At 34.8% G+C, this 144179-nt stretch overlaps 5 protein-coding genes and 4 long non-coding RNA genes across 9 annotated transcripts; 3 read left to right on the forward strand and 6 right to left on the reverse strand.

The window, feature by feature from the left end:
• Nucleotides 1-3017: 3017 nt before the first annotated feature.
• LOC125062948 (potassium channel subfamily T member 2-like) lies at nucleotides 3018-13018 on the reverse strand. The gene is made up of 11 exons (XM_047669139.1): nucleotides 12906-13018; nucleotides 9302-9436; nucleotides 8771-8932; nucleotides 7836-7913; nucleotides 7432-7559; nucleotides 7218-7352; nucleotides 7022-7133; nucleotides 6638-6823; nucleotides 6355-6489; nucleotides 4411-4626; nucleotides 3018-4326 (listed from the first exon to the last, which is right to left on the reverse strand). Exons 5-10 carry the CDS (start codon nucleotides 7449-7451, stop codon nucleotides 4417-4419), a joined length of 798 nt encoding a protein of 265 aa, XP_047525095.1. The 5' UTR covers nucleotides 7452-7559; nucleotides 7836-7913; nucleotides 8771-8932; nucleotides 9302-9436; nucleotides 12906-13018; the 3' UTR covers nucleotides 3018-4326; nucleotides 4411-4416.
• Nucleotides 13019-13021: 3 nt separating this feature from the next.
• Nucleotides 13022-25351, reverse strand: LOC125062951. Its single transcript, XR_007119434.1, has 5 exons — nucleotides 25249-25351; nucleotides 24076-24274; nucleotides 22053-22282; nucleotides 21638-21732; nucleotides 13022-13156 (listed from the first exon to the last, which is right to left on the reverse strand). It is a non-coding gene; the product is annotated as an uncharacterized LOC125062951 (long non-coding RNA).
• A 1160-nt stretch (nucleotides 25352-26511) lies between these two features.
• On the forward strand, nucleotides 26512-105734 carry LOC125062950 (cytochrome b-c1 complex subunit 7-like; the record flags this gene model as incomplete). Its single annotated transcript, XM_047669140.1, has 2 exons — nucleotides 26512-26808; nucleotides 105634-105734. A coding segment is annotated over one exon (249 nt), but the record flags the coding sequence as incomplete, so codon positions are not given.
• LOC125062947 lies at nucleotides 27464-28908 on the reverse strand. The gene has a single exon (XM_047669138.1). It carries the CDS (start codon nucleotides 28881-28883, stop codon nucleotides 27747-27749), a length of 1137 nt encoding a protein of 378 aa, XP_047525094.1. The 5' UTR covers nucleotides 28884-28908; the 3' UTR covers nucleotides 27464-27746.
• On the reverse strand, nucleotides 89345-91908 carry LOC125062946. The gene is made up of 2 exons (XM_047669137.1): nucleotides 90165-91908; nucleotides 89345-90093 (listed from the first exon to the last, which is right to left on the reverse strand). The coding sequence occupies exon 1, from the start codon at nucleotides 91665-91667 to the stop codon at nucleotides 90213-90215; it is 1455 nt and encodes a 484-aa protein (XP_047525093.1). The 5' UTR covers nucleotides 91668-91908; the 3' UTR covers nucleotides 89345-90093; nucleotides 90165-90212.
• Nucleotides 105735-106353: 619 nt separating the features above from the next.
• On the reverse strand, nucleotides 106354-107774 carry LOC125062955. Its single transcript, XM_047669142.1, has one exon. The coding sequence runs from the start codon at nucleotides 107771-107773 to the stop codon at nucleotides 106637-106639; it is 1137 nt and encodes a 378-aa protein (XP_047525098.1). The 5' UTR covers nucleotide 107774; the 3' UTR covers nucleotides 106354-106636.
• A 26459-nt stretch (nucleotides 107775-134233) lies between these two features.
• On the forward strand, nucleotides 134234-134495 carry LOC125062954. Its single transcript, XR_007119437.1, has 2 exons — nucleotides 134234-134351; nucleotides 134455-134495. It is a non-coding gene; the product is annotated as an uncharacterized LOC125062954 (long non-coding RNA).
• A 1242-nt stretch (nucleotides 134496-135737) lies between these two features.
• LOC125062952 lies at nucleotides 135738-137189 on the reverse strand. Its single transcript, XR_007119435.1, has 2 exons — nucleotides 136868-137189; nucleotides 135738-135767 (listed from the first exon to the last, which is right to left on the reverse strand). It is a non-coding gene; the product is annotated as an uncharacterized LOC125062952 (long non-coding RNA).
• Nucleotides 137190-137336: 147 nt separating this feature from the next.
• Nucleotides 137337-138828, forward strand: LOC125062953. The gene is made up of 2 exons (XR_007119436.1): nucleotides 137337-137690; nucleotides 138799-138828. It is a non-coding gene; the product is annotated as an uncharacterized LOC125062953 (long non-coding RNA).
• The last annotated feature ends 5351 nt before the right edge of the window (nucleotides 138829-144179 follow it).

Below are 144179 nucleotides of genomic sequence, written 5' to 3' on the forward strand. Positions count from 1 at the left end.
GAATCAAAGTAGTCCACCGATGATGAAGGGGAATAGAAGACTCCCAGGAGAAGTTTAGAGTTGGATAGAAGAACTTCGATAAGGAGATGCTCGGCTGCATTGCTAGGTGGAGGCTGTGGCGATGAGTTAATGATGGAGAAGGGGATGTGAGAACGTAAGTAAATTGCCACACCACCTCCACGCATGCCGAGTCGGTCATTTCTAATTAAATTGTAACCAGGAAGAGAGTAAGTTCCAGAGGAAAGGGAAGGATTGAACCAAGTTTCAGAAATAAGTATGGCATGGATGTCTTTAGAGGCCAACGTAAGCAGATCTGTGTGATGAGCTGGAACGCTCTGAGCGTTAATGTGTACAACATTGAAGTGCTTAGGCAAGTTTTGAAAAATAGAGGATAAGGTATCGTTTAGGGTAGGCGTGGAGGAGTCAATGCTATGGAAGGAGTCACAATCGGACGATTCCAGAGATAAAAAATCAGAGTTATCACCACTGCAATCCATGATTAACAAAAGTATGATAATAAAAAAAAAAAATAAAAAAATAAAACAAATCTAAAAGTTAAATAAAATCTACACGAAATATATAAACGCTTAAACTTTAAAAATAAAAAATAAAAAGAAATAAAAAAGATGTTCTTACGATCGCACTCAACCGCTGATATGTAAGGATTAGTACAACAATAGGTATTAGCAATGATATAGAATTAGTGAACGGATAATATAGATAAACACTGTAAGAATATCTTCTGTAAATCTTAAGGAGCTAAAGAGATTAATTATTATAACTATTTCTAAAAACTGTTTAACAAGGAAATATGTATATCTAGAGGGTTAAATCTACAATATTAAGAATAATAATATTCAACTCCAGTACAACCACTCAACTAAGAGATATCAGCTGAGGCCACACTCTGTGGCATTTTATAGGAAGGCTTCACAGACTACATTCATGAGTAAATATGTATATACAATAATTTTCTAGTTAGTGGAAGTGACAGTTGACATACAGTGTGACAGACGACAGTGTCAATGAATCAAACAGCGTCTAAATTAAATAAACATTAAACACAATTATTAAACATAGAAATATAAGATAAATCACTTACAAATATTACCCACACAAGTTATTAAAACTAAATTAAACATCAAAAGTTGGTAATTGCATAATATTACAGAAAATTCAAAGTTATGCTAAGTGTGCAGTTCAGCAAGTAACAAAACATAATATGAAGTTGAAGTAACCCACTCGAAATCAGTTCTTTACAATCTTCCTGGTTCGAGATTTTAACTTGGGTGATGTTACCTTAGAATCGTTAGTAGATGGGGGAATGCTTGCAGGAGCCGTACCAACATCATTCATTGAATTGACACGGCGACGCTCACCGTTAGCCCCAATAGCATATATGTGGCCATTCCTCGTCCAACACTTGCTGATTCCGAAATGCCTTCTTGCAGCCATAAACAAATTATGCCTGGTTTTGGTCAGGAACTCAGATATGGTGATGCCGGTCCCCTTTAAGCCAGACTTAGCCAACCAAATTTTGTCCTTGTCACAGTGTTCCCTTAGCTTAATTAGTACAGGGCGAGGCTTATCATCACGTTTTATGCCCACTCTGTGACACCGACTAAAACTAGCTTCACTTACATTAGGGCATTTGAGCAGAACGGATAACATGTTAGCAATTGTCCCTGGGTTCTCATCCTTAGACTCATTTATGCCATGCAACAACAAACACTTACGCCTGCTGCGCATTTCCTGCTCCTCTTGCACTTTAAAAAGAATTTCCATTTGAGCCTGGAGATTCTTGAGACAGAACAGTTCTGAGCTTTTGAATGCCTCAAACTCCCTAGTTAGTGGTGTTTGCTCGAGAGATGGAGACCTTTCCTGAGCTGCCGAGAGCCGCTGCTGGAACTCATCCATTTTGGAGGACACCATTACAGACACATCCATCAATGACTTTTTTAGTTCTTCCATAATAATTGAATAGGTTGTTGAGAAATAAAAGTTGAAGGTAGTTTACAACAAGAAAATTCTACTTTGGGATAATTATTGTTATCAGAAGGATATAATTAAGGAAAAATTAGCGATTCATATGCAATATAACACTAGTACATCACTAACAGTGTAAGAAATATAATTTGAGTTAAAAAACTATTTTTAATTAGCACAAAACACAGAGATACACCAATACGTGTTTACACTACCCACACAATTTTTCGTATCTCTACCTCTACCCACATAATATTCATGATAATCAATATGAAAAAAAATATTTTTTTCTAAATCATCATATAATCGTTTTTTTATTAATACAAGATATTTATTGATTTGCAAAAAAAAAATTCCCGCCATTTGTTGATAATTTTTTTTTAACATTACATGGATTTTTAAGTTTTTGTCTAAGTAAAAAAATTGTTATAAACAAAGTATAAATATTTTTTTTAACTTTTATGGCACGATCTTGTTAAGTATGTATGTAAGAAAGGCTCTACGAAGCGAAATATTTTTACGACCATTATTTAAACATTTTTTTTCACTTACAATTAAGACGGTTGTTCGAGAAAATTTCGTTAGTTAACAATTATTTAACTTGTTGAAAAATTAACTTTAAGTAAAATTTTCAACGGGAATAAATTAATTATAGTGTTCAGAACACACCATAATTTTTTCAAATTTAAAAAAAAATATTCAATACCTTAAATAAATTAATTAATGTGCCGTAGTCGCTTTTGACGCCACGCGCGAATCCTAAAAATGTCACCCGCAGACCTATTTTCAGCGTTAAATTAAAATTATAAATAATGGAAAAAGAGTTCCGGGGCTATGAGTTTTTTATTGAAAATTTCCTCTTCTTTCAGAATCTTTATTTGAAATTTCTTAAATATTAATAGTTTATTAAATATTGGCAAAAAACTAAATGCCATTTTTTTTTCATCTTTAATTGTCTATAACTTTTGCAATTTTTTATGTGCTAATACACGCTTTTAGCACATTTTTCTAGGCGTCATTCCGTTCCAATGAGCTATCGCACATAATTTTAAGAGCAGTATCTCTATTTTGTTCCATTTTCAACTTGTCGACTAGACTACAAGCATACTTATCGTAAGTAAAACATCAAATCATTTTTTGAAGCGGCCAAGACTCAATGGCAATTTTAAAGTAAGTGCAGACACTACACACACGAATATATTGTTAAAACATTAACGATTTCGCGTTAACCATCGCAGTAAACTGACGACATAATTGCTCTAAACTTGAATAACTTAGTGAATGTTAATACTCGTACTTTTTATTTCGTCGAAACAAATATTGTGTTAGACATAGAAGAAAATAACCTTCCTAACATTGCAGCTGCGTAATACATTAGATATTTACAGACAAGGCCATAAGGTTATGGAGGGAGTAGTGAAGGGTTAACTGGTTTGTGAGGGGGAGTGGGGATGAAGCGAATATGTACAGCCTTACGCCGACGTGTTCCCCTTATCACTAACTACCTAGTTGATCCCGCTAACATACACTGCCGCTCGCGCTACTTCAGGCTACTAACGCGACGCTAAGCCGTTTACTCTAACCAGTTACACAATACATCAGCCCCAACTCTAAAACATGTCATTTACTTTGCAATCATTACTTAACCAATTGGGACTTTGAAGAATTTCAAAAGACAGCCAGATTGAAGACTTCGTGCAAACCTCACAAAATAACTTTTAGGTGAATTAAGTTTATAAAGGGGACAGACACTAAACTCTTTGGAGCTGTAGTACTGTATAAATATTCATTAACAATTGTTTAGAGGACCCAAAGTGGGACCGAATTAGACGATGGTTCCCTGCAGGTGTTGGGGCTCAGGCGAAGACGGACGCAACTCTGTCTTCCAGTGGTGTCACCTCTAGTCTAGCACTTCCTTGCAAAGCCATTTTAATCGCTTCAGTGTCCTGCTCTTGTTGTTGCTGCTGATGTTGTAACAGAGAATTGAAATGCGTAATTCCAATTTCCTCGAGACTGCTTTTTCTCCTCCGTGGGCTTGTGCCAAGCCCCTGACGGAGCGATGCTGATCGGCACAACATTGCATCATCCACAACTCGCAGAGAGTTTGAGCGACCACGAAAATCTGTGAGGACAGTTGGACTATCTGGTAATGATAGTGAATTAGCTTTTGTGGTACAGAGTGGCGGTGCCCGCACAGCTGAAAGTGTAGAGCCATGTCGTCCGCTCCCAGCACTTGCTGCTGCGCATATACTTGAACAAAAACTAATGTTCGATTTTCGTCTGCTATTGTGTCTTTCGAATGTTTTTTGAGCTGCGAATGGAGATGGCCGAACCAAATATCTGAAATGCACCAAAGAATCCGTGATCAAATTTTATTTTACTCTTAAAGTCATAAGGTTACAGGTACATATATTGTATACTTACATGACGTTACATTACGTCTCCCTCACACAGGTTAAGGTCGCAGCTTGGGTTAATAATAACGTAGGAGAGACTGTTCCTCTTCTCACTCACGTCGTCATAGTCAATGACGTTCAGGTTGAGCGACTCCATGCGGGAGCGAACCAGATTTGCAATCTCAGCCCGTTCTATCTGTTGCGCGTGGTTGTCTCTTGCCTCGTCGGCTAGACTCGCTGAATACTGGGAAATAATACTCTTCTATTTTATATTAATGTTCAATTCATGTTAGTTATAAGCAAATCTACGACAGTGTGTTCACTCGTCTCTGAGTACACACATTGTTGTAGAACGCTTCAAGCACATACGTGCCATGATATTATGTGAATATTTTTTCAATCTATAGCCTATCTTCTATAGGGGAATTCTAAATTCTTACAATAAAAAGGTTCAACCTGGAGTCACTGCAAGTATGCCATCTTTCTAAATGAAGATTTATTATCACGCAAAAATATTGCCGATTAAGCATGCTTGCAGTTACACCAGTCACCGAGGGGCCTCGGCATAAGTGTGTGGGTTAAACACACACAGTCTAACACTAAACTATGCGGATCTAAAGCCTGCAAAGTGATCGTTTTGGAACCAGTGAGTTTTATACATAACATGATCTAGTACCTGCAATACGACTCCGAGTGACTATGGAAGTTATAATTGAAGAGATATATTTAGGGTATGCGTGGAGCCGACCAAGGGGCTGCTATGAGGCAGGGTGTAAAGGTGAGCGTGCGCGGAGTCCCTAAGCCGGCTCGAGCGTCCAGTTGCGGGGAACTTACCACCGGCGTGCGGTCGCCGTAGCAGCCCGTGAGGCAGCCCGTGGGGGAGCTGGAACTCGTGTCTCGCGCCCCCCTCGAATCCCCAGACCGCGCCTTGCTCTGCCCACCCTGCTGCAACTAGCTGTTCACACTTCTGCCATATACACACACCTACACCTGCTCTCAGCAGGAACTCATACACACACACTCACACTGTGATATAACATGGTGATTCATGGAAGCATAATAAGATTTAAATTACAAAATTATTTTTGTTGGAAATGAGAGTGACGGTTACGCTCATGCTGTATCTATCCCATCTAGGCCCATCTACAAAATGTTATTTTTTCCAATTCAATATCTATTTAAGCAACTATTTATGTTTTAATGCTCCATCTAAGTTCGCTTTGAGTCCGTGAAACATGCAAACACTGTTCTCGGTATCTTATGAGTTTAAACGTTTTGTTTAATATATTCATAATGACCAATCAATGTACAGTTGAAGTATAATCATACAGAGAAGAAAGATGTAAATGTATTATTCGCTACACGATTACACATGTTATCGTAAGTAGAGAACGTTATGAAAGCTAGGTTTAGAGAACATCTACGCTAGGTGCATGCGAAGGAGCGGGACTGCGACAATCGGTCTGATAACGCAAACAAGACGCGCGCGACGCTGACCACACGATCATGACGTGACGCTTCCCAGAGTATATCCCAATAAGTTATTATAGTGATAAACGCAAAAGCAATAGTAGTCACTCAGCTTGCTTGCTAGCAATGATATATGTAAATACAGGTATCAAGATTAAGCACGTGGATTACACAAAATAAGTTAGATATTGTGAAAAAAGGTAAATTTGAATCAATGCTAAACTAATTATAAGAACGCCACAAGTGTAGGCTTGGTTGTACAAAAGTTGACGTGTGTGCCTATGTTTCGAGGAAAAGATAAAAAAGATTTATAAAGCCTGAAATACAGTCCAAGGAGAGGAAGATAAAAAGAGATCAGAAATGAAGGGAAGATAGCGGATAGGAAACGGACTGTATTTGAGGAGATTCCAGTAAATAACCGACTCACCGATGGCCGCGATGGTCGCATTCCCGTCAGTCGTGACCACAACCAACTTGGCGAGCCGCGTGGCGACATACTCACGTGGTGTGAGGGGTCGGCCAGGCTTGTATCCTGCGTTCTATAGATCCCAATAGGGATTTCGCAAGAAGTCGAGCACAACTTTTGGTATAGTCGGCCATACGTGCGAATCCACATGTCTCCCTTTCCTATTCTCATCTGACAATTTAAAAGATTACAATATATTAAGGATCGTTTATTAAAATATGTCAGAGCATTCGCAAAAATATCGCGTAGCCTGATGGGGATGAATGAAATGGTGGTGTAAATGAAAATGCAGTCGCGTATCGCTAGCGTGAAAGCTTACAGATGTTAGGAAGCCTGAGCCGGGAGCCTGGTCGACCCCCAGCAGCAGCCGCACGAAGGTGATGACGTAATCTTTGACGAAGGCCTGGTAGAGTAGTGTGTCCAACATGGATGCTGAAAATACGGAACCCGCCGCAAAGGGGAGACGGAACATATACGAGATATGAGAACCTCGCTCTTTCTCTCTCAGAAAGGAATTAAATACCTATATATTTTGTGATACAATCTACTTATTTATAATACTCAGTAAAAACTCATTATTCAATTAAATAGTATATAATATTCTCTGTGGCGTTGGTAACGGCGTCTTGTAAGATTGACTAGTTTATAAGTACCTTACTGTTACATAAAAATATTATATGTTAAAAGAGGTCATTGATATTACCTTTTCCATCTTGGAAAGATGCAATGCATATTTATCATGAGCTCGGAATTGCATAAAACGCATATTTGATGACTGCGACAGTTCTGTTATTGATCTTATCGATGGGAAAAATCTGCAAGAATATTATATTAGATTTAACCGTGGCAAAGGAAAATTCTTGACAATATTATTTAATATTTCCAGATCATGATTTTACTTGAACATGGTCTGCACGGCGACGATGGTATTGCAGTCAGACAAACTGTCTTCCTCAGCCGAGTTGGATAATTCTTTGTTTACAACCACTACGTTTTCCGCAAGTGTTATTCCAGCTCTCAGTAGGTCATCCAGCCTGCAGAAGACGAACTTATCTTAATCATGTAATGTAATGGTTAGTCCGTGAAAACTCTACTATCATATAAAAAACTTACGAGTCAATAGATCCCATCATCCAGTAGACAAGTGGAAAGTAAGATATCGCATCGAGGAACGCGATATCAGGTCTTCGTTCCAGGAGAAGTATGATAGGATTCAACGATGTTTTGGTTCTGAAGTGAGCCTATAGCATTATGTTTTGATTACTCCAAAGGTTAGGTTTCAAGCCAGCAAAGTAAATGAATCAAAAGCAAAGCTAGTTTTAAAAATACTCAAAAGGGTGAAATACTTAATTTAAAAAGTGATATTTAACTAAAGTGCATCTTTACATTTGTTAAAGCATGCTCAGCATCACAGTAAAATCTAATGATGGAGTTACGTATCAGCGATCCCAGCGGACATTTTTAGGTGGACGTAGAAGGTGGGATGGTAGGATGGGGCGTAGGGCAGGCATTCTTACCTGGTAAAGTCATTGCGCCAGGCGGGTGCCGCGTCGCCGAGTGCCAGCGATGAGAGACTGGATGACGTGGCGTCGTCACTGCAGCCGCCGGGACATTGGGACAGACGTGGGGCTTAGGGCTTACAGTACACAGTATACACACAATGCACGCATTACTATTGGGGCTGCTACACACTTGCGGACTGACACGCGTTGCGTACTATATCCTATTGTATATCTAATATGTACATTCACTGCGCAGGCAGTGGCATTTTGTAGGTTTAAAAACAATATCGTCATATTAAATCATTGTAACTTAATGCATGCTTATTGACGAAGGTTTGATCTTTATGAAAAACGTTTGTTAATAAAATCATTCGTTAATATTGATATATAATTTTATGGAAAGCTTAATTTAAGAACATAATTTAATTCAATAAATAAATAATAAATGCGTCCATCCAAATGCAAACTGTATTATTATAGTGAATGTGCTTGCTATAACGACAGAGAGTTACCAAAAAGTAGTATTTATTAAAACCCAATTTCCGATAATCTCAAATAAATGTTGAGTATGAACTCTATATGAGGTAAAGTATGTTAGATATTTTTATAAATATCAGAAATTGGGTACCTCTACTGGTTAGCATTGCCAGTTTTAGGCATTTTTAACATCTTGCTGTATTATTCGATTAGTTTAAGATTAACGCGTAGAGAATAGTCAATTAAATAATCCAACAAATGTGCTATTAGACAAATATAACACAGTCAATGCCAACTCAATAGTTATTTTTAGTCTTTAAGTAGAAAAATAACTTTTTTTAAACGGTTTTATTTCTATAGTAAAACGACGTTACACGAAAATAGAGAAGAAAAATAGAATAAAGAGGATGTTACATGCTTGCGGGTGGCATATGTGGTGGAAGGCGGATGAACAATTGCCTGGTTGCACTTACGCAATCTTCTCTGAAGGGGTACGCCAGGGCACATTATCCTCTAACTCTTCCTCGCTCATGTCTAGTTCCCTCTCCCTTTCCCGTTCTTCTTCTGCGATGTTAAAGCTACTGGTCACCATGTCCGGTACTGGTAGAATCGATGGTCGCCTACTCGACGACTACCTAAAATATCGACTAAACTTGTAAAGATCACTGACAGATATGTTTTTTTAATCTTTTTTATGTAATAGGAGGCAAACGGGCAGGAGGCTCATCTGATGTTAAGTGATACCGCCGCCCATGGACAAAACTGCCTTCAGAAACGCTCAGTTGTGGTACGACCATGGCCACTATCAAGACATAAACACGATAAAAACTATTCATGCATATTCCAATGTCAATTTGGTTTATTAAAATAGGATCTTAAGTCGTTATAGAACTACGAAAAGAAGGAGTGGGTATGAATGCTATGAAAGGCACGCAATACAAATAAAATAAAGTATCATGATAACTGGCGTCATTAAAAATATTTGCCAATAGCCACGAACGTACCTCGCCGATGATGAAGAGTGTCCGGACTTAAATAATGATTATCTGTTCTTGGTAGAAGCAAATGACTGTCCGTGGCGCTATCTGCGGCTGGTGAATCTTTGAGACCCCCCCTGTGGTCCGACCCGTCACCTTTATCTGATACAAACACGGTAATGATAAATAGCCATATCATTTAACTAGTAAAGACAAATTTACAGATACTTAACACAAAATCTATATTGTATTGTTTGCTATGCGGCTGTACGGTACCGAAGTTCAAACCCGTTTATAATAAGCAACTATCATGAGGGGCTAGGTCATAAAGTTTCATCTTGAATAATGGGACAGTCCTGGCAATGGTTACGTGATATAAAAATATTTTCTGATCGCGACAGCAAATTAAACGTGAGAAGCCGCACGAACGCAGCCGATTAATGAAAACTGTAGCACGTTCCAAAAAAATATATAGCAGAACATGCCAATGAGAAAAATTCATTACAATTAACGTTGAAACGTATTAAATTGAATCATTAACCAAGGGGTTATAAATTAGTGCTGCGAGCATATTTTACTTCAGAATGAAAGCGAATATAGGTCATAACTTTATTAAAATACGATACATACTGGTTTAAAATTTACGTTTTAATTTTGTCAAACTTTCTACGCATACCTAGGGAAGCCATTAAAACCTCTAAATGGCATGCATCTCAATTAATACGACAAATGGACGAACTCCAAAACTTCACGATGAGAATGAAACATGTACATTCCTCGGATATCTTACCAGCCAGCTTTAGTAATTTTAAAAATTATTAAATTATAAATTTTAGTGCAAACATCCATAGCATTGCGGACGAAACGAACTACCACAGACTGCTTAGGTACTGTAGCAGATCCAGTGATGCCAACTCAGGGATTTTTTCCCAAATTTTGTGGGAATCAAAATGTCTTGAGGGGTTTTCAGGAGGTACATTTATTTAGGGGGCACTTTATACAATTTTTTTTCTTAAAATACGATCTATACAATTTATATTAAGCCTAGAACCAAACCAAGATACTAAACTAAAAATAACCTCCCACCATAAAAATATCAAAAAGCTATAAAACTTCAAAATCGAAATTTTATATGCTTGAATGGTTTTTTTTTGCATATTTGACATTATCTCTCAAACCGAGTGTACAATTAAAATTTTGAAGGGTTTTAATCAACATTTAGGGTTATTTGAAGTTGGTTCTAGGAACATTCTGTTGAAGTTAGCATCACTGAGCCGGTCTGGTAACTTGGTATTAATTCCTTGCATCCGCAATTTGCAACATATACGGTGAGTGAGCTGCTCTTTGTCTGCTGTGCCAATTATGTTTTTATTAGTTTCTAGTGCGCAGTAGCCGCAATTTTGATGACATCGAGCAACCTGAGTAAAATAAAGTCTAGTAAGTAGGTCGAATGCCAGCCGTATTGCATTCCGGCATCCGTATCCGGCCTACTTGCACAGTATCCGACCGTGGCACTCACAGCTAGCAACAGTTAAATTAGCGGATGATACAGTATTGATGCGTGATGGCGATGCATTTGGTGGGGAGGTCGCGGGAGCTTGTAGAACCACTTGTGGAAGGGCTGATTGAGCCATGTTACTACCGTCTGCTGTTCTGGGCTGGGCCGCGGCCTCCTCGCCGTCTCCGCCCTTTCTTCTTCCTTCGCTAGAGAGGAGGCTACATGCAGTTTGATCTTTTGTTATCAACGGTTTGCTTTCGGTTTGTTGATCGGAAACTACGAAAGCGGAATTCTCTTCTTTTGTTATGCTCATGTAATAGCACGTGTCGCTCGCTTTCATTATGTGTCTCGGTCCCGGGTTCAAAAGTATTGTTTCTTCATAGAATTCTGGTAATTCGGCTGGACGAACTCCTACCAAAGCCACCCCGTACCTTAAAGAAACAAGGCTTGTAATATCTGATCTAATGCTACTTAAGAAGTAATAATCACAAAATGTAAGTACTTGCGGTGTGAGTGGAAACTAGCGTAAGTTAAACTTTTTCCTTCATATTCACCGAAGAAACGTTATCCTTACTGCACTTTGAACAATTTCATACTCCTTTTGAGGTTTATAACATATGCTTTGCTCGATATATACATCGCCATTATAATTCGGCATGGATGCTTTCATTTTTACTTCCGAGAGTCCGTTGATGGTGACTAGTTCAGAATTACAAAGAAAAATGTGGTCTTTAGCCAAAGTAGTAGTTATTTTTAAGTTATCGTTAGTCTTATAAACCAAAATATGGTTTTGTTCGGTGAAACTTTGTCCTAACAATAATGGGACCTTTAATAAATAATCAGGAACGATAAGGACATCTACATTAGCCTTAGCTGAATCTACCTCAATTTGAACGTTACATTTTCCCAAACTGTTAACCAAAGAATCACCAAAACCCCTCAACACAGGCAGGTCCTGTGTTGACCAACTAATAGCTAGTTCTTTCGCCACAGACTCCGTTAATATAGTGCATTGACTACCAAAGTCAACAAAACAATCTAGTTCACGGCCATTAACATTGGCCTTTTTAAAATATTTTAGATCTGTATCTCGTTCCTGGGATATCCGTAAAACAGTCTTAGCATCGCTAGATTCCTTCTTAAGAGGACAATTTGCTTCAAGATGTCCAATTTTATGGCATTGACTGCATCGCTTAATGGGTTGCTTACACTTGTAATATGGATGACCAATTTCACTACAGATATAACATTTTGAATTGTTTGTAGATTCTGATCTCATTTGAATGAACTTATTTGTTCTCTGTCGCTTATTGTCAGTAGCACCTGATTTCAAGGCGTTATTATTCTTCTCAGTTCTTTTTAAAATTTTAACATTTCTTAGATAAACTAATAATTTATCTGGTTCAGAAAATTGTGCCGCTTCAGCACTGGTTCTAATGGATCGATCCTCTATCCCAAACAAAATACAATCAATTGCATTTTTGTTAGTTATTTTGCATCTATTTAAAAGAACAGTTTTTTCAAAAAAATATTCCTCTAAAGGTTCGCCAAAACGCGCTCTGCAAGCGAGCATTTCCGTCAGTAGTTGTGCATAATTGTCTTCACTAGGAAAAGCTAATCTTAACTTATCTTGCCATTCAGGCCATGAAAACATGAGACTTGGCAACCCCTGATACCACTTTTGAGCCAATCCAGATAATTTGGGCAACGCATAATGTATAACTTGTCGCTCAGACCAGTTATAAATCGTCGCACATTCATTGACTTTTAAAAGCCACATTTCAATGGTTTGATTGCGTTTGACCGGATCGAATTCTGGTACAACGTTCATACTTGGAAATTGTTCACTCACTCGCGCTGTGTGCTTCATGGTTTGCATAAACTCTTTAAATATAGTAGCTAATTCAGTAGGTTTTGACAGGGCCTGATGGTCAGTTTGTGATGTATATGACTCATGGACATGTTGCTGTGGTTCACCATTACGTGTTCGTTGTTCTTGTTGCATCTCGTCACGTCGCGAGTGTAGACTGGGGCTGCGTTGAGGCGTAGTCCTGCTGCGTCTGCGCCGTGACACATCGCCTTGGCCACGGCAGTTTGATCTGCCGCGAGAATAATATCTTGAGCTTGACTTACGGCTGTAACACGAGTCTCGACTGCTACATCGCCTTGGAGACCGGCTGTAATATCGCCTTGGAGACCGGCTGTAATATCGCCTTGGAGACCGGCTGCAATATCGCCTTGCAGTCCGGCTACGGCTTCGCCACACCGCTTTACTCCTACTACTCCGTGGAGTTCTCGTACGATCTCGCTGTGGGGTGTGGTCACGAAAACGCTGTGGGATTCGGCTACGGCCTCGTCGAATCTCGTTGTTTTGTCGATTCATACTGAAAAGAGAAACGTAATAGACAAAATATGCTATATACCTTACTTGATTCACGGTTAACTACTAATCGAAATATGGGGCACTGCAGTGCCTACAAATCGTTAAAAAAAAAATGCAAATTATGCACAGACATTATTCTATTACAATTCATTGACTCTAACTATACAGAGGCACCAAATTTATGAGTATAAACCAGACATACGTTTACCATACCTCAGTTTTTATGTACAAAATTATTAACAAATTAATCTATCCTTTACACAAAAATTAGATACAAAATAGTCATTAAGAAATATTGATAAATTATGTTTAATACAACCAAGGACTAATTACGGTAAACTTAATATTATGTATTTACACGACATTAAAAGGCATAGCATTTTTAATTATGTCTGTGAACGAGCGTCTAAGAAATTATTAGTCACATAATGCCTGTTGCAACATCGATGCGACCCACTTGCACTTTGTAATAATAAAAATAAAAAATAAAAAATATGTTGTTAGAAAGTTAAAAAGAAAAGATAGTTTATTTTCAAATTATTTCATAACATGATGTACATAACTAACTTACTCTAAATTTTCTCGCCAAGTGAACGTAATTCTTTGAGAAACAAAGGCATCTTTGAACCGAACCCTTTGTATTATTATACTAGCCACCCATCCAAATTTTACATGAATTCGCATGGATACACATAGTAACAGATGTGTATGTATGAGCATTGAGCATAAGAAAAGACTATACAGGAAATATTATAGCAGTGAACATTTAACGGTTTTAATAAAGATAGAAAACAAATTTGTAGGTACATAAAAATAAAAAATAATACCTTCAAAAATATTTAGATACGAGAAAGGAAAACAAAACTGCTTAGATTAAAATCAACCAATATTGATTGTCACTAATAAAAAGAAAATACTTTAAACAACACAACAAACAGTGTATCGAATTACTGCATTGACGTTAAATTATAACGAGAGAAAAAAAAAAATACTTATTCAGCCTTCTTACAATAGCAAAATTTAAATTAAATCTCATACCTTGTGAGCGCTTAATCCTTTACACCAGGGATATGATATAATACCTTATCAGTTTCCCCTGGAGCTATCCCACTTCTGATCTGAAAGCTTGATCTTTGATAGTAACTATTTGATTCCGTTCCGAAGGGAAACAAATCTTTTTTGAGAGGAGACCAATTGGTGACTAAAAAGCTGCAGGATAACCAGCGCGAAAAAAGGAAGAGAGATAAAACTGTATCTCCCAACTTGTCTACACAGAAAAAACAGAACACATCTAACAAGTTTGAAAACACATCGACTAAAACAAATAATGTAGGACAAAAAGAAAAATTACAACCAAACATACCACAATATATAGGAAGAGATAGATCGTTTTCGACCTCCGACATTTCAAAAAACTAACAAACATACGCGAGCAACCTATCAAAACAAATACAACAACAAGTAAAACCGGAAAAGCAAAACAAATATGGAAGAAACACATTCTAAAACAACCTAATCAAGAAGCCTTCCCACCACGGTTGGTCGCCGCGGGAAGATCAGACCACCACCCTCTAACAAAAAAACATAATATATATATAGCAACGCTTAATACTAGGACTTTAAGAACTCCCGAATCACTATCTGAGCTTGAAGTTGCGCTGAAAGACCTTAAATGGGACGTATTGGGACTAAGTGAAGTGCGCAGACCAGGAAATTCAATCGAAGAACATGAAGATTATATAATGTTCCATAAAGGCGAAATCGGAGGCGAAAGAGGAGTTGGTTTTTTAGTTAAAACCCACTTAAAAAACTCCATAGAAGATTTCATCGGTATGACGGAAAGAATAGCCATACTGCATTTAAAAATACCCAGCTTCAAAAAAATATGGTCAATCATCCAAGTCTACGCACCAACTGAACAAGCTGATGAACTAGAACATACATCCTTTTATAATTCACTATCTCAAATCATATATGACTACTCTAACAATATTATCATCCTGATGGGGGATTTCAATGCGCAAATAGGCGCTAGACAAAACGATGACGAATACATATTGGGAGAATTCGGCTACGGAAAAAGAAGCATCAATGGCCAAAGATTAATAGATCTCCTTCTAGAACATAATCTTACAATTATGAACAGCATCTTTAAGAAGAATAAAAACAACAAGTGGACATGGGTCTCCCCTGATGGAAAGTACAGAAATGAAATAGATTATATTATAAGTAGCCACCCAAAGCTATTTACAGACACCACAGTCATTTCTAGGTTAAATTTCAATACTAACCATCGCATGGTTAGAGCATCGCTCAAAATGACGCCTCCTAAGATCCGTAGAAAGCACATTAACTTGCATAGCAGAACCGATATCGCGGAAACTAACGAAACAACATCATACCCACTAGCAACTCAGACCAGAGAAATCGAAGAAACAGAAGGACTTGACATAAGAAACAAATACACCAGATTTCAAAATCAACTTCGCTATGCTAATACTAGAAAAGAGAAGAAACAAAAATATATTTTGAGTGATTCTACCATGCAGCTTATAAATAAAAGAAAAAGTCTAATTGCGAACAAAAACGGCAAACGGAATCTGAGAGAAATAGCCGAAATAAGCAAGGGAATAAGGAAGGGCATACGCAAGGACAGGAAAACAAGGAGAATACAAACACTCGAAAAACACATAATTGAATCAGGCGGAACCAAAAAAGCTCTTAAAGAACTTCGTGAAGCGACTCCTTGGGTACCTAATCTCAAAAGAAATCAAATTAACATCACGAACCGCAAAAGTATAGTAAAGACAGCATCAGATTTTTACAGAAATCTATACTCCAACCCAGCTATCGCAGGAAACGAACAATGCAACAACTACAAAACGACCATACACCCTCCAAACTTAGAACCAGATATATTACAAAGTGAAGTCAGGAAAGCTATATTAAGCCAAAAGTCAGATAAGGCATCAGGTCCAGACAAGATCACGAACGGATTACTGAAAGGAACCCTAAAAGAACTGGTGCCCATTATGACAAAAATCTTTAACGACATCCTAACATCAGAACAGATTCCTGAACAATGGCAAACCTCGCACATAATTCTTATATACAAAAAAGGCTCAAAGGAAGACTTATCCAACTATAGACCAATAAGCCTGATGTCAAACATATATAAGGTTTTCTCCAAGATATTACTAGATCGATTAAGCGCCACATTAGACGAGAGCCAACCAATGGAACAGGCTGGATTTAGGAAAAACTTCGCAACGATAGATCATATACACACAGTCAAACAAATCATAGAAAAATACAGTGAATATAACAAAACAGTGTATATGGCTTTTATAGATTACACCAAAGCTTTTGACAGCATCAAACATGAAGTGATATGGGAAAGCTTAGAAAACCAAGGAGTATCCGGGGCCTATATAAACATCATAAAACAAATATATGCTAACTGCAATGCAAGAATACAAATGGAAACACTCGGAAAGACATTTAAAATCGAAAGAGGTGTCAGACAAGGGGACCCATTATCTCCAAAGCTATTTTCTGCTGTGCTCGAAAACATATTCCGAAAACTAGAATGGAATGAATTTGGACTAAATATAGATGGGAGAAAACTACATCATCTTCGATTTGCAGACGACATTGTATTGTTCGAAGAGAACCCTCATAAACTTGAAGAAATGATACAAGACTTAAACAAAGAAAGTGAGAAAGTAGGCCTGGAAATGAACACAAGCAAAACAAAGCTACTATCAAATTCAATCCCATACGAAATAAAACTTAATAATCAACCTCTAGAATATGTTGAAGAGTACATTTATCTGGGGCAAATTATCTCTATAACTGATATAACCACCAAAGAGATCAAAAGAAGAATAGCAAATGGATGGAAAAGATATTGGTCACTGAGGGAGATCATGAAAACAACAGATTTCAGCAAGAAAATAAAGAGAAAAGTCTTTAACACATGTATCCTACCCTGCCTTACCTATGGCTGCGAAACTTGGGCACTATCTAACCAGCACAGGGATATGCTATCACACTGCCAAAGAGCCATGGAAAGAAGCATGCTGAGCATAAGAAAATTAGATAAACAAATAAACGCAGACATAAGAGCTAGAACAGGTGTGACAGACATTCTCACTAAGATTGACCAAATGAAATGGAGATGGACGGGTCATATGCTACGGAGCTCTCATGAAAAATGGAGCAAAATAGTGACGGAATGGTACCCTAGAGACGGAAAACGAAAAAGAGGTCGACCACGCAAGAGATGGGAGGACGAACTGAAACTAACAGCAGGCTACAACTGGAGAAGAGTCGCAAAAGATAGAGAACAGTGGAAAGGGTTAGAGGAGGCCTTTGCCAAGAGGCAAACCGAACTCCGAGATATACTGGAGTGAAAATATATTAAAGTTTAGATATATAAAGTGACAGAGTTTCGGAATTTAAAGGCTATATTATTATTATTATTATTTGATTCCGTTGAACTTCTTTTTCACTTTTTCACTTTTAAAACTTTTGGCTGTCGATTCCTTGTGCGCAGCTTGTTTTATATTCTTTTCCCCACTTCGACACGATCCCTCTCCTGTTTGGTTTTGACGTCAGTTCCGTAAAACCACAGAGTAAGTAAACTAAGCAACTGTGCCATAGCATGATTATATTTCTTTAACTAAAATTGAACAGGATATAAATAAAAAGCTAACAATTGTTTATTGATACGTTTAAGCATTTATTATGTCACAACTAGTTCAGGATAATTATAGAGTTCTATAAATCACAAATAATTGCTTACGGACTTCCTCGGAGTGGAGTTCAAATAATGTCCCGTAATTGTCTTTAAAAATTCAAAGCCCATTACGTAGTTCAGTGAATACATAAACTTACTGAAATGGCTTTTGCAGTAGACGAAAAAATGGGCCTATACCGAAAATTATTAGCGTAAGAGTGAGAGACTCAAACTTTGGCATTTTGGAATTTACAACACGTAAATTAAGGTTGTCTGTGCAATTCAAAAATCAGTTAATCACACTTATGATCGTCAAAAAAAGGGTAAATATTCCGTATCGCGGCACCAGCGATTTCGAGGCTGATTTTGTTTTGAAGTCGCGTTATGATCTGTAAACATCATAACTAGTATTGTTATGTTGGCGCATAAAAAAAAATGTGTGCGTAAGAAGTGAAACCTCTTTATGACCTTAGTTCCTGATAGTTTTTAGAATGACGTCTGCACTCTGCACATTTAAATCCAGAAAGTTAGATTTTACAAAGCGTTAAACGCTCTGACAGTATCCTGATGTCAGCACGGTGTTTCTTCTAAATTTCGAAAAATATGCGCTCAATTAAACAACACACACAAATGAAATAGTTCTGTTTAATTAAAAAATATATTTATATTTTTAGCAATAAGGAAAGGTGTGATAAAACAAAATAATGAGCATTTTTCTAACATTTTACAAAATTTATAAAAGTACATTTGCAAATCCAGAAGAAATGCTTCGACTTAAATATTCAGAACAGAACTATACCACTATTGTGTACCAGTACTTCAATTTTTTTATGCTTTGTTGGTAAGTGCTCTGCTAACTTCACAGACTACACCAACCCTCATATTGTGCCTTCAAACGCAACCCCACCAATGGAATATGTTATGTGAGAACCGTTCCTGGAAACCGGCATGACTAACATTCAAGCTGTGTGTGGCAATACAAGAAAAATTGTCTAAGAGACAGATCCAATTCGAGCCTAAAACCCATAAAGCATTGTGGCGTTATTACTATTACTCTTAATGTACTTTTGGACTACTTAATTACTTAATAAAAAATCTACATTCATATTTTTACACAATAGCCTTGTAATAAGAACAAATATTTCTTTTATTGTGACAATCAAATTGGAGTTTCACTCCTGCATCTGGTAGACAATACTCGTAGAAACAGTGACTTAGTAATGTAAAGTATTTTGAGTTTATCCAGTTGAATGAACTGTATATTTAACGAAATTAACACGTTTCTTGAATAATGGAATACCTTAATAAATGACTAATTGTTAAAGGGAAGGTGCGAAAGTTTTCCGGAAGTCTCTTTTGTTATTTCAATTCGTATTTTAAATTTTACCACTTTGAAAAAATTCCGTCTTATCGCATTTTTATCATATAAAAGGGGGCAAACGGGCAAGAGGCTCATCTGATGTTAAGTGAGACCGCCGCCCACACACATTGCCAGAAAGCTCGCAAATATGTTGCCGGCCTTTTAAGAACTGGTACACCCTAAGTCGAATTGGATCGGAAATACTTCAGTGGGCAGCTGGTTCCATAATGGTGCTCCCACATTGCCGTTAGAAAATGTTAAGTAACTTTAGTAAACATTTGTTAGCAAAAATTGAATCACAAATGTTAAAAAATGTTTTTCATCTGTTCGTCGGGTGTACAATTAATATTTGCTTGTGTAGTGGCATCGTAAGGAAAACGATCAAAGCCCCAAATCAACGGTGTATGTCACGAACAGAAGGCTGATCAGTGATCATATTGAACTGAAAAAACAAATGACCATGAAACATTTGCAGCGACGCCAGGTTTTTTTCAGCTTCAATCCCGTTTTCTTGCCTATGCCTATCTAAAGGCAACACTGCCAATATTACGTAGCGCCTACTAGTAGCTTCCGCTTCCGGTCTTTAATTTATACTCCCAAAGGTGAAATCGCCCTAAACTTACAATAATGTATGTCCTGAACTGAAATCATTTCACAAGTTTGAATATTCCAAAGTTAAAAGCTCCTTTAAAAGCACTATTGCTCCCCAATTAGATTAAACTATCCGTCTGTTTCACAAGCGCTTAGTTCTCACAATATGATTCCCCTTTCATACATATTTTATGGGGCAGTCAGTGTTAAATCCCTGAAATCTGTTAGCGAAAAAAAAGCCTTTAATTCGTTGCATTAATTGGATTAACGTCAATTCACTATCGGTTTATTTATTCTACACTTAATTTGAGTTTGATAAAATGAAAGCATGAATGACACAGGCTTCAGACATCGTATAATCCAATGTATAAATTATTCTAGTTAAACGTATAAGGCCGTTTCTCCACTGCTTCGGTCCGGCAAACATTAATTACCGATCCGATTTAGAAACTCACAACAGTACCTACTTACGTGCTTCTCCACAACTCCGGCATCCGGTTTTTAACGATCCGATAACTTGCTAGATCGGAACGCGGTGTTTTATCGGTCCAAGTATATCCAAGAGGTTATAAATTATTATTCACAGGTTTATTTTTAGTTTTATACCATAGTATTAGTGAACTATTTATTAAGAATATTATAATATTTTAAGATAGACAATATAAAAAAAGTAATAAACTTGCCAGGGCAATAAAATATTCAGAATTTAGAACGTTGTATTAATAAAATTAAGTATATGAGTTTTAGTTAATATAAGTGTTGCATGATAAATATACAAGTATCGATTATTGTCGGATCGGATATAGTGGAGAAGCGCAATCCGGCCTTCCGATATTTTTCTCATGACTCATTCCGGTATCCGACGCCGGACCGGAGCAGTGGAGAAAGGGCCTTAGGGTATGAATCCGGATATTTCGAAGCAAAAAGTTACAAGTTCATAAAAGCTATTTTTGAACTATACATTAATTAGCTTCATACATTAACAAAAGTGCTGGCAGTTGTGGGATGCGTGCCCAAAATACTTATGTAAATTATCGTCTCACTAGTTGGCTGAAAAACGCGGTGTATTGCGATCCCAGATGCCCGTCAACCAAGTGCAGTATTCACGACACGTAATAAAGTATTTGAAAGTTTGGTGACCTAGAATCTACATGAGAATCCTATATTTTACGATCCCACCTTACGTTAGATTAATATGCCTTAAATGATAACGTTACATGACGATGTGGATTGTGGTTCGTGAGACCAGATTTGGGATAATTTCGAAAAATATTAGGTCAAATGTCGACAAGGTAATGGAGAACCTTAGTTTCTTTATTTTAGTAGGAATATTGTATTAGTCAGGTAGAAACTGATTAAAAATTAATAACCAACATATTTTTTTACGGAATAAAAAAAAAAATATATGAGTTTAAGTCCATAAGTAACAGCTAATTTGTTAGTACAACAATATCTTATTTTATGTCACTATGAGACAAGATGAAGGCCTCCCCCAATAAGGACCAATTTTCTCTTGATTTATTGAGAACCCCCTTTCGAGGTATACACCTCACCCAATAATGCCCGCCTTCCACTGCGAGCGGAACGGACCCATTACGGACTCCGCTATACTCATAACGATGATTTTCATCGTTCAGTGGAAGGCGGGCATTAGGACCAGTTTTCCATTGATTGGGCCTCCCGAAATTAGTTGTTGCCCGATATCTTTTTGATTTTTTAGACCTACGTAGCAAAAAGCCTTCCTACTATTACATTCGCTTCAGTCCATATATTACCATATTTGAACTAACCTGGTAAAGACGAGACATAGAAGAGTAACGCATAGAATCATCAGTTGCTGCGACAGGGCTGATTGTGACTTCTGCATAGCTCGGTGCAGGTCATTCTGAAAGTAAAATTTGATTTAAATTTTATTGGAATTTTATACAACTGTTTGATTTATATACAACAAAAAACAGCAGCCCTTAGTAAAAGCTCCAGATTTAGAGGTACTGGTGTTCTCTTATGTCTGACGCGATATTAAATAATCAATTTTACGCTATCCTCATCATATTCTCTGACTTCTAAATAAATAAGTTTCAAAATATGTAAGTTATGAGGTCAAACACATTTGAATCTATTTAATTGGTTTGAAATAGTAAAAGTAGGTTAAAACAGACACAGCTGGCGTATTAGGATATTTTTAATTAAATATCAAATACTTACAAATATATTCTCAAGGGATCGTTTCGCTAGCCAGCAGTTCAGAAAAACTGGTATGAACAGGTTTCTCAAAGGAGGATAGAGGATCTGTAAGTATAAAAAATACGTATTAATTTGTGAATTTTTATAATAGAAAAACAAACAATTTAATTGCGTAGCGTCAGGGCAAATGGGACCGTGTTCACCATCTCCAGTATGAAATGGAAGGATAGAATCTGTTGCCAAATGTTGCCCTGGAAAAAAAGTATTAATTAGTTTGCAAGAGACGATGGCAAGCGGCCGGATGGCATGTTATTGATCCCTTGGAAGATGGGACGGGCTTTGGTATGGGAGGCTACTTGTGTGGACGAGCAGAAAATATAAGAGTCTTTCCTCCAACTTCGATTTTGTTCCCTTCGGAGTAGAGACTTTTGGGCCGTGGGGTTCAAGGGCGTAGGCCCTAATGAAAGATTTAAGTTGGTGCCTGGTAGATAGTACCGGTGCCCCAGAGCTGGTGGTTTCCTCGCTCAACGAATAAGTATCACACTACAGCGAGGTAATGCTGCCAGCGTAATAGGTACACTGCCACAGGGACCAAACTTTTTAAATTTGTTTTAATTTTAAATTACTATGTAGGTTAAGAAAATTGTAAATACTGTATATTTGGTTGTTATGATTACTAATAAAATGTATTTAAATATTATACTACTGTTAATTTAATTGTTTGTATGTTATATAATGTTTGTATGTGTTATGTCTTCCAATAGCGGTACTGATTCCAATATGTTTTTGAATGCGATGTAATGTTTTCAATATCCGTAGCGCTGATTCGATCGCGCGGTACAAAAATTTAATATTGAAGATGCAATCGCTATTGGGAGTTACAGATATCTGAGCTCTTGAGATGTGGCTGTCTCTCGTTGGCCACGTTTTCAGAAAAGCACTGAAAACTTTGAGTTGTGACTTGTGAAAATCAAGTAATAAAGTCGTCCGTTGAGCAAGTTTTATTCAATTTCGAGTATATACTTTTCCAAACATATGTTTGGAAAACTATTTAACTTTATTTGCAAAATTTTGTCAACGCGGCACACTGATACAGACAGAAAAAAGTACAAGTTATAATGTGATATGCACTTCTAGGGATAAAAAAATACGAAGAAAAAAACATCGATTCAAAAATTGGTTTCGAAGTGTGGTTGTTTCTTGGAAGATTATAAAGAAATGAACGATAAGGGAACAACCCATCTTTGTTTGTCTTAGATATCTGTTTCTTGGTCTTTCGCAAAGCAAGGAGTATATTTTCCTTTGCGAAAATTAAATAAAAATTAGTGGAGATGCGCTCATTCATAAATGTATTAGTCACAGCTGGGATCTGAACTTTGCTTTTACATATTAATTAAGTTAATTAATTATCGCTTTATTGATTTGACTTAACTGTATTTACATATGTAAATTCTATTAATAGCCGATTGGATACAATATCAGTAGAGCTTTGAGACTAATAAAGTTACTCTGCAATTCAGCCTTAGGTATGATATCTACGACATTGCATCTTATGCATTCAAATGAAGCAACGTCCAAGGAATGATGAACTGAATCGCTTATCATTGTATTTATTTTTAAATATATGGAATGCGTGGACTAGGCGTTTAATAAATGTTCAGATGACTGTGAACCAATAGATTTTTATCCAGTTAACACTCATTTAGTAAATAAATTAGTAGTGAGATACCAATTTCAACTACAATAAACCTTGCCGGACACTCGGCCAACCTGGTGGGGTTTCCCAAAACTATTACTATTAATTGAAGGCCAATACCCTTTCCCTAGAGACCGACACCATTCATTGGTGAACTACACCCTGGTAGTAGGAATTCCAGAAGTTATGATTATAATTTTAAACGTAAAATTATTTATTTAGTTAACAATTATTAGCTATTATAGAAAAAATCCCACATATAAAAAAATAAGATTATGATTTTTATCAAACAATACTTGGAACCTCTCTAGTTTCAATAGTTTACAAAGTTATGTTGCGTAAGCTCACCTTGTACCCGAGGTAGGCTAACAGAATAGCCTCGGAGAGCGATATCATCGCGAGGATGACCTGCAGCACCCACAAGAACAGTGGGCGGTTAACCCACACGATACCATCCCAGTTGATGATAGGACGTTCCTGGAACTCCTCTTCTGTCAGCTTAGCGGAGTACTCGAACACACTCTTGTTACCCGGCATACAGCCGTAGCTATAACGTTTTCCGATTTGATTAGATTCACATTAAAATTACATTTTTGAAAAATAAAATCGTATTCATACCTCCCTAACCTGCTCTTTTCAAGAGGAACTTGACAAGTGGAGATAGATCGACGCCAATACGTTTGGCTTATAAATTAAAAAATATATCTTTTCAATTTATATTGACCTTTTCAAAACAAAGTGCGTTCTGATAAACAATAAACTACAAGCTCCCACTTTATCAGAATGCCAAATCATAAAATGACTGCTTCACGACTGATTTGAGAGCGACCGCCGAGGCGAAAACCGCTGTGTGAATTCGAAAAGTGAGTTACGGAATCGCAATGCTGATATAAGAAATTAGTGCAGCAAGAAGGTTTTTAAAGGGAATGACCACTCAGTTACTTATATTATCATCACTACAATAGGCTTAAGAGTGCTGATAATTTTTATAATTTCTCGCTCGTCACAATGAAGGAATATAAATCATTCGATTTAGCTGTAATTGATACTTTATAGCAAAGTACTTGTTCCGTCTGATTTGTCTTGGCCAATAAAACGGAAGCCAATTTACCCACTGAACTGAAATAACCGTTTAGAATATCGAGATACTTTTGAAGGATTTCCTGGATATCAAGAGTTGGATTTAGCTGGGTTTATGTTGCATATATTTTTAACATATGTCCACAATTGTTTACTATTATCTTCATTTTATATTATTATAATTTAAATTTTTGTGGTTTTGAAGGAAGTTATTACAGAAATTTATATATTGCGTGTATTGTTTGTGGGTCGTTTTTAGGTTCTTTTCTCGCTAAGATATGCAGATAAACTCTTCGTCTAGCACAGCGTACCTAGGAGTAGTCCATGTTGTATCCAACTCTTGCTCCTATGTTAATGTAATTATTATCATCCTTTTATGTTTATCCTTATTACTTCCTGTCAAACACAATGAAGTACAGTTTTATTGTGTAATCTACTCACCAAGTAGCATTAATGGGATCTCCATCAGCGCACACGCGAAATATGTACAGGAGACATGCCAATATCTTGAAAAATAAGTTGACTATTCTAATGCGTAAACCTGAAACAAAACGTTCCATTAGTTGATCACTAATCGTAATCATAAACAATGAAGTTAAAGTACCTTTACTTATTAACAAAGTGACACAACAGTGTAAAAGATCAAAATAGGCCTCAGCTTTCATTACATGAATAATTAGTCCGGTCAATTTAGACATCCAAGGTTACAATAATTCGCACTTGGCTGAATATTGGTAGGATTGCTCAATACACTATTATAAAGGAAATGTGAAAAGTCCTCATCAATCCGGCACGTGCAAAAAAATTTACTCTGGGTCAAAGATCACAAAAATGGGGTTTTCGCGATTTTTAGCAAAATGGTAAGTTTTATCATAAAATTAGTTCAGACAAAAATTGTAGATCAGATAATTATCGATAAAAAATGTCCAAATACTTTTTCCTAAGAGCTACCGTTTTTGAGATATAACGATTTAAAAAATTGAAAGGGTTGTAATCGTCATAATATGTATAAGTACACCACGTATATACATCACTGAAGCCGTAATACAAGCAAAAATATCGTTCTATCGGTCAGTGTGACTTACACACATAAAATATGAAAATTTCGGGTAAAAAAAAACCCAGTCCTTTATTTTTTCCGTTGTTGAAACATTCTGGTTTCCTCACAATTCCATTACCGTGAAAGAAAGTGTTAATTGTGCCCATAGTAAGAAAATTTGTGACCTTGAATTGGACGCCCGATATCACGGTTGACAGTCGCAATATTGCAATGTAACACTCAAGTTCTTATAAAAATTATTGTATATTTCCAAGAATAAAAGTTTTTAAGTCAACTATGTTGACTATTCATTAGTCGCAATTTTCACAAAACAAGATTCAATATGACTCACAATTATGAAGTCAAATAGCTTGGTCTAACAGATTTACGGTCTCTTTCATTTACCACCCTATGTAGCATAGGACAGTCGTTGTTTGGCTAGACTTGGTTTTCTCGTCACATTTTTCGGTTACGCGTCACATGTTTCGGTTACGCGTCACATTTGACCGTTACGCGCGTCTTTTTTTTAAAAAGGATTTTCTGGTGTGTTCTTTATACGTATATGAAGCCTGCAATCCCTAATTATTTACATAATATATAATTTGCCCATTTTTTGCTGTAAAAGTATATATTTATATAGAGATTATTAAAATTTTTAATCATAAACAGGTTTACTAAGGGACGATTGCCTTCACGAAACTGAAGAAGTTACTGAGGCACTTCGCCGTTTACCTCAACATGTAGTTGATGAACGCAATTATCGTTTAGTTAGAGCTGTCCAATTATCCGTTACTAAAACAATTTTACCAAAGGAGGAGTGGACAAAATTTGAAGAGGACAAACTCTATCTAACACCAATTGTTGACCAAGTTAAAAAGGAAAAGCAAGAACGTGAAAACTGGGAAAAAAAATAATTAAAATCAAAGTGTTAGTGCATGATTTTTTGTAGGTTTTAAGTGAAAATGTTTTAAATCAATGAATAAAACTCTTATTTATTATTTTGTTGTTTAATTAGTTTGCCAATAAGCTAATATACATCACATAACTTAATTAAACTTAAGAATGTAATAAGGAAAATTGATTTATTGACCATTATTTATTCTTTTTAAATTTATGATGGATACTATTGCTTCTTAATCATTACATAGGAATGTATAAATCTTAAGAATCTACTAGTATAGTCACTATTTAAACAAATATTTGAGAATCATGTCAGTTTAAAAATGAAATTCAATGGTATTTATTCTTATATATTTTAAATGTATGAATAAGAAATACTACTTTAATTATAAAATTATGTTGTAGACAAATATAAGATTTGAAAAGATAATAATAATATATTTGTTATCAAAAAGTCTGTACAAATATTAATATATTTTTTTTTTAAATTTATTTATTCACAAAAAAGTTACACCTTAAATCAAACCATGCCCCGCAAAACTGCTTACGCAGTTTGACTGCAGGTGACTCGCCTTAAATAAACATAACTTCTAAATCACTAAATTACTAACACTGCTACTACAACTAATACACTTAATTTACTTATAGGTTACAGCATATTTAACAAATGGTTTTTTAATAAACCTCTAAATTTATCCAATGAAGTCTCAACACGTCTTATGTCCTCGGGTAAACTATTGAGCAAGTATGGAATCCGCTTCTTCAACGTTCTATCTCCATAATAATTTTGCACCATGGGTATTTCAAATTTACCTTTGGACATTGACCTTGTGTCAGTTATATGATGCACCAAACTAGTAAAACGATCCTGCTTACCATGGTTATTTACAAGTACAAGGAATCTATGTTTCAGGCTAGCCGGTAAAATTTTACATATTTTGAATAGTTTATAATAATCTCCTTTACATTGATTCCTTGTCTTTTTATTTACTAGTAATTTTTAAAATCTTATTTGTAATGATTCTACTTTATCAATGTATGTTTTAAATGTTAACCCATAGCAGTCAAGAGCGTAACCTATTATGGAATCCACAAGTGCAAAATATAAACATTTTAGTATGGGCAATGAGACTTTAGTACGTAAATGGTAAAACTTTTCTAATAAAATTGTTAGTTTTCTACACAAAAATTCTATATGGGAATCCCAAGAAAAAGACGTATCTATTTTTACTCCTAGATAATTTACACAATTAACTTTTTCGATAGGTTTACACGTACAGTTAATTTTGTTGTTATGAAAGCAATCAAAGCCGTGCGCAAAAAGAGGCGGTGGATTATCAATAGAACTTAAATACGGGGAGTGAATAATTATCATCTTTGTTTTGTCAGCGTTTAATATGATGCCGTTATCATGTGACCATTTAACTACCGCATCCACATCCTCTTGAACCCGGCGACACACCTCCGAGAGGTCGGTACTAGCGCTGAGAGTACAAAGGTCATCAGCAAACATGTGGGCCGAGCAGTGACGTAATACTTCACAGAGGCTATTTACATACATCAGGTAGCACACTGGCCCACACCCAGAACCCTGGGGGACGCCGCAGTTTACTTGTTTCTCCTCACTGAATGCATCGCCGACTTTCACACGGTAAGAGCGCGCCGTGAGACAGTCGCTGAACCAAGGGTTCAACGGCTGCCCCAGGCCGCACTCCTCCATTCCATTTAAGAGGGTCTCAGTATTTAAGGTATCAAAAGCCTTCTTAAAATCATAAAAAATAGCTACAATATTTTTTTTATTTTCCAAATGTGCATTAATTTCGTCTGTAAAATTTGATAATAAGGTGTTGGTGCTTTTATTTTTCTTTAAGCCATGTTGACATTCCGTTAAGATATTATTTTTTTGTAAAAAAGTTCCAATTTCATTGACAACACATTTTTCCATAATTTTGTCAATACTTGATAGTATAGCTATTGGTCTATAATTCGAAAAAACTTTACGATCGCCTCTCTTATAGACCGGACGAACGATTGCTTCCTTTAATTTTTGTGGAAATTTGTGATATTTTACAGATAGATTTATCAGATTAGATAATACAGGGCTAATCTTGTCAACAATTATTTTTAAGTCAGACATGCGTATAGGATCACTGCCCGGTGATTTATTTTTGTTCATTTTATCAATTATTAGTTTTATATCCTTGCCATCGACCGGTTGCCATCTCATACATACATTCGATAATTTAACATAATTTAACATGCCTGCCACCTTGTTTAGTTATGTTATTTAAGATTAGATTATCCAAAGACTGCTTATTTTTACCCAATAATTCATTAATCGTTTTTTTAATTTTTAACAATTAAAAAAGTTTGGGATAAACCCAAACTTTTTTTATATTATTATTACAATTTGAAATTGTTTTTTTATCATGTTCTACGTTACATTTAAAAATTGCCTTTTGACATTTGTTCCTGTACCTAGTATAAGTTAGTCTTTTTACCATATTCTTTGGATCACTACACCATATTTTGAATAATCTATCTTTTTCAATAACCATATTTATTAAGCTATTGTTTAACCAATACTTTTCAATTCTAGAATCCCTGTTACCAGTCATATTTTTGAAGTGAAACTTCTTTATCGGGGTTGGAAAAAAAATTTGTGTAACATTTTTTCGTTACGCGTCACATTTTTCGGTTACGCGTCACATGTTTCGGTTACGCGTCACATTTGACCGTTACGCGCGTCTTTTTCTTGTCCCTACCAGGGTTGATTCAAAGACATAGACATAGACATAACATTTATCACAAACGAAAACACACACACATAAACACACAAAATAACAATACTTAAAGAAAACATAAAATAAAATAAGACATCACAAACAATAAAAATTAAAATTTAATATTATTATCATTAATAACAAAAATGTATAATAACGATTACAATGATACTAAAAATTATATTACAATTTATGAAATTCTGTAATAATCTTAGTGGTAATAAGGTAAAATGAAATAATTGTATTATTTGTATTCAAGTCTGTGATATTAAAAGCCTTTTATTAAACTTTATCTAATTTAACTTTATTTAACCAATTTCTGTAAAGTTGCATTTAGATAATTTTTCGAAAAATAAGGTCATAAAGAAGTTTCACATCTAACGTGTGTACACTAGTACACGCACATTTTTTTTTTTGTACCAATGTATCAGAGTGCCGAGCGTAGGCAAGATTTTATAAATAGTAAACTATACTTTCCCATAGACACAAAAAATAAACAATTTGTGGAACGCTAATGACAGTTTGACATTACTACTCTGTTGTATTACGTCAGGGTGGTTTTAACCGCCAATATTAAAAGTACTACAGATAATAATCCTTACCTCCGTAAGACTCCTCCTAACAGCGACGCGTTGAGGCACTCTGGGGGAGATAGCCTTCGTTGGACCTCAGCAACTGTCACTTTGTACTTGCTGGTTGAGGAGAGAAGTGACAAGCGTCCTGGCACTGAGCAGAACACGTCGTTTGGTGCACATGACCCTGCGCTTAGGCCATCTCGGCCTTTCATCGCTGCGAAAACAAATTCTTTATAAATAAAAACAGCAAATTTGTAGGTGTGTTCCATGTTTTACCTTGAGGTGTGATGAATGTACATAGCTTTGAAGAAGCTTCATCTAATTTAAGCATATAAAAACCTTTGTTTGCGTACCAGAGAGGCTGGATTTAATTTCATCAATAGTTGGAAATTGATAATGAGGACGCACAATGGCTTTATTAAGTTTTCTTGGATCAATGCACAGGCGTAGTTTACCATTCTTTTTTGAGGCAATTACAATTGAGCTAACCCATTTAGTAGGTTCCTCGACTTTGGTTATAATTTGATCTTTTTCTAACATGGCTTATTCTTCTTTTAATTGTTCTAAGAGACTGAATGGACATCTATAGATGGTACAGCATCAGGCTTCATTGACAAATGACATTCGTAATCTTTAAGACAACCTATTCCTGAGAAGAGATCTTTATATTCAACAAGCTGTGATACATTGACAGACTCATGAAATTGGACATTATGGACTCTTTTGACTAATTTTAAATTCTCACAACTGTTGCGACCAATAATATTTCTACAAGGTATATCTATAATGTGGAAATTGACATTGTATACTTTGTTGTTATGTGTGACAGACAGAATGCATTGACCTACTGTAGGTAATACTTCACCGCTAAAGGTTGAAAGTTTGTGATTACTTTTCTTTAAACTACTCAATGACAAATTAAGTTTTTTGTAAGAGTTAAATGATAAAATGTTAGTGTCAGCACCTGTGTCAAGTAAAAAGTCTACATTCTTACTATTTATGGACAAAGTTATATGATAAGGGTTTCTTTGGCTGACAGAAATCTCATTAGTGAAAAGACTATTTAGAAAATAAGTATCAATGGGATTACCCATACTTTTTTCTTCTATGAATCTCACATGTGTGCTGCGGCAACACTTGGCAAAGTGATTCGGCTTGTGGCAGTTGTTACAGATGACTCCCATGGCTGGACATTTTGTACGGTGAACTTGACCACATCTGGAGCAGTTCCTTATACAAAAACATACATATAAAAAAGTAGGTTACATAAGTTATTAGGCAACGGGCGGCGTTATCGCTAACAAGCGATTTCTTCCAGGCAACCCTAGTATGGTAAAATATAGAAAAAAACACATACAGAGGATAAAGTACAAGAAGTGCATAAATAATAACTATATAACTAAATAACTAAAGTAAACTAAAATCTAAGTTAATCTAAAATCTAAGTTAATAATCTATTTAATATATAAAATTCTCGTGTCACAATAATTGTTTTCCCATACTCCTCCGAAACGGCTTAACCAATTCTTATAAAAATTTTTATGCATAATTAGTAAGTTTGAGAATCGGACAACATCTATTTTTCATCCCCCTAAATGTTAAGGGTGGTCCCACACCTAAATTTTTATTTTTTACACAAAACTTTTTGTTTTATTTTTTTTATGATACAGCATACAAAAATACATACAACCCTTAATTGTCATCCCTCTACGATCAACCCCTATTTTTTATAATAGTAGATAATTATTTTTATTGAACTAAAAAAATGTTTCCTAGAAATTATATACCTACAGTCCAAAACGACGTTTTCCGGGTCAGCTAGTAATAATATTTAAACAAATATGTAAAAGTTAATCCTAGGATTATCGAGTCACAACAGCTATTATATATATGTAGCTAATTACGAGGCAGGAGATAAATGCTCAAAAAGAAGATTTAAAAAAAAAATTAAAGACAGCTCGTCTGATACCAAGAGGTAAGGAGTTCCAAAGCAGAAGACTGCACAGTAAAGGAAGAGTGATAGAATAAATGTAATATTAAGTAGATTAATAAAATAAAACTGTTATTATTTTTTATTGTATTATTATTTAACATAAAAGATATAAAGCAGTTTTGGTGTAGTGGTATCAGCATGTTATTCTCATCCTTAGGGTCGTAGGTTCGAACCCCGGCTGTTTACCAATGTAATTTCTGTATATTTTTTTAAAAATCGCTCGTACGGTGGTGTATAAAATTGTAAAGAAACCGAGTTGCCATATACACAAAAGTCGGCGGGGTATGTCAGGCACAGAAGGCTCATCTACGTGCCTATTTGATGAACAAAACCAAGGATCACGAAACATACAAAAACCTGAAAAGGTTGTAGCGCCACTTATTTTTTTATAAAGAATAAATCAGAAAAAGAACTTATCAGCCTGTTAATAAAGTGAAACAGTTTCGATTGTAGTTGTACAATATTGATTGATGCATGTAGTAATTTAAACTCGCTAATTGGTTAAAAAGAAACATTGTACCAAAGAAATAATAAACATACAGTTTATTCATAAAAACTAAATCAATTTAATTTAATCACCCTTGTTACTAAAGTACTAATTTGTCTCTTTCTGTCAAATTGTGGTAAAGCTGTGATGAAAAGAGAGATGTGTACTTTAGTCAAAACGATGCAATTAGATATTTTTTGAATTGTCTCTTAGGACGAGTTTTAAATAATTTTACCAGACTGAGATCGCGGACGAACCCTGGTCGAGCCTATAGTGTAGATCCAGTTAAAATTATCTTTTATCTAGAAATTCTTACTACGACTTTCGAAAATACTTCTCACGTAAGTACTTGTCTAAAATACTGAATTGAAATTATGTAATTTTTACTTCACTAAAAATTACTTCATTTTTCTACGGTCCATTTAAAACTCATAATTATTCAACAATAATTTCTTTTTTTGTTTACAATTGTTTATATAATTTGTTTTTATCTGTCTTATATTATTTCTGTTTTCTTAGAAAAAGAGGGGTTTCTTACGTTCGCGTAAAGAAGACGACAGAGGCGTTCAGTAACTCAGTAACTTCCTAGGCGTAGGTGCGACCAGGTCTTCAGCGTATGTGCCGAAGTCTGCCCGAGAGAGGGAACTTGATAGAAGATCAGATGATAGCGATCAGCTTAAATCGTGGGGATCGGCAGATAATATACAGGTACTGTCTGCGTGTTATTGTGTTTAAAAATTAAATTTTGTGTACATGTCTAATCAAATGATACAGTTATAATAATTTTAGTAAAAACAAATATTATGTCTAGGACATTGTCAATACATAATATTTTCTGAAACAACGCCATCTATGAATGTAGTATATGATTAGTTCACGTGTCTTAAATTTCAAAATTAATGGTCCAAACTGGCATCGACAACTTAGTTTATTCGTTTTCCGCTAGATGTCTCTATATCAAATTTCTAAACTTACGTAATATCCAATAGATGTCACGACTGTTTCTTTTAACTTCGTTTTAACACAGTAAAACTACTTAATATACAAAACAGTGTTTGTTCGAACACTTATAACTCGAGAACGGTAGGATCGATTTGAATGATTTATAGAATAGCAGAATAACTATTAAAACATTGGTTGGTTGAAGAATAACATACGATTCCATCATTTAAGGTTCATTCCGTCGATCCGGTAAACTCTTCCCTCATCTGAACATATTTAATTAAAGATAGTGATGAGATAATGACGTATTTTAGATGTAAAAAATGTAGAATAATGTGAGTAATGAAAGATGATCGATATACCTATTTGGCTGACAAATTTTGTAATGTTGAGAAGCGCAATTTGGTGATAGGGATTCGGCTTTCAACTATTACGTCACGCAATTTTTGGAGATAATTGAGCAACGCGCCGTAACGTTTTACTATACCCAAGTGTATAATAATTGTGTAAATATTATTATTCAGGCAGAATGCAGATGTTAATGATAATTGTCATCAGACACTATCAGCATGTGGCAAACACAAACATGTCATGTATTGAAACGTGTATCGTGTTATGGTGGGTGGCCAGGTAAGCGGTTATTAAAATAAGACGACATTACTGTTATTCATAAACATATATTCAGCCATGACAGGCGGTCCGAGACATACTACAGGAAACGGAAACCCATAGATACGTAACATCTCCCTTATTAAGAAAAGAAAACATGGCATGAAGTGGAACATAGTACGTACGTAAGTATACACTTTTGTTTTTTTTTACATTGACAAAATTCTTACATACTATTAGACTGAAATAATGGTACGGAACATTGACTTGACTGACATTTTCAATTTTGACAGTTCTCACATTGACGTCTACTAAATTGACATAACTGTGTTTTGACAGCTACACAAAACAAAATTAGGTTAAAGACATTAAACAATACATTTACAAACTAAGTACAAATTATGAACTTAATCTAGATTCTAGACTAATTACCAAAATCTTCGGGGCTTTATGATAGCTCTGCCGAATGAAGAATAAGTTGTGTGGTGAGTACGTGTATTTGGTGTATGTGATGTGTTTGTTTTAGATTCTTGGACAGGATTATTTCTACCAGGGGATTGATAATTCGATGGAGAAGACGGCGATACATTGGAAGGGGACGTTGGATCAGTATCTTGTGGAACTGACGGGGATGGAAGTGAACTACTACTAGGAGGGGACAGAGAGGGTGAAAGTTTTGGTTGTAGGATGTGTTGGCGATTACGACGAAAAGTACCTTCCGGGGAGACATCATATACTATATATGATCTAGGCTGTGGACCTATGTCAGAAACAGTACCAGGTGTCCAAATACTGTCTGGCTGTTTCTTGAAGTATATTTTATCACCAATGTTTAGGGAAGACAACGGTTACGGTTACGGCTACTGGTATAATGACACTGTTGTTTTTGAAGACAATGCCATTAATAATGTGTATATCAGTTTTTAAAGGAAAATAAGACCTAAGGATGTCTGGAAGTAATTTTTTATGTTCAGGCCAACCTTCTATGCAACATTTACTTAAGAGTGACAATTCCTTGTCTTGGGAAGTTAGTTCTTGAATAGATTTAAGTTTATTTGGACTAACTGACAGTGATCTAATGACTAAATTGACATGTAAATCTAGGTCAGAATCAAGATCATGTAATGACTGTTCTGGTAAAGCTGCTCTGGACAGAGTATCAGCTACATAAAGATATTTACCTGGTTTGTAAGTTACATTGAGGTCATATGGTTGTAATCTCAGCATTATTCTTTGAAGACGGGGTGGAATGTTGTAAATTGGTTTTTTATAGATACTATTGGTTTGAGGTCTGTTTCAACCAAAGTGTGGCGACCATAGACATATTGGTGAAACTTTGTACAACCAAATAGGATTGCTAATAGCTCTTTCTCAATCTGAGAGTATGACTGTTGACATGAGCTTAATGAAGCTGAAGCATATGCAATGGGGTGTTTATCATGGCAAATCACTGCACCCATGGCATCTTTAGACGAATCAACTGACAGTGTAAAAGGTTTATTTTGATCATAATATGTCAAGACAGGGGCTTTAGTTATAGTCTCTTTTAATACATTAAATTCTATGTTATGTCTCTCTTGCCAAGACCATTCATTTTCTTTAGACAAAAGCATTCTTAAATTAGAAGTTTTTTCTGACAGATTCTCTATGTATGAGCCTAAGTATGTTACCATACCTAAAAATCTTTGTAATTCTGTGACATTTGTAGGGGGTGGCATACTGCAAATGGCTTTGACTTTGTTTTCATCAACTTTCACACCATCTTTAGAAAAGATGTGTCTTAAGTACTTGCCTTTACTTTTAGATATATTAGACTTTTCTTTATTAAATTTTATTCCTAACTCCCTAGCTCTATCTAAGACTTGTTTTAATCTAAAATCATGTTCTTCTTTTGTTTGACCATAAATTAGGAAATCGTCCATCATAATTTGGACTCCTGAAATGTCACTGAATCTGTTTGTCATGATGGAATGAAACAGTTCTGGAGCTGCATTTATCCCGAAGGGTAGTCTTAGGAATCTATATCTACCTTGAGGTGTGATGAATGTACATAGCTTTGAAGAAGCTTCATCTAATTTAAGCATATAAAAACCTTTGTTTGCGTACCAGAGAGGCTGGATTTAATTTCATCAACAGTTGGAAATTGATAATGAGGACGCACAATGGCTTTATTAAGTTTTCTTGGATCAATGCACAGGCGTAGTTTACCATTCTTTTTTGAGGCAATTACAATTGAGCTAACCCATTTAGTAGGTTCCTCGACTTTGGTTATAATTTGATCTTTTTCTAACATGGCTTATTCTTCTTTTAATTGTTCTAAGAGACTGAATGGACATCTATAGATGGTACAGCATCAGGCTTCATTGACAAATGACATTCGTAATCTTTAAGACAACCTATTCCTGAGAAGAGATCTTTATATTCAACAAGCTGTGATACATTGACAGACTCATGAAATTGGACATTATGGACTCTTTTGACTAATTTTAAATTCTCACAACTGTTGCGACCAATAATATTTCTACAAGGTATATCTATAATGTGGAAATTGACATTGTATACTTTGTTGTTATGTGTGACAGACAGAATGCATTGACCTACTGTAGGTAATACTTCACCGCTAAAGGTTGAAAGTTTGTGATTACTTTTCTTTAAACTACTCAATGACAAATTAAGTTTTTTGTAAGAGTTAAATGATAAAATGTTAGTGTCAGCACCTGTGTCAAGTAAAAAGTCTACATTCTTACTATTTATGGACAAAGTTATATGATAAGGGTTTCTTTGGCTGACAGAAATCTCATTAGTGAAAAGACTATTTAGAAAATAAGTATCAATGGGATTACCCATACTTTTTTCTTCTATGAATCTCACATGTGTGCTGCGGCAACACTTGGCAAAGTGATTCGGCTTGTGGCAGTTGTTACAGATGACTCCCATGGCTGGACATTTTGTACGGTGAACTTGACCACATCTGGAGCAGTTCCTTATACAAAAACATACATATAAAAAAGTAGGTTACATAAGTTATTAGGCAACGGGCGGCGTTATCGCTAACAAGCGATTTCTTCCAGGCAACCCTAGTATGGTAAAATATAGAAAGAAACACATACAGAGGATAAAGTACAAGAAGTGCATAAATAATAACTATATAACTAAATAACTAAAGTAAACTAAAATCTAAGTTAATCTAAAATCTAAGTTAATAATCTATTTAATATATAAAATTCTCGTGTCACAATAATTGTTTTCCCATACTCCTCCGAAACGGCTTAACCAATTCTTATAAAAAATTTTATGCATAATTAGTAAGTTTGAGAATCGGACAACATCTATTTTTCATCCCCCTAAATGTTAAGGGTGGTCCCACACCTAAATTTTTATTTTTTACACAAAACTTTTTGTTTTATTTTTTTTATGATACAGCATACAAAAATACATACAACCCTTAATTGTCATCCCTCTACGATCAACCCCTATTTTTTATAATAGTAGATAATTATTTTTATTGAACTAAAAAAATGTTTCCTAGAAATTATATACCTACAGTCCAAAACGACGTTTTCCGGGTCAGCTAGTAATAATATTTAAACAAATATGTAAAAGTTAATCCTAGGATTATCGAGTCACAACAGCTATTATATATATGTAGCTAATTACGAGGCAGGAGATAAATGCTCAAAAAGAAGATTTAAAAAAAAAAAATTAAAGACAGCTCGTCTGATACCAAGAGGTAAGGAGTTCCAAAGCAGAAGACTGCACAGTAAAGGAAGAGTGATAGAATAAATGTAATATTAAGTAGATTAATAAAATAAAACTGTTATTATTTTTTATTGTATTATTATTTAACATAAAAGATATAAAGCAGTTTTGGTGTAGTGGTATCAGCATGTTATTCTCATCCTTAGGGTCGTAGGTTCGAACCCCGGCTGTTTACCAATGTAATTTCTGTATATTTTTTTAAAAATCGCTCGTACGGTGGTGTATAAAATTGTAAAGAAACCGAGTTGCCATATACACAAAAGTCGGCGGGGTATGTCAGGCACAGAAGGCTCATCTACGTGCCTATTTGATGAACAAAACCAAGGATCACGAAACATACAAAAACCTGAAAAGGTTGTAGCGCCACTTATTTTTTTATAAAGAATAAATCAGAAAAAGAAGTTATCAGCCTGTTAATAAAGTGAAACAGTTTCGATTGTAGTTGTACAATATTGATTGATGCATGTAGTAATTTAAACTCGCTAATTGGTTAAAAAGAAACATTGTACCAAAGAAATAATAAACATACAGTTTATTCATAAAAACTAAATCAATTTAATTTAATCACCCTTGTTACTAAAGTACTAATTTGTCTCTTTCTGTCAAATTGTGGTAAAGCTGTGATGAAAAGAGAGATGTGTACTTTAGTCAAAACGATGCAATTAGATATTTTTTGAATTGTCTCTTAGGACGAGTTTTAAATAATTTTACCAGACTGAGATCGCGGACGAACCCTGGTCGAGCCTATAGTGTAGATCCAGTTAAAATTATCTTTTATCTAGAAATTCTTACTACGACTTTCGAAAATACTTCTCACGTAAGTACTTGTCTAAAATACTGAATTGAAATTATGTAATTTTTACTTCACTAAAAATTACTTCATTTTTCTACGGTCCATTTAAAACTCATAATTATTCAACAATAATTTCTTTTTTTGTTTACAATTGTTTATATAATTTGTTTTTATCTGTCTTATATTATTTCTGTTTTCTTAGAAAAAGAGGGGTTTCTTACGTTCGCGTAAAGAAGACGACAGAGGCGTTCAGTAACTCAGTAACTTCCTAGGCGTAGGTGCGACCAGGTCTTCAGCGTATGTGCCGAAGTCTGCCCGAGAGAGGGAACTTGATAGAAGATCAGATGATAGCGATCAGCTTAAATCGTGGGGATCGGCAGATAATATACAGGTACTGTCTGCGTGTTATTGTGTTTAAAAATTAAATTTTGTGTACATGTCTAATCAAATGATACAGTTATAATAATTTTAGTAAAAACAAATATTATGTCTAGGACATTGTCAATACATAATATTTTCTGAAACAACGCCATCTATGAATGTAGTATATGATTAGTTCACGTGTCTTAAATTTCAAAATTAATGGTCCAAACTGGCATCGACAACTTAGTTTATTCGTTTTCCGCTAGATGTCTCTATATCAAATTTCTAAACTTACGTAATATCCAATAGATGTCACGACTGTTTCTTTTAACTTCGTTTTAACACAGTAAAACTACTTAATATACAAAACAGTGTTTGTTCGAACACTTATAACTCGAGAACGGTAGGATCGATTTGAATGATTTATAGAATAGCAGAATAACTATTAAAACATTGGTTGGTTGAAGAATAACATACGATTCCATCATTTAAGGTTCATTCCGTCGATCCGGTAAACTCTTCCCTCATCTGAACATATTTAATTAAAGATAGTGATGAGATAATGACGTATTTTAGATGTAAAAAATGTAGAATAATGTGAGTAATGAAAGATGATCGATATACCTATTTGGCTGACAAATTTTGTAATGTTGAGAAGCGCAATTTGGTGATAGGGATTCGGCTTTCAACTATTACGTCACGCAATTTTTGGAGATAATTGAGCAACGCGCCGTAACGTTTTACTATACCCAAGTGTATAATAATTGTGTAAATATTATTATTCAGGCAGAATGCAGATGTTAATGATAATTGTCATCAGACACTATCAGCATGTGGCAAACACAAACATGTCATGTATTGAAACGTGTATCGTGTTATGGTGGGTGGCCAGGTAAGCGGTTATTAAAATAAGACGACATTACTGTTATTCATAAACATATATTCAGCCATGACAGGCGGTCCGAGACATACTACAGGAAACGGAAACCCATAGATACGTAACATCTCCCTTATTAAGAAAAGAAAACATGGCATGAAGTGGAACATAGTACGTACGTAAGTATACACTTTTGTTTTTTTTTACATTGACAAAATTCTTACATACTATTAGACTGAAATAATGGTACGGAACATTGACTTGACTGACATTTTCAATTTTGACAGTTCTCACATTGACGTCTACTAAATTGACATAACTGTGTTTTGACAGCTACACAAAACAAAATTAGGTTAAAGACATTAAACAATACATTTACAAACTAAGTACAAATTATGAACTTAATCTAGATTCTAGACTAATTACCAAAATCTTCGGGGCTTTATGATAGCTCTGCCGAATGAAGAATAAGTTGTGTGGTGAGTACGTGTATTTGGTGTATGTGATGTGTTTGTTTTAGATTCTTGGACAGGATTATTTCTACCAGGGGATTGATAATTCGATGGAGAAGACGGCGATACATTGGAAGGGGACGTTGGATCAGTATCTTGTGGAACTGACGGGGATGGAAGTGAACTACTACTAGGAGGGGACTCAGAGGGTGAAAGTTTTGGTTGTAGGATGTGTTGGCGATTACGACGAAAAGTACCTTCCGGGGAGACATCATATACTATATATGATCTAGGCTGTGGACCTATGTCAGAAACAGTACCAGGTGTCCAAATACTGTCTGGCTGTTTCTTGAAGTATATTTTATCACCAATGTTTAGGGAAGACAACGGTTACGGTTACGGCTACTGGTATAATGACACTGTTGTTTTTGAAGACAATGCCATTAATAATGTGTATATCAGTTTTTAAAGGAAAATAAGACCTAAGGATGTCTGGAAGTAATTTTTTATGTTCAGGCCAACCTTCTATGCAACATTTACTTAAGAGTGACAATTCCTTGTCTTGGGAAGTTAGTTCTTGAATAGATTTAAGTTTATTTGGACTAACTGACAGTGATCTAATGACTAAATTGACATGTAAATCTAGGTCAGAATCAAGATCATGTAATGACTGTTCTGGTAAAGCTGCTCTGGACAGAGTATCAGCTACATAAAGATATTTACCTGGTTTGTAAGTTACATTGAGGTCATATGGTTGTAATCTCAGCATTATTCTTTGAAGACGGGGTGGAATGTTGTAAATTGGTTTTTTATAGATACTATTGGTTTGAGGTCTGTTTCAACCAAAGTGTGGCGACCATAGACATATTGGTGAAACTTTGTACAACCAAATAGGATTGCTAATAGCTCTTTCTCAATCTGAGAGTATGACTGTTGACATGAGCTTAATGAAGCTGAAGCATGTGCAATGGGGTGTTTATCATGGCAAATCACTGCACCCATGGCATCTTTAGACGAATCAACTGACAGTGTAAAAGGTTTATTTTGATCATAATATGTCAAGACAGGGGCTTTAGTTATAGTCTCTTTTAATACATTAAATTCTATGTTATGTCTCTCTTGCCAAGACCATTCATTTTCTTTAGACAAAAGCATTCTTAAATTAGAAGTTTTTTCTGACAGATTCTCTATGTATGAGCCTAAGTATGTTACCATACCTAAAAATCTTTGTAATTCTGTGACATTTGTAGGGGGTGGCATACTGCAAATGGCTTTGACTTTGTTTTCATCAACTTTCACACCATCTTTAGAAAAGATGTGTCTTAAGTACTTGCCTTTACTTTTAGATATATTAGACTTTTCTTTATTAAATTTTATTCCTAACTCCCTAGCTCTATCTAAGACTTGTTTTAATCTAAAATCATGTTCTTCTTTTGTTTGACCATAAATTAGGAAATCGTCCATCATAATTTGGACTCCTGAAATGTCACTGAATCTGTTTGTCATGATGGAATGAAACAGTTCTGGAGCTGCATTTATCCCGAAGGGTAGTCTTAGGAATCTATATCTACCTTGAGGTGTGATGAATGTACATAGCTTTGAAGAAGCTTCATCTAATTTAAGCATATAAAAACCTTTGTTTGCGTACCAGAGAGGCTGGATTTAATTTCATCAACAGTTGGAAATTGATAATGAGGACGCACAATGGCTTTATTAAGTTTTCTTGGATCAATGCACAGGCGTAGTTTACCATTCTTTTTTGAGGCAATTACAATTGAGCTAACCCATTTAGTAGGTTCCTCGACTTTGGTTATAATTTGATCTTTTTCTAACATGGCTTATTCTTCTTTTAATTGTTCTAAGAGACTGAATGGACATCTATAGATGGTACAGCATCAGGCTTCATTGACAAATGACATTCGTAATCTTTAAGACAACCTATTCCTGAGAAGAGATCTTTATATTCAACAAGCTGTGATACATTGACAGACTCATGAAATTGGACATTATGGACTCTTTTGACTAATTTTAAATTCTCACAACTGTTGCGACCAATAATATTTCTACAAGGTATATCTATAATGTGGAAATTGACATTGTATACTTTGTTGTTATGTGTGACAGACAGAATGCATTGACCTACTGTAGGTAATACTTCACCGCTAAAGGTTGAAAGTTTGTGATTACTTTTCTTTAAACTACTCAATGACAAATTAAGTTTTTTGTAAGAGTTAAATGATAAAATGTTAGTGTCAGCACCTGTGTCAAGTAAAAAGTCTACATTCTTACTATTTATGGACAAAGTTATATGATAAGGGTTTCTTTGGCTGACAGAAATCTCATTAGTGAAAAGACTATTTAGAAAATAAGTATCAATGGGATTACCCATACTTTTTTCTTCTATGAATCTCACATGTGTGCTGCGGCAACACTTGGCAAAGTGATTCGGCTTGTGGCAGTTGTTACAGATGACTCCCATGGCTGGACATTTTGTACGGTGAACTTGACCACATCTGGAGCAGTTCCTTATACAAAAACATACATATAAAAAAGTAGGTTACATAAGTTATTAGGCAACGGGCGGCGTTATCGCTAACAAGCGATTTCTTCCAGGCAACCCTAGTATGGTAAAATATAGAAAGAAACACATACAGAGGATAAAGTACAAGAAGTGCATAAATAATAACTATATAACTAAATAACTAAAGTAAACTAAAATCTAAGTTAATCTAAAATCTAAGTTAATAATCTATTTAATATATAAAATTCTCGTGTCACAATAATTGTTTTCCCATACTCCTCCGAAACGGCTTAACCAATTCTTATAAAAAATTTTATGCATAATTAGTAAGTTTGAGAATCGGACAACATCTATTTTTCATCCCCCTAAATGTTAAGGGTGGTCCCACACCTAAATTTTTATTTTTTACACAAAACTTTTTGTTTTATTTTTTTTATGATACAGCATACAAAAATACATACAACCCTTAATTGTCATCCCTCTACGATCAACCCCTATTTTTTATAATAGTAGATAATTATTTTTATTGAACTAAAAAAATGTTTCCTAGAAATTATATACCTACAGTCCAAAACGACGTTTTCCGGGTCAGCTAGTAATAATATTTAAACAAATATGTAAAAGTTAATCCTAGGATTATCGAGTCACAACAGCTATTATATATATGTAGCTAATTACGAGGCAGGAGATAAATGCTCAAAAAGAAGATTTAAAAAAAAAAAATTAAAGACAGCTCGTCTGATACCAAGAGGTAAGGAGTTCCAAAGCAGAAGACTGCACAGTAAAGGAAGAGTGATAGAATAAATGTAATATTAAGTAGATTAATAAAATAAAACTGTTATTATTTTTTATTGTATTATTATTTAACATAAAAGATATAAAGCAGTTTTGGTGTAGTGGTATCAGCATGTTATTCTCATCCTTAGGGTCGTAGGTTCGAACCCCGGCTGTTTACCAATGTAATTTCTGTATATTTTTTTAAAAATCGCTCGTACGGTGGTGTATAAAATTGTAAAGAAACCGAGTTGCCATATACACAAAAGTCGGCGGGGTATGTCAGGCACAGAAGGCTCATCTACGTGCCTATTTGATGAACAAAACCAAGGATCACGAAACATACAAAAACCTGAAAAGGTTGTAGCGCCACTTATTTTTTTATAAAGAATAAATCAGAAAAAGAACTTATCAGCCTGTTAATAAAGTGAAACAGTTTCGATTGTAGTTGTACAATATTGATTGATGCATGTAGTAATTTAAACTCGCTAATTGGTTAAAAAGAAACATTGTACCAAAGAAATAATAAACATACAGTTTATTCATAAAAACTAAATCAATTTAATTTAATCACCCTTGTTACTAAAGTACTAATTTGTCTCTTTCTGTCAAATTGTGGTAAAGCTGTGATGAAAAGAGAGATGTGTACTTTAGTCAAAACGATGCAATTAGATATTTTTTGAATTGTCTCTTAGGACGAGTTTTAAATAATTTTACCAGACTGAGATCGCGGACGAACCCTGGTCGAGCCTATAGTGTAGATCCAGTTAAAATTATCTTTTATCTAGAAATTCTTACTACGACTTTCGAAAATACTTCTCACGTAAGTACTTGTCTAAAATACTGAATTGAAATTATGTAATTTTTACTTCACTAAAAATTACTTCATTTTTCTACGGTCCATTTAAAACTCATAATTATTCAACAATAATTTCTTTTTTTGTTTACAATTGTTTATATAATTTGTTTTTATCTGTCTTATATTATTTCTGTTTTCTTAGAAAAAGAGGGGTTTCTTACGTTCGCGTAAAGAAGACGACAGAGGCGTTCAGTAACTCAGTAACTTCCTAGGCGTAGGTGCGACCAGGTCTTCAGCGTATGTGCCGAAGTCTGCCCGAGAGAGGGAACTTGATAGAAGATCAGATGATAGCGATCAGCTTAAATCGTGGGGATCGGCAGATAATATACAGGTACTGTCTGCGTGTTATTGTGTTTAAAAATTAAATTTTGTGTACATGTCTAATCAAATGATACAGTTATAATAATTTTAGTAAAAACAAATATTATGTCTAGGACATTGTCAATACATAATATTTTCTGAAACAACGCCATCTATGAATGTAGTATATGATTAGTTCACGTGTCTTAAATTTCAAAATTAATGGTCCAAACTGGCATCGACAACTTAGTTTATTCGTTTTCCGCTAGATGTCTCTATATCAAATTTCTAAACTTACGTAATATCCAATAGATGTCACGACTGTTTCTTTTAACTTCGTTTTAACACAGTAAAACTACTTAATATACAAAACAGTGTTTGTTCGAACACTTATAACTCGAGAACGGTAGGATCGATTTGAATGATTTATAGAATAGCAGAATAACTATTAAAACATTGGTTGGTTGAAGAATAACATACGATTCCATCATTTAAGGTTCATTCCGTCGATCCGGTAAACTCTTCCCTCATCTGAACATATTTAATTAAAGATAGTGATGAGATAATGACGTATTTTAGATGTAAAAAATGTAGAATAATGTGAGTAATGAAAGATGATCGATATACCTATTTGGCTGACAAATTTTGTAATGTTGAGAAGCGCAATTTGGTGATAGGGATTCGGCTTTCAACTATTACGTCACGCAATTTTTGGAGATAATTGAGCAACGCGCCGTAACGTTTTACTATACCCAAGTGTATAATAATTGTGTAAATATTATTATTCAGGCAGAATGCAGATGTTAATGATAATTGTCATCAGACACTATCAGCATGTGGCAAACACAAACATGTCATGTATTGAAACGTGTATCGTGTTATGGTGGGTGGCCAGGTAAGCGGTTATTAAAATAAGACGACATTACTGTTATTCATAAACATATATTCAGCCATGACAGGCGGTCCGAGACATACTACAGGGCAGCAGCCAACTAGTTTTAGCTGGAGAGCTAGTGAACCCTGGGAGTAACGGTCTCCCTGTAAGGTTAGAAATTTGTATACTTACGATTTATGACCTGCTAAGAGCAATAGCCATGACCTGGCAGGCGTCAGCCCTGCACGTCATCAGCCCCTTTATTTTTTGGACTGTTAAGTAAATTGAGTTTCAAAACTTGTTTCTGTAAATTTGAAAATTTAATAGGATATAGTTTATTTATTGTACATCTTAAAAAAAAATTGACAGGCGATTACAATAAGCAGAAGTATATGACAGATCAATTAGAAAACGTAAAGTTGATGAGGTAAAATAAACTTTATCCTGTATACTTAAAATTTTTATATGTTTTCAAGTAAACGTCTCAGAGTAAATATGTACAATGCCAGGCGGTTTTGAACAGCATAAGACCTTGACAGGCGTCAGGCGTTAAGGGCGTGCGAGTGAGAGGTGTTGCGTGAATGCCTATAGTGCGAGTGAGACCGTTTATCTAATACGAAGGGACGTATACCTGCTCTCGAGCAACAATGTACAGAGAAGAATTTCGTCAGTTGTGCCAATGATTTTTACTTGTGAAGATGCTTTGAGCTATAACATTCTTATGTTGAGTGATTTCGAATTTTTAAAAAATCAAACTAAAGTTTTTTTTTTTTTAAATTAAATATTATTATCAATTGTACAGTGATATTGTGTATTGTTGTACTTAATATTAACATTTCAGTAAATAGTGAACAAGATGGAATTGGAACACGTGGTTTGTGTGATTTGTAACGAAGACACTGACGAAAAAACTGTACGATTTACAGAGACTACGTTGAATAAAAGTAAATCAAAGTAGTGAGCTATGATTCATCGAATTTACCACCCTGCAAACGTGAACTACATCAACAATTATTGAGAACTGCCTACATTACAAATATATGGCGAAATTGTAATTTAAAAGAACCAACAATTCTTACACCTGAAAATAACGGTTGGAACTTAATTGATAGTCGTTACGAATTTAATTGGTTTGAGGGGAATACGGTTCCATCTTCTATATACGACATACTTTTACAAGGACCTGCTGATACTGCCACAGCACAATCGACTGAAACTGAGGAATGCATTTCAGGTAACATACAACTGTAATTGAGCTTGATATTTAATTCTTAACAACCTTATTGATTCATTAAAATATTTTTTTTACTATTTTCAGATGAGGAGAACATTGTTAAAGAATCAGATGATGATGAAAACAGTGATAGCGAAATTTCGGATGATGCTGAAGAAAATGAATGTTAAAAATAATGTAGATTGCATAAAACCCAATAAAATACATTGCATTTACTGTATGCGTTCATGTAACATTTCTTATTTGCACGCCCTTAGCAGCTGTCCCCTCGCCTGTCAAGGTCTTATGCTGTTCAAAACCGCCTGGCATTGTACATATTTACTCTGAGACGTTTACATGAAAACATATAAAAATTTTAAGTATCCAGGATAAAGTTTATTTTACCTCATCAACTTTACGTTTTCTAATTGATCTGTCATATACTTCTGCTTATTGTAATCGCCTGTCAATTTTTTTTAAAGATGTACAATAAATAAACTTTATCCTATTAAATTTTCAAATTTACAGAAACAAGTTTTGAAACTCAATTTACTTAACAGTCCAAAAAATAAAGGGGCTGATGACGTGCAGGGCTGACGCCTGCCAGGTCATGGCTATTGCTCTTAGCATGTCATAAATCGTAAGTATACAAATTTCTAACCTTACAGGGAGACCGTTACTCCCAGGGTTCACTACCTCTTGGACCATTTAATTAATCGTTCAATCTGTTGATTTAGTTAAGAAGCCTATAGTTAAACGGCGCTGTTTAGTTAAGAGGCTATGCTGTTAATAGATCGGCTTATTAAGCTACTTGGCTGCGACATATACGTAAGATTTAAGTATATTTTTTTGAAGTCTTTTTCATTCTTTGCGTTCCTTTGAATAGCAAACAATGAGGAAAAATGGGTTTTCAGGAATGAAACTCAATGCCCTGAGGTTATATTTACGTATTAAATTTCAGGTTTTCCGCGTTCGTCAGACCTACAGTGCCATAGGCGATCGCATACGGGAGAAAAACCTTGTATTTGCGGCGTTTGTGGGAAAGGTGATTTCAACATTTTAAAAACAATTTCATCAGGTTAGATCTCTAGATGACATCCTCAGACTAGAAAAAACACCTGTCTTTTCTACACCTATATAAAAAAAATATACTAATTTTATGTGTTTGTCATAACTTGTAATAAGAGATACACTCTTATACATAGGTACATTTTGCAAATTAATTATGGCAACTAGTACAGGTAATGAAATTTTTAATTGTAGTTCTATTAATGATTTTTTAACATCACTTCCTACAAAATGTCATGTAAATATTTCATGCATACATATTAATATTAGATCTATTATAAAGAACTTTCCTAAATTGCTTCAAATGATCAATAACAGCCATCTCCCTATAGATATTATTGTATTAACTGAAGTAGGCATAAAAAGTGATATCTCTCATTTATTCAATATTCCCACATATAATATGCACACTCAACTAAGAACTAATCAAAAAGGGGGTGGGATTATAATGTATGTAAAAAATCATTTAAAATTAACTTTTCACAGTTTTAACGCTACCACATTTGAAAATATAATAGGTTCATGTAAAATTGGGTCAAACCAACATATAGTTGTATGTGCTATTTACAGGCCACCAAGGCCAAGTACACAAAACCTGTTTGTAAGGGAGCTCGACAATTGCATATCGAATTTTAACACAATAACAAATTTGCTTTTGGTTGGTGATATTAATATTGACCAAAAAAAGAATTCCACCTACAAAGATACATACTTAGAGACGCTCAGCGAGCATGGACTGTCGTGTGGAATATCTGACTTTACTAGAATAGAAACAAAAAGTAATTTAATTACTCAATCTTGCATAGATCATATTTTCTTCCGCGTTCCCTCATTAGGTCCGTACTCGGCGGCGTTAAATACCGTACTGGCCGACCACCGTGCTATTATTTTTGCCTGCTTAAGCTACATGCCCGTGCCTATTACGCCCACACAGGGACGTACTTGCAAACAAATTAATTACAAAACATTACATGACGAATTAAAAAAGGTTAATTGGTTCGAAACAAACACAATGAATTCTCCCAGAGAAATATATAATTTTATTCGGCTTTCCTTCGAAAACGCTAACAAAAAAGCGACATGTGAAATCTCAAAAAAATACCAAAGCTATCCCAAAAAGATTAAGATACCTTGGATAGATGACAAACGTAATAAATTATTTCAACAATGGAAGTCCTCACAGGATCCCGAAATTAGGCTTCAATATAATAGTATCAGAAATAAAATACACAAAATTATAGAAGTAAAACGAAACAATTACTACAACAATCAAATTTCAGAACACTTTAGGAACTCAAGAAAAGTTTATCAAATATTGAACCAAATGCTAGGACGAAGGACGCTGTCTATCGATGAGGCTATCGCGAAAGCTTTCGACTCGCAAGGTATCTCGGTTAAACAACTAGCTGATAACTTTGCCCTACATTTCAGCACTGCTGTTGGAAAAAGTGTCGTTGACTGTGATACAAAATTAGCAATCACGGACATTATGTGTGACCATACGAAACAAAGCATACGATTCAAATACGCGACCGAAGAACAAATTAATAAATTTATACAAACTCTAAATGCTCGGAAAACTCCGGGCCTTGATAGCATAAAAGTATCTGACCTAAAGTTAATAAAAAACGAAGTTTCTCCTGCAATAAAAAATTTAATTAACCAAAGTATTAAATACGGGCTTTATCCTAACGACTTAAAACAAGGGTGTGTAAGACCTGTCTTTAAAAAAGGAAAGAAAGATGATTATGCCAACTACCGTCCTATAACGATACTATCTTCTATAAACAAGATAGTAGAGAAATATATTGGGGAACAAATTAAATCTTTTTTTAACCGACATGACATAATATATAAGAACCAATTCGGGTTTCAAGCAGGCAAAAATACCTCGGGGCTGCTATCGCGTTTCACGGACGAAGTAAATAATAACCTCGATCTTCAAAAATATACTCTTGCTTTGTTCATCGATTTTTCCCGCGCTTTTGACACTTTGGATCATAAACAACTTGAGGATAGACTTAATCATGTAGGAATCCAGGGGCCACTAGGCACTTGGTGTTCAAATTATTTAAAAAATCGTACTTATGTAGTGAAAATAAACAATACCCACAGCGAAGTGGTTTCAGTATCAGAAGGCACCGCCCAAGGCTCGGTCCTCGGGCCTCTCCATTTTTTGACTTACGTAAATCAAATGCATAACCAAGTAGAACACTCCACTTGTTACCAGTTTGCAGATGATACGTGTTTGTTAGTTGGAGATAGGGACCCTCATAAAGCTATTGAAAGGTTACAATCAGATTTTAACAACATACTAAAGTGGTGCCATGATGCTAAACTAGTACTTAATATTTAAAAGACAAAACTACTTATCATACAATCCAATTCCTTAAAAGAAGCCACTGGTGTAGCATTGGTGGCTCACGATCATGCTTGTCTTCACAAATCAACAGTGTGCAAGTGCCCTTCTATACAAATAGTTGATAAACAAAAATATCTTGGATTAATTATAGACAAAAACATGCATTGGAAACAACACATAGAATACGTCTGCGATAAGCTACGACAGTTTTTGGCACAAATAACAATACTCAAAAAGCGTATCCCATTTAAAACCAAACTTTCTCTTTACAACGCGCTTTGCGAGTCAGTCATCAACTACGGTTTAAGTAGCTACGGTAGAACTTACCCAAAGTATCTCAACCAAATATATAACCTCCAAATGCGAATCCTCAAACACGTTGTCTCGAGAAATGTGCTCGACTCATATAAAAGTGAAGAAAGAGGAATTTTCAAACATTGCAAAATATTGCCTATATCAGAAAAAGTTAATAAATGTCTTCTAGTCGAGCACTTTTTTCGAGATGACATAAAAAAACGAGTGGAGCATGACGTTCAGACCCGAGCGGTAACGCAAGTTCGGCTCTGTACATCGAGAGCAAACAACGTATATGGCGAGAGAACGTTGAGGTATTTGTTACCGCGGCTAATAAATGGTCTACCAAATAACATATTAGATTGCCTAACGCCAACCAACATAAACAGCAAATTAAAAAACTACTTTTATATGCATTTGTCGCGCTCCTAAACAAGACTGCTATGGTTACATTAATACAAACCACAGCGGTTTTCAAATGTAACTTATTATTATTGTATTATATCGACGTTTAAGAACCAAAAGTGTCTATCTCAGTTTTTTACGTTTTTCACTTTTTAATGCAGGTAGATTTAAAGTTTAATTTGGCTTGGCCTACTGAGGCATCTATCTCAAAATTCACAAAATTGTCGTAGTTATTCGCTGTAGAAATACCATCTAAGTTAAGAGCGCGTTTATTTTTCTGCCAATACTGTTTATCTCTTGTCTATTGCGGCTGCATTTATGTACTTCAGACTTTTGGAGAAGAAGCAAATTTAGAGGTTGTAATAATTTTGAAGATAAGACACGCAAATCCATTCATAGCTACTTCTGGAAAACCCTTAATTGGGGCGAAAGAAAGATGTATGTCAGAGGACACGTGAACCGTACTAGGACTACTCAGAAAACGAAAGGTGAGGAGTCTTATACCGAGAGGGCTTTTTTGGCTAAACCAGGGAATGAAGGTACAATTAAGTTTATAAGCAGATGTTTTTGAATACTCTGTCACTGAAGCCTACCACTGTTCAGGTGTGGGTTAAAGACGCTAGTTTCAATTTGGACGCTGAAAATCAGGAGAATTTCCATGTAAATAGACAAAATTCAAAGATTATATAACTTATATAACTATTTTAAAAGTGTCCCAAAAATGCCATCACATTATGCTCGTAAGGATACAAGAAAATTTTACTTGGAGCCTGTATATCGTACTATATCTGATGTATTTAACGCCTATAAACAACATTGCAATGACATTAATATACCTGCTGTAAATGTGTGTATTTAATAAAAGTTTTAAACAGAATAATTTATCAATATATACTTTAAAAAAAGATATGTGTGATATTTGTGTTGGCAATAATAAAGGTAATATAGATGAGAATATTTATCAAGAGCATCTTATTAAAAAAAATAGAGCAAGGGAAGAGAAGGCAAAGGATAAAGAGGATACAGCTAAGGGACATTGCATTTTATTAACCATGGCCTTAGAGTCGGTTAAAGTTTGCCCTTACTCCACTGCTAGCGCTTTATACTTTAAAACGAAATAGACATGTCATAATTTTACACTCTTCAATTTGACTTCACGCCATTGCACATGTTACTGGTTCACAGAAACGGCAGCAGACCTTACTGCAAGTACTTTCGTGTCATTTGTGATAGACTACTTAGAGCGCCATTGCTTGCCGAAGAAAATGCCAATAATTATTTATTCCGATGGTTGCACGAACCAAAATCGGAACGTTATAATGGCAAATGCTCTTTTAAACTTAAGTATAAAGCACAAAATCACCATCACCTAAAAGTTCCTCGAACGTGGTTACACTCAAATGGAGTGTGATTCGGTTCATAGTGCGATTGAACGGAAGCTCTCAAATCGTGTAATTCATTTGCCATGTGATTATGTTTCGGTAACTAAAGAAGCAAGGGCATCAAATCCCTATGAAGTAATTCAGATTGACCATAGTTATGTGAAAAATTATGCCGATACATTTACTTGGCTTTACAAAACTATAAGGCCAGGACGCAAAGCTGGTGACCCTACTGTAACAGACTTAAGAGCTATTCTTTACAACCAAGAAGACACAATTAAAGTAACACTAAATTTCGACCAGGATTGGTTTGCCTTGCCACAAAGACCAAAAAGATATAACCCCTATGTGTCTTATTTGACCTTACATGAAAATATGATTCCTATAACTGCCTTGAAGTACCAGCACCTCCAAGAGCCCAAACAAATTCTACCAAACGAATGTCATAATTTTTATGATACACTGCCCCATTTGAAGAGTGTGAGTGTGTCAGTTGTTTTTGTTGTTTGTATCTGTTTCTACTAAATTTGAAGATTCGTTTCAGTTACTTTGATGATTTTTTTAGTTATTGAAGTATATAATTAGTTATTAAGAAGTCTTTTTCTGTTATTTTAAAGTCTTTTTACTTATTTAGAACACAATCATTTCATCTTTCATTGTGAACATATTAAAAAATGTGAGTTTTCATTGTGTTGTTTTGTTTCAAAAACGGCTAACTACTACTTATTACAAAAATATTTACACTAATAAAACCAATACCACCTATCTCACGTTAATTCTAACTAGGCCAATCTTAAGCTAATGCTAGGATATCTATCGTATTTCAGCATATTTTTTCTATTTTTATATATATAAACATTTCAAGTATCTTTCAATCCAAAGTCGAGAAACGTTTTTTTTATCTCCTGAAAAGTTCACTTTATTGAGATAAACACTATTGGACCTTAACCGTCGATATATTTTTTTGTAAAATAAAGAAAATTAAAAAAAAAATAAAAAAAAAATAAAGACACACACACACAATATGTAAACAAATGCAATAAAAATAAATAGTAATTTATTATTTATGCATTTGTTAACAACACACACAAGAAAAAATACACGTAGAATTAATGCTCCTTATGAAGTTAGTGAAAAAGATCTGTTACATTAAATTCTGATTAGTTTTATTTATTTTTATATTTCATTTTATGTATTAAATAAAAATTTGTTCAAGTCAACCACATCATACATAATACTATATCTACAGTATATGTTACAACAGTGTTTCCCAACCTTTTTTGTGCCATGCCCCACCTTAGCCTACCTGAAATTCTTATGTTCCCCTATGTAACATACATAATTTGTATAATAAAAAATTGAATTGTTCACTTAAGAAATGATTATATTACATTTTCAAAACATAATGAAAAATTGGAATTCAAATTACAAGTAATTTTAATTGAGATTTTTCTATATTAATGATTTTAATTTAGTGAGATCTTTGCGTTACATGATTGCTGTACAGAGATTTTATATTAGGTTTCAATATTAGCTTCAGTCTCAAGTCTCCACGTTGTGTTATATCCATCCGATTACAATTGCCCCCTTAACATTTAAATTTCCCCCTTGTGGGGCGCCTTTTTTTGAGAAACACTGTGTTACAAGGTCTTTTATCTAAAATATATGATAATTTTGGTAAAAATAAATTTAAAGTCAAAGTCAAATCATTTATTTCAATTAGACCATCTAAAATGGCACTTTTGAACGTCAAAAAAAAAATACAAAGAAGATTCTAGTTGCCCCTTCCAAAAGGTAGTTTCGTGTGGAGAAGAATGGGCAAGAAACTCCACACTTACTCTTTTAAAATAGGTTTACAATATTTTGTTACATTTGTTAAATAATTATATGTGAAGACAATGTACTCTTAGAATAAACTGCTATACTAAAAAAGTTAGTATAGGTACATGTTCCTCACATATTTACAAATATCGAAACCGTAGAATATTAACATTAAATAGTAATAAAAATATTAAAAAAACACAACAAAACAGTGTGTGAGATACAAAAAAAAAGTAATTACATTTGTAGCATTATAAATTAAAAAAAAATAATAATAACAAAAATATGTTAAAGCAAAAAATCAGCAACCAATTTGATTTTGTTTGTTTTGTTTGATAAAAAAAATTAAAATATATTTAAATAAATTACAAGCAAAACAGCGCATAAGGTATGAGATAGGCAATTATTTCTACTACACTACTACTACTGAATATATCCAGCTCCGTATAAGTACTATTTAATCCGTTATAATTGCGAAGAAATCGAAATTAAATAAGAATAATAAATAGGATTGCAAATTTGATTTTTTTTGTTCTCAGGCTTCAGCCGTAGCAACAAGCTCTCTCGACATATGCGCGTCCATACGGGCGTTAAGCCATACAAATGTGTGTATTGTGAAAAGGCGTTTTCTCAAAGCAACGATCTCAATCTACATGTCCGACGACACACCGGCGACAAACCCTACGTCTGTGAGCTGTGCGGCGAGCGGTTTATACAGGTATGTTATGGTCAGAGATTCATTGATATTAATATACATAGTTATCATGATCATGCATTTTTATGTTTTCACTTGTGCAGACAATTTTAATTATTTTTTTATCTATACTCAGATTTTTAATTACACAGAATTATGACAGCTATCATTTTTTGACATGTCAGAGATGGCAAACCTTTTTGGCCGGGCACATTTTTCAATTTCAATACGAGTCTACATATACATTTTATTTGTTACTGAATGTATCCTTTTTATTAAGAGCGGTGCTCCAAATTAAAAGTGGTTTAACGGCGAGTAATAATTACGTCCCTTTTCATTACCAACAGTAAAAAAACGCCCAAGTAAAGATAACATTTTTTTTAAAGGTTTACTAACCCTGGTATTAGTAGGCAGTGATAGTGAGCAGCTAAAGAATAAAATAAAGTAATTAGAGTTCATTCGATATATTGTTCGTGATATTGAAATATTTGTTATTTTTGTATTAGGTCACTTGAGTAAGTAAATAAAGTAAATATTAAGATTTAACTTTTTGTAGATAAACTATACGTAGCTGTTTATTTTAGTGTCCTCAAATGGGTCAAATTTGTCCTTTTTTCGGTGGAGATGATTTTTAGTAGCAACACTTATGAAATGTCAGAATTCTACGGAATGAAAAATCAGAGTATAGTAAGTTCCGAGAGCGTTCCCGATGTTTGTGTATGCAAGTTAGATGTCAAATAAAAAAAAATCAGTCTCGCTACAACCTTTTTACGTCTGGGCCTCAGATATCTGTTTCATGGTCGTTTGTCAAACTACAATTAGTTTACAGGAAGGACCCAGCTTGAGCACAAAATTGGCTCTGTCAATAAATGAAACAGTGTCATTGCCCCATGCTGTAGGGGTTGCGAATTCTCTACTTCTGTTCATGAAGTAAGACCAGATAATAACCAGAATTAGTGGGGATAAATAAAGAATAATAAATTATTTCACAAAAAACACAACTGCCATTTAATTAAATAAAAATTACGATTTATTATTTTTAGGGGACAGCACTGCATAACCACCGTCGAGCCCACGGACACTATAGTGAAACAGTCCCACCACCAGCCCCGCCCCTTTACTCCGTCGTGCCCATTCTCCATACATCATCAACTCTGTGAAGAACGGCCAGTAAAACGACATAATCAGTATTACGTGTTACAATATTAATTTAAACTTTACGTAATAAGATACTATAATAATTTTATTCATTTTAGCATAGGCATTGGATTTTATTCTTAGTGCAACAGTGCCCATCCTTTTTTTTATGTAATAGGAGGCAAACGTATAGAAGGCTCATCTGATGTTAAGTGATACCGCCGCCCATGGACAGTTACATTGCCAGAATTCTCGCAAGTACCTTCAAGAATCGGTACGCTCTTTTCTTGAAGGACCCTAAGTCAAATTGGTTCGGAAATACATCAGCGGGCAGCTGGTTTCACATAGTGGTGGTGCGCGATAGAAACTGCGGATCGTCGAGGTGATACGGATGGTATTTTGTATTCTGCCTTGACGTCCGATGATGAAACTCAGCTGCAGGTATTAGATCATGCGGTAGAAGATGCAGAAAGACTACAAATCTTCACGCACCGCCAAGGGATTAAGCCGCCCGGAAAGTGACTGGTCGTCGACGATTGAAATCGCTATTGCCCTTGCCTTCAGTCAGGCCGCTTAAGCCCCTTAAGGAGCCTTTTGACGTGACAACGTCTTATAATTCGCTGGAGCCGGCTGCACGCACGAAAAAACATGACTCATGCGGCGTTACCTCCCTCTGAGGCGTTCCATTTAAGGCTTGAAGTGCAAGCGAGAGCGCGGAACGAGTGACAAAGAGGCACAAAAAATGCAACCATTCCATCAGTATTTTCTTATGACGTTGTCACGTTCACAACTATTGTCTGTAAACCGACTTTGTAAACTTTGGTCTGTAGACCACCGATTTTTTTTGTTGCTTAATAAGAAGTGACGTTTTACCGCCACTATATAGTCGTCAGAGACTCAGCAGCAGTAGCAGCAGCTGACTTGTCGTCAGTATTACAATTTGAAATATATAAATAAAAATTAATATAAAAAAATCGGTTGTTGACCATCCGTAACCGACTTTACAGATTTTTTCAGAATTTGACGTGAAAATGTCATAAAAAAATATAGATGAAAATTGCTACTTTATATATTTTTTTTTTCGATAAATTAACATATATTTATTACACTCGTTTATTCAAATGCGTCATAAGCTAAAACCAAAACGCCAAACGCTTAGGCTGATCGTGCCTCTCTATCGCTTGTTCCGCGCTCTCGCTTGCGCAACCGTTCAGGTGGAACGTGACATTGAGTCATGTTTTTCCGTGCGTGCAGACGGCGTTCATGGTTTTATAAGACCCTATTACGTCAAGGAATATGTTAGTTGAATTACAATAGTATATTTCATTACGAGTGCGGAAAGCTTGTCATTGCAAAGAGTTCAAATCGGAACAAGTTGCAATGATGGTTCCGCACGTGTACTGAACGACTATTTTTAATACAGTTGCGAAAAAATTAAGCAATTTAATAAAATATTAAAACAAAATAACCTCAACTAACTAATCAGTTATTTCTTATAAAAGGTATAATTCACATATTCATCGAAATTACAGTTTTTTTACTAACTGGGGAAGTTTTAGGTTGCATATTTACTGTTTGAGACAAACTATTATTAATTTTGTATGATTGTTCATGTGTATTTATCTCCTCTCAACCTCTATGAATTTTTTTTGTAAAAACTTCGTGGTTGTTTTTTTTCTTTTTAATAGACATTATTTTGACAGTTGGGAAAGAGAACGCACGAGTGCGGAAAAGGTAAAGAAAAAGCACGAGTGTGTAATAGCTCACATCCCGAACGCTATACGTCCCTGCAATACGACACTTTTTGAGCAACTGTATTAAAAATTACAAAGCATTTTCGATGATTAGTATCTTTACGGGTCCCGCCTGTTTGGGAGAAAGTTCTATAGGCATTAGTTATTAATTGTATACTTTAGCAGATAGATTTACGCTGATGTTCCGGATGGACGTAAGTCATAAGCTGATTGCTCTTGCTCGCCTTGTAATTTATAACTACAACTAAAGTTCGACGAATAAACGGATGATTTATGACTCCACATTTCAGTTAGCGGGTAAGATTGCGGTTTAATCTCGTTTGCAGAGCCTTCTTGCGTAGAAAAGTGTCCTCACCGTACGCAGTATCGCTGGAAGCTTTTATTGTTTCTATTGGTACAGCTTCGTATGCTATAAGCTTACTTATTTTTAAGCTGTTAAATAGGTGCTCTGAGAATGTTTGAACAGAGACTGACAATTTTTTCCAGTTTTCGATAAAGCATCTACTTGTGTCACTTGTTTGACCTAACCTATTCAACTGAATCATGTGCTTTTATTTGTTAAGTAAAATTCGTGTTCATTTTGTGTTTTGTGTGTATATTTTAGGTGTACGAAATGTTTATTGTTTAAATTCAATTTTATATTGAATAGTTATTACTAAGTAAATGTATTCAAATGTATATAGTATGTTTTAAGATTCTTTCTCCAAATAATCACCTATGTGAATATACACTTGTATGAATAAATATCTTCAGAATTATATCGATTTTTATTTACGGATAAATTTTCTTTATAGTGCGTCCTGGCTTTTGTAACTATTATAAAATACAATATGCTGCTTCTTTCGTATGCAAAAGAGAAATTAATTACATTATACATTGAAATCGGTTCGGTAATATACCACATAAGTTTCAGTTTTGGTACAAAACAAAGTTAATATAAAATTTAAACAGAAGAGTGGCTTAATGTAGATAGAACATTAGCCGTGTAATTGTCTGCTTAAATAAATCAATAATTATTATATGCCATCAGAAAAAGACGCATAACCAAGCGGTCTGGTAAAAAAATATATTTTAATAACGTTTTTAAAATTTAGTGCGTTTCGAAATGCGCTGAAACTGTTGGTCTCCTACATTTGTTGCGGAGTTAGCTTTTACTTTTCCTGCTTGATTCTCCTTTATACGACAGCGACGTCCTTTACACTGTAGAGAATTACAAAATATCTTACTACAAATTTAAAGAGATATGTTACCCAAGGTAGTTCGGATCATACACCTCTAGTTTTCCTTTTGTGTGCGCTGTGATCACTAGCACATAGGGAAGGAATATCATGAGAAGACCGGCATCTTAAACCTCAGAAGAAAGATCACCTAATTATTAAACCAAAAAATTATCACATACAGAAATCTGATTCAATTTGTTGTAGGATGTTTTGATCTTTAAGTCGTCAAGATCACAAGAATTGTTTACGACTATCAAATGCATACATAGAAATTACATTGCTGGTTGCAGCAACCCAGTGTTGACTGGGTTTCGGACAATCGATTATAGGCTTCGTATATATAATTACGGGACATAAAAGAAAACAAAAGAGGATGTATGGGAATACTAAAAAAATATTGAAGATTAGATATTTTGCTTTGAGAAATTTGTTATACTTCCCTCCACTCTGTAGTTTTAAGGGTAAAAAACGGTTTATCTCGATTTCCGGCAAAACTAAAAGTCCTATCGAAGAAAGTTAAATGGCAAAGTTGTAGGTAATAAAAAGATCTAAAACTTTTGTATTTACACATTTTTCACATAACCTCAAAATTTATGTGAAAAATTAAAAAAACCAAGTTTTTGGATTTTAATTTTTATCTTTTACAAATTTCTTTTTTTTTTAACGAAATTTTTTGAAAACTTACCTTTCTATATACCAAATACGCTGTAATTTATTTGATTAAAAATCTTTATTTTTTCACCTTATTTTGAATGAATATCGACGACGAAACAGTTTACGCCGGTACGATCTTTAGATTTAACGGTAAATTAATAATATAGTAAGAAATTAACAAATAAAATTACTAAAAAAAAACAAATTAGATTACACGAAATTTACCACACAACTACTATTAATTAATAAAGAACACATGACCATTAATTCAACAACAATAACTGTAAGTGACGTCTATATTATCTAGTGCGAGGCGGCGAAGAAGTGAGCCCGACCACACCGCGCGCCACGCTTTTATAGCCTGAAAACCAGTTCAGTCCAGTGTACCACACTCGTACGCTTCAGTTGAGTTTTTTACAGCTTATTCGGCCTCTCCTGACGACGGTGCGTCCTCGCCCGTGTGATGACAAGAAAGTTGGTCTATTGAAACTTGATCAGGAGATGACTCTGTTATCGCGTGCGGTTGTTGTGAGGGAGGACTATCGTCATCATCATCGCCACCTAAAAATCACATCATTTTTATTATTACAACGTTAAATTAACATTACTTACATCGAAAGTAAGAGCGCATCCATTACTTTCGACACAACATCACTCGAAATGACTAATTGTGTAGAACACAATATCAAATTGAAATAAGAGCGCATCCATTATTTCATTTATTTCACATAGCAAGAGTGTCTCCATTGCTATCAACAGTAAGAGTGACTCCATTACTGTACAGCACACTAAGCAAGAGCGACTCCATTGCTTTCAACAGTAAGAGTGACTCCATTACTGTACAACACACTAAGCAAGAGCGACTCCATTGCTTTCAACAGTAAGAGTGACTCCATTACTGTACAACACACTAAGCAAGAGCGACTCCATTGCTTTCAACAGTAAGAGTGACTCCATTACTGTACAACACACTAAGCAAGAGCGACTCCATTGCTTTCAACAGTAAGAGTGACTCCATTACTGTACAACACACTAAGCAAGAGCGACTCCATTGCTTTCAACAGTAAGAGTGACTCCATTACTGTACAACACACTAAGCAAGAGCGACTCCATTGCTTTTGATAGTAAGAGTGACTCCATTACTATCATACAAGACTCCCGCAGGTCTTTAATATAATTAGGTTCTACGTATATGAACAGTAGTCCTAATAAAATGTCAGTTCTCACAAAACATTTATCAACAAATATAAGTTTTAAAAATGCAAGTAAAAATTACTTACTCTCAAAAAATGCGGCACACACATCAGGGGTCCATACCCCGCGCCAGGGCATCAGCATGGTCTTACCATAGAAACCAGCGACCAATTTTAGTTCATATCGGCCCTGCGACAACACCGCTAAAACCACATATGGTCCGCGCATACAGGAGTCTAGCTTGCCAACAGATTGACTCGCCTTTTGCACCAAAACAAAATCGCCATTTTGGAATGATTTTGGTGTCCTGCGATTTTTATTGACGCGAGCATCTTGAGATACACGGTTTTCCTTACGTCGAATAAAATATTTGCTATGTCTACTCGCTGCGGACAAAGTGATTTAAATTCCCTTTTAAAGTTAGACCAACTACGATCATTACTAAGCCACTCATTTAGCCACACTTTAGCATCTCCTTTCAAACAATATCCAATCCGAGATAAGCACTCACGATCATCCCAATAATTAGACAACCGTGCAGAGTCTACCTCCTCACACCATATATCGAAATCGTTGAAAGACGGATCGAAATTAGAAATATAAATGGAGTTCGATCTTACCGGAATTGTGCTCATCGCACTTACAAGTTTGTTGGTCACCTGATTAAGCACCAGGTCAGCGCTTGACTGGCACGCGCTGCTAGAACATGGCACCGGAGCGTTCTCAGTACCAATGTGCGAACAGTTAGTAGCGGGTGGTAACGACGCAGCGTCTCTTACGGAAGTAAGCAGCAAGCCCGATGGTGTTGCGCATGATGGAACAAGTCCCGAACTTGACGCCAGCGGTGCAAAGGGCTGATCCCCTTGCGGTGGTGTTGCTGAGCGCGGGCGTGGTGACACCACTGGTGGACATGGCTCAGCCACTTGCGTCACATTAGGACTGGAGGTATTGTCCAAAGCGTTAAGACGGTTCAATATCGTCTGTAACGTTTCTTCAAGTGCAGGGACAGGCACACCGTCCTTTTTACGTATTCGTCGCCTACCCTCCATTATTTTTTATAAAAACGTATGACACTCGCGTTTCAAACTGAACAAAGTAAAAACACGTGGGCGTAAATTTAAACTAAGCAGAAATGAGAACGAATCCCACTTCTGAAGTAAGAAATTAACAAATAAAATTACTAAAAAAAAAACAAATTAGATTACACGAAATTTACCACACAACTACTATTAATTAATAAAGAACACATGACCATTAATTCAACAACAATAACTGTAAGTGACGTCTATATTATCTAGTGCGAGGCGGCGAAGAAGTGAGCCCGACCACACCGCGCGCCACGCTTTTATAGCCTGAAAACCAGTTCAGTCCAGTGTACCACACTCGTACGCTTCAGTTGAGTTTTTTACAGCTTATTATATATTATATTGATAAGTAGTAAATCTTGATAGAGCAGTGTTGGCCTCAGCCTGTGACTTAGGTTCGATCCCCGTCTGTGCACCAGTGGACAATGGACACCAATGGACTTTCTATGTGCGTATTTAACAAGCGAAGGCGAAGTAAAACAACGTGATGAAACCGGCTTGTCTTTGACCCTTTAAGTCGACGGCGAGTGTCAAGCACCTGCCTATTAGATTGACAAATGATCAGGAAACAGGTACAGAAATCTGAGGCCCAGACCTAAAAAGGTTGTAGCGCCATTGTTTTACTTAACAGGGCTTAATTAAGTTTTATTTTCGGTGTCTTATGGCAAGATATATTCTTAATACATTAAAATATTTATTATAGTCAGTATCTCTGTGTGTTTTGGCAAATTTCTTATATATTTTGTTTCCCTTGGCAGTAAGTTAAATAAAAACGTTGTGTCTAAGTAAATCATATCTTACCCATGCGGTACATCTCTTAGAATGACACTGCAAGTTATTCCAAAAATTATACTAGCACTTATTAATTATACTAGCAATTATTTATAAGCGTGGCTCAAGTAACTTTTTTTAATAGAACAGGGGGCAACAAGGGGGCAGCAAGCCAGAGGGATCGCGAGTGCGGCCTTTTAAGAATTGATACGCTCTTTTCTTGAAGGACCCGAAGTCGAATTGGTTAGGAAATACTTCAGTGGGGAGCTGGTTCCACATAGAGGTGCGCGACAGAAAGTGCCTTAAAGAACGCTCAGACTGTTGTGGAATGACGGACCCACGTATACGGTAACGATGTACCTTAAGTATATCGCTTATTATTGTTACAGCGGGGACAATAAACACAGTTACGACTTGACAAATAAATTCTAAAATAATGAAAGTAGAATGTTGTGAAACTGACACACCAACGTAGTTATAATATCATTTACAACTTTTTACTCTAGACATAGACATAACTCTTATTACAAACAAAACACACACAAAATAACGATAACCAAAAAAATGATTTTTTTTATGTAACAGTGATACCGCCCGCCCATGGACATGGAAATTGCCAGGAGGCTCGCAAGTGCCTTGCCGGCCTATTTAGAAATAGTACGCTCTTTACTTGAAGGACCCTAAGTCGAATTGGTTCGGACATGTGTTATGGACGTTGACGTTCATATCAAATTAATTTAAATATAATTATTATTACTCACCTCCGCTAAGCAAGATGTTCCCGAACACTGTATTAATTTTATAAATTAATGTATCAAAATTACTTTCAGACTTACAGTCAAACCTGGATAAGTGGAGCTTAAAGGACCGCAATCTCTTTTTTCTTACAGAGGTTTCTCACTAAGTCGAGTTTCAGGGTCTATCTCACATATAGAGATCTATAAAACTATAGCAAACAAGCTTTGGTTTGAATTAAATAACAGTCCCTCGAAATTAACAAATAGTCATAAATAGCAAAAGTTAAATTCGTTCAACTGTCGCTTAAGGCCGATTTACATTATCTTAGTGTTTAGGAGAGTGCTTTAGGATAGTACTTTAGTTGAAACATGTAAACGCTACTTGCTTTAGTAAACGCTACGCTAAAGAACTTGCCTTTCAAGTTGTACTAAAGCACTCTCCTAAACACTAAGATAATGTAAATCGGCCATTATAGAGGTTTAGGCAAGTCTCAATCTCACTTATAGCGGTCCACGCGTGAATATGACAAACATTTGTGCAGGTTTCATGTTTCTCACTCATAAAGGTTTCAGAGGGCAAATAAGAAGACCTGGTAAATACTTTCATTACTAGAGTTTTCTCACTTACCCAGTTGTCACTTACTCAGGTTTCACTTAATAATCTCGCAATTACACAATTATTATTAATAAAATCTCGCGTACTCACTATAGCTTCGCAAAATTCACCTGTACACTGTAAATAAAAAAAAAACTCAAGAAATAAAATCCTTATTTGTTTATATAGTTCCAATCATTTTCACAATACTACCTATGAGTTGTAACCTTACCGGGCATTCACTTTCAAAACTGAATTATTAAATACAGTTGAAGGGAACAGACAGAACAGACAACAAAACAGACTTGGCAATGAGCCATTATTGCAGAGGCCAAGGATGCTGGAAAGATGTGAGGTGAAATTAAAAGAGCTGCACAAGACTGCACAAGACAGGATAGAGGACTCTGCTCTGGATGCCTTCTGACCATCTTAAGTTAAGCTAGGATTCTATCAGCTTTTACATGATGATTCGATTCCCAGTGAAATAATCATTTAGGTACATTACATGAAAACAGGTGCAGGCACTAAACTCCAATTAGAGGCCCGCGGGGTATAATGTTTGCTACTTACATTTGACCTGCATTTATGACCATGGCACTGTAATACACAGTATACAATTATTATTATTATTATTAACTCTTAGGTTTCTACGAAAAATTTGTGTACCAATCTTAATCGATAGAACACAAGACGGTTACAAATATTTTGCGATTGTTCACATGCACGAGTGACATTAGGTACTCTACTCTGAACCCATAGGTGTCTCATAAATTAACGTCGAGTAGTCGTGTGATAATCGTTAAAACCAGAATAAAAAAATCTGTCACGTATTTTTGAAAATCTTGCCAGTTCTTTTAACTTCTTGGAAGTTAATTAATTTTTTGTACATAAAATTACTGTTATATCCAACAATCCGACCGTATTAACAAATGCACTATGCAATGTTGGCAAAAGACTGCATATTTAGTCCGAATTACTAATTGGTATAACATTAGAATGTTTTTATAAGTACGAACAAAAAAGAAGATCTTTTATTAATGTTCTGTTCTTATCATTTACTATCACCTGACTTTGGCTCGACGTCCTGTGTAAGACCTTTTAACAATTGGTCCTTAATTGATTTAAACGAATTGAGGCTGACAAATGAGAACGCTTAAAGAATCGGAACATTATGTTACTTAACTTACTAGAATACAGAATAAAACTTATTATTAATTTTAAAAAATCTCGGTTGTCGAGTAATAGATTTACGTGTTAGAGCTTAAATCGCAGACCAATTAAACTAAGTAACGAGTACTTAAGAGAGGCCGGCTACGCACTCGCGAACCGTCTGGCATTGAGAGTGTCCATGGGCGGCGGTATCACTTAACATCGCACTGTCCAGCGACAACAAGCGCCCATTCCCCGGCTACTCTCACTGCTTAATGGGTTTCTCGACTCTTCACCGGAGAGCGACCTGTTTGGGAAGCTTATGGGGGTGGTATACTGTGCTTTCAGAGTGTACCTGGAGGGGTTAAGGGGGTAATGCGTTGTAAATCTTAATTGTATTTTATTGTATTGTTTATTGTGTTTTTTAGTCTAAGTTTGGCCATTGTGCTGTTATTAAATAAATAAATAAATAAATAAATAAATAAATAAATCAGGTGAGCCTCCTGCCCGTTTGCCTCCTGTTCTATATTAAAAAAAGCAAATAGCACATTGAAGTCTCCTATAACTTTTTCCAAAAATTATTGTGTTAGTCTGAATCAAAAATATCTATTCTTATAAAACAATCTCCACAGAGCAAGTCGGACCGAGTGAGGGGTAACAGAGAGGAGTGGAACTGGGAACACCGGAAATGTGGCGATTGGCGCGCGGACGTGACAGACGCGGGAGTTTTTTGTTATTTATGGTGGCGTTGTGTAAAAGATTGTCTTCTGGTTGCGTATAATTTTCATTGTGGTATTTTAGTTAATTAAAATTTGTTTTGTAAGGAATAAAACTTCCTAGGTTGAGTGTTTTGTTACTTTTAATATTTATCGTTTGTGATTTCCAAGACTATATATATTTAACGTAAATAAAAAAACTTACGTTGGATATGGCGTATGCACCTTCACTCTAAAAAAATATTATATAGTTCCTATTATAACACCTAATACACAATTTCAATAACCAAGTCCTACATAAAATCAGGTAAAACAGTTCTATGCCGAGTTATGAGGCCTTTACCTATCTAAAATCCTATGCTCTCTAACTTCTATTTACTGCTATCTATTTTATGCTAACAATAACTTTGACGATACGTTTTATATTCGACTGCAAACTAGCTATGTAAATATATTTGAACTTAACAATGTAAGACACGCACCAGCGTTGCACTGCAATATTAGGAATGTGAAATGACAATTTTAAAATTATCCAAAAACTTTGTTTTGCGGGACCATACGATATTCACATGTATTGGATACCTATCTTCTTTTCTCTTGTTACCGACCTACCCTTAATTGGAAAAGTTCCAAGTCAGTCCCCCTATTATATAAAAAAAAAAAAAAAAAAAATACGAATTACAACTTATAACCAGTTTTGATATAATGCTTTTGTTATGTACAAGTTAAAGCTACATTATTCAGCGTTTTATGCGATTGAGAGTATCACAGTTTAAGGCTTTTACTATTGTTTTGTCATCTGTCTTGTAATATAAGCATCCTTTCACCTAGTAGCCATCTGAGTCCCTTAATAACACACATATGAGTAGGCTTATGTAATGCCATATGACGGGAGATTGCAGGTTGAAATGGACAAAAATAATTACAGAATGGCACCCACGCGATGGAACACTTGGACATGAAGAGCTAACATCAGAAAATAATTGAAGCAGCTGGAAGAGGCCTATGTGTCACAAGACACGCTGATTACAAAAAAACGGGATATATGTTGTATTAGATTAGGTTATATTATGTTACTTAAATAAGTGTTAATATATTATACTGGGTGTCAGCAATAAAGGAATTACTATACATTAGGAATTATTATACATTAATTGTAATTCAAATCCAACTATCCAATAATTTTAAACCAACCGAGCGTAGCTGACCTTGCAAACAGTGTTACATTTATCTTGTAGTTTGGTACAGCCCGGGAGGCGTAACAGAGAAATACGGAAGCATAAACTCAATAGAATATTATCTACCTTAGAATGACACGCGCGACCGTTGCACTGAAAATTTAATAAATTAATACACAAACAGGTAAATAAGGTTTGGTAATCATGTTAATTATAATTATTTAAGATTAAAATGCTTGGAAATATGCTGGTGTTATAGGACAATCAAACTAGACAAAATCAACTGGTTGCTAATCATATAGGTTTATACTTGCTTTCATTTTAAAAGAAATCACATTTGACGTAACTTGTGTGAGTTGTTTGACTGTATGTTAATGTTTTTATAAAGAATAATGTAAAATCTATAGTTGCTATATTGTGAATATGTGATTACCACGTACATGTCTACATAATAAAAATCAGATCAATGTATTCAAAATATTGTAAAAACTATATTAAAAGAGTATGTATGGAGTTTCTTTCCCATTCGTCTCCATATAAAAGTACATTTTGGAAGTGCCTTTTAAATACACATTCAGTTAATCTTTAAGTTTAAGTGAATGTGTATGTGCATGGCTCTCCACGGTCAAACCTCTTTTTGGTGTCTGTAGCTACAGTTTATATATATCGTTAAATTTATAAAACAAATTAAGAACGCTGTATTTGGGGTAGACAATTGTATACACGATTGAGCAACTCATTTGACGGAAATATAGGGCATTAATATATCATTTTTATCTACCTATTATATGAGGAGTGTCTACCCAAAAGGTTATATCTACATGTTAAGTAAAATTTCAGGAAACAATAGAATAGTGAAAGAAAGAACCAAGCTATAAATGTAATCGTTTTTTTTTTCTCTATGTTTGAAGGTTACCCGTAGTACAATTTTTTACCCTCTACACACAGAATTTTAAGAGATAAAAAAAAAAGTATCTTGTATTTATTGTATTTTGGTCAGACACCTAATAAAATATAACCTTATGGTTGGACTCAATTGTAAATATAACCTTATGATTGGACTCATTTGTAAATATAACTTTATGATTGGACTCATTTGTAAATATAGCTTAATAAGTATTTATTTCTCTTATCAAACGAAATTTACTTAAACATATTATAAACTAAGCCTAATTACTACTAAGTTGGTTACTTAATAAAGCCTTCTAAATTATTTGAATAGGTACAATGTATTCTTCTACAAATGAAAAAAAGCGAATCTGTGCAGGCAGCATACTTAAATCTATACCCTCAATTGACCTATATCTTGTTCCAAACACTGACAAGATTCATTATCGTCATCCCTATGTTCACTATTTTCATTAACTTCTCTGACATTGCTTCTACTATCATTGATTAAACGATTATACCATTCTAATTCTGGTACAGTCATCCAATCATCACCAAACTGTTTAGTTAAAATATTATAGACATCTTTTTTTTTATTAGAATTAAGTATAGAATCACTGACATTTAGTTTTTCTAGTGCGGTAGAATGTCTTTTAGCTTTCTTACACAATGACAAAAAGTTTTCATTACTCTCAAACCTATAGTGTTCATAAGGTTTTATTTTACAATCAAGAGTTCTACCCTGGGATCTCTTAATTTTTTTTAATTGTATGCGTTTAAGAGACTGTATACCAGTTAGTTTTATTATAATAACTCTCTAAACCTTTGACATCATAGAGGAACCAGTTTTCTCCCCAGATCATGTGCTTTCCATGTTTTGCTAATATTTTATAGTATTCTTCTTTGTTTATGATGATGGGTATTTCTCTGATTTCTTTTTCTAACCTTCCAAAGACCCTATAAGCTGGAAGAAAACTGTGTCCCCTAACTGGAAAAACAATGACAATATCCTTTATGTTGTTATTACTATTCATGAGCCAGTACATTAAAAGATGAATTAAATGACTATTTTTGTTCTGGCCCCCACAGCCATCACAAAATAATCTGAGTGTTCTTACATGGTCAGGTATGTCTAGCTCAATCAGAAATGAGTACAAAAAACTCAAAAAAACGACCAAGAATCGTTATATAAATATTGTGTGAATGTGTTTTAGCAATACGTTTTTTAGACAAATGTAACCTTTTGTACGGTTTTATTTGCGAGTTTATGAATTTGTATGTAAATTAAAAGCTTTTTGGTCAAAATTTAAATCTTCTGCAAAAAAGTTAAAAAGTTACAGCGTTTTGGTCAGTCATGCTGTCTTTAAGTCACATTTTATATAAAAAAGAAAGCGTTTTAGATAATTTTATTTAGTCGGGATTGTACTTTTTAATGTACTGACCCAGAATCAAGAAAAAAAAAACATATTTCTATTTTTGTAGATATAACCTTTTGCGTGGACACTCCTCATATGTAATTTAAACTTACTATATTAGGAGCAGTGTTGGCCTAGTAGTAGTAAACTTCAGCGGTTGAGGTCGTAGGTTCGATCCCAGGCTGTACACCAATTAACATTTTTTCTCTGTGCGCATTTAACATTCGCTCGAATGGTGAAGGAAAATATCTTGTGGAATTCGGCTTGCCTTAGACCCAAAAAGTCGACGGCGTATGTAAAGCACAGGTGGCTGACCTACTCGCCTATTAGATTGACAAATGATCATGAAACAGATACAGAAATATGAGGCCCGGATAAGAAAGGTTGTAGCGCCACAGATTTTTTTAAACTCACCAAATTGCTTCTAAAAACTCCTAACGTTATGATAATTAGCCCTAGATCCTTAGTTAGATTATGATTATGATTAATGTTCCAAAGCCAGGCGAGTATGTATGCATAGGCATACATAAGTGACTTCTTTCACGCGATTCTCTCCAGTTTTTAAATAAAAAACTACTTTAGTCACGTAAGGTAAACGAAGTAAGTGGTGAACTATACCTTTGACATACAAATGTTTAGTACTCCATCACACTAGAAAAAAACATACATATATGGAATTAGCGTCTATTTTGACTCAGTTGTGAAACACATGAACATAGCAGCTGGAACTCGTACAACAATAATTGTTCATTAAGATCATTTGGCGAACAAAAATTATTATCGGAATGATTTTTGTCCCATGTCCCATTGAAACTTACAGAGTTCTTTCTAAGTCTTTACTCCAAATGTTAGGATTAGCGACTTGGCCTTATCCTTAGGCAAGGAATTAGATTAGAAAATAATAATAATAAAGCCCGTTTAATTTCCAAATCATGACAAAAAATAATATATACAGCTTAGATTTTTTACATTTTATAGATTATTCTAATCTTGTTATCCTACATATATCCTATTTCCTAGCTACCTTCACTGCCATCGATCGGAACCCCTTCACGGGTAAAGGCCTCCTACAGCTTTTTCCAACTGACTCTGTCCATGGCTTTCCTTCTCCATTCGCTTCCTGCTACCGCTTCTATTTCGGGTTGGGTTTTAAATGTCGTCGCACGAATTTGATGATACTGATTATGCAGGAGTCTCGGGGGACCTTCGTCTTCGATAATCTCTTATACCCAATAGAAAAGTAGACGATGGCGGATTGTTTACAAATTTCAATACATCGCACAAAACTTTGATTTTTTTTTAAATACTTAGACGCGTTTCCGGCAGCAAAAATCACTTGGAGGTGTTCCAATGACGGTCCGTGCGTAAATATAAAATTCGTGCGACGAAATTCGAAACTATTACCTCTATTTCTTCTATCCACCTTTTTTTATGCTTTGTATACGATTTCAAATTTCGAGTCTGAGACAGTCATTTTTCGTACCTTACGAGCAAGTCCTAATCATGCGAACGCTTTTATAAAAAACCCTTAATTATATGGATACGAAGATATTTTAACCTTACCGACGATTTGCAGAATGGACCAAAACACTGAAAATAGAACAGAGTTTCATATCTTTATATATGTAAACTGTGATACTATTTTTACGTGCGTACCGGCAGATCTATTATGAATGTACATTAGAATTTTTATTATTTAAATATCTATTTGTTTTTATTGAACATAAACCGTCACATAATTTTTAATATGTAAATTAATAAATAAGTACCAATAATAATGTTATTTACCTCGACTGATGAAAGGTCGCCTTTCACCTACAAAATATAAAATATTAAGTGAGGGTTCCTACAAAAATTACACTAAGTTTAACTTTGTAATTTATTCGTTTGTATATTTTGATTAAGTATCTACAATAATTTTAACTGAGAAGGATTTTTAAAAAAATCAACTTAAAATAAGTATATTTAGTTTATATAAAGATACAATGGCATAGGTAGGATAAGTTTCAACATATTTTTTTAGTATTATTACACTTTATATAAAGCAAATTATACACACTACAACGGCGTATAAAATAGGCAGCGGCCCTCCATACCACTGCTAGTTTGGAATAAAACGTACGACGAAATTATTGATTTAAATTTAACACCAGGTTTGAAGTAGTTAGTTGTAAAAAAAAATGTTCAAAGGTTGATGGAACGTGAAAATATTTCTTGGTTTTATAACGCGTTAAAAAAATATATTCTACCTTCGCCGTGGAATTGAATCCAACTGCCTGCAAATATTATTCATATTATATGTAAAGTATTGACATAATTGAATGGATCATTTTAGCTGTTTGCAGGTTTGACAACCCAACTACAATACTTCAGTAGCGGATATATTTCTGTGTCCGTTTTCAATAAACACTTAGTCCATTGCTGAATCATTTATTTTAAAGGCAAGGGGGAAACGGACAGGATGCTCAGCTGACGTTAAGTGATACCGCCCGCCGCCCATGGACTAATGGCAGAGGGCTTGCGAATGCGTTGCCGGCCTTTTGAAATGGGTACACTCTTTACTTGAAGGACTCTAAGTTGAATTGGTTCGGAAATACTTCAGAAATAGTTATTTAGTTATCTTTTAAAAATATCAATCAAGTTAAGACTTAAAACAAAAATCTTGGTGATTAAAAAGAGTGGCGGAGAGTTTTTTGCCAGTTCTTCTCTTCCGTTCCACGCCCTTGATTTGAGAACGCTAGTAAATGTAAAATTAGAAGCATTTAATGTATATTTCTTTCTTTTGACGTTCATAAGTGTACATTGTGTTACCTACATGAATAAATAATTTTTGACTTTTGACCACATAAAAATACGTTACTTTAATCCATGGCATTAAACGTGGGATTTCTGCACTAGTGGGCATATTTCTACACGTTTATGAAGCTAATACAGAAATCGCAATACTTCTTCGAAACATGCGTTTCAGAGTAAAATACCTTAATATTTGAAAAATACTTACTGCTTTCAATTTCATATTTTTGCATATCTATTTAAATGAGATAAAATTTTCAATTAAAATAATTATCATTTTAAAAGTAATTATACTGCTCTCGCGCTCATACTCATAGTTGAGTAATTTTTGTGTTTAGGGGATGTTTGGTCATTACAATTTGTCTGACTGATCAAATATAACTTTTTATATTTATTTGAATAACATATATAAAAATCAGACATTTAAAAATAAATTAAGTTCATTTATTTTTTGTAGAGCTTTAAAGAGTCTGACAAAAGTTCTGGCCCATGGAAAGCGTCTGACTTTTTTGATATTACTTCAGAGTAATATTCTACAAATCTATATATATAAAAATGAAACCCGTTTTCCGTTGTCACGACATAACATGAAAACGGCTTGACCGATTTGTCCGATTCTTTTTTTATAATATTCATTGAAGTACGAGGATGGTTCTTACGGAGAGAAAAAATTAAAAAAATGAGTGAAAAAGTCTAAAAACAATACTTTTCTATATTCCCATACAAAATATTCGTAATAATACTTAAAAGTCAATTTGAACTTTAATACCATATTATATAGTTCAAACGTTAGTGGAGGGGTTCCGGGAAGGTAAGTTTTAATTTTTTGACATAATGTATTTGTTGTCTTATCAACTTTCTTTTTTTTATCTTACTAGCTAGACCGGTGTCCCGAATAGCAGAATGAGTATTAAAAAAAATAAAGAATCGACTGTTAGGCGGTACGATGTTCGCCAGGCCAGCTAGTTATATATAAAAATCAGTCATTAAAATTTAACTTAAGTACCTAACTCTGATTTTTAGTTACCTTTCTCACCTGGTACCTGATTAGGTGTCACCGAGCTAACTCCACAAGCGTACAGGTATTAAAAAGTACACGAGAGACTACTTAGAATCGAAGGTTCTATGCTTTAGAAAATAAGTTGTGTCTTATCGCTCTGGGATCTTACTCTAAATAGTAACATCATAATTTCTGATGCTATTTCGAACATGGAACGGTTATTTGACAATTCTACTTCTAGAGAATAGTCTATCGTGGCGTATATCTTGATGAAAACGTTTATAAATGATTAAACAGAATTGTAAGCCGAATCCGAATTACTTAAAGGTATTATTTATTATATTAATATTAAAAATACTTACATAAGAACGGCAGTCGTTTCCTTTACACTGCAATTTTTTGAATTAAATCGTAACAATAAAATTATCAAATTTTAAACTTTATATTAATACTACTATATAGCGTAGATCTAAAGACAATCGGTGGAGTGAGCACGAGAGAGCAAGGAAGGGAAGGGAACTTTGGAAAGAGTTGGTAGAGGCCTATGCCCTATCATTGCCATACTTAAAAACAAGAGTAAGGAATTTGTATTATAATTATTATATTTTACTGTAACATTTATGGAAATAAAAGGCTTAAAGGAAACAGTGGCACTGTATAAGAAAGTACGATGAAAATTATTAATGATATAAATAAAACAAACCTTTGATGCGCAGCTTTTCTTCATCTTCAACAAAAGTAAAATGCAACTATTAATATTTACTTTTACTTTGGTATGAGTGTCACAAGCTTAAGCCACTAATCCAACACTTCTAATGGTTACCAGCACACACTTTTTTATGTAATAGGAGGCAAACGGGCTCACCTAATGTTGCGTGATACCGCCGCCCATGGACACTAACATTGTTAGAAGGCTCGCCAGTGCGTTGCCGGCCTTTTAAGAATGGATTGATACATATTTCATGGTCTATTTTCTAACTTTTATTCATACGTGGTGTTTGTAGAACCTATGGCCTGTTGTAGATGGGGGACTTCTGCCCCGAGTTAGAGCGCATATGATGCGACACGCTATTAGTTAGCATTCTGGTTCAACTAACGCCGGAACCTTTCCGAAATCAGTCAGGTTGAGACAAACAATAGATAGATCTTTTCACTATTCTACTAATTTAATGCATGGTTGTCAAAAAATCACCCATAATAATACATGAACGTATTATTATGGGTGATTTTTGTACACACAAAAGGAACTACTACTACTACTAGATATATGATGAAACTGAAATAATTTGCGTAATTAAACTTACGTGCCCAGAGTCTTCCGTTGAAATATTTTGAGAGAACAATGAAACCTAAGAAATAAACTTCCTTTAAAACTGGAATTGAATTAAAAAAATAAAGAAAATATTACCATAATTAAAAACGCAGCAGAAGTGACCGTATATAACGACATCTTATCTTTTATTGTGTATAATTGATTTCTTGGTTGGTCAAGTAATCAGTATTTACTACGACTAGAAATTAAATCATTGACGAAGGATTCTCTTGGATTCGTTAAAAATAATACATTTAACGTTTCGTTTATTTTTGTTAACAGCTTCGATGTTGTTAGTTTATTAGCTCTGTGGCAAAATATTAATAGCAGCTGACAGTAACGCTATTGTTCCGATATAACAAATTACTTTCAATAATAACAATTACCAATATCTTTGGAATCACCACACAGCGGTTTTCACAGCGGCGGTAGCGCTCATATCAGTCGTAAAGCTGTCATTTAACGATTTGTTTACGATTTGCGAAAACCCATGTGAGAGTTCGAAAAGTGAGTTACAGAATCGCAAGGCTGCCATTGAATTAATATTCGTTAATTTATAAATCAAGTATATTAGCTAATCGAATAAACCACAATAGTCTAGTCGACAAGTTGAAAATGGAACAAAATAGAGATACTGCTCTTAAAATTATGTGCGATAGCTCATTGGATCCGGAATGACGTCTAGAAAAATGTGCTAAAAGCGTGTATTAGCACATACAAAATTGCAAAAGTTATAGACAATTAAAGATGAAAAAAAAACGGCATTTAGTTTTTTGCCAATATTTAATAAACTATTAATATTTAAGAAATTTCAAATAAAGATTCTGAAAGAGGAGGAAATTTACAATAAAAAACTCCCGGAACTGTATCTCCATTATTTATAATTTTAATTTAACGCTGAAAATAGGTCTGCGGGTGACATTTTTAGGATTCGCGCGTGGCGTCAAAACCGACTACGGCACATTAATTAATTTATTTAAGGTATTGAATATTTTTTTTTAAATTTGAAAAAATTATGGTGTGTTCTGAACACTATAATTAATTTATTCCCGTTGAAAATTTTACTTAAAGTTAATAATAGTTTAATTTCAACAAGTTAAATAATTGTTAACTAACAATTATTTAACAAGTAAACAGTTAAATAATTGTTAACTAACAATTATTTAACTTGATTATTTGTTCGAACACGTGTTGGTGTTGGCACATTTTGTACCGAGCCTGTCGACTCAAATTTCGCGACCAAATTCTTAACAGCGGTCTCAGAAGGACGATTATGCTGGCCGAAAATATCACGAATTTTACGAAATGTAACTTTAACAGAACCACCATTTTTATAGAGGATTTGAATTATTTTAATGCAATTTTCGAGCGAAATTGAATTCATTGTAATAATTGCCAAAGCACCTGCTACGAATACCGCCAAAAACTAAATGTCAAAACTATCACGTTCTCGGTGTTGCCACAATTGAAAAACATACTTCTTGTTGAAATACCCTATATAACAAAGTATAGATTTTTTTTTTTTAATTTTAAATAAAAGTAATATTTATTTATTTATTTATTAACACTTCGTTGCAAAAAACAATAAATCAAACACAATACAAAAAAAAATATATAAGGGATGCAACGGGCGGCCTTATCGCTAATAAGCGATCTCTTCCAGGCAACCCTAGTTAAAGAAAAAACTAAAAAAAGAAACATGATTCGTGCGAGAAGTGCAGAAACAAATGTTATATAAAAAAAAAATATATATATATATACATAGTACCTTAATCTAAAGTACCTAATACAAAAAAAAAAAAATATTAACAACAGACTAAAACTTAAAAGCTAATCTTACAAATACATGGACAGCAAATAGTGATGTAAAAGGAAACATAAGATTTATACAAGTCACGATTGATCAGGATAGGATAAGGTTAAGAAATGTTTATGCAGAAGAGTTTTAAAAGATGATAGAGAGGTAGCCAATCGTACGGAGTCGGGCAGCGTATTCCACAACTTAATGGCGGAGATCGTGAATGAATTGCCTAAGAAGGATGAAGTGTGAGAAGGAATTTCCAATAAACATCTATTAGAAGAGCGTAACATATAGTTAGAAGGACCTAAGAATTTGAAGTGATTTTTGAGATAAGAAGGGGTTTTCGGATTGAAAAGAATTAAGTATAGAAGTTGAAGAAGATGAGCGTGACGTCTGAATCGAATAGGTAGCCACCCCAGCTGCCTGCGGAATTTAGACACATGGTCATATTTCCTAAGACCAAATATGAACCGTATGCAGAAATTCTGCTGGCGTTTGATCTTGTCAAGTAGCTCTTCGTTCAAATCAGAGGAGCATGAGTCCGCATAATCGAGAATAGGAAGCAGAAGAGACTGCGCTAACATAGTTTTACTGCGGATAGGAAGGAAATTAGAAAGACGTTTCAGAGTAAAAGAAGCGGCGTAAAGTTTACGGCTGATCTCATTTACGTGATGACCCCAGGAAAATGTTTGGTCGAAGAAGACTCCAAGGTTTTTAACAGTCTTATTGAGGGCCAAGGCCACACCGTCAAGGTAAACACCAGGGAGCTGAGCCCATTTGACTCTTGAAATAAAGAAAGGGCTTCCGATGATGATGACTTGACTCTTGGCAGGATTAATTTGAAGACCAAAGTCTTTACTCCAGTTGGCTATGTTTTCAAGATCATCATTCATCGCCTGTATTGCAAGAGGAAGCTCATCCAGTGTAGACTGAACGTAGATTTGGAGGTCATCAGCGTAAAGGTGATAACTAGCGGATAGATGTGCAGTCAGGGTATTGATAAAGATAGAAAAAAGAAGAGGTGAAAGAACGCCACCCTGCGGAACACCAGCACTTATACTATTCCACTGAGAGTAGGCATCATTCATTTTAATACGCTACCGACGACCGTTAAGATAACTATGAAACCAGTCAATAGCGGATGGACAGATATTCATAGAGCGAAACAACCCAAGCAGAATTTCAAAGTTCACAGTATTGAAAGCATTGCTAAAGTCAAGCAGAGTGAGAACAGTGAGCTGCCCACCATCCATCCCTCGGCGAATATCGTCACAAACTTTAACCAATGCAGTAGTCGTGCTATGCCCCGGGCGGAAACCCGATTGGAGAGGGTCTAGAATTGAGTTTTTATTCAGAAATCCGCTAAGCTGCGAGTGTATAAGGCGCTCTAGAGCTTTAGATAGGAATGGTAGAATAGAAATGGGCCGGAAGTCAGAAAAGTTAATGGGATTGGGCCGTTTGGGAATAGGAATAACTAGACTATCCTTCCAAGAAGTAGGGAATTTACCACTAGTAACTGAATAATTAAAAATATGAGTAATAACTTGAAGAATAGCTGGCAAGATAGGTAAGATCATAGCACGACTAACTTGATCACATCCGACAGCATCCGACGAGATAGACAGGATGCAACCCTCCACTTCGCGCTTGGTGAATTCAGTGAAATTAAAAGGCATGAAGTTTGGAGTTGGAAGAGAAGCTAGTTTATTGATTGTCTTCCTAAGAGAAGACTTATCGTGGGCAGGAGAACAGGTGAAGTGAGAGTTAAGGTTGTTTATATCTATTGCTGAAGAAATAACATTCTGTGCAGATCTGCCAATCCCCAAGGTTTTGAGGAACTTCCAGATTTTTGAGGTGTCACCATTGGATACTGAGTCGTGGATATGTTGCCTTTGAGCATCACGACAGCGAGTATTACAACGATTGCGAACTACTTTATATTTTTCGCGCTCCGCATCAGATTTGGCAGTTCTCATTTTAGCTATGGCTCTGTTTTTTTTGTGAATCAATCTTTTTATCTCATCAGAGAGCCAGGGAGCAGGTAAATGTTTAAGTTTAACACGTCTCAATGGGGCGTGCTTATCATAGAGGTTTGTGATGGAAGAAGTGAACAACTCAACTTCGTCGAAGTAAGCTAAGTCGTACAGACCACTCCAGTCAATTTTGGATGCATCACTGAGCAGGCTATCATGGTCGATTCCACCAAAGCTGCGACGCATAACTACCGTGGGCTTCTGTTTGGGTGGCTTCGCTTTAAAGGAGAGATAGAGAAGGTCATGGTGAGAGAAGGCGACAGCAGGAAGTTGCCCATGCTTAGTGACAAGGAGAGGAGAGGAAACAAAAATAAGATCCAAAAGTGACGGAGTAAAACCGGGGACTTTATGCGTAGCGTTAAGATATAAGTTTTGTAGGTTGTAAGAGTGAGTTAAAGAAAGGAGCCGTCTGGAGCGAGAATCATTTTTCAGCAGACATGTGTTAAAGTCACCCATGACTATTGTGTTTTTATATAAGGGAGCAAATTGGTCAATGGTGTCTTCAAAGGAATCAAAGTAGTCCACCGATGATGAAGGGGAATAGAAGACTCCCAGGAGAAGTTTAGAGTTGGATAGAAGAACTTCGATAAGGAGATGCTCGGCTGCATTGCTAGGTGGAGGCTGTGGCGATGAGTTAATGATGGAGAAGGGGATGTGAGAACGTAAGTAAATTGCCACACCACCTCCACGCATGCCGAGTCGGTCATTTCTAATTAAATTGTAACCAGGAAGAGAGTAAGTTCCAGAGGAAAGGGAAGGATTGAACCAAGTTTCAGAAATAAGTATGGCATGGATGTCTTTAGAGGCCAACGTAAGCAGATCTGTGTGATGAGCTGGAACGCTCTGAGCGTTAATGTGTACAACATTGAAGTGCTTAGGCAAGTTTTGAAAAATAGAGGATAAGGTATCGTTTAGGGTAGGCGTGGAGGAGTCAATGCTATGGAAGGAGTCACAATCGGACGATTCCAGAGATAAAAAATCAGAGTTATCACCACTGCAATCCATGATTAACAAAAGTATGATAATAAAAAAAAAAAATAAAAAAATAAAACAAATCTAAAAGTTAAATAAAATCTACACGAAATATATAAACGCTTAAACTTTAAAAATAAAAAATAAAAAGAAATAAAAAAGATGTTCTTACGATCGCACTCAACCGCTGATATGTAAGGATTAGTACAACAATAGGTATTAGCAATGATATAGAATTAGTGAACGGATAATATAGATAAACACTGTAAGAATATCTTCTGTAAATCTTAAGGAGCTAAAGAGATTAATTATTATAACTATTTCTAAAAACTGTTTAACAAGGAAATATGTATATCTAGAGGGTTAAATCTACAATATTAAGAATAATAATATTCAACTCCAGTACAACCACTCAACTAAGAGATATCAGCTGAGGCCACACTCTGTGGCATTTTATAGGAAGGCTTCACAGACTACATTCATGAGTAAATATGTATATACAATAATTTTCTAGTTAGTGGAAGTGACAGTTGACATACAGTGTGACAGACGACAGTGTCAATGAATCAAACAGCGTCTAAATTAAATAAACATTAAACACAATTATTAAACATAGAAATATAAGATAAATCACTTACAAATATTACCCACACAAGTTATTAAAACTAAATTAAACATCAAAAGTTGGTAATTGCATAATATTACAGAAAATTCAAAGTTATGCTAAGTGTGCAGTTCAGCAAGTAACAAAACATAATATGAAGTTGAAGTAACCCACTCGAAATCAGTTCTTTACAATCTTCCTGGTTCGAGATTTTAACTTGGGTGATGTTACCTTAGAATCGTTAGTAGATGGGGGAATGCTTGCAGGAGCCGTACCAACATCATTCATTGAATTGACACGGCGACGCTCACCGTTAGCCCCAATAGCATATATGTGGCCATTCCTCGTCCAACACTTGCTGATTCCGAAATGCCTTCTTGCAGCCATAAACAAATTATGCCTGGTTTTGGTCAGGAACTCAGATATGGTGATGCCGGTCCCCTTTAAGCCAGACTTAGCCAACCAAATTTTGTCCTTGTCACAGTGTTCCCTTAGCTTAATTAGTACAGGGCGAGGCTTATCATCACGTTTTATGCCCACTCTGTGACACCGACTAAAACTAGCTTCACTTACATTAGGGCATTTGAGCAGAACGGATAACATGTTAGCAATTGTCCCTGGGTTCTCATCCTTAGACTCATTTATGCCATGCAACAACAAACACTTACGCCTGCTGCGCATTTCCTGCTCCTCTTGCACTTTAAAAAGAATTTCCATTTGAGCCTGGAGATTCTTGAGACAGAACAGTTCTGAGCTTTTGAATGCCTCAAACTCCCTAGTTAGTGGTGTTTGCTCGAGAGATGGAGACCTTTCCTGAGCTGCCGAGAGCCGCTGCTGGAACTCATCCATTTTGGAGGACACCATTACAGACACATCCATCAATGACTTTTTTAGTTCTTCCATAATAATTGAATAGGTTGTTGAGAAATAAAAGTTGAAGGTAGTTTACAACAAGAAAATTCTACTTTGGGATAATTATTGTTATCAGAAGGATATAATTAAGGAAAAATTAGCGATTCATATGCAATATAACACTAGTACATCACTAACAGTGTAAGAAATATAATTTGAGTTAAAAAACTATTTTTAATTAGCACAAAACACAGAGATACACCAATACGTGTTTACACTACCCACACAATTTTTCGTATCTCTACCTCTACCCACATAATATTCATGATAATCAATATGAAAAAAAATATTTTTTTCTAAATCATCATATAATCGTTTTTTTATTAATACAAGATATTTATTGATTTGCAAAAAAAAAATTCCCGCCATTTGTTGATAATTTTTTTTTAACATTACATGGATTTTTAAGTTTTTGTCTAAGTAAAAAAATTGTTATAAACAAAGTATAAATATTTTTTTTAACTTTTATGGCACGATCTTGTTAAGTATGTATGTAAGAAAGGCTCTACGAAGCGAAATATTTTTACGACCATTATTTAAACATTTTTTTTCACTTACAATTAAGACGGTTGTTCGAGAAAATTTCGTTAGTTAACAATTATTTAACTTGTTGAAAAATTAACTTTAAGTAAAATTTTCAACGGGAATAAATTAATTATAGTGTTCAGAACACACCATAATTTTTTCAAATTTAAAAAAAAATATTCAATACCTTAAATAAATTAATTAATGTGCCGTAGTCGCTTTTGACGCCACGCGCGAATCCTAAAAATGTCACCCGCAGACCTATTTTCAGCGTTAAATTAAAATTATAAATAATGGAAAAAGAGTTCCGGGGCTATGAGTTTTTTATTGAAAATTTCCTCTTCTTTCAGAATCTTTATTTGAAATTTCTTAAATATTAATAGTTTATTAAATATTGGCAAAAAACTAAATGCCATTTTTTTTTCATCTTTAATTGTCTATAACTTTTGCAATTTTTTATGTGCTAATACACGCTTTTAGCACATTTTTCTAGGCGTCATTCCGGTTCCAATGAGCTATCGCACATAATTTTAAGAGCAGTATCTCTATTTTGTTCCATTTTCAACTTGTCGACTAGACTACAAGCATACTTATCGTAAGTAAAACATCAAATCATTTTTTGAAGCGGCCAAGACTCAATGGCAATTTTAAAGTAAGTGCAGACACTACACACACGAATATATTGTTAAAACATTAACGATTTCGCGTTAACCGTCGCAGTAAACTGACGACATAATTGCTCTAAACTTGAATAACTTAGTGAATGTTAATACTCGTACTTTTTATTTCGTCGAAACAAATATTGTGTTAGACATAGAAGAAAATAACCTTCCTAACATTGCAGCTGCGTAATACATTAGATATTTACAGACAAGGCCATAAGGTTATGGAGGGAGTAGTGAAGGGTTAACTGGTTTGTGAGGGGGAGTGGGGATGAAGCGAATATGTACAGCCTTACGCCGACGTGTTCCCCTTATCACTAACTACCTAGTTGATCCCGCTAACATACACTGCCGCTCGCGCTACTTCAGGCTACTAACGCGACGCTAAGCCGTTTACTCTAACCAGTTACACAATACATCAGCCCCAACTCTAAAACATGTCATTTACTTTGCAATCATTACTTAACCAATTGGGACTTTGAAGAATTTCAACCGCAGCCAGCCAGATTGAAGACTTCGTGCAAACCTCACAAAATAACTTTTAGGTGAATTAAGTTTATAAAGGGGACAGACACTAAACTCTTTGGAGCTGTAGTACTGTATAAATATTCATTAACAATTGTTTAGAGGACCCAAAGTGGGACCGAATTAGACGATGGTTCCCTGCAGGTGTTGGGGCTCAGGCGAAGACGGACGCAACTCTGTCTTCCAGTGGTGTCACCTCTAGTCTAGCACTTCCTTGCAAAGCCATTTTAATCGCTTCAGTGTCCTGCTCTTGTTGTTGCTGCTGATGTTGTAACAGAGAATTGAAATGCGTAATTCCAATTTCCTCGAGACTGCTTTTTCTCCTCCGTGGGCTTGTGCCAAGCCCCTGACGGAGCGATGCTGATCGGCACAACATTGCATCATCCACAACTCGCAGAGAGTTTGAGCGACCACGAAAATCTGTGAGGACAGTTGGACTATCTGGTAATGATAGTGAATTAGCTTTTGTGGTACAGAGTGGCGGTGCCCGCACAGCTGAAAGTGTAGAGCCATGTCGTCCGCTCCCAGCACTTGCTGCTGCGCATATACTTGAACAAAAACTAATGTTCGATTTTCGTCTGCTATTGTGTCTTTCGAATGTTTTTTGAGCTGCGAATGGAGATGGCCGAACCAAATATCTGAAATGCACCAAAGAATCCGTGATCAAATTTTATTTTACTCTTAAAGTCATAAGGTTACAGGTACATATATTGTATACTTACATGACGTTACATTACGTCTCCCTCACACAGGTTAAGGTCGCAGCTTGGGTTAATAATAACGTAGGAGAGACTGTTCCTCTTCTCACTCACGTCGTCATAGTCAATGACGTTCAGGTTGAGCGACTCCATGCGGGAGCGAACCAGATTTGCAATCTCAGCCCGGTCTATCTGTTGCGCGTGGTTGTCTCTTGCCTCGTCGGCTAGACTCGCTGAATACTGGGAAATAATACTCTTCTATTTTATATTAATGTTCAATTCATGTTAGTTATAAGCAAATCTACGACAGTGTGTTCACTCGTCTCTGAGTACACACATTGTTGTAGAACGCTTCAAGCACATACGTGCCATGATATTATGTGAATATTTTTTCAATCTATAGCCTATCTTCTATAGGGGAATTCTAAATTCTTACAATAAAAAGGTTCAACCTGGAGTCACTGCAAGTATGCCATCTTTCTAAATGAAGATTTATTATCACGCAAAAATATTGCCGATTAAGCATGCTTGCAGTTACACCAGTCACCGAGGGGCCTCGGCATAAGTGTGTGGGTTAAACACACACAGTCTAACACTAAACTATGCGGATCTAAAGCCTGCAAAGTGATCGTTTTGGAACCAGTGAGTTTTATACATAACATGATCTAGTACCTGCAATACGACTCCGAGTGACTATGGAAGTTATAATTGAAGAGATATATTTAGGGTATGCGTGGAGCCGACCAAGGGGCTGCTATGAGGCAGGGTGTAAAGGTGAGCGTGCGCGGAGTCCCTAAGCCGGCTCGAGCGTCCAGTTGCGGGGAACTTACCACCGGCGTGCGGTCGCCGTAGCAGCCCGTGAGGCAGCCCGTGGGGGAGCTGGAACTCGTGTCTCGCGCCCCCCTCGAATCCCCAGACCGCGCCTTGCTCTGCCCACCCTGCTGCAACTAGCTGTTCACACTTCTGCCATATACACACACCTACACCTGCTCTCAGCAGGAACTCATACACACACACTCACACTGTGATATAACATGGTGATTCATGGAAGCATAATAAGATTTAAATTACAAAATTATTTTTGTTGGAAATGAGAGTGACGGTTACGCTCATGCTGTATCTATCCCATCTAGGCCCATCTACAAAATGTTATTTTTTCCAATTCAATATCTATTTAAGCAACTATTTATGTTTTAATGCTCCATCTAAGTTCGCTTTGAGTCCGTGAAACATGCAAACACTGTTCTCGGTATCTTATGAGTTTAAACGTTTTGTTTAATATATTCATAATGACCAATCAATGTACAGTTGAAGTATAATCATACAGAGAAGAAAGATGTAAATGTATTATTCGCTACACGATTACACATGTTATCGTAAGTAGAGAACGTTATGAAAGCTAGGTTTAGAGAACATCTACGCTAGGTGCATGCGAAGGAGCGGGACTGCGACAATCGGTCTGATAACGCAAACAAGACGCGCGCGACGCTGACCACACGATCATGACGTGACGCTTCCCAGAGTATATCCCAATAAGTTATTATAGTGATAAACGCAAAAGCAATAGTAGTCACTCAGCTTGCTTGCTAGCAATGATATATGTAAATACAGGTATCAAGATTAAGCACGTGGATTACACAAAATAAGTTAGATATTGTGAAAAAAGGTAAATTTGAATCAATGCTAAACTAATTATAAGAACGCCACAAGTGTAGGCTTGGTTGTACAAAAGTTGACGTGTGTGCCTATGTTTCGAGGAAAAGATAAAAAAGATTTATAAAGCCTGAAATACAGTCCAAGGAGAGGAAGATAAAAAGAGATCAGAAATGAAGGGAAGATAGCGGATAGGAAACGGACTGTATTTGAGGAGATTCCAGTAAATAACCGACTCACCGATGGCCGCGATGGTCGCATTCCCGTCAGTCGTGACCACAACCAACTTGGCGAGCCGCGTGGCGACATACTCACGTGGTGTGAGGGGTCGGCCAGGCTTGTATCCTGCGTTCTATAGATCCCAATAGGGATTTCGCAAGAAGTCGAGCACAACTTTTGGTATAGTCGGCCATACGTGCGAATCCACATGTCTCCCTTTCCTATTCTCATCTGACAATTTAAAAGATTACAATATATTAAGGATCGTTTATTAAAATATGTCAGAGCATTCGCAAAAATATCGCGTAGCCTGATGGGGATGAATGAAATGGTGGTGTAAATGAAAATGCAGTCGCGTATCGCTAGCGTGAAAGCTTACAGATGTTAGGAAGCCTGAGCCGGGAGCCTGGTCGACCCCCAGCAGCAGCCGCACGAAGGTGATGACGTAATCTTTGACGAAGGCCTGGTAGAGTAGTGTGTCCAACATGGATGCTGAAAATACGGAACCCGCCGCAAAGGGGAGACGGAACATATACGAGATATGAGAACCTCGCTCTTTCTCTCTCAGAAAGGAATTAAATACCTATATATTTTGTGATACAATCTACTTATTTATAATACTCAGTAAAAACTCATTATTCAATTAAATAGTATATAATATTCTCTGTGGCGTTGGTAACGGCGTCTTGTAAGATTGACTAGTTTATAAGTACCTTACTGTTACATAAAAATATTATATGTTAAAAGAGGTCATTGATATTACCTTTTCCATCTTGGAAAGATGCAATGCATATTTATCATGAGCTCGGAATTGCATAAAACGCATATTTGATGACTGCGACAGTTCTGTTATTGATCTTATCGATGGGAAAAATCTGCAAGAATATTATATTAGATTTAACCGTGGCAAAGGAAAATTCTTGACAATATTATTTAATATTTCCAGATCATGATTTTACTTGAACATGGTCTGCACGGCGACGATGGTATTGCAGTCAGACAAACTGTCTTCCTCAGCCGAGTTGGATAATTCTTTGTTTACAACCACTACGTTTTCCGCAAGTGTTATTCCAGCTCTCAGTAGGTCATCCAGCCTGCAGAAGACGAACTTATCTTAATCATGTAATGTAATGGTTAGTCCGTGAAAACTCTACTATCATATAAAAAACTTACGAGTCAATAGATCCCATCATCCAGTAGACAAGTGGAAAGTAAGATATCGCATCGAGGAACGCGATATCAGGTCTTCGTTCCAGGAGAAGTATGATAGGATTCAACGATGTTTTGGTTCTGAAGTGAGCCTATAGCATTATGTTTTGATTACTCCAAAGGTTAGGTTTCAAGCCAGCAAAGTAAATGAATCAAAAGCAAAGCTAGTTTTAAAAATACTCAAAAGGGTGAAATACTTAATTTAAAAAGTGATATTTAACTAAAGTGCATCTTTACATTTGTTAAAGCATGCTCAGCATCACAGTAAAATCTAATGATGGAGTTACGTATCAGCGATCCCAGCGGACATTTTTAGGTGGACGTAGAAGGTGGGATGGTAGGATGGGGCGTAGGGCAGGCATTCTTACCTGGTAAAGTCATTGCGCCAGGCGGGTGCCGCGTCGCCGAGTGCCAGCGATGAGAGACTGGATGACGTGGCGTCGTCACTGCAGCCGCCGGGACATTGGGACAGACGTGGGGCTTAGGGCTTACAGTACACAGTATACACACAATGCACGCATTACTATTGGGGCTGCTACACACTTGCGGACTGACACGCGTTGCGTACTATATCCTATTGTATATCTAATATGTACATTCACTGCGCAGGCAGTGGCATTTTGTAGGTTTAAAAACAATATCGTCATATTAAATCATTGTAACTTAATGCATGCTTATTGACGAAGGTTTGATCTTTATGAAAAACGTTTGTTAATAAAATCATTCGTTAATATTGATATATAATTTTATGGAAAGCTTAATTTAAGAACATAATTTAATTCAATAAATAAATAATAAATGCGTCCATCCAAATGCAAACTGTATTATTATAGTGAATGTGCTTGCTATAACGACAGAGAGTTACCAAAAAGTAGTATTTATTAAAACCCAATTTCCGATAATCTCAAATAAATGTTGAGTATGAACTCTATATGAGGTAAAGTATGTTAGATATTTTTATAAATATCAGAAATTGGGTACCTCTACTGGTTAGCATTGCCAGTTTTAGGCATTTTTAACATCTTGCTGTATTATTCGATTAGTTTAAGATTAACGCGTAGAGAATAGTCAATTAAATAATCCAACAAATGTGCTATTAGACAAATATAACACAGTCAATGCCAACTCAATAGTTATTTTTAGTCTTTAAGTAGAAAAATAACTTTTTTTAAACGGTTTTATTTCTATAGTAAAACGACGTTACACGAAAATAGAGAAGAAAAATAGAATAAAGAGGATGTTACATGCTTGCGGGTGGCATATGTGGTGGAAGGCGGATGAACAATTGCCTGGTTGCACTTACGCAATCTTCTCTGAAGGGGTACGCCAGGGCACATTATCCTCTAACTCTTCCTCGCTCATGTCTAGTTCCCTCTCCCTTTCCCGTTCTTCTTCTGCGATGTTAAAGCTACTGGTCACCATGTCCGGTACTGGTAGAATCGATGGTCGCCTACTCGACGACTACCTAAAATATCGACTAAACTTGTAAAGATCACTGACAGATATGTTTTTTTAATCTTTTTTATGTAATAGGAGGCAAACGGGCAGGAGGCTCATCTGATGTTAAGTGATACCGCCGCCCATGGACAAAACTGCCTTCAGAAACGCTCAGTTGTGGTACGACCATGGCCACTATCAAGACATAAACACGATAAAAACTATTCATGCATATTCCAATGTCAATTTGGTTTATTAAAATAGGATCTTAAGTCGTTATAGAACTACGAAAAGAAGGAGTGGGTATGAATGCTATGAAAGGCACGCAATACAAATAAAATAAAGTATCATGATAACTGGCGTCATTAAAAATATTTGCCAATAGCCACGAACGTACCTCGCCGATGATGAAGAGTGTCCGGACTTAAATAATGATTATCTGTTCTTGGTAGAAGCAAATGACTGTCCGTGGCGCTATCTGCGGCTGGTGAATCTTTGAGACCCCCCCTGTGGTCCGACCCGTCACCTTTATCTGATACAAACACGGTAATGATAAATAGCCATATCATTTAACTAGTAAAGACAAATTTACAGATACTTAACACAAAATCTATATTGTATTGTTTGCTATGCGGCTGTACGGTACCGAAGTTCAAACCCGTTTATAATAAGCAACTATCATGAGGGGCTAGGTCATAAAGTTTCATCTTGAATAATGGGACAGTCCTGGCAATGGTTACGTGATATAAAAATATTTTCTGATCGCGACAGCAAATTAAACGTGAGAAGCCGCACGAACGCAGCCGATTAATGAAAACTGTAGCACGTTCCAAAAAAATATATAGCAGAACATGCCAATGAGAAAAATTCATTACAATTAACGTTGAAACGTATTAAATTGAATCATTAACCAAGGGGTTATAAATTAGTGCTGCGAGCATATTTTACTTCAGAATGAAAGCGAATATAGGTCATAACTTTATTAAAATACGATACATACTGGTTTAAAATTTACGTTTTAATTTTGTCAAACTTTCTACGCATACCTAGGGAAGCCATTAAAACCTCTAAATGGCATGCATCTCAATTAATACGACAAATGGACGAACTCCAAAACTTCACGATGAGAATGAAACATGTACATTCCTCGGATATCTTACCAGCCAGCTTTAGTAATTTTAAAAATTATTAAATTATAAATTTTAGTGCAAACATCCATAGCATTGCGGACGAAACGAACTACCACAGACTGCTTAGGTACTGTAGCAGATCCAGTGATGCCAACTCAGGGATTTTTTCCCAAATTTTGTGGGAATCAAAATGTCTTGAGGGGTTTTCAGGAGGTACATTTATTTAGGGGGCACTTTATACAATTTTTTTTCTTAAAATACGATCTATACAATTTATATTAAGCCTAGAACCAAACCAAGATACTAAACTAAAAATAACCTCCCACCATAAAAATATCAAAAAGCTATAAAACTTCAAAATCGAAATTTTATATGCTTGAATGGTTTTTTTTTGCATATTTGACATTATCTCTCAAACCGAGTGTACAATTAAAATTTTGAAGGGTTTTAATCAACATTTAGGGTTATTTGAAGTTGGTTCTAGGAACATTCTGTTGAAGTTAGCATCACTGAGCCGGTCTGGTAACTTGGTATTAATTCCTTGCATCCGCAATTTGCAACATATACGGTGAGTGAGCTGCTCTTTGTCTGCTGTGCCAATTATGTTTTTATTAGTTTCTAGTGCGCAGTAGCCGCAATTTTGATGACATCGAGCAACCTGAGTAAAATAAAGTCTAGTAAGTAGGTCGAATGCCAGCCGTATTGCATTCCGGCATCCGTATCCGGCCTACTTGCACAGTATCCGACCGTGGCACTCACAGCTAGCAACAGTTAAATTAGCGGATGATACAGTATTGATGCGTGATGGCGATGCATTTGGTGGGGAGGTCGCGGGAGCTTGTAGAACCACTTGTGGAAGGGCTGATTGAGCCATGTTACTACCGTCTGCTGTTCTGGGCTGGGCCGCGGCCTCCTCGCCGTCTCCGCCCTTTCTTCTTCCTTCGCTAGAGAGGAGGCTACATGCAGTTTGATCTTTTGTTATCAACGGTTTGCTTTCGGTTTGTTGATCGGAAACTACGAAAGCGGAATTCTCTTCTTTTGTTATGCTCATGTAATAGCACGTGTCGCTCGCTTTCATTATGTGTCTCGGTCCCGGGTTCAAAAGTATTGTTTCTTCATAGAATTCTGGTAATTCGGCTGGACGAACTCCTACCAAAGCCACCCCGTACCTTAAAGAAACAAGGCTTGTAATATCTGATCTCATGCTACTTAAGAAGTAATAATCACAAAATGTAAGTACTTGCGGTGTGAGTGGAAACTAGCGTAAGTTAAACTTTTTCCTTCATATTCACCGAAGAAACGTTATCCTTACTGCACTTTGAACAATTTCATACTCCTTTTGAGGTTTATGACATATGCTTTGCTCGATATATACATCGCCATTATAATTCGGCATGGATGCTTTCATTTTTACTTCCGAGAGTCCGTTGATGGTGACTAGTTCAGAATTACAAAGAAAAATGTGGTCTTTAGCCAAAGTAGTAGTTATTTTTAAGTTATCGTTAGTCTTATAAACCAAAATATGGTTTTGTTCGGTGAAACTTTGTCCTAACAATAATGGGACCTTTAATAAATAATCAGGAACGATAAGGACATCTACATTAGCCTTAGCTGAATCTACCTCAATTTGAACGTTACATTTTCCCAAACTGTTAACCAAAGAATCACCAAAACCCCTCAACACAGGCAGGTCCTGTGTTGACCAACTAATAGCTAGTTCTTTCGCCACAGACTCCGTTAATATAGTGCATTGACTACCAAAGTCAACAAAACAATCTAGTTCACGGCCATTAACATTGGCCTTTTTAAAATATTTTAGATCTGTATCTCGTTCCTGGGATATCCGTAAAACAGTCTTAGCATCGCTAGATTCCTTCTTAAGAGGACAATTTGCTTCAAGATGTCCAATTTTATGGCATTGACTGCATCGCTTAATGGGTTGCTTACACTTGTAATATGGATGACCAATTTCACTACAGATATAACATTTTGAATTGTTTGTAGATTCTGATCTCATTTGAATGAACTTATTTGTTCTCTGTCGCTTATTGTCAGTAGCACCTGATTTCAAGGCGTTATTATTCTTCTCAGTTCTTTTTAAAATTTTAACATTTCTTAGATAAACTAATAATTTATCTGGTTCAGAAAATTGTGCCGCTTCAGCACTGGTTCTAATGGATCGATCCTCTATCCCAAACAAAATACAATCAATTGCATTTTTGTTAGTTATTTTGCATCTATTTAAAAGAACAGTTTTTTCAAAAAAATATTCCTCTAAAGGTTCGCCAAAACGCGCTCTGCAAGCGAGCATTTCCGTCAGTAGTTGTGCATAATTGTCTTCACTAGGAAAAGCTAATCTTAACTTATCTTGCCATTCAGGCCATGAAAACATGAGACTTGGCAACCCCTGATACCACTTTTGAGCCAATCCAGATAATTTGGGCAACGCATAATGTATAACTTGTCGCTCAGACCAGTTATAAATCGTCGCACATTCATTGACTTTTAAAAGCCACATTTCAATGGTTTGATTGCGTTTGACCGGATCGAATTCTGGTACAACGTTCATACTTGGAAATTGTTCACTCACTCGCGCTGTGTGCTTCATGGTTTGCATAAACTCTTTAAATATAGTAGCTAATTCAGTAGGTTTTGACAGGGCCTGATGGTCAGTTTGTGATGTATATGACTCATGGACATGTTGCTGTGGTTCACCATTACGTGTTCGTTGTTCTTGTTGCATCTCGTCACGTCGCGAGTGTAGACTGGGGCTGCGTTGAGGCGTAGTCCTGCTGCGTCTGCGCCGTGACACATCGCCTTGGCCACGGCAGTTTGATCTGCCGCGAGAATAATATCTTGAGCTTGACTTACGGCTGTAACACGAGTCTCGACTGCTACATCGCCTTGGAGACCGGCTGTAATATCGCCTTGGAGACCGGCTGTAATATCGCCTTGGAGACCGGCTGCAATATCGCCTTGCAGTCCGGCTACGGCTTCGCCACACCGCTTTACTCCTACTACTCCGTGGAGTTCTCGTACGATCTCGCTGTGGGGTGTGGTCACGAAAACGCTGTGGGATTCGGCTACGGCCTCGTCGAATCTCGTTGTTTTGTCGATTCATACTGAAAAGAGAAACGTAATAGACAAAATATGCTATATACCTTACTTGATTCACGGTTAACTACTAATCGAAATATGGGGCACTGCAGTGCCTACAAATCGTTAAAAAAAAAATGCAAATTATGCACAGACATTATTCTATTACAATTCATTGACTCTAACTATACAGAGGCACCAAATTTATGAGTATAAACCAGACATACGTTTACCATACCTCAGTTTTTATGTACAAAATTATTAACAAATTAATCTATCCTTTACACAAAAATTAGATACAAAATAGTCATTAAGAAATATTGATAAATTATGTTTAATACAACCAAGGACTAATTACGGTAAACTTAATATTATGTATTTACACGACATTAAAAGGCATAGCATTTTTAATTATGTCTGTGAACGAGCGTCTAAGAAATTATTAGTCACATAATGCCTGTTGCAACATCGATGCGACCCACTTGCACTTTGTAATAATAAAAATAAAAAATAAAAAATATGTTGTTAGAAAGTTAAAAAGAAAAGATAGTTTATTTTCAAATTATTTCATAACATGATGTACATAACTAACTTACTCTAAATTTTCTCGCCAAGTGAACGTAATTCTTTGAGAAACAAAGGCATCTTTGAACCGAACCCTTTGTATTATTATACTAGCCACCCATCCAAATTTTACATGAATTCGCATGGATACACATAGTAACAGATGTGTATGTATGAGCATTGAGCATAAGAAAAGACTATACAGGAAATATTATAGCAGTGAACATTTAACGGTTTTAATAAAGGTAGAAAACAAATTTGTAGGTACATAAAAATAAAAAATAATACCTTCAAAAATATTTAGATACGAGAAAGGAAAACAAAACTGCTTAGATTAAAATCAACCAATATTGATTGTCACTAATAAAAAGAAAATACTTTAAACAACACAACAAACAGTGTATCGAATTACTGCATTGACGTTAAATTATAACGAGAGAAAAAAAAAAATACTTATTCAGCCTTCTTACAATAGCAAAATTTAAATTAAATCTCATACCTTGTAAGCGCTTAATCCTTTACACCAGGGATATGATATAATACCTTATCAGTTTCCCCTGGAGCTATCCCACTTCTGATCTGAAAGCTTGATCTTTGATAGTAACTATTTGATTCCGTTCCGAAGGGAAACAAATCTTTTTTGAGAGGAGACCAATTGGTGACTAAAAAGCTGCAGGATAACCAGCGCGAAAAAAGGAAGAGAGATAAAACTGTATCTCCCAACTTGTCTACACAGAAAAAACAGAACACATCTAACAAGTTTGAAAACACATCGACTAAAACAAATAATGTAGGACAAAAAGAAAAATTACAACCAAACATACCACAATATATAGGAAGAGATAGATCGTTTTCGACCTCCGACATTTCAAAAAACTAACAAACATACGCGAGCAACCTATCAAAACAAATACAACAACAAGTAAAACCGGAAAAGCAAAACAAATATGGAAGAAACACATTCTAAAACAACCTAATCAAGAAGCCTTCCCACCACGGTTGGTCGCCGCGGGAAGATCAGACCACCACCCTCTAACAAAAAAACATAATATATATATAGCAACGCTTAATACTAGGACTTTAAGAACTCCCGAATCACTATCTGAGCTTGAAGTTGCGCTGAAAGACCTTAAATGGGACGTATTGGGACTAAGTGAAGTGCGCAGACCAGGAAATTCAATCGAAGAACATGAAGATTATATAATGTTCCATAAAGGCGAAATCGGAGGCGAAAGAGGAGTTGGTTTTTTAGTTAAAACCCACTTAAAAAACTCCATAGAAGATTTCATCGGTATGACGGAAAGAATAGCCATACTGCATTTAAAAATACCCAGCTTCAAAAAAATATGGTCAATCATCCAAGTCTACGCACCAACTGAACAAGCTGATGAACTAGAACATACATCCTTTTATAATTCACTATCTCAAATCATATATGACTACTCTAACAATATTATCATCCTGATGGGGGATTTCAATGCGCAAATAGGCGCTAGACAAAACGATGACGAATACATATTGGGAGAATTCGGCTACGGAAAAAGAAGCATCAATGGCCAAAGATTAATAGATCTCCTTCTAGAACATAATCTTACAATTATGAACAGCATCTTTAAGAAGAATAAAAACAACAAGTGGACATGGGTCTCCCCTGATGGAAAGTACAGAAATGAAATAGATTATATTATAAGTAGCCACCCAAAGCTATTTACAGACACCACAGTCATTTCTAGGTTAAATTTCAATACTAACCATCGCATGGTTAGAGCATCGCTCAAAATGACGCCTCCTAAGATCCGTAGAAAGCACATTAACTTGCATAGCAGAACCGATATCGCGGAAACTAACGAAACAACATCATACCCACTAGCAACTCAGACCAGAGAAATCGAAGAAACAGAAGGACTTGACATAAGAAACAAATACACCAGATTTCAAAATCAACTTCGCTATGCTAATACTAGAAAAGAGAAGAAACAAAAATATATTTTGAGTGATTCTACCATGCAGCTTATAAATAAAAGAAAAAGTCTAATTGCGAACAAAAACGGCAAACGGAATCTGAGAGAAATAGCCGAAATAAGCAAGGGAATAAGGAAGGGCATACGCAAGGACAGGAAAACAAGGAGAATACAAACACTCGAAAAACACATAATTGAATCAGGCGGAACCAAAAAAGCTCTTAAAGAACTTCGTGAAGCGACTCCTTGGGTACCTAATCTCAAAAGAAATCAAATTAACATCACGAACCGCAAAAGTATAGTAAAGACAGCATCAGATTTTTACAGAAATCTATACTCCAACCCAGCTATCGCAGGAAACGAACAATGCAACAACTACAAAACGACCATACACCCTCCAAACTTAGAACCAGATATATTACAAAGTGAAGTCAGGAAAGCTATATTAAGCCAAAAGTCAGATAAGGCATCAGGTCCAGACAAGATCACGAACGGATTACTGAAAGGAACCCTAAAAGAACTGGTGCCCATTATGACAAAAATCTTTAACGACATCCTAACATCAGAACAGATTCCTGAACAATGGCAAACCTCGCACATAATTCTTATATACAAAAAAGGCTCAAAGGAAGACTTATCCAACTATAGACCAATAAGCCTGATGTCAAACATATATAAGGTTTTCTCCAAGATATTACTAGATCGATTAAGCGCCACATTAGACGAGAGCCAACCAATGGAACAGGCTGGATTTAGGAAAAACTTCGCAACGATAGATCATATACACACAGTCAAACAAATCATAGAAAAATACAGTGAATATAACAAAACAGTGTATATGGCTTTTATAGATTACACCAAAGCTTTTGACAGCATCAAACATGAAGTGATATGGGAAAGCTTAGAAAACCAAGGAGTATCCGGGGCCTATATAAACATCATAAAACAAATATATGCTAACTGCAATGCAAGAATACAAATGGAAACACTCGGAAAGACATTTAAAATCGAAAGAGGTGTCAGACAAGGGGACCCATTATCTCCAAAGCTATTTTCTGCTGTGCTCGAAAACATATTCCGAAAACTAGAATGGAATGAATTTGGACTAAATATAGATGGGAGAAAACTACATCATCTTCGATTTGCAGACGACATTGTATTGTTCGAAGAGAACCCTCATAAACTTGAAGAAATGATACAAGACTTAAACAAAGAAAGTGAGAAAGTAGGCCTGGAAATGAACACAAGCAAAACAAAGCTACTATCAAATTCAATCCCATACGAAATAAAACTTAATAATCAACCTCTAGAATATGTTGAAGAGTACATTTATCTGGGGCAAATTATCTCTATAACTGATATAACCACCAAAGAGATCAAAAGAAGAATAGCAAATGGATGGAAAAGATATTGGTCACTGAGGGAGATCATGAAAACAACAGATTTCAGCAAGAAAATAAAGAGAAAAGTCTTTAACACATGTATCCTACCCTGCCTTACCTATGGCTGCGAAACTTGGGCACTATCTAACCAGCACAGGGATATGCTATCACACTGCCAAAGAGCCATGGAAAGAAGCATGCTGAGCATAAGAAAATTAGATAAACAAATAAACGCAGACATAAGAGCTAGAACAGGTGTGACAGACATTCTCACTAAGATTGACCAAATGAAATGGAGATGGACGGGTCATATGCTACGGAGCTCTCATGAAAAATGGAGCAAAATAGTGACGGAATGGTACCCTAGAGACGGAAAACGAAAAAGAGGTCGACCACGCAAGAGATGGGAGGACGAACTGAAACTAACAGCAGGCTACAACTGGAGAAGAGTCGCAAAAGATAGAGAACAGTGGAAAGGGTTAGAGGAGGCCTTTGCCAAGAGGCAAACCGAACTCCGAGATATACTGGAGTGAAAATATATTAAAGTTTAGATATATAAAGTGACAGAGTTTCGGAATTTAAAGGCTATATTATTATTATTATTATTTGATTCCGTTGAACTTCTTTTTCACTTTTTCACTTTTAAAACTTTTGGCTGTCGATTCCTTGTGCGCAGCTTGTTTTATATTCTTTTCCCCACTTCGACACGATCCCTCTCCTGTTTGGTTTTGACGTCAGTTCCGTAAAACCACAGAGTAAGTAAACTAAGCAACTGTGCCATAGCATGATTATATTTCTTTAACTAAAATTGAACAGGATATAAATAAAAAGCTAACAATTGTTTATTGATACGTTTAAGCATTTATTATGTCACAACTAGTTCAGGATAATTATAGAGTTCTATAAATCACAAATAATTGCTTACGGACTTCCTCGGAGTGGAGTTCAAATAATGTCCCGTAATTGTCTTTAAAAATTCAAAGCCCATTACGTAGTTCAGTGAATACATAAACTTACTGAAATGGCTTTTGCAGTAGACGAAAAAATGGGCCTATACCGAAAATTATTAGCGTAAGAGTGAGAGACTCAAACTTTGGCATTTTGGAATTTACAACACGTAAATTAAGGTTGTCTGTGCAATTCAAAAATCAGTTAATCACACTTATGATCGTCAAAAAAAGGGTAAATATTCCGTATCGCGGCACCAGCGATTTCGAGGCTGATTTTGTTTTGAAGTCGCGTTATGATCTGTAAACATCATAACTAGTATTGTTATGTTGGCGCATAAAAAAAAATGTGTGCGTAAGAAGTGAAACCTCTTTATGACCTTAGTTCCTGATAGTTTTTAGAATGACGTCTGCACTCTGCACATTTAAATCCAGAAAGTTAGATTTTACAAAGCGTTAAACGCTCTGACAGTATCCTGATGTCAGCACGGTGTTTCTTCTAAATTTCGAAAAATATGCGCTCAATTAAACAACACACACAAATGAAATAGTTCTGTTTAATTAAAAAATATATTTATATTTTTAGCAATAAGGAAAGGTGTGATAAAACAAAATAATGAGCATTTTTCTAACATTTTACAAAATTTATAAAAGTACATTTGCAAATCCAGAAGAAATGCTTCGACTTAAATATTCAGAACAGAACTATACCACTATTGTGTACCAGTACTTCAATTTTTTTATGCTTTGTTGGTAAGTGCTCTGCTAACTTCACAGACTACACCAACCCTCATATTGTGCCTTCAAACGCAACCCCACCAATGGAATATGTTATGTGAGAACCGTTCCTGGAAACCGGCATGACTAACATTCAAGCTGTGTGTGGCAATACAAGAAAAATTGTCTAAGAGACAGATCCAATACGAGCCTAAAACCCATAAAGCATTGTGGCGTTATTACTATTACTCTTAATGTACTTTTGGACTACTTAATTACTTAATAAAAAATCTACATTCATATTTTTACACAATAGCCTTGTAATAAGAACAAATATTTCTTTTATTGTGACAATCAAATTGGAGTTTCACTCCTGCATCTGGTAGACAATACTCGTAGAAACAGTGACTTAGTAATGTAAAGTATTTTGAGTTTATCCAGTTGAATGAACTGTATATTTAACGAAATTAACACGTTTCTTGAATAATGGAATACCTTAATAAATGACTAATTGTTAAAGGGAAGGTGCGAAAGTTTTCCGGAAGTCTCTTTTGTTATTTCAATTCGTATTTTAAATTTTACCACTTTGAAAAAATTCCGTCTTATCGCATTTTTATCATATAAAAGGGGGCAAACGGGCAAGAGGCTCATCTGATGTTAAGTGAGACCGCCGCCCACACACATTGCCAGAAAGCTCGCAAATATGTTGCCGGCCTTTTAAGAACTGGTACACCCTAAGTCGAATTGGATCGGAAATACTTCAGTGGGCAGCTGGTTCCATAATGGTGCTCCCACATTGCCGTTAGAAAATGTTAAGTAACTTTAGTAAACATTTGTTAGCAAAAATTGAATCACAAATGTTAAAAAATGTTTTTCATCTGTTCGTCGGGTGTACAATTAATATTTGCTTGTGTAGTGGCATCGTAAGGAAAACGATCAAAGCCCCAAATCAACGGTGTATGTCACGAACAGAAGGCTGATCAGTGATCATATTGAACTGAAAAAACAAATGACCATGAAACATTTGCAGCGACGCCAGGTTTTTTTCAGCTTCAATCCCGTTTTCTTGCCTATGCCTATCTAAAGGCAACACTGCCAATATTACGTAGCGCCTACTAGTAGCTTCCGCTTCCGGTCTTTAATTTATACTCCCAAAGGTGAAATCGCCCTAAACTTACAATAATGTATGTCCTGAACTGAAATCATTTCACAAGTTTGAATATTCCAAAGTTAAAAGCTCCTTTAAAAGCACTATTGCTCCCCAATTAGATTAAACTATCCGTCTGTTTCACAAGCGCTTAGTTCTCACAATATGATTCCCCTTTCATACATATTTTATGGGGCAGTCAGTGTTAAATCCCTGAAATCTGTTAGCGAAAAAAAAGCCTTTAATTCGTTGCATTAATTGGATTAACGTCAATTCACTATCGGTTTATTTATTCTACACTTAATTTGAGTTTGATAAAATGAAAGCATGAATGACACAGGCTTCAGACATCGTATAATCCAATGTATAAATTATTCTAGTTAAACGTATAAGGCCGTTTCTCCACTGCTTCGGTCCGGCAAACATTAATTACCGATCCGATTTAGAAACTCACAACAGTACCTACTTACGTGCTTCTCCACAACTCCGGCATCCGGTTTTTAACGATCCGATAACTTGCTAGATCGGAACGCGGTGTTTTATCGGTCCAAGTATATCCAAGAGGTTATAAATTATTATTCACAGGTTTATTTTTAGTTTTATACCATAGTATTAGTGAACTATTTATTAAGAATATTATAATATTTTAAGATAGACAATATAAAAAAAGTAATAAACTTGCCAGGGCAATAAAATATTCAGAATTTAGAACGTTTTATTAATAAAATTAAGTATATGAGTTTTAGTTAATATAAGTGTTGCATGATAAATATACAAGTATCGATTATTGTCGGATCGGATATAGTGGAGAAGCGCAATCCGGCCTTCCGATATTTTTCTCATGACTCATTCCGGTATCCGACGCCGGACCGGAGCAGTGGAGAAAGGGCCTTAGGGTATGAATCCGGATATTTCGAAGCAAAAAGTTACAAGTTCATAAAAGCTATTTTTGAACTATACATTAATTAGCTTCATACATTAACAAAAGTGCTGGCAGTTGTGGGATGCGTGCCCAAAATACTTATGTAAATTATCGTCTCACTAGTTGGCTGAAAAACGCGGTGTATTGCGATCCCAGATGCCCGTCAACCAAGTGCAGTATTCACGACACGTAATAAAGTATTTGAAAGTTTGGTGACCTAGAATCTACATGAGAATCCTATATTTTACGATCCCACCTTACGTTAGATTAATATGCCTTAAATGATAACGTTACATGACGATGTGGATTGTGGTTCGTGAGACCAGATTTGGGATAATTTCGAAAAATATTAGGTCAAATGTCGACAAGGTAATGGAGAACCTTAGTTTCTTTATTTTAGTAGGAATATTGTATTAGTCAGGTAGAAACTGATTAAAAATTAATAACCAACATATTTTTTTACGGAATAAAAAAAAAAATATATGAGTTTAAGTCCATAAGTAACAGCTAATTTGTTAGTACAACAATATCTTATTTTATGTCACTATGAGACAAGATGAAGGCCTCCCCCAATAAGGACCAATTTTCTCTTGATTTATTGAGAACCCCCTTTCGAGGTATACACCTCACCCAATAATGCCCGCCTTCCACTGCGAGCGGAACGGACCCATTACGGACTCCGCTATACTCATAACGATGATTTTCATCGTTCAGTGGAAGGCGGGCATTAGGACCAGTTTTCCATTGATTGGGCCTCCCGAAATTAGTTGTTGCCCGATATCTTTTTGATTTTTTAGACCTACGTAGCAAAAAGCCTTCCTACTATTACATTCGCTTCAGTCCATATATTACCATATTTGAACTAACCTGGTAAAGACGAGACATAGAAGAGTAACGCATAGAATCATCAGTTGCTGCGACAGGGCTGATTGTGACTTCTGCATAGCTCGGTGCAGGTCATTCTGAAAGTAAAATTTGATTTAAATTTTATTGGAATTTTATACAACTGTTTGATTTATATACAACAAAAAACAGCAGCCCTTAGTAAAAGCTCCAGATTTAGAGGTACTGGTGTTCTCTTATGTCTGACGCGATATTAAATAATCAATTTTACGCTATCCTCATCATATTCTCTGACTTCTAAATAAATAAGTTTCAAAATATGTAAGTTATGAGGTCAAACACATTTGAATCTATTTAATTGGTTTGAAATAGTAAAAGTAGGTTAAAACAGACACAGCTGGCGTATTAGGATATTTTTAATTAAATATCAAATACTTACAAATATATTCTCAAGGGATCGTTTCGCTAGCCAGCAGTTCAGAAAAACTGGTATGAACAGGTTTCTCAAAGGAGGATAGAGGATCTGTAAGTATAAAAAATACGTATTAATTTGTGAATTTTTATAATAGAAAAACAAACAATTTAATTGCGTAGCGTCAGGGCAAATGGGACCGTGTTCACCATCTCCAGTATGAAATGGAAGGATAGAATCTGTTGCCAAATGTTGCCCTGGAAAAAAAGTATTAATTAGTTTGCAAGAGACGATGGCAAGCGGCCGGATGGCATGTTATTGATCCCTTGGAAGATGGGACGGGCTTTGGTATGGGAGGCTACTTGTGTGGACGAGCAGAAAATATAAGAGTCTTTCCTCCAACTTCGATTTTGTTCCCTTCGGAGTAGAGACTTTTGGGCCGTGGGGTTCAAGGGCGTAGGCCCTAATGAAAGATTTAAGTTGGTGCCTGGTAGATAGTACCGGTGCCCCAGAGCTGGTGGTTTCCTCGCTCAACGAATAAGTATCACACTACAGCGAGGTAATGCTGCCAGCGTAATAGGTACACTGCCACAGGGACCAAACTTTTTAAATTTGTTTTAATTTTAAATTACTATGTAGGTTAAGAAAATTGTAAATACTGTATATTTGGTTGTTATGATTACTAATAAAATGTATTTAAATATTATACTACTGTTAATTTAATTGTTTGTATGTTATATAATGTTTGTATGTGTTATGTCTTCCAATAGCGGTACTGATTCCAATATGTTTTTGAATGCGATGTAATGTTTTCAATATCCGTAGCGCTGATTCGATCGCGCGGTACAAAAATTTAATATTGAAGATGCAATCGCTATTGGGAGTTACAGATATCTGAGCTCTTGAGATGTGGCTGTCTCTCGTTGGCCACGTTTTCAGAAAAGCACTGAAAACTTTGAGTTGTGACTTGTGAAAATCAAGTAATAAAGTCGTCCGTTGAGCAAGTTTTATTCAATTTCGAGTATATACTTTTCCAAACATATGTTTGGAAAACTATTTAACTTTATTTGCAAAATTTTGTCAACGCGGCACACTGATACAGACAGAAAAAAGTACAAGTTATAATGTGATATGCACTTCTAGGGATAAAAAAATACGAAGAAAAAAACATCGATTCAAAAATTGGTTTCGAAGTGTGGTTGTTTCTTGGAAGATTATAAAGAAATGAACGATAAGGGAACAACCCATCTTTGTTTGTCTTAGATATCTGTTTCTTGGTCTTTCGCAAAGCAAGGAGTATATTTTCCTTTGCGAAAATTAAATAAAAATTAGTGGAGATGCGCTCATTCATAAATGTATTAGTCACAGCTGGGATCTGAACTTTGCTTTTACATATTAATTAAGTTAATTAATTATCGCTTTATTGATTTGACTTAACTGTATTTACATATGTAAATTCTATTAATAGCCGATTGGATACAATATCAGTAGAGCTTTGAGACTAATAAAGTTACTCTGCAATTCAGCCTTAGGTATGATATCTACGACATTGCATCTTATGCATTCAAATGAAGCAACGTCCAAGGAATGATGAACTGAATCGCTTATCATTGTATTTATTTTTAAATATATGGAATGCGTGGACTAGGCGTTTAATAAATGTTCAGATGACTGTGAACCAATAGATTTTTATCCAGTTAACACTCATTTAGTAAATAAATTAGTAGTGAGATACCAATTTCAACTACAATAAACCTTGCCGGACACTCGGCCAACCTGGTGGGGTTTCCCAAAACTATTACTATTAATTGAAGGCCAATACCCTTTCCCTAGAGACCGACACCATTCATTGGTGAACTACACCCTGGTAGTAGGAATTCCAGAAGTTATGATTATAATTTTAAACGTAAAATTATTTATTTAGTTAACAATTATTAGCTATTATAGAAAAAATCCCACATATAAAAAAATAAGATTATGATTTTTATCAAACAATACTTGGAACCTCTCTAGTTTCAATAGTTTACAAAGTTATGTTGCGTAAGCTCACCTTGTACCCGAGGTAGGCTAACAGAATAGCCTCGGAGAGCGATATCATCGCGAGGATGACCTGCAGCACCCACAAGAACAGTGGGCGGTTAACCCACACGATACCATCCCAGTTGATGATAGGACGTTCCTGGAACTCCTCTTCTGTCAGCTTAGCGGAGTACTCGAACACACTCTTGTTACCCGGCATACAGCCGTAGCTATAACGTTTTCCGATTTGATTAGATTCACATTAAAATTACATTTTTGAAAAATAAAATCGTATTCATACCTCCCTAACCTGCTCTTTTCAAGAGGAACTTGACAAGTGGAGATAGATCGACGCCAATACGTTTGGCTTATAAATTAAAAAATATATCTTTTCAATTTATATTGACCTTTTCAAAACAAAGTGCGTTCTGATAAACAATAAACTACAAGCTCCCACTTTATCAGAATGCCAAATCATAAAATGACTGCTTCACGACTGATTTGAGAGCGACCGCCGAGGCGAAAACCGCTGTGTGAATTCGAAAAGTGAGTTACGGAATCGCAATGCTGATATAAGAAATTAGTGCAGCAAGAAGGTTTTTAAAGGGAATGACCACTCAGTTACTTATATTATCATCACTACAATAGGCTTAAGAGTGCTGATAATTTTTATAATTTCTCGCTCGTCACAATGAAGGAATATAAATCATTCGATTTAGCTGTAATTGATACTTTATAGCAAAGTACTTGTTCCGTCTGATTTGTCTTGGCCAATAAAACGGAAGCCAATTTACCCACTGAACTGAAATAACCGTTTAGAATATCGAGATACTTTTGAAGGATTTCCTGGATATCAAGAGTTGGATTTAGCTGGGTTTATGTTGCATATATTTTTAATATATGTCCACAATTGTTTACTATTATCTTCATTTTATATTATTATAATTTAAATTTTTGTGGTTTTGAAGGAAGTTATTACAGAAATTTATATATTGCGTGTATTGTTTGTGGGTCGTTTTTAGGTTCTTTTCTCGCTAAGATATGCAGATAAACTCTTCGTCTAGCACAGCGTACCTAGGAGTAGTCCATGTTGTATCCAACTCTTGCTCCTATGTTAATGTAATTATTATCATCCTTTTATGTTTATCCTTATTACTTCCTGTCAAACACAATGAAGTACAGTTTTATTGTGTAATCTACTCACCAAGTAGCATTAATGGGATCTCCATCAGCGCACACGCGAAATATGTACAGGAGACATGCCAATATCTTGAAAAATAAGTTGACTATTCTAATGCGTAAACCTGAAACAAAACGTTCCATTAGTTGATCACTAATCGTAATCATAAACAATGAAGTTAAAGTACCTTTACTTATTAACAAAGTGACACAACAGTGTAAAAGATCAAAATAGGCCTCAGCTTTCATTACATGAATAATTAGTCCGGTCAATTTAGACATCCAAGGTTACAATAATTCGCACTTGGCTGAATATTGGTAGGATTGCTCAATACACTATTATAAAGGAAATGTGAAAAGTCCTCATCAATCCGGCACGTGCAAAAAAATTTACTCTGGGTCAAAGATCACAAAAATGGGGTTTTCGCGATTTTTAGCAAAATGGTAAGTTTTATCATAAAATTAGTTCAGACAAAAATTGTAGATCAGATAATTATCGATAAAAAATGTCCAAATACTTTTTCCTAAGAGCTACCGTTTTTGAGATATAACGATTTAAAAAATTGAAAGGGTTGTAATCGTCATAATATGTATAAGTACACCACGTATATACATCACTGAAGCCGTAATACAAGCAAAAATATCGTTCTATCGGTCAGTGTGACTTACACACATAAAATATGAAAATTTCGGGTAAAAAAAAACCCAGTCCTTTATTTTTTCCGTTGTTGAAACATTCTGGTTTCCTCACAATTCCATTACCGTGAAAGAAAGTGTTAATTGTGCCCATAGTAAGAAAATTTGTGACCTTGAATTGGACGCCCGATATCACGGTTGACAGTCGCAATATTGCAATGTAACACTCAAGTTCTTATAAAAATTATTGTATATTTCCAAGAATAAAAGTTTTTAAGTCAACTATGTTGACTATTCATTAGTCGCAATTTTCACAAAACAAGATTCAATATGACTCACAATTATGAAGTCAAATAGCTTGGTCTAACAGATTTACGGTCTCTTTCATTTACCACCCTATGTAGCATAGGACAGTCGTTGTTTGGCTAGACTTGGTTTTCTCGTCACATTTTTCGGTTACGCGTCACATGTTTCGGTTACGCGTCACATTTGACCGTTGCGCGCGTCTTTTTTTTAAAAAGGATTTTCTGGTGTGTTCTTTATACGTATATGAAGCCTGCAATCCCTAATTATTTACATAATATATAATTTGCCCATTTTTTGCTGTAAAAGTATATATTTATATAGAGATTATTAAAATTTTTAATCATAAACAGGTTTACTAAGGGACGATTGCCTTCACGAAACTGAAGAAGTTACTGAGGCACTTCGCCGTTTACCTCAACATGTAGTTGATGAACGCAATTATCGTTTAGTTAGAGCTGTCCAATTATCCGTTACTAAAACAATTTTACCAAAGGAGGAGTGGACAAAATTTGAAGAGGACAAACTCTATCTAACACCAATTGTTGACCAAGTTAAAAAGGAAAAGCAAGAACGTGAAAACTGGGAAAAAAAATAATTAAAATCAAAGTGTTAGTGCATGATTTTTTGTAGGTTTTAAGTGAAAATGTTTTAAATCAATGAATAAAACTCTTATTTATTATTTTGTTGTTTAATTAGTTTGCCAATAAGCTAATATACATCACATAACTTAATTAAACTTAAGAATGTAATAAGGAAAATTGATTTATTGACCATTATTTATTCTTTTTAAATTTATGATGGATACTATTGCTTCTTAATCATTACATAGGAATGTATAAATCTTAAGAATCTACTAGTATAGTCACTATTTAAACAAATATTTGAGAATCATGTCAGTTTAAAAATGAAATTCAATGGTATTTATTCTTATATATTTTAAATGTATGAATAAGAAATACTACTTTAATTATAAAATTATGTTGTAGACAAATATAAGATTTGAAAAGATAATAATAATATATTTGTTATCAAAAAGTCTGTACAAATATTAATATTTTTTTTTTTTAAATTTATTTATTCACAAAAAAGTTACACCTTAAATCAAACCATGCCCCGCAAAACTGCTTACGCAGTTTGACTGCAGGTGACTCGCCTTAAATAAACATAACTTCTAAATCACTAAATTACTAACACTGCTACTACAACTAATACACTTAATTTACTTATAGGTTACAGCATATTTAACAAATGGTTTTTTAATAAACCTCTAAATTTATCCAATGAAGTCTCAACACGTCTTATGTCCTCGGGTAAACTATTGAGCAAGTATGGAATCCGCTTCTTCAACGTTCTATCTCCATAATAATTTTGCACCATGGGTATTTCAAATTTACCTTTGGACATTGACCTTGTGTCAGTTATATGATGCACCAAACTAGTAAAACGATCCTGCTTACCATGGTTATTTACAAGTACAAGGAATCTATGTTTCAGGCTAGCCGGTAAAATTTTACATATTTTGAATAGTTTATAATAATCTCCTTTACATTGATTCCTTGTCTTTTTATTTACTAGTAATTTTTAAAATCTTATTTGTAATGATTCTACTTTATCAATGTATGTTTTAAATGTTAACCCATAGCAGTCAAGAGCGTAACCTATTATGGAATCCACAAGTGCAAAATATAAACATTTTAGTATGGGCAATGAGACTTTAGTACGTAAATGGTAAAACTTTTCTAATAAAATTGTTAGTTTTCTACACAAAAATTCTATATGGGAATCCCAAGAAAAAGACGTATCTATTTTTACTCCTAGATAATTTACACAATTAACTTTTTCGATAGGTTTACACGTACAGTTAATTTTGTTGTTATGAAAGCAATCAAAGCCGTGCGCAAAAAGAGGCGGTGGATTATCAATAGAACTTAAATACGGGGAGTGAATAATTATCATCTTTGTTTTGTCAGCGTTTAATATGATGCCGTTATCATGTGACCATTTAACTACCGCATCCACATCCTCTTGAACCCGGCGACACACCTCCGAGAGGTCGGTACTAGCGCTGAGAGTACAAAGGTCATCAGCAAACATGTGGGCCGAGCAGTGACGTAATACTTCACAGAGGCTATTTACATACATCAGGTAGCACACTGGCCCACACCCAGAACCCTGGGGGACGCCGCAGTTTACTTGTTTCTCCTCACTGAATGCATCGCCGACTTTCACACGGTAAGAGCGCGCCGTGAGACAGTCGCTGAACCAAGGGTTCAACGGCTGCCCCAGGCCGCACTCCTCCATTCCATTTAAGAGGGTCTCAGTATTTAAGGTATCAAAAGCCTTCTTAAAATCATAAAAAATAGCTACAATATTTTTTTTATTTTCCAAATGTGCATTAATTTCGTCTGTAAAATTTGATAATAAGGTGTTGGTGCTTTTATTTTTCTTTAAGCCATGTTGACATTCCGTTAAGATATTATTTTTTTGTAAAAAAGTTCCAATTTCATTGACAACACATTTTTCCATAATTTTGTCAATACTTGATAGTATAGCTATTGGTCTATAATTCGAAAAAACTTTACGATCGCCTCTCTTATAGACCGGACGAACGATTGCTTCCTTTAATTTTTGTGGAAATTTGTGATATTTTACAGATAGATTTATCAGATTAGATAATACAGGGCTAATCTTGTCAACAATTATTTTTAAGTCAGACATGCGTATAGGATCACTGCCCGGTGATTTATTTTTGTTCATTTTATCAATTACTAGTTTTATATCCTTGCCATCGACCGGTTGCCATCTCATACATACATTCGATAATTTAACATAATTTAACATGCCTGCCACCTTGTTTAGTTATGTTATTTAAGATTAGATTATCCAAAGACTGCTTATTTTTACCCAATAATTCATTAATAGTTTTTTTAATTTTTAACAATTAAAAAAGTTTGGGATAAACCCAAACTTTTTTTATATTATTATTACAATTTGAAATTGTTTTTTTATCATGTTCTACGTTACATTTAAAAATTGCCTTTTGACATTTGTTCCTGTACCTAGTATAAGTTAGTCTTTTTACCATATTCTTTGGATCACTACACCATATTTTGAATAATCTATCTTTTTCAATAACCATATTTATTAAGCTATTGTTTAACCAATACTTTTCAATTCTAGAATCCCTGTTACCAGTCATATTTTTGAAGTGAAACTTCTTTATCGGGGTTGGAAAAAAAATTTGTGTAACATTTTTTCGTTACGCGTCACATTTTTCGGTTACGCGTCACATGTTTCGGTTACGCGTCACATTTGACCGTTACGCGCGTCTTTTTCTTGTCCCTACCAGGGTTGATTCAAAGACATAGACATAGACATAGACATAACATTTATCACAAACGAAAACACACACACATAAACACACAAAATAACAATACTTAAAGAAAACATAAAATAAAATAAGACATCACAAACAATAAAAATTAAAATTTAATATTATTATCATTAATAACAAAAATGTATAATAACGATTACAATGATACTAAAAATTATATTACAATTTATGAAATTCTGTAATAATCTTAGTGGTAATAAGGTAAAATGAAATAATTGTATTATTTGTATTCAAGTCTGTGATATTAAAAGCCTTTTATTAAACTTTATCTAATTTAACTTTATTTAACCAATTTCTGTAAAGTTGCATTTAGATAATTTTTCGAAAAATAAGGTCATAAAGAAGTTTCACATCTAACGTGTGTACACTAGTACACGCACATTTTTTTTTTTGTACCAATGTATCAGAGTGCCGAGCGTAGGCAAGATTTTATAAATAGTAAACTATACTTTCCCATAGACACAAAAAATAAACAATTTGTGGAACGCTAATGACAGTTTGACATTACTACTCTGTTGTATTACGTCAGGGTGGTTTTAACCGCCAATATTAAAAGTACTACAGATAATAATCCTTACCTCCGTAAGACTCCTCCTAACAGCGACGCGTTGAGGCACTCTGGGGGAGATAGCCTTCGTTGGACCTCAGCAACTGTCACTTTGTACTTGCTGGTTGAGGAGAGAAGTGACAAGCGTCCTGGCACTGAGCAGAACACGTCGTTTGGTGCACATGACCCTGCGCTTAGGCCATCTCGGCCTTTCATCGCTGCGAAAACAAATTCTTTATAAATAAAAACAGCAAATTTGTAGGTGTGTTCCATGTTCCACGGTTTTGTGCGTAATTTCAGTCGGGACTTGATGTAATATAAATCTTAAGTATTTATTTATTAAAATACACCACATCACATATAATTAATTATAGTATATGTAAAAAATATTCTAAAATACACGACAATTACGCTGAACATAAATTTAACAAAAAAAAGACGCGCGTAACGGTCAAATGTGACGCGTAACCGAAACATGTGACGCGTAACCGAAAAATGTGACGCGTAACGAAAAAATGTTACACTAAATTTTTTTCTAACCCCGATAAAGAAGTTTCACTTCAAAAAATTTTGGGTCTAGACGTGGGAACTCCACGGTTTCAATTAGATCTTTTAGATGTCTAGGCAAGACAAATAAATTCTATGCCAGAACTCTTCGCTTTCTCTCAGCAGAGCATACCTCTACGATGAAAATTGGCGATTTTTTCACTTATTTTAGAAAAATTCAAAAAAATCTTAACTTCTGGGTCTAGACATGGGAACTCCGCGGTTTCTATTAGATATTTTAGATGTCTAGGCAATACAATTAAATCCTATGCCAGAACTCTTCACTTTTTCTCAGCAGAGCATACCTATATTATAAAAATTTGCGATTTTTTTACTTTTTAGAAAAAAAAAAAATGTGCGTGTACTAGTGTACACACGTAAGAAGTGAAACTTCTTTATGACCTTATTTTTCGAAAAATTATCTATATGCAACTTTACAGAAATTGGTTAAATAAAGTTAAATTATATAAAGTTTAACAAAAGGCTTTTAATATCACAGACTTGAATACAAATAATACAATTATTTCATTTTACCTTATTACCACTAAGATTATTACAGAATTTCATAAATTGTAATAGAATTTTTAGTATCATTGTTACCGTTATTATACATTTTTGTTATTAAGGCCTACAACGCACTAGCGGCTGGCCGTGATGCGGTGTGCCGCTGCGGCAGGCCGCAGTATATACGGTCTGCCGTAGCGGCATGCCGCATTCCGGCTAACCGTCCCTATTGCGGTCCTATTGCGGTCTGCCGCAATCGTCACTCGTCAGTGCTTGTCGTTCTTGAAATATTACAAATTCAAATTTAATGACGTGGAATAAGTGATACATGTATCTTATGTTCCATAATAAACATATTTTATTTTTTTATTTTTTACTCTTTTAAAATAGGTTTACAATATTTTGTTTACATTTGTTAAATAATTATATGTGATGACGTAGGTAGGACGGCTAACCGCGCCGAGTGCGTGGAGGGGACGCGGCGCGCCGCATCATTGAACTGGTGCGGCTCGCCGCAGCTCCAGATCAACCGGAGCGGTTGACGGTTGACCGCAAGTCAGTGCGTTGTTATCGTGCGGTTTCATGTAATAATCGATGTGCGGCCCGCCGCAGCGGCACACCGCATTGCGGCCAGCCGCTAGTGCGTTGTAGGTCTAATGGTTTAGAATCTCTTTGAATAGGGACAAGAAAAAGACGCACGTAACGGTCAAATGTGACGCGTAACCGAAACATGTGACGCGTAACCGAAAAATGTGACGCGTTACGAAAAAATGTTACACTAAATTTTTTTCTAACCCCGATAAAGAAGTTTCACTTCAAAAAGACAGCATTTTCTTTCTGTCCTAGCTTTAATATACTAAATTAACATTGTAGTTGCTAAATATACTTAATATTTACCCTAAGTTATTAAACGAAATTAAAACAATAGTTACCAAGTGGCTTTCTGCGCGAAACTATGAAGAAACTGAATTTCTAGTACAATAATAATCTAATCATCTTTAATTTCACAATGCACTTACTCTTACTCTTTTACAGTAGCACTCTCCACCTCCCATTGCATCGATCCCTTTCCAAACATTATCATCTGGTGTGTACAAACGTTTCAACCTAGTAAACCTGTATCTTTGTCTTAGTAATAAGTCTGTTTCGAATTTTTCTTTATGAAATATTTGGTAACGAATTAAAGATTTTTAAGTTACAATTTAATTTAACTGTTGGATGAGCGGACCCGGATATACAGGTCTCCCTAGACTTAGTATAAAAAAATCTGTGGCGCAACCTTTTTAGGTCTGGGCAGATTTCTGTATGTTTCATGATCATTTGTCAATCTAATAAACAAGTAGGTAATTTTCACACTAGTAAACTAAGTCAAAACTAATATACTACATTTGAGACCGACCGTAACACATTTGTCACTAGGGCGCATCCTGATAACAGCCTAGAGCGGTCAGGACTCTTGATCAGTCTCAGATCTCACCCAAGGGAAAGATCTTCTCAGAAGCACCAACTCAGAAGAAAAGGACGTAAGCGTCATTACAGCTTAGTAAAAAATTAAAATTAATGTATCATTTTATAATAAGAGCAAATCTATAAAAGGGTGGGTGGGTATATGTAGCGTTCGCTTCATAGGTCACACAGCCAAAGTCAGAACTTTGCCTCTTTAAATTATATTATATGTTAAAGATTTTCTTCTTTAAATTTTATAAAAATAAATTGTGAAAAAATGGCATTAAAGTGAGACCCTATTCAGGCCCTAGAAGTGTTCTATGTCCCTGCCTACAGTTGTAACAGAGTTTACGATAAGTTTTATCTAATAAACACAGAAAATATGGTTAAATTTATATACATGTATAACGCATACAACGGTACCTGTTTATTAAAATCAAACAGCCGTGCTTTATTCTGATTGATAATCAAAATCGATACTTTCATATCAATACATCGAATGCTTATTATAAACCGATTATCCCGTCAATCTGTTATTTCGATTTTCTATTGATTCTTAATTCAAATGAATTACCTCTTTACTAAGACTCGTTACCGACTTTTATGTTTACGATTTTCTTGAACAGATAATGTATAGCATGCAAGTTCCCAATTAACATTGAATTATCATATAGAGAACAGGGTATTGAGATAAAAGAATTTGCGTCAGACTTGGCCCACTAACACCAAACGAATTTGTATGAAAATGGTCACGTGACAAAGTTAATGCCATTCTCATACAAATTCCTTCGGCGGTGATAGGCCACGCCAGTCGAAACTGATTTTGTCTAAAGCCCCTGAACAATCATCAGATGTTTAATGTAAATTGTCATCTATCACGAGAAGAAAAGCGCAAGTTGTGAACGACCGCGAGCAAAGTTTATTGTGTTATAATTTAAAATACACTCGTTATTTAATTAGAATCCATCAGAATTTATGAGATTGAAGCAAAAAGTCAACCAAAGAGAACCCACAGGTAGCAAAATAACCGTTGTTCTTAATTTGTTTTTGTTTACAAAAAGTTCATGACGAGATCGAATTCATTACAACCTCCTTTCAGGAATAATTGGCTGTTTCGTACTCTTTGGCGATTTAAATTAGATGGCGGGTCTTATTATGTTAACAAAAATTATATCGAATGATACGAGTGTGATATAATTATCGTACTTCCATTTTGTACCTAAATCTGTTCCATATTGATGTCATCTTATATTCATAATAATTTTAAAACAAGATACAATAAAAGGAGTAATTTAAATATACTCTTTAATTGAGCTGTAAATAAGTACTTTAATCTGTTCTCATTGACATATTTATTATTAAACTTACATTAAAACAAATTTCACATATAATCTTTAATTATAACTTTAAAATTATCCCAACGTTTTGCATACTTTACATATTTTGAAAATGCACACCAAAAGGGACGTGGTTTTTATTTTGATTTTATTTTTAACTTGTTTTTAATTAATACTTTTGTTAAAATATGTGCAACAAGATTTAAGTTTAGCCTGAAATTGTCTTTGTTACTCACAAACTATATCTAATAAATACGCAGTGACACGATTCGATAAAAATTGCTACGTAAAATATCTTGCATGTACGAATCAGACCCTAATAAAAACCGGCGCGTGCGCAACTTGCAAATAATTACGATGCCAAATAGTCGGTTAAAGTAGCGAATTGAGTCGATTTGAACCCGGTAATAATGTTATGGGTTTTCATTATCCTTTCCCCAAATATATACTGTATACTCTATATTTTGGTGAAAGAAAAAGAAATGTATGAATATATCAATTACTGTTCTGGAGGTATCGATGATAGTCATACCTCGGAGCTATTGAGTCGGATTACCATCAAATATCATCTTATTGAAAGACTTAAGATGAAAATCGTATTGTATTTGACATGCAGTACTTATACTTGACTACGTCTTGACTTTGACTCAGTGCTGTTCGAAGTTGCGTTCGCATACATATTTAGATAGATTTTGTAAAAGGCCTTTTTTAAATTTAGAACATCAAAATCATAATTTATTCCTTGAAGACAATGTTCTTATTTTAAATAAAGTTTGACAGTCAAAAATGTTGTTTAAAAATTTAAATATCGAACGTCATTCGTTGGCGCGGTAATTAAGCCTCTAAGTATACAGAATGAAAATGATGTTACACGTGTCTATGGACAATCTATTATAATTCTGGTAGCAATTACTGCATTCCGGGCCGCTCGACAATTACCTCGTAAAAATTTGATTTCAATTAAGCAATGCCGAATTGAAATTCAATTTGCATATAAATAGGGTTTATGGGTAAAGAAATATTAAAATTTTAAAGTGGTTTTGATAACAATGTCTGAAGTTTAGGCTGTCAAACTTTTCATCTAGATCTCTTCGTAGAACCGTCCTAGGTTCTAGTATCCCTAGAATGTTTATGTTAGCTTATAAATTTACCCTGAAATTAAACCCTTCCATCACAGATTTGCAGATATATATGTACATATATATATATTTATCATAACAATATTTTTCGTTTTTAAATCATATATATATATAGTTTAGCCTGCCTGTTACAGACAATTCGTTTTTATTATTTCTAGATATTAATGCAATGCCCGTTGGCAAATAAACCTTTTTTTAATAAATAGACGAATTGGCGCCATATTTGTTACAATGTTCGCGTTTGGAAATTCTAGTAACGAGGTATTTATTTCTTTAGTTCGGCAATTTTGACAGCTCTCAAGATGAAATGTATTTTGACATATAGGGCTGGGATAGTACAGTAGAACCTCGATAAGATAAAGTCCAAGGGAAGCACAAAATATTTTATGTTATAGAGGTTTTAAGTTATCAAGGTTCTATGTCAGGTAAAGGTTAATATAGAGGTATGTACATGTTTCTATGTACCCTTCCTCCCATTTTTACTTGAATGCATCAGAAGGATGGAAAATTAAATATGTAATCATATTTATTCACATCTCTTACATTACATAAAAATAAAACAACAACTAAAGGTTTAGTCTACTTAAAAAAATCTGTGATTTTCTTTTGTTTTAAAAAATTCACTGTTTCTAAATCGATTTGATTTTCAATGACAAATAGAGAGGAGAATACATTAACACATTAACTTATGATGCAAGTAAGTCGTTGTCACAAAGCTAACCGCCGCAAAGCTTTGAAGAATTTAGATAAAACAAACAATAGGTAATGTATTGTTTACGTTAACAATACATTAGTAAATGTGCAAGCAATAAATACCGAAAGCATTTGTTTTGACACTCTTATAAAATGACTCATTCACAAACAATTTTATGTTATAGAGGTTGTGGAAACATTTCTTTTAGTTACTGAGGGCCTATACAGGGATTATTTATTTACGTTATAGAGGTTGCGTATTTTAAGTTATAGAGGTTTTGGACTCTGATGGGAAGGGAACATAGTATTTTTTGAAGTAACAGAGGTTTTTATGTTACCGAGGTTTACGTTATCGAGGTTCTACTGTATTATATAACTAACGTAGTATAGTATAGTATAATATACGTAGTATATATATAATATTTGTGCCATTGACAGATCTGTTAACTAGATTTTGAAAACTATCTTATATTTCCATAGACACTACACCGGACATAATCGAGACGGCCGAAGCCACAGTTTCGCTAGTTAAAATGGTTCATGTCTATGAAACCACATAACAAAAACCAACTGACCACTAAATAAACCTATCAGATCAAATAAGTCAAATCATACACCGTACTGTGTTGCAAGCGCAAAAAATGTAGGTGGTAATAAAACGTGATGTGGCTGTGGTTAACTGCATTGTCTAGAATAGTATTAAGTTTAATATGTATATCAATTTTTTTTTTTTTTTTTGTTTTCTTGTTCATCTGCAATCGGCTATCAGCCATAATCAGATATTTTCCGAGGTTAAATTTGGTTGGGTGCGATTCCATTGAAAGGCACCGTATGTGTTGGTAGAAACTGGATTTTTTACTTTAGGTCAGTTTCTCCGGTCCAGGTCTAGTATTTGCCATCTTTTTAGGCGAGCCACATCATCTCCTGGGGTTAACAGATTCTTAGCCAGTTCATTGGTATGTTTGGTTAACCTTTCCCTGTATCTAGTACTGTTCTTGCGGATTACTTCCTTAATGGTGGGCATCTCCAGATATTCATGTATTTCCTTGTTTCTCACAAACCAGTGTGCACTTGAAATAGTTCTCAGTGCAATGTTTTGAAATCTTTGGAGGATTTCGATGTTAGAATTGCTTGCACAGCCCCAGAGTTCTATTCCATATGTCCACACTGGTTGTATGATAGCCTTGTAAACAAGCAATTTGTTACTCAGGGTCAACCTAGATTGCTGGCCTAGAAGCCATGATAGCTCTTTGAATTTCAAGGTGGCTTCTGTTTTCTTGGCTTTTATATGATTAGCCCAGGTCAGTCTTCTGTCCAGATGCAGTCCGAGATATTTCACGCTGTTTTTGCTTGGTAACGGTTTGTCTTCTATATGCACAGGTGGACAATCGCCCTTTCGCAGTGTAAATGTTACTTGTATTGATTTAGCTATGCTAGGCTTGATTCTCCACCTCTGCAGCCAAACGTTCACCTTGTTGAGCTGTTCCTGTAGTTTCAGTGAAGCGTTATTCGCGTTCACATCGCTTGCAAGGCATGCAGTGTCATCTGCGTATGTTGCTGTTACGACATTTTCTGTTTCAGGCAAGTCTGCCGTATATATTGAATAAAGGACTGGGCCAAGCACTGATCCTTGTGGAACTGAGGCAGTGATGTAATAGAGCCTTGAAAGTTCTTCCTCGTACTTTACTTGGAATCTTCTTTGATCTAGATAAGATTTTAGGATCATATAGAATGAGTTTGGTAGGAGGGTTTTCAGCTTGTACAACAATCCTTTGTGTCAAACTCTATCGAATGCCTGCTGGATATCTATGAATACTGCTGAACAATATTCTTTTTTCTCTAGCGATTGTCTTATTTTGTGAACCACTCGGTGTACTTGTTCTACAGTAGCATGTTTTTCCCGGAAACCAAATTGGTGATCGGGTATAATTCTGTTTTGGTCCAGGACTGGTTTTAGTCTCCGAAGAAAAGTTTTTTCAAAAACCTTAGATATTGTTGGGAGAAGACTTATAGGCCTGTATGAGCTAGGTTCTGTTGGAGGTTTCCCTGGCTTTACAATCATAATTATTTGTGATATCTTCCATAGCTTTGGGTAGTACTGTATTCTAAAAATGGCATTAAACAACATTGTTAAGAGTACTATTGCTTTTCTAGGTAGTTTTTTAAGGATTTCACCCGTTATTAGGTCGAAACCAGGAGCCTTTTTGTTTTCTAGATAGCTTATTGTGCGCATTAATTCTTGTGGAGTGACAAGTTTTAGCGGTAGTGATAACTGCTGGTCACTATTGATCATTCTATCCACTTCCTCTTCAAACTCAGTCATGGATGATAGGTTTGGTTTGAAGACTTCGCTTAGGTGTCTAGCGAAAAGTTCAGCTTTTTCACTGCCGCTCCTAGCCCACGGATCGTTTGTAGATATCCTTATAGGTGGTATATGGTTATGTGGTCTTTTAAAGTTCTTAGTTATTTTCCAGAGTGAGTAATTATCCTTCTTATGAGGCGAGAGTCTACAGAGTTTTTCTTGGAAGGTTGTGTTTTGATTTTCTTTAATTAACTCTTTTAGTTCTCTAGATATTCTATTGAATTCCGACCTGTCTACATCTGATCTGCTAGTGTGTAATCGCTTTCTTTGTCTCCGTTTTTCTTCCAACTTGTTGCGTATTTCCAGTGGTATGTTACCTAATTGATTGGAAGAGCTCAGTGTAGGGGTGGCACGCCACGCAGCTACTTGTATGAGATTCGTGATGTAGAATGTTGCCTCATCTATATCTTCTTCTGTCTTGAGCTTAACCTTTAGTTCAACTTCATCTTCTAAGTATTCAGCAAATGCGTCCCAGTCTGTTTTATGATTATATAGCGCCAGTCTCTGTGCTCTGTGTATAGCGGAAACGCTAAATGTTGCTATGATAGGGGTGTGGTCAGACCCACCATCAGACGATGATGCCACGTCAAAATACACATCAGACAGTCCCTTCACCACAAAAAAGTCCACTAGGTCGGGTATTCTGTTGACATCTGTTGGCCAATATGTTGGTTTTCCTGTTCCCAGTGTAATAAGTTTGTGTTTATCGACACATTTTTTCAACTCACGTCCTTTGCTGTTTGTCAATCTTGATCCCCAATGAGTGTGTTTACAGTTCCAGTCCCCACCACTTATGTATCTGTTTCCCAAGCTTTGAAAATAGCGGTCAAACATGTGTTGTTTCGGTTTATGCTTTGGTGGACAATATACAGCGCTTACATTGATGGGGCCCATGCTTGCATTTATAGTAATGGTAGTGGCTTGCATCCAGTCTTCCCGAAACTCGCTATGGAGGTGGTGTCCGATGTTACTCTTTACAATGACTGCCGATCCTCCGTGTGATGTGGTATCGGGATGATTAGTATAATATACGTCATAGTTGTCTATCTTGATATTCTTACGGTCATTTAGGTGGGTTTCAGATATTAGACCAATATCGATTTTGTTATGCTTTAACATTATTTCTAATTCTTTTTTATTTGGCGTTAGGCCATTGATATTCCAGGTGGCGATACGTAATGACATCATCGTGGAAGCCTACTGATGATTATCATGATGAGGTTCATCATTGTGCTGAGTTGTGAAATGAGTTGGTCGATTCTTTCAGTCTGTTTCACTATAAGTGCTTCTAGACTGAATCTATTTTCTTGCCCGAGTTCTATTTTTCTCAGGTATGTTCTTTGTGACTCATGGTCAACGTGGTTTTCCGTATTTGTTCTCTGTGAATCTATATGGTCAACTTTGTCTTTCCTGTGTATCTGTTGTTTCGTTTGGTCAGTGTTACCTCTCGTGTATGATTTTTGTGTCTCTGTATGGTATGCTACAGTTTTGGTTGAATTTTTGGGAGCTTCACTATAGGGTCCCAGGGATTCTTTTACGCTTGGTAGCCGATGTTTCGGTTGGGTAGTCTTGGAGTGATTATCAGGCTCAATGACTATCACATCCATGTCATTTGGGGGCTCATTATTTTCAGAGTTCTTAGTACGCACTTCTAGAGTGGTTCTTGATTTTGGATATGGCTGAAACTTGTTTCCAATTTTCTTTCTTGCTAGGACTTCCCTATACACCTGGCATCCTTTGTAGTTAGCAGGGTGGCTTCCTGAGCATAGTGCGCATACTGCTGGAGTGTTATCATTTATTGTGCACGTAGTAGTTTTATGTGCCCCAGCACACTTTACGCATCTGTAAGGCCTCATACAGTTATTTTTGCTGTGCCCATATTGCTGGCACCTTTTGCATTGTACCACTGTCATTTTTCTTATTGGGTCTTCTATCGTGACTTTCTGGTTGTATATGACTTTAATTTCTTTGACAAATTTATTATTTTCATGTGGAGCCACATTGACAAAAAATGTATTTAGGGGCTCTTTGGTTCCTTGTTTCCGGGCAGTAACTATTTCTCCTTGTACTTTGTTTCCAGTTTTTTCTACTGCTTCTCTAATGGCATCTTTAGGTGTGCTGAAGTGAAGATGTTTAATAACAATCCTCATGCATTTTTGGTCTTTACGTGTAAATGTGTGACCTATAAGCCCTTTACTTCTTATGTGCTCGATCAGAATCTTATATTTGTCAACCGTGTTAGACGAGATTATAAGCTGGTTTTTGGATACTATTTTATAGGTGTAATCATTCTTTTCAATAACTTCTTCGATGAGTTGGGTGAGTTTTGCAAGGTCATCAACACCATACAAAATTATTGGTGGTGGTTTAGGTGTTCTCTTGACTGTAGCTTCTCCTAGTTCCACGTCTAACAAAGCAAAGCTGTTGTTTGTCTCTATATTCGATGAGGTATTTTGTTCAGGAGTATTTATTCCTCGGCGTTTGTTAATAATTGCCTCTCGTCGCTGTGTCTTTTTGGCGTGATGACTCCTTGAGTCTTTTTCTTCGGGAGACCGATTTCTTTTTTGATTTGGTACTCGTTGCCAGGGCACACTAGGTTTGTATAAATTTTGTTCCTGTGTAGGTGCCTGTTTAACAGGTATCATATGTTCTTGTTGGACTTGGGAGACATCACTGAGTGAAGATGAACGAGTTCTATTAAATAGTGCAGGGTGAAAAAGTTGCTGAGTCAGAATTTTTTGCTTCTTTACTGTGGTTGATTCCGCTTGGTGTGGCAAAATTTCCCCCCCCTCCAGAATACGAGGGGCAGCCTGGGTATTGCTTAGTGACGTCGTCGATTGACGAAGATTTAGGTGGTGTTCTTTGCAATATGTTCCCACGAGTAGGGTCGAATAAACAGGTCGCTTCCAGGGTGACGCCCTTTTCCCCAGAAGAAGGCACAGTACGACAACGTTTGCCAGTTTCGTTGAAGTTGGACGCTAGAGACTGAATTATCCCATCAGCCATATACACCTCATGTAGGGGCATACACATCCCTTGGCGCGTTTCCCACCGTAGGATAGGGGTAATTTATTATAGAGGTTTTCTTCCTCGCGGCCCAGATGATAAAGTCCAGACCCCCGGTTCCCATGAGACATGACCACAGGTTTACGGTTCTAGGTGGCTCTTTCGAGTCACACTTGTTGCTTAATCGGTTTTGAGGCGCCGATGACTCGCCTTCGCCCGTCACAGTCGGCAGTACAGACCTCGAGGAGGATGTTATTGTGTGTAACCCGTTAACAGATCTGTACAGTATCCAGGGGAGGCGACTGGGACGCCTGTGGATCGGACTTTTGGGTGCGCGCAATATAGCCAAGCCACACACTCGCAAGGCATACGCTAGCAAACACAGCATTTTTTAAGCATGCATCCAGCATCAATGCACACCACCGTGTACTTGACACCCTTTCCCCCCCGATGTATATCAATTTACTGTTATTTACATAGACTAAGTACGCGTGGTGGTTACAAAAAACGGGTGGAAATAAAGCAGGGTAGCAGGAAGCGAAAGGAGAAAGGAATGGATGTTGTCATTGGAGAATCGTAGAATAAGAATTGATTTATCGTTTGCATTTAAGATATTTAACAAGGTTGATTGCGCCACTCTTTTAATTAAATTAAATTCGTAACATCTTGATACACAGGTATTTGTCATTTGTCCTTTTCAGAAAAACGCGTTTTGGGCAAAATTCACCGATATTCAGATTGAGCATTCTGATAAACTAGGCCTGGATCCATAGTTGCTCCCCTCGCACTTAGAAATCAATTTTCCTTTATTTTTCATAATAAGCATTCATTAAATCACGCTACGTACGTATAATTTTGTATTAACATTATTCTTAACTAAAGTAATAATAAAAATAATTAAAAAGAAAATTAAAACAAATTTAAAAAGTTTGGTGCCTGTGACAGTGTACCTTTAACGCTGCATTGCGATACTTATTAGTTGAGCAAAGAAAGCACCAGCTCTGGGGTCACCAGTACTAAACAGGCGCCAACTTAAATCTTTAATAAGCGCCTGTGCACTTGAACCCCATGGCCCAAGAGTCTCTACTCCAAAGGGAACAAAATCGAAGTTGTTTTTATAATTATTTTTTTTGGTTTAATGTTTTATCTCTTCGTCTATGTACTGTTTGCCTATAAGTGCTTGTCACATTAAATATTGTATTTTATTTGTACCAATGTATCAGAGTGCCGAGCGTAGGCAAGATTTTATAAATAGTAAACTATACTTTCCCATAGACAAAAAATAAACAATTTGTGGAACGCTAATGACAGTTTGATATTACTACTCTGTTGTATTACGTCAGGGTGGTTTTAACCGCCAATATTAAAAGTACTACAGATAATAATCCTTACCTCCGTAAGACTCCTCCTAACAGCGACGCGTTGAGGCACTCTGGGGGAGATAGCCTTCGTTGGACCTCAGCAACTGTCACTTTGTACTTGCTGGTTGAGGAGAGAAGTGACAAGCGTCCTGGCACTGAGCAGAACACGTCGTTTGGTGCACATGACCCTGCGCTTAGGCCATCTCGGCCTTTCATCGCTGCGAAAACAAATTCTTTATAAATAAAAACAGCAAATTTGTAGGTGTGTTCCATGTTCCACGGTTTTGCGCGTAATTTCAGTCGGGACTTGATGTAATATAAATCTTAAGTATTTATTTATTAAAATACACCACATCACATATAATTAATTATAGTATATGTAAAAAATATTTTAAAATACACGACAATTACGCTGAACATAAATTTAACAAAAAAAAGACGCGCGTAACGGTCAAATGTGACGCGTAACCGAAACATGTGACGCGTAACCGAAAAATGTGACGCGTAACGAAAAAATGTTACACTAAATTTTTTTCTAACCCCGATAAAGAAGTTTCACTTCAAAAAAAAAATTGGGTCTAGACGAGGGAACTCCACGGTTTCAATTAGATCTTTTAGATGTCTAGGCAACACAAATAAATTCTATGCCAAAACTCTTCGCTTTCTCTCAGCAGAGCATACTTCTACGATGAAAATTGGCGATTTTTACACTTATTTTAGAAAGATTCCAAAAAAAATTAACTTTTGGGTATAGACATAGGAACTGCGCGGTTTCTATTAGATCTTTTAGATATCTAGGCAAAACAATTAAATTCTATGCAAGAACTCTTCGCTTTCTCTCAGCAGAGCATACCTCTACGATGAAAATTGGCGATTTTTTCACTTATTTTAGAAAGATTCAAAAAAAAATTAACTTTTGGGTATAGACATAGGAACTGCGCGGTTTCTATTAGATCTTTTAGATGACTAGGCAATACAATTAAATCCTATGCCAGAACTCTTCACTTTTTCTCAGCAGAGCATACCTATATTTTAAAAATTTGCGATTTTTTTACTTATTTTAGAAAAAAAAAAATTTTGGGTCAAGACGTGGGAACTCCACGGTTTCAATTATATCTTTTAGATGTCTAGGCAACACAAATAAATTCTATGCCAAAACTCTTCGCTTTCTCTCAGCAGAGCATACCTCTACGATGAAAATTGGCGATTTTTAAACTTATTTTAGAAAGATTCCAAAAAAAATTAACTTTTGGGTATAGACATAGGAACTGCGCGGTTTCTATTAGATCTTTTAGATATCTAGGCAAAACAATTAAATTCTATGCCAGAACTCTTCACTTTTTCTCAGCAGAGCATACCTATATTATAAAAATTTGCGATTTTTTTACTTATTTTAGAAAAAAAAAAAATTTTGGGTCTAGACGTGGGAACTCCACGGTTTCAATTAGATCTTTTAGATGTCTAGGCAACACAAATAAATTCTATGCCAAAACTCTTCGCTTTCTCTCAGCAGAGCATACCTCTACGATGAAAATTGGCGATTTTTACACTTATTTTAGAAAGATTCCAAAAAAAATTAACTTTTGGGTATAGACATAGGAACTGCGCGGTTTCTATTAGATCTTTTAGATATCTAGGCAAAACAATTAAATTCTATGCAAGAACTCTTCGCTTTCTCTCAGCAGAGCATACCTCTACGATGAAAATTGGCGATTTTTTCACTTATTTTAGAAAGATTAAAAAAAAAATTAACTTTTGGGTATAGACATTGGAACTAAGCGGTTTCTATTAGATCTTTTAGATGTCTAGGCAAATCGCCAATTTTTATAATAGAGGTATGCTCTGCTGAGAGAAAGCGAAGAGTTCTTGCATAGGATTCAATTGTTTTGCCTAGACATCTAAAAGATCTAATAAAAACCGTGGAGTTCCCACGTCTAGACCCAAAAGTTTTTTTTTTTTTCTAAAATAAGAAAAAAAATCGCAAATTTTTAAAATATAGGTATGCTCTGCTGAGAAAAAGTGAAGAGTTCTGGCATAGGATTTAATTGTATTGCCTAGACATCTAAAAGATCTAATAAAAACCGTGGAGTTCCCACGTCTAGGCCAAAAAGTTTTTTTTTTTTTTCTAAAATAAGTAAAAAAATCGCAAATTTTTAAAATATAGGAATGCTCTGCTGAGAAAAAGTGAAGAGTTCTGGCATAGGATTTAATTGTATTGCCTAGACATCTAAAAGATCTAATAGAAACCGCGGAGTTCCCATGTCTAGACCCAGAAGTTAAGATTTTTTTTTTCTAAAATAAGTAAAAAAATCGCAAATTTTTAAAATATAGGTATGCTCTGCTGAGAAAAAGTGAAGAGTTCTGGCATAGGATTTAATTGTATTGCCTAGACATCTAAAAGATCTAATAGAAACCGCGGAGTTCCCATGTCTAGACCCAGAAGTTAAGTTTTTTTTTAATTTTTCCAAAATAAGTGAAAAAATCGCCAATTTTCATCGTAGAGGTATGCTCTGCTGAGAGAAAGCGAAGAGTTCTGGCATAGAATTTATTTGTGTTTCCTAGAATTCTAAAATATCTAATTGAAACCGTGGAGTTCCCACGTCTAGACTAAAAAGTTTTTTTTTTTTCTAAAATAAGTAAAAAAATCGCAAATTTTTATAATATAGGTATGCTCTGCTGAGAGAAAGCGAGAAATCTTGCATAGGATTTATAATTCTTTTGCCTTAACATCTATAAGATCTAATAGAAACCACGCAGTTCCTATGTCTATACCCAAAAGTTTTTTTTTTTTTTTTTCTAAAATAAGAAAAAAAATCGCAAATTTTTAAAATATAGGTATGCTCTGCTGAGAAAAAGTGAAGAGTTCTGGCATAGGATTTAATTGTATTGCCTAGACATCTAAAAGATCTAATTAAAATCGTGGAGTTCCCACGTCTAGACCCAATTTTTTTTTTTTTTCTAAAATAAGTAAAAAAATCGCAAATTTTTAAAATATAGGTATGCTCTGCTGAGAAAAAGTGAAGAGTTCTGGCATAGGATTTAATTGTATTGCCTAGACATCTAAAAGATCTAATAAAAACCGTGGAGTTCCCACGTCTAGACCCAAAAGTTTTTTTTTTTTTTTCTAAAATAAGAAAAAAAATCGCAAATTTTTAAAATATAGGTATGCTCTGCTGAGAAAAAGTGAAGAGTTCTGGCATAGGATTTAATTGTATTGCCTAGACATCTAAAAGATCTAATAGAAACCGCGGAGTTCCCATGTCTAGACCCAGAAGTTAAGATTTTTTTGAATTTTTCCAAAATAAGTGAAAAAATCGCCAATTTTCATCGTAGAGGTATGCTCTGCTGAGAAAAAGTGAAGAGTTCTGGCATAGGATTTAATTGTATTGCCTAGACATCTAAAAGATCTAATAAAAACCGTGGAGTTCCCACGTCTAGACCCAAAAGTTTTTTTTTTTTTTTCTAAAATAAGAAAAAAAATCGCAAAATTTTAAAATATAGGTATGCTCTGCTGAGAAAAAGTGAAGAGTTCTGGCATAGGATTTAATTGTATTGCCTAGACATCTAAAAGATCTAATAGAAACCGCGGAGTTCCCATGTCTAGACCCAGAAGTTAAGATTTTTTTGAATTTTTCCAAAATAAGTGAAAAAATCGCCAATTTTCATCGTAGAGGTATGCTCTGCTGAGAAAAAGTGAAGAGTTCTGGCATAGGATTTAATTGTATTGCCTAGACATCTAAAAGATCTAAATAAAATCGTGGAGTTCCCACGTCTAGACCCAAATTTTTTTTTTTTTTCTAAAATAAGTAAAAAAATCGCAAATTTTTAAAATATAGGTATGCTCTGCTGAGAAAAAGTGAAGAGTTCTGGCATAGGATTTAATTGTATTGCCTAGACATCTAAAAGATCTAATAAAAACCGTGGAGTTCCCACGTCTAGACCCAAAAGTTTTTTTTTTTTTTTTTTCTAAAATAAGAAAAAAAATCGCAAAATTTTAAAATATAGGTATGCTCTGCTGAGAAAAAGTGAAGAGTTCTGGCATAGGATTTAATTGTATTGCCTAGACATCTAAAAGATCTAATAGAAACCGCGGAGTTCCCATGTCTAGACCCAGAAGTTAAGATTTTTTTGAATTTTTCCAAAATAAGTGAAAAAATCGCCAATTTTCATCGTAGAGGTATGCTCTGCTGAGAAAAAGTGAAGAGTTCTGGCATAGGATTTAATTGTATTGCCTAGACATCTAAAAGATCTAATTAAAATCGTGGAGTTCCCACGTCTAGACCCAAATATTTTTTTTTTTCTAAAATAAGTAAAAAAATCGCAAATTTTTAAAATATAGGTATGCTCTGCTGAGAAAAAGTGAAGAGTTCTGGCATAGGATTTAATTGTATTGCCTAGACATTTAAAAGATCTAATTGAAACCGTGGAGTTCCCACGTCTAGACCCAAAAATATTTTTTTTTTCTATAATAAGTGAAAAAATCGCCAATTTTTATAATAGAGGTATGCTCTGCTGAGAGAAAGCGAAGAGTTCTTGCATAGGATTCAATTGTTTTGCCTAGACATCTAAAAGATCTAATAAAAACCGTGGAGTTCCCACGTCTAGACCCAAAAGTTTTTTTTTTTTTTTTCTAAAATAAGTAAAAAAATCGCAAATTTTTAAAATATAGGTATGCTCTGCTGAGAAAAAGTGAAGAGTTCTGGCATAGGATTTAATTGTATTGCCTAGACATCTAAAAGATCTAATAGAAACCGCGGAGTTCGCATGTCTAGACCCAGAAGTTGTTTTTTTTTAATTTTTCCAAAATAAGTGAAAAAATCGCCAATTTTCATCGTAGAGGTATGCTCTGCTGAGAGAAAGCGAAGAGTTCTGGCATAGAATTTATTTGTGTTTCCTAGAATTCTAAAATATCTAATTGAAACCGTGGAGTTCCCACGTCTAGACCCAAATTTTTTTTTTTTTTCTAAAATAAGTAAAAAAATCGCAAATTTTTATAATATAGGTATGCTCTGCTGAGAAAAAGTGAAGAGTTCTGGCATAGGATTTAATTGTATTGCCTAGACATCTAAAAGATCTAAATAAAATCGTGGAGTTCCCACGTCTAGACCCAAATTTTTTTTTTTTTTCTAAAATAAGTAACAAAATCGCAAATTTTTATAATATAGGTATGCTCTGCTGAGAGAAAGCGAGAAATCTTGCATAGGATTTATAATTCTTTTGCCTAAACATCTATAAGATCTAATAGAAACCACGCAGTTCCTATGTCTATACCCAAAAGTTTTTTTTTTTTTTTTTTTCTAAAATAAGAAAAAAAATCGCAAATTTTTAAAATATAGGTATGCTCTGCTGAGAAAAAGTGAAGAGTTCTGGCATAGGATTTAATTGTATTGCCTAGACATTTAAAAGATCTAATTGAAACCGTGGAGTTCCCACGTCTAGACCCAAAAATATATTTTTTTTCTATAATAAGTGAAAAAATCGCCAATTTTTATAATAGAGGTATGCTCTGCTGAGAGAAAGCGAAGAGTTCTTGCATAGGATTCAATTGTTTTGCCTAGATATCTAAAAGATCTAATAAAAACCGTGGAGTTCCCACGTCTAGACCCAAATATTTTTTTTTTTCTAAAATAAGTAAAAAAATCGCAAATTTTTAAAATATAGGTATGCTCTGCTGAGAAAAAGTGAAGAGTTCTGGCATAGGATTTAATTGTATTGCCTAGACATTTAAAATATCTAATTGAAACCGTGGAGTTCCCACGTCTAGACCCAAAAATATTTTTTTTTTCGATAATAAGTGAAAAAATCGCCAATTTTTATAATAGAGGTATGCTCTGCTGAGAGAAAGCGAAGAGTTCTTGCATAGGATTCAATTGTTTTGCCTAGACATCTAAAAGATCTAATAAAAACCGTGGAGTTCCCACGTCTAGACCCAAAAGTTTTTTTTTTTTTTTTTCTAAAATAAGTAAAAAAATCGCAAATTTTTAAAATATAGGTATGCTCTGCTGAGAAAAAGTGAAGAGTTCTGGCATAGGATTTAATTGTATTGCCTAGACATCTAAAAGATCTAATAGAAACCGCGGAGTTCCCATGTCTAGACCCAGAAGTTAAGATTTTTTTGAATTTTTCCTAAATAAGTGAAAAAATCGCCAATTTTCATCGTAGAGGTATGCTCTGCTGAGAAAAAGTGAAGAGTTCTGGCATAGGATTTAATTGTATTGCCTAGACATCTAAAAGATCTAATTAAAATCGTGGAGTTCCCACGTCTAGACCCAAATTTTTTTTTTTTTCTAAAATAAGTAAAAAAATCGCAAATTTTTAAAATATAGGTATGCTCTGCTGAGAAAAAGTGAAGAGTTCTGGCATAGGATTTAATTGTATTGCCTAGACATCTAAAAGATCTAATAAAAACCGTGGAGTTCCCACGTCTAGACCCAAAAGTAAAGTTTTTTTTTTTTTTTTCTAAAATAAGAAAAAAAATCGCAAAATTTTAAAATATAGGTATGCTCTGCTGAGAAAAAGTGAAGAGTTCTGGCATAGGATTTAATTGTATTGCCTAGACATCTAAAAGATCTAATAGAAACCGCGGAGTTCCCATTTCTAGACCCAGAAGTTAAGATTTTTTTGAATTTTTCCAAAATAAGTGAAAAAATCGCCAATTTTCATCGTAGAGGTATGCTCTGCTGAGAAAAAGTGAAGAGTTCTGGCATAGGATTTAATTGTATTGCCTAGACATCTAAAAGATCTAATTAAAATCGTGGAGTTCCCACGTCTAGACCCAAATTTTTTTTTTTTTCTAAAATAAGTAAAAAAATCGCAAATTTTTAAAATATAGGTATGCTCTGCTGAGAAAAAGTGAAGAGTTCTGGCATAGGATTTAATTGTATTGCCTAGACATTTAAAAGATCTAATTGAAACCGTGGAGTTCCCACGTCTAGACCCAAAAATATTTTTTTTTTTTCTATAATAAGTGAAAAAATCGCCAATTTTTATAATAGAGAGAGAAAGCGAAGAGTTCTTGCATAGGATTCAATTGTTTTGCCTAGACATCTAAAAGATCTAATAAAAACCGTGGAGTTCCCACGTCTAGACCCAAAAGTTTTTTTTTTTTTTTTCTAAAATAAGTAAAAAAATCGCAAATTTTTAAAATATAGGTATGCTCTGCTGAGAGAAAGCGAAGAGTTCTTGCATAGGATTCAATTGTTTTGCCTAGACATCTAAAAGATCTAATAAAAACCGTGGAGTTCCCACGTCTAGACCCAAAAGTTTTTTTTTTTCTAAAATAAGAAAAAAAATCGCAAATTTTTAAAATATAGGTATGCTCTGCTGAGAAAAAGTGAAGAGTTCTGGCATAGGATTTAATTGTATTGCCTAGACATCTAAAAGATCTAATTAAAATCGTGGAGTTCCCACGTCTAGACCCAAATTTTTTTTTTTTTCTAAAATAAGTAAAAAAATCGCAAATTTTTAAAATATAGGTATGCTCTGCTGAGAAAAAGTGAAGAGTTCTGGCATAGGATTTAATTGTATTGCCTAGACATCTAAAAGATCTAATAAAAACCGTGGAGTTCCCACGTCTAGACCCAAAAGTTTTTTTTTTTTTTTTCTAAAATAAGAAAAAAAATCGCAAAATTTTAAAATATAGGTATGCTCTGCTGAGAAAAAGTGAAGAGTTCTGGCATAGGATTTAATTGTATTGCCTAGACATCTAAAAGATCTAATAGAAACCGCGGAGTTCCCATGTCTAGACCCAGAAGTTAAGATTTTTTTGAATTTTTCCAAAATAAGTGAAAAAATCGCCAATTTTCATCGTAGAGGTATGCTCTGCTGAGAAAAAGTGAAGAGTTCTGGCATAGGATTTAATTGTATTGCCTAGACATCTAAAAGATCTAAATAAAATCGTGGAGTTCCCACGTCTAGACCCAAATTTTTTTTTTTTTTCTAAAATAAGTAAAAAAATCGCAAATTTTTAAAATATAGGTATGCTCTGCTGAGAAAAAGTGAAGAGTTCTGGCATAGGATTTAATTGTATTGCCTAGACATCTAAAAGATCTAATAAAAACCGTGGAGTTCCCACGTCTAGACCCAAAAGTTTTTTTTTTTTTTTTTCTAAAATAAGTAAAAAAATCGCAAATTTTTATAATATAGGTATGCTCTGCTGAGAAAATGTGAAGAGTTCTGGCATAGGATTTAATTGTATTGCCTAGACATCTTAAAGATCTAATAAAAACCGTGGAGTTCCCACGTCTAGACCCAAAAGTTTTTTTTATTTTTTTTTCTAAAATAAGAAAAAAAATCGCAAAATTTTAAAATATAGGTATGCTCTGCTGAGAAAAAGTGAAGAGTTCTGGCATAGGATTTAATTGTATTGCCTAGACATCTAAAAGATCTAATAGAAACCGCGGAGTTCCCATTTCTAGACCCAGAAGTTAAGATTTTTTTGAATTTTTCCAAAATAAGTGAAAAAATCGCCAATTTTCATCGTAGAGGTATGCTCTGCTGAGAAAAAGTGAAGAGTTCTGGCATAGGATTTAATTGTATTGCCTAGACATCTAAAAGATCTAATTAAAATCGTGGAGTTCCCACGTCTAGACCCAAATATTTTTTTTTTTCTAAAATAAGTAAAAAAATCGCAAATTTTTAAAATATAGGTATGCTCTGCTGAGAAAAAGTGAAGAGTTCTGGCATAGGATTTAATTGTATTGCCTAGACATCTAAAAGATCTAATTAAAATCGTGGAGTTCCCACGTCTAGACCCAAATTTTTTTTTTTTTCTAAAATAAGTAAAAAAATCGCAAATTTTTAAAATATAGGTATGCTCTGCTGAGAAAAAGTGAAGAGTTCTGGCATAGGATTTAATTGTATTGCCTAGACATCTAAAAGATCTAATAAAAACCGTGGAGTTCCCACGTCTAGACCCAAAAGTTTTTTTTTTTTTTTTCTAAAATAAGAAAAAAAATCGCAAAATTTTAAAATATAGGTATGCTCTGCTGAGAAAAAGTGAAGAGTTCTGGCATAGGATTTAATTGTATTGCCTAGACATCTAAAAGATCTAATAGAAACCGCGGAGTTCCCATGTCTAGACCCAGAAGTTAAGATTTTTTTGAATTTTTCTAAAATAAGTGAAAAAATCGCCAATTTTCATCGTAGAGGTATGCTCTGCTGAGAAAAAGTGAAGAGTTCTGGCATAGGATTTAATTGTATTGCCTAGACATCTAAAAGATCTAAATAAAATCGTGGAGTTCCCACGTCTAGACCCAAATTTTTTTTTTTTTTCTAAAATAAGTAACAAAATCGCAAATTTTTAAAATATAGGTATGCTCTGCTGAGAAAAAGTGAAGAGTTCTGGCATAGGATTTAATTGTATTGCCTAGACATCTAAAAGATCTAATAAAAACCGTGGAGTTCCCACGTCTAGACCCAAAAGTTTTTTTTTTTTTTTTTTCTAAAATAAGTAAAAAAATCGCAAATTTTTATAATATAGGTATGCTCTGCTGAGAAAATGTGAAGAGTTCTGGCATAGGATTTAATTGTATTGCCTAGACATCTTAAAGATCTAATAAAAACCGTGGAGTTCCCACGTCTAGACCCAAAAGTTTTTTTTTTTTTTTTTTCTAAAATAAGAAAAAAAATCGCAAAATTTTAAAATATAGGTATGCTCTGCTGAGAAAAAGTGAAGAGTTCTGGCATAGGATTTAATTGTATTGCCTAGACATCTAAAAGATCTAATAGAAACCGCGGAGTTCCCATTTCTAGACCCAGAAGTTAAGATTTTTTTGAATTTTTCCAAAATAAGTGAAAAAATCGCCAATTTTCATCGTAGAGGTATGCTCTGCTGAGAAAAAGTGAAGAGTTCTGGCATAGGATTTAATTGTATTGCCTAGACATCTAAAAGATCTAATTAAAATCGTGGAGTTCCCACGTCTAGACCCAAATATTTTTTTTTTTCTAAAATAAGTAAAAAAATCGCAAATTTTTAAAATATAGGTATGCTCTGCTGAGAAAAAGTGAAGAGTTCTGGCATAGGATTTAATTGTATTGCCTAGACATTTAAAAGATCTAATTGAAACCGTGGAGTTCCCACGTCTAGACCCAAAAATATTTTTTTTTTCTATAATAAGTGAAAAAATCGCCAATTTTTATAATAGAGGTATGCTCTGCTGAGAGAAAGCGAAGAGTTCTTGCATAGGATTCAATTGTTTTGCCTAGACATCTAAAAGATCTAATAAAAACCGTGGAGTTCCCACGTCTAGACACAAAAGTTTTTTTTTTTTTTTTTCTAAAATAAGTAAAAAAATCGCAAATTTTTAAAATATAGGTATGCTCTGCTGAGAAAAAGTGAAGAGTTCTGGCATAGGATTTAATTGTATTGCCTAGACATCTAAAAGAACTAATAGAAACCGCGGAGTTCCCATGTCTAGACCCAGAAGTTAAGTTTTTTTTTAATTTTTCCAAAATAAGTGAAAAAATCGCCAATTTTCATCGTAGAGGTATGCTCTGCTGAGAGAAAGCGAAGAGTTCTGGCATAGAATTTATTTGTGTTTCCTAGAATTCTAAAATATCTAATTGAAACCGTGGAGTTCCCACGTCTAGACCAAAAAGTTTTTTTTTTTTTCTAAAATAAGTAAAAAAATCGCAAATTTTTATAATATAGGTATGCTCTGCTGAGAGAAAGCGAGAAATCTTGCATAGGATTTATAATTCTTTTGCCTAAACATCTATAAGATCTAATAGAAACCACGCAGTTCCTATGTCTATACCCAAAAGTTTTTTTTTTTTTTTTTTTCTAAAATAAGAAAAAAAATCGCAAATTTTTAAAATATAGGTATGCTCTGCTGAGAAAAAGTGAAGAGTTCTGGCATAGGATTTAATTGTATTGCCTAGACATTTAAAAGATCTAATTGAAACCGTGGAGTTCCCACGTCTAGACCCAAAAATATTTTTTTTTTCTATAATAAGTGAAAAAATCGCCAATTTTTATAATAGAGGTATGCTCTGCTGAGAGAAAGCGAAGAGTTCTTGCATAGGATTCAATTGTTTTGCCTAGATATCTAAAAGATCTAATAAAAACCGTGGAGTTCCCACGTCTAGACCCAAATATTTTTTTTTTTCTAAAATAAGTAAAAAAATCGCAAATTTTTAAAATATAGGTATGCTCTGCTGAGAAAAAGTGAAGAGTTCTGGCATAGGATTTAATTGTATTGCCTAGACATTTAAAATATCTAATTGAAACCGTGGAGTTCCCACGTCTAGACCCAAAAATATTTTTTTTTTCGATAATAAGTGAAAAAATCGCCAATTTTTATAATAGAGGTATGCTCTGCTGAGAGAAAGCGAAGAGTTCTTGCATAGGATTCAATTGTTTTGCCTAGACATCTAAAAGATCTAATAAAAACCGTGGAGTTCCCACGTCTAGACCCAAAAGTTTTTTTTTTTTTTTTTCTAAAATAAGTAAAAAAATCGCAAATTTTTAAAATATAGGTATGCTCTGCTGAGAAAAAGTGAAGAGTTCTGGCATAGGATTTAATTGTATTGCCTAGACATCTAAAAGATCTAATAGAAACCGCGGAGTTCCCATGTCTAGACCCAGAAGTTAAGATTTTTTTGAATTTTTCCTAAATAAGTGAAAAAATCGCCAATTTTCATCGTAGAGGTATGCTCTGCTGAGAAAAAGTGAAGAGTTCTGGCATAGGATTTAATTGTATTGCCTAGACATCTAAAAGATCTAATTAAAATCGTGGAGTTCCCACGTCTAGACCCAAATTTTTTTTTTTTTCTAAAATAAGTAAAAAAATCGCAAATTTTTAAAATATAGGTATGCTCTGCTGAGAAAAAGTGAAGAGTTCTGGCATAGGATTTAATTGTATTGCCTAGACATCTAAAAGATCTAATAAAAACCGTGGAGTTCCCACGTCTAGACCCAAAAGTTTTTTTTTTTTTTTCTAAAATAAGAAAAAAAATCGCAAAATTTTAAAATATAGGTATGCTCTGCTGAGAAAAAGTGAAGAGTTCTGGCATAGGATTTAATTGTATTGCCTAGACATCTAAAAGATCTAATAGAAACCGCGGAGTTCCCATGTCTAGACCCAGAAGTTAAGATTTTTTTGAATTTTTCCAAAATAAGTGAAAAAATCGCCAATTTTCATCGTAGAGGTATGCTCTGCTGAGAAAAAGTGAAGAGTTCTGGCATAGGATTTAATTGTATTGCCTAGACATCTAAAAGATCTAAATAAAATCGTGGAGTTCCCACGTCTAGACCCAAATTTTTTTTTTTTTTCTAAAATAAGTAACAAAATCGCAAATTTTTAAAATATAGGTATGCTCTGCCCTGCGATTCTGTAACTCACTGTTAATCCGTGAGTCCACTACGCAGTAACAGCGCTCCCTTCGTCACTGACGTAATTGTTGGAATCTCATGGTATTCTGTTAAGAAATTTTACATTACGTCTTGATAAGTGGAGGCAGGTAACCTAGTAAGTTGTTGTCTATTAATATCGTGACAATTGACTCATTTTATTTTATAAAAAGAGTAAATTGTCAAAATTTTCATCATACATAAACAAAATATTTTTAATAAAACAAAATAGAGAACAAAATGGTCGACGTTTGAAATAAAATTAATAATATTAAAAACACTCTCAGCGCTGAGTTTTGCTGTCAAATCGTTCGTTTCGGTGTCATGTTACAATTTGGTATTCTGTTAAACAATAACCGCGACAAAAGCGCCGCTCAAATAAGATTGTTCACATTTGGAACTAAAATTTGGCACTGCTACACTTACGCTCCAAAATTGTTGGTATTTGGTATTCTGATACATACCATTTGACATCTCATCTCATTTGAATGAAGTTGCTCTTCCCTCGCTGAAATCGTCATGTACCAGTGAGTTAGCCATTTTTAGCGAAGTTAAAACTTGTTTTATGTGAAAATATTCTAACATAGGACAATCTATATGTATCTTGGGGTAAGTTTATAAAATAATATTTATCAATACAGCATTATTTTACGAAAAAAATTATATATATAAACATTAAGCTTCGTGAAATTGAACTTTGTTATTGTTACAGAAGGCCCGTTTCCACTTTTAAAGTTTAAACCTCTATTTCAAGAAATAAATGATGTAATCCATTAAAAAATACTTAATATAATATCTATAGATGGCGAAGAAAATGTAGGCACGAAACGACCAATTGGTTTCTCGGCGTTGGTTATTATCGCTTTTTTCCAATACTCAAGAAATTATATGGTACTGACGAAACCTAGAACATATGCTGCTGAGATGAACGAAGAGTCTAGTAAATACTAAATAGATGATCTAAGGTAAACATTTTGATTACTTTAGCATTAAAAATATAATTTTTATCCAAGAACCAATTTTTCGATGCAGTCTTGATCATGTCTTGTCTCCAGCAGAGATAAGTCGAACAAAAAACGATAAATAAGATAGGTAAATATTGTAATATATTTGTATTTTTCTACTATACTAAAATTATAAATCTAATAATTTCAGAGATCCCCAAATGTTCAAAATTCCTGATAGAAAAATACATTCTGCCTTTGAAGAAGAAGAATATTACATGTGTATCATACAACAAGGCCCCTGGATATAAAAAGACACAATAGTGCAGACATTTTCAAATTATTGAATTTCGACTATCCTTCAATTTATAATAAATGATAACACAGTACAATTTCGGTTCCTATATTTTTATAAAATATATTGATATAACATTAAGGTTTTGGATAAAAACATTATTCTGCTTTACACAAGTATGAAATACCATCATTACATACATGATGGTTTAAGTACTTATTAAGCTTTTTTAAATTTATCGTTCATAACTATTACTTTTTACAAACTAATTAGAAAATATATTAAAATAAATATATTTATCTACAAAATAAAGTAGATGTTATTGATTAGCTCTATGTGAGGCTGTGTTTTAATTAGTTTTTATTATACTTAAGTTTGTTTTACTGAAAGTTATTTTGTAGTGTGTTAAAAGTTTACTATAATCATTAAATTAAATGTTTAAAGTTATTATATTGTTCTTTTATTCACCTATAAAGTAACATGGCTTATATATTTTTCATTTCGGCTTAGCTATGTATTTAACTCGGTTACTACGTTTTCTATAGGCAGTCATTAAATAAGTGGTAGATTTAATTAATCATTTTATTAATATAATATTATTAGATACAAAAAAAAATATTATGAAGTACACAATTATCTTAAACACGGTAATACAATTTTTCATATAAAAATCATAGTTGTCCAAACTGCATTCAAAATAGATTAGTGGTCTCGGTTTAATATCTCTTCTTAACATTTCAATAATTGGTCATTTTCTTCCTCATTCTTGACAACTACCACTGATGGCTGTAATACAATGATTATCTGTTAAAATTGTAAATAGGAAAATGTGGTAGGTCACTGTACTGACACAATAATATTGCATAGCAATTTAATTATTGTAAAGTTAAGGTAAATAATAAAAAAACTTGCATAAAACACACAAAAACTTATATATGGGATATCTTTGTATTTCTAAGTAAAGTATCTTAAAAACATGTTTGATAATATTATAACTAAGCCAAATATTATTAAAAGTTTTATGGCTTAGTAATTTCGCACAGTATTTGATTCAGTACTATGAATAAAAAAAATCTTGAGCAAACCTATATTTAGACTCAAAAATCCAAATCCAAGTATGTACTTTAAAAACAATTATTTATTAATGAAACAAATCCAAGACCCATAAAGGGTATGTTTAGTTTTAAAGTGTAGTCAGCAGCAATAACTATCTTTTGATTGCTTCATTAAATAAGTTATGGCAATGTTGTTTCCAACATTTAAAATTAACGTTGATCACTTGAAATGGTATGAATTTGAGCAATTGAAAGCTTATATATTTGATCCAACATACCTAACATGATTATTTATACTTGTATTCTGAAATCTGAACAATTAAATTAAATTCAACTTGATCAGTTAAAATTAATACTTCTTATATTTCATGAATGGAATTTGAAGTTAGGAAACCTAAAAATATTTTTTTATTTGACATTTTTAACCAACACTTTCATTATTCTTTACAATGTCGCTTCGATTTAACCATTACATTTTTACATTTGACTTCAAATTTGCCATCAAACAAACAAACTTTGTTAACTGTTTTACTAGTCACTACTTATTCCTATTTATTTACTATGATAGTTATTATATTTCTAAAATAGTTTTAATAGAATTCAGTTTTTATGAGTGTTAGTAAAAACATAGGTAATATTGTTGTTGTGTGTTTGACCTCTGAATCACTTAAAAAGGTTGCAATAGTAGTTTCATGGCATCTAAAAAGTACCAACACTAGCACTTACACAAATGAATAAATATATAAACACTAATTTTTCTTCTTTATAGATAGGTACCCTTTTATTTTATAATTACTCAACAAAATATTATATGAAAACATTGGTATTAACCTTGGTTACCTTTAGTAACATTTTGAAAATTTAAAACACCTATCCATCCTGTTTACTTTGAATCCGTAGCCCATTTGCTGAGAGAATCATCGTGACATCATCTTTTATCTTTTTGTTAAGATAATATTCTTAAATTTTTTACAATATATCCAGATGTTAGGTATCCCTTGTTTCGTGCTGAAACATAATTAATATTTTTAAGTTTCTGTCGCTCATATACACCACGGCTGGTCAGTTGTCGGGTAAATACGAAATATAAACTCTTAATTGGAAGTTATAAACAAAATACGTAACTTACGATTGACTAATAAATAAACTCACTACTTACCTTTAAGCGGCCCCATTGCCAGATGGGTTTTAATAATTTTCCTCGCTATTCTATTATTTTCCATCAGATAAATCATTTTTGAGATATTTTCACGGTTTATCTTTTTTTTTAATATTTTTTTTAATTTAAACGTCGACCTTTTTGTTTTATTAAAAATATTTTGTTTATGTATGATGAAAATTTTGACAATTAACTCTTTTTATAAAATAAAATGAGTCAATTGTCACGATATTAATAGACAACAACTCACTAGGTTACCTCCCTACACTTATCAAGACGTAATGTAAAATTTATTAACAGAATACCATGAGATTCCAAAAATTACGTCAGTGACGAAGGGAGCGCTGTTACTGCGTAGTGGACTCACGGAATAACTATTATTTTATAAAAAGAGTTTCTCTCAAAGTGATTCTCTCAGCAAATGGGCTACGGATTCAAAGTAAACAGGATGGATAGGTGTTTTAAATTTTCAAAATGTTACTAAAGGTAACCAAGGTTAATACCAATGTTTTTATATAATATTTTGTTGAGTAATTATAAAATAAAAGGGTACCTATCTATAAAGAAGAAAAATTAGTGTTTATATATTTATTCATTTGTGTAAGTGCAAGTGTTGGTACTTTTTAGATGCCATGAAACTACTATTGCAACCTTTTTAAGTGATTCAGAGGTCAAACACACAACAACAATATTACCTATGTTTTTACTAACACTCATAAAAACTGAATTCTATTAAAACTATTTTAGAAATATAATAACTATCATAGTAAATAAATAGGAATAAGTAGTGACTAGTAAAACAGTTAACAAAGTTTGTTTGTTTGATGGCAAATTTGAAGTCAAATGTAAAAATGTAATGGTTAAATCGAAGCGACATTGTAAAGAATAATGAAATTGTTGGTTAAAAATGTCAAATAAAAAAATATTTTTAGGTTTCCTAACTTCAAATTCCATTCATGAAATATAAGAAGTATTAATTTTAACTGATCAAGTTGAATTTAATTTAATTGTTCAGATTTCAGAATACAAGTATAAATAATCATGTTAGGTATGTTGGATCAAATATATAAGCTTTCAATTGCTCAAATTCATACCATTTCAAGTGATCAACGTTAATTTTAAATGTTGGAAACAACATTGCCATAACTTATTTAATGAAGCAATCAAAAGATAGTTATTGCTGCTGACTACACTTTAAAACTAAACATACCCTTTATGGGTCTTGGATTTGTTTCATTAATAAATAATTGTTTTTAAAGTACATACTTGGATTTGGATTTTTGAGTCTAAATATAGGTTTGCTCAAGATTTTTTTTATTCATAGTACTGAATCAAATACTGTGCGAAATTACTAAGCCTTGTTACCATAAAACTTTTAATAATATTTGGCTTAGTTATAATATTATCAAACATGTTTTTAAGATACTTTACTTAGAAATACAAAGATATCCCATATATAAGTTTTTGTGTGTTTTATGCAAGTTTTTTTATTATTTACCTTAACTTTACAATAATTAAATTGCTATGCAATATTATTGTGTCAGTACAGTGACCTACCACATTTTCCTATTTACAATTTTAACAGATAATCATTGTATTACAGCCATCAGTGGTAGTTGTCAAGAATGAGGAAGAAAATGACCAATTATTGAAATGTTAAGAAGAGATATTAAACCGAGACCACTAATCTATTTTGAATGCAGTTTGGACAACTATGATTTTTATATGAAAAATTGTATTACCGTGTTTAAGATAATTGTGTACTTCATAATATTTTTTTTTGTATCTAATAATATTATATTAATAAAATGATTAATTAAATCTACCACTTATTTAATGACTGCCTATAGAAAACGTAGTAACCGAGTTAAATACATAGCTAAGCCGAAATGAAAAATATATAAGCCATGTTACTTTATAGGTGAATAAAAGAACAATATAATAACTTTAAACATTTAATTTAATGATTATAGTAAACTTTTAACACACTACAAAATAACTTTCAGTAAAACAAACTTAAGTATAATAAAAACTAATTAAAACACAGCCTCACATAGAGCTAATCAATAACATCTACTTTATTTTGTAGATAAATATATTTATTTTAATATATTTTCTAATTAGTTTGTAAAAAGTAATAGTTATGAACGATAAATTTAAAAAAGCTTAATAAGTACTTAAACCATCATGTATGTAATGATGGTATTTCATACTTGTGTAAAGCAGAATAATGTTTTTATCCAAAACCTTAATGTTATATCAATATATTTTATAAAAATATAGGAACCGAAATTGTACTGTGTTATCATTTATTATAAATTGAAGGATAGTCGAAATTCAATAATTTGAAAATGTCTGCACTATTGTGTCTTTTTATATCCAGGGGCCTTGTTGTATGATACACATGTAATATTCTTCTTCTTCAAAGGCAGAATGTATTTTTCTATCAGGAATTTTGAACATTTGGGGATCTCTGAAATTATTAGATTTATAATTTTAGTATAGTAGAAAAATACAAATATATTACAATATTTACCTATCTTATTTATCGTTTTTTGTTCGACTTATCTCTGCTGGAGACAAGACATGATCAAGACTGCATCGAAAAATTGGTTTTTTTTTTTTTTTTTTTTTTATAGAACGGGGGGCAAACGGGCAGGAGGCTCACCTGATGTAAAGTGATACCGCCGCCCATGGACACTCTCAATGCCAGAGGGCTCGCGAGTGCGTTGCCGGCCTTTTAAGAATTGGTACGCTCTTTTCTTGAAGGACCCTAAGTCGAATTGGTTCGGAAATACTTCAGTGGGCAGCTGGTTCCACATAGTGGTGGTGCGCGGCAAAAACTGCCTTGAAAAACGCTCAGTTGTGGAACGGCGGACGTCGAGGTGATACGGGTGGAATTTCGTATTCTGCCTCGACGTCCGATGATGAAACTCAGCTGCAGGTATTAATCCGAACAACTCCTCTGAACACTCTCCATGGTAAATGCGGTAGAAGATACAGAGTGACCCCACATCCCTACGCATCGCCAAAGGATCAAGCCGATCGGAGAGGGATTGGTCGTCGACGATTCGAACCGCTCTGCGTTGTATACGGTCAAGTGGAAGGAGCTGGTACTGGGGAGCCCCCGCCCAGAGGTGAGAGCAGTACTCCATGTGGGGCCGAATTTGCGCTTTATATAGTTGCATGCGGTGGCCCGGAGTGAAGTACTGCCTCGCCTTGCTGAGCACACCAAGCTTTTTGGAGGCTAATTTAGCCTTTCCCTCCAAGTGACCGCGAAACTGAACGTCGTTCGATATGTCAACGCCAAGTATTCCAATGCTGGCTGTGGCTTTAAGAAGAGTGTTTTCGAAAAGAGGAGTAGCGACAAAGGGTATTTTTTTAGCGGAAAACGCGCAAACTTGTGTCTTCTTGGGGTTAAATTGGACTAGGTTTTGTCTGCCCCAGTCTGAGACTCCACGTAGTAGAGTTTCGACTTCAGACACAAGTTTGTTCCGGTACTCATCAACAACTGCCCGAGAAATACCTGCCCGGCCAGTGTAAAGAGTATCCCCAGTGCTGTCATCCGCATAGCAATGAATGTTGCTAAGTTGCAACATATCATTGATATGCAGAAGAAATAGGGTCGGGGATAGAACACAGCCTTGTGGGACCCCAGCGTTTAAGGGTTTAAGGTCGGAACATGCTCCGTCGATGACGACCTTGATGCTCCGATCGGCCAGAAAGCTGGAGATCCAATCGCATAATTTCTCGGGAAGCCCATAGGCTGGAAGCTTCGAGAGCAGTGCTCTATGCCACACCCGATCGAAGGCTTTCGCTATGTCCAAACTTCTTCTCAGGTTCTTGGATAAAAATTATATTTTTAATGCTAAAGTAATCAAAATGTTTACCTTAGATCATCTATTTAGTATTTACTAGACTCTTCGTACATCTCAGCAGCATATGTTCTAGGTTTCGTCAATACCATATAATTTCTTGAGTATTGGAAAAAAGCGATAATAACCAACGCCGAGAAACCAATTGGTCGTTTCGTGCCTACATTTTCTTCGCCATCTATAGATATTATATTAAGTATTTTTTAATGGATTACATCATTTATTTCTTGAAATAGAGGTTTAAACTTTAAAAGTGGAAACGGGCCTTCTGTAACAATAACAAAGTTCAATTTCACGAAGCTTAATGTTTATATATATAATTTTTTTCGTAAAATAATGCTGTATTGATAAATATTATTTTATAAACTTACCCCAAGATACATATAGATTGTCCTATGTTAGAATATTTTCACATAAAACAAGTTTTAACTTCGCTAAAAATGGCTAACTCACTGGTAAATGACGATTTCAGCGAGGGAAGAGCAACTTTTAATTTGTCAATTGTCGTACAAAATGTACATTTAAGTGAGATGAGATGTCAAATGGTATGTATCAGAATACCAAATACCAACAATTTTGGAGCGTAAGTGTAGCAGTGCCAAATTTTAGTTCCAAATGTTAACAATCTCATTTGAGCGGCGCTTTTGTCGCGGTTATTGTTTAACAGAATACCAAATTGTAACATGACACCGAAACGAACGATTTGACAGCAAAAATCAGCGCTGAGGGTGTGTGAAGTGAGTTACAGAATCGCAGGGCTGCTGAGAAAAAGTGAAGAGTTCTGGCATAGGATTTAATTGTATTGCCTAGACATCTAAAAGATCTAATAAAAACCGTGGAGTTCCCACGTCTAGACCCAAAAGTTTTTTTTTTTTTTTTTTTTTCTAAAATAAGTAAAAAAATCGCAAATTTTTATAATATAGGTATGCTCTGCTGAGAAAAAGTGAAGAGTTCTGGCATAGGATTTAATTGTATTGCCTAGACATCTTAAAGATCTAATAAAAACCGTGGAGTTCCCACGTCTAGACCCAAATATTTTTTTTTTTCTAAAATAAGTAAAAAAATCGCAAATTTTTAAAATATAGGTATGCTCTGCTGAGAAAAAGTGAAGAGTTCTGGCATAGGATTTAATTGTATTGCCTAGACATTTAAAATATCTAATTGAAACCGTGGAGTTCCCACGTCTAGACCCAAAAATATTTTTTTTTTCTATAATAAGTGAAAAAATCGCCAATTTTTATAATAGAGGTATGCTCTGCTGAGAGAAAGCGAAGAGTTCTTGCATAGGATTCAATTGTTTTGCCTAGACATCTAAAAGATCTAATAAAAACCGTGGAGTTCCCACGTCTAGACCCAAAAGTTTTTTTTTTTTTTTTTCTAAAATAAGTAAAAAAATCGCAAATTTTTAAAATATAGGTATGCTCTGCTGAGAAAAAGTGAAGAGTTCTGGCATAGGATTTAATTGTATTGCCTAGACATCTAAAAGATCTAATAGAAACCGCGGAGTTCCCATGTATAGACCCAGAAGTTAAGTTTTTTTTTAATTTTTCCAAAATAAGTGAAAAAATCGCCAATTTTCATCGTAGAGGTATGCTCTGCTGAGAGAAAGCGAAGAGTTCTGGCATAGAATTTATTTGTGTTTCCTAGAATTCTAAAATATCTAATTGAAACCGTGGAGTTCCCACGTCTAGACCAAAAAGTTTTTTTTTTTTTCTAAAATAAGTAAAAAAATCGCAAATTTTTATAATATAGGTATGCTGTGCTGAGAGAAAGCGAGAAATCTTGCATAGGATTTATAATTCTTTTGCCTAAACATCTATAAGATCTAATAGAAACCACGCAGTTCCTATGTCTATACCCAAAAGTTTTTTTTTTTTTTTTTCTAAAATAAGAAAAAAAATCGCAAATTTTTAAAATATAGGTATGCTCTGCTGAGAAAAAGTGAAGAGTTCTGGCATAGGATTTAATTGTATTGCCTAGACATTTAAAAGATCTAATTGAAACCGTGGAGTTCCCACGTCTAGACCCAAAAATATTTTTTTTTTCTATAATAAGTGAAAAAATCGCCAATTTTTATAATAGAGGTATGCTCTGCTGAGAGAAAGCGAAGAGTTCTTGCATAGGATTCAATTGTTTTGCCTAGATATCTAAAAGATCTAATAAAAACCGTGGAGTTCCCACGTCTAGACCCAAATATTTTTTTTTTTCTAAAATAAGTAAAAAAATCGCAAATTTTTAAAATATAGGTATGCTCTGCTGAGAAAAAGTGAAGAGTTCTGGCATAGGATTTAATTGTATTGCCTAGACATTTAAAAGATCTAATTGAAACCGTGGAGTTCCCACGTCTAGACCCAAAAATATTTTTTTTTTCTATAATAAGTGAAAAAATCGCCAATTTTTATAATAGAGGTATGCTCTGCTGAGAGAAAGCGAAGAGTTCTTGCATAGGATTCAATTGTTTTGCCTAGACATCTAAAAGATCTAATAAAAACCGTGGAGTTCCCACGTCTAGACCCAAAAGTTTTTTTTTTTTTTTTTCTAAAATAAGTAAAAAAATCGCAAATTTTTAAAATATAGGTATGCTCTGCTGAGAAAAAGTGAAGAGTTCTGGCATAGGATTTAATTGTATTGCCTAGACATCTAAAAGATCTAATTAAAATCGTGGAGTTCCCACGTCTAGACCCAAAAATATTTTTTTTTTCTATAATAAGTGAAAAAATCGCCAATTTTTATAATAGAGGTATGCTCTGCTGAGAGAAAGCGAAGAGTTCTTGCATAGGATTCAATTGTTTTGCCTAGATATCTAAAAGATCTAATAAAAACCGTGGAGTTCCCACGTCTAGACCCAAATATTTTTTTTTTCTAAAATAAGTAAAAAAATCGCAAATTTTTATAATATAGGTATGCTCTGCTGAGAAAATGTGAAGAGTTCTGGCATAGGATTTAATTGTATTGCCTAGACATCTTAAAGATCTAATAAAAACCGTGGAGTTCCCACGTCTAGACCCAAAAGTTTTTTTTATTTTTTTTTCTAAAATAAGAAAAAAAATCGCAAAATTTTAAAATATAGGTATGCTCTGCTGAGAAAAAGTGAAGAGTTCTGGCATAG

This window comes from Pieris napi, assembly GCF_905475465.1.
Source record: "Pieris napi chromosome W unlocalized genomic scaffold, ilPieNapi1.2 SUPER_W_unloc_2, whole genome shotgun sequence".
Classification (NCBI taxonomy): domain Eukaryota; kingdom Metazoa; phylum Arthropoda; class Insecta; order Lepidoptera; family Pieridae; genus Pieris; species Pieris napi.

Bases quoted from the DNA above. Each gene is read 5' to 3' on its own strand.
- LOC125062948 (XM_047669139.1), bottom strand. From the start codon at position 7,451: ATGATGGGATCTATTGACTC. The intron at 7,134-7,217 runs GTAAAATCATGA...ATATTCTTGCAG, and splicing joins GCCGTGCAGACCATGTTCAA to ATTTTTCCCATCGATAAGAT. The intron at 6,824-7,021 runs GTAATATCAATG...AATTCCTTTCTG, and splicing joins ATCTTTCCAAGATGGAAAAG to AGAGAGAAAGAGCGAGGTTC.
- LOC125062947 (XM_047669138.1), bottom strand. From the start codon at position 28,883: ATGTCTGACTTAAAAATAATTGTTGACAAGATTAGCCCTGTATTATCT.
- LOC125062955 (XM_047669142.1), bottom strand. From the start codon at position 107,773: ATGTCTGACTTAAAAATAATTGTTGACAAGATTAGCCCTGTATTATCT.
- LOC125062946 (XM_047669137.1), bottom strand. From the start codon at position 91,667: ATGCAACAAGAACAACGAACACGTAATGGTGAACCACAGCAACATGTC.